At 36.5% G+C, this 144,179-nt stretch overlaps 3 protein-coding genes across 9 annotated transcripts in view; 2 read left to right on the forward strand and 1 right to left on the reverse strand.

Moving 5' to 3' along the window:
- The first annotated feature begins 29,913 nt into the window (after nucleotides 1–29,913).
- Nucleotides 29,914–93,941, forward strand: LOC131059835 (uncharacterized). The gene is made up of 5 exons (XM_057992881.2): nucleotides 29,914–30,354; nucleotides 78,004–78,142; nucleotides 92,645–92,871; nucleotides 93,034–93,291; nucleotides 93,364–93,941. The coding sequence occupies exons 1-5, from the start codon at nucleotides 30,175–30,177 to the stop codon at nucleotides 93,676–93,678; spliced, it is 1,119 nt and encodes a 372-aa protein (XP_057848864.1). The 5' UTR covers nucleotides 29,914–30,174; the 3' UTR covers nucleotides 93,679–93,941.
- LOC131859125 (uncharacterized) lies at nucleotides 61,108–62,655 on the forward strand. The gene is made up of 3 exons (XM_059212672.1): nucleotides 61,108–61,564; nucleotides 61,681–62,092; nucleotides 62,196–62,655. The coding sequence occupies exons 1-3, from the start codon at nucleotides 61,394–61,396 to the stop codon at nucleotides 62,594–62,596; spliced, it is 984 nt and encodes a 327-aa protein (XP_059068655.1). The 5' UTR covers nucleotides 61,108–61,393; the 3' UTR covers nucleotides 62,597–62,655.
- A 12,514-nt stretch (nucleotides 93,942–106,455) lies between the features above and the next one.
- LOC131059834 (protein VAC14 homolog) overlaps nucleotides 106,456–144,179 on the reverse strand; it is a 48,585-nt gene continuing 10,861 nt past the window's right edge. For 5 of the 7 annotated variants that reach the window (XM_057992876.2, XM_057992873.2, XM_057992875.2 and 2 more), the window contains 17 exons: nucleotides 133,733–133,822; nucleotides 133,485–133,604; nucleotides 133,330–133,358; nucleotides 133,024–133,166; nucleotides 132,813–132,907; nucleotides 132,138–132,224; nucleotides 131,891–131,998; nucleotides 131,673–131,764; nucleotides 131,301–131,382; nucleotides 128,422–128,487; nucleotides 128,146–128,261; nucleotides 127,877–127,997; nucleotides 127,617–127,778; nucleotides 127,405–127,533; nucleotides 110,018–110,086; nucleotides 107,145–107,474; nucleotides 106,456–107,045 (listed from right to left, as the gene is read on the reverse strand). In XM_057992876.2, coding sequence (XP_057848859.1) covers nucleotides 106,959–107,045; nucleotides 107,145–107,474; nucleotides 110,018–110,086; nucleotides 127,405–127,533; nucleotides 127,617–127,778; nucleotides 127,877–127,997; nucleotides 128,146–128,261; nucleotides 128,422–128,487; nucleotides 131,301–131,382; nucleotides 131,673–131,764; nucleotides 131,891–131,998; nucleotides 132,138–132,224; nucleotides 132,813–132,907; nucleotides 133,024–133,166; nucleotides 133,330–133,358; nucleotides 133,485–133,604; nucleotides 133,733–133,822 — 1,926 coding nt within the window. In that variant the 3' untranslated portion in view covers nucleotides 106,456–106,958. The other 2 variants (XM_057992880.2, XM_057992879.2) reach the window with 2 other exon arrangements.

Below are 144,179 nucleotides of genomic sequence, written 5' to 3' on the forward strand. Positions count from 1 at the left end.
TTAAAATCATCATAACTTTCATCCCTGAAAATTTTGAAAAAAGTTGCGAGGACCGTGTGCACTCCGTTCGCCACGGTCCTCGACATTTTTTCCAAAATTTCGGGAGATTGTCATGATTGCATTTAACAGCTTAAATCTAGGAGATTGGCTGATTTTATTGAAATTTGCTACCTCTAAATTCGAAAATAAATTCAAAATCTTCTCTCTCTCTCTCTCTAGTGCATGAGTTTTACAACAATAAGCCCTACTTACACTATTCCCGTTAGACGAAGCCTTAGAATTAAGTCTTTCCAAGGTTTAATTACCGAGGAGATGGAAACTAATTTGAATGGCCTTTTTAACGAGGACATGGGTAATTCCTCTAATCCTCTTAATGATGAAGAAGCTCTCCATGAGGTTTCTGTAGAACAACTTTCGAAATTGGATAACCAATTTGATGATTTTCGACAATGGATGTCTCAAGAATACCCCGATAGTCAAGCTCTTTCCTTAATTGAGGATCTAAAACGTATGGTTCAAAGTGATAAGAATGGAATTGATATTTTGCGTAGTATTGCACACATTGTGGATTCGAATGTGATGCCTATGAAGAGTTGTGCCGAAACTTTAGGTTATACACAACCTCCTACTCAAGTCAATCATTCTATTCCTTTGACAACTTCTATTGCTAGTATACCTACTTTTACATCAAACATAATGACTACTTCAATACAAAACATTCCGCCTATGATCAATAGTCATGGGGGCAATCCTTCTTCTTCAATCAACCCTCTTCCTTCATTCATTCCTTCAATGAGTGTCCCTATTACATCTCCACAAATGAACATGACGCATGGGGGCAATTCATTTAACCATTCCATCCCTCCTTGTAGTGTTCCTTCTTTCCAATCATCTCCTATGACTAACTATCATAGTGTCCCGCCACCTTACTCTCAATCAATACCTTCTTTCAATAACATAATACCTCCATCACAATCTAACACGTCTAATATGAACTCTTCAACTGAAGCGACCATTAACAATCTTGCACAAACTGTCTCTTCTTTACAGCAACAAATTGCCTCTCTGAATCAATCTAAGTTTAGTGTGCCCACATTTGATGGTGCGAGCCCACTTTCTCTTGACATTGTTTGAGCTATCCCCCCTAAGCATGTTCAAATCCCGCAGTTGGAGCTTTATAATGGTAAAAGTGATCCTCTAACACATGTTAAGACCTTTCAAACAATATGTACCGATTTTGCTCATGACCAAAGGTTGCTTGCAAAATTGTTTACTAGAACATTAAGAGATAAGGCTCTACAATGGTATTGCTTGTTGCCTTCCTATTCTATTACTTCTTTCCAACAACTTGCAAATGCTTTTATTCAACAATTTCAAAACAATATAAGTCCTAAAGTTACTTTGATTGATTTAATGCATTGTAAACAAGCTGTTAAAGAAAAAGTGACTGATTTCATTGGTAGATATAAGCATTTATGTGCTCAAATTTCTTTTCCAGTACCTGACAATGATATTCAAAGAATCTTTATTTCTAATTTACAAAAAGATATTAGAGAAAAACTTTTGTTTTCTGAGTTTACTTCTTTCCAACAGTTGTGTGCCACTCTTCACAATTATCAACTGACTATGAGTCAAATGGAACAAGCAAATCCTATGGCTCCGAGTGATAAGGGTGATAGTAGTCAACAACCATTTGGGAAGTTTAAACCAAACAGAGAGTTCATTAAGTTCAATGAAAACATCACCAACAACAATGTGAATGCAGCATCAGGTGTGCCTCCTATTTCTAAGTTTTTCAAGAAAGAAAGAAATTTTACTCCTTTGAATGAATCATTGCATAGTATTATGAATAAGTTATTGGAACAAAATGTGCTTACTCTCCCTCCTATAAAGCAAATAGATCCTGCAAAGATTAATTCACCCTATTTTGATAACAAATCTTTTTGTCAATTTCATCGTCAACCTGGGCATGATACTGAAAAATGTTTTGCTTTAAAGGGTAAAATTCAAGATTTGATTGATAATAATACTATCTCTGTTTCAGGTGTGAATGATAAAGGCAACACATCTGTAGCTCTTCCTAACCAAAATCTTAAGATTTTTACTGATCCATTACCTTCTCATACCTCTAATGTGATTGAGACTAATGATTCCTCTTTCTCACCTGATAGCCTTGTGTCTATGACTCCGAATGTGATTAACTTTGTAGAGCAGCTGAAAATCCCTAAAGAACCTTCCATCACATTTGATTCCAGTGAAACTATCAGGGAACCTGATGGTCCTTTATATATAGTTGCAAAAGTCAAGAATACACCTTGTCGTGGAGTGCTTATTGATCCTTCTTGTATGGTTAATGTCATTACTAAAGAATTTCTTTTTACTTTACAATTGAATCAAGTGATCTATGACAAAACAAATGTGGTTGTGAAACTATTTGATGCATTTTCTTCTCCTGCAATTGGTTCTATTACATTACCTATTGAGGTCCATAACAAATCCCTTGATGTGAGCTTTGCTATTATTCCATCATCCAAACAATTTCGTGTGAAGCTAGGCTATCCTTAGCTATCTTCCATGAAAGCTATTGCTTCTCCTATTCACAAGTGTTTGAAATTCCCCCGTAATGGTGAAGTTGTTACTATCAATCATAGTCTCTTTAAACCAGCTGAAAGAACTTCTAGTGTTCCTATTGATTATTTTTGGCCTAAACAATTCCAATCTCTTCCACCACGAAGTGATCATCTTTTCAAATCTTATCAAAAGTGGAAAAAAGATATGATCCTATCTCTAAGTGAACCTCGAACACCCAAACTTGATATTCCTATCATTCTTGAGAAAGAAGTTCTTCCTTTGAAAGATAAAACTAATGTCTTTCCTCAAGAAGATTCCCAACCCATCCCTATGGATGTGACTATGTCCATGTCTAATAAACTTTCTAAAGGTAGACCTATACCTCCTCGTCATGATGGACTTGGTCTCCTTCCTAAACCAGATATTCCTCCTTTATATGGAGCAGTTCCTCCTCCTTCCTCTTATAGAGAGAAGAGACCTTCCTTTTCTCCTATTATCCAACCTAAGAGACCACAACCTAAACACCCAAGTGATAAGGATGAGAACATTCCTCCTCCTCAATTTTCTCAACTTCCTACTAAGACTAGATGAAATCGTTCTGTGCGTGATTGCCAACGAAAGCGTCGTCTTAGAGCTTGTGCAGCTGCTTCTCAAACTTTGCAATCCCCAAAAACACCTTCAGCCAATATTATTCCATTTTCTCCTCAGCCGAAAATTGAGCCAAAATCTCCTAAACATAAGATACATGATGGTTTTGATCCTGTGCGAGTTAAAGATCCTATTTTTATAAATCTTGATGATGATATAGGTGAAAATGTTACTTCTCTTTCTTCTGATAGTGAATATGAATATGTTGATGTTGATAACCATTTATCTAACGAATTTTCTAAAGCACTTATCCTAGCTCCTAAACAAGAATAACATGGCTTGGAACATGAACATAGCCCTTGTTTGGATCTTGTGATAGCTCCATCTGCTGTGTTGGATGTTCCTCCTCTCGCGTGTTTCCTGCCTTCCCAAAATATTGATCAGCAAGATCAGGGGGTAGATGACGTGCTAGACTAGTTCATTAGCATAGTAGACTCTCTCCTCCTCTCTTGATCTCTTTTTTTAACTTCTTCTATGTGTTATTCCCATTCTTCTATTTATTGTCCTTAGTGTTGTCTACTTGAGGACGATGCAAAGCATTGAGATCTCTTTTGGTCTCTCTCATGTTGACTCAAAAGACACATGTGTTCCCTCCTTCTAGGTGACTTTCCTTGATTAGGGAATGAAGAACAATTATGCATACATACATATGATATACATGAATTATCATATAGCATATTGACCCCAAGGAAAGCGAAGTCACCTCGTGATTTGTGTTTTGTGTCTATTATCCTTGGGTTTATCTCACACTTGGGGGCTAAATCTTTGTGATAACGTGCTCCTTTACCTTCTCATTTCTTATGTGTATCACTACCTTAAAGCAATCACCCCCGATGAGGCGTGTGCGATCTCTTTAACGTAGGGGGCATATGCTCCGTCCATATCTCTTCAAGATTCTCAAAAATTTCTTGGCGAACTTAGCTTTGCCTTGAAAATTTTTGGTATTTTTCTTGCATGACTCATAGTGAGGGAACCTTACTACTGACAGTCATGGTTCTCCCTTGTGATCTTTCCTTTTACTTTGTCAATCGAAGTCGTAAGATCCTTAGTCCACTGGGGGCTTGGTGTATCTTGCCTCCTTGACGTGGTGAAAGTCTTTCAATGTTGTTTCCTTGTACTTTACCGGAAGTATGGGCGTACGCTTATACTGCCGCTAAAGTGGGGGCTAAATGTAGCATCCTAAAATTGTGACACTTGCAATTTCGACTGCATTTGGGTCTTCACGATGGCAGCGCAACGTTGAACCTGAATGGAGACCCCGAAACCTATTTACGACACCAAAAACTACATCTTTCTGCACCTTGGCCTGATCCTCCTTGCACCCTGTTGTCCCAGGAGGTGGGACCATGGCACCCAACACCCTGGTCCCTTAGGACCATGGTGCCTAGCGCCCTGGTCCCTGGCCCTATTTTGGGCCCGGTCTCTTGTTGTGCATCGGGTCTTTAAGATTGCAATTTGGAAAATAATGCTCCTAGGTCGGCCTAAGGTCGGAAAAATCAGTCCTCTAACCCTAATTTGACAAGTATATAAACTACATTTCCCCTCCCAGAAAAGGGTGCGAAAAACATATGTGTGCAAGAGGCGGAAGCGATAGGCAAACATTCAAACATTCAAGCATTCCTTCAAGCAATTGAGCATTCTAGGTCTCCATGCAAGGCTAGGTGTTGCATTCAAGACAAGGATTCAACCATTGAAGAGGAGATTCACCTTACAACATACAAAATACAACATTCATTACACCTTCACATGTAAGAATACAAACATTCTTACAACAAGGTTGCAGGTACGCGGCTGTAATTGAAGATTTGGAATCCTTGTGCAGAGACAAACAGATCCCCCTTCGTTTCGCGGATTTTTTGGAGGACCGTGTGCACTCCGGGCGCCATCGTCCCGTCAACTTTTGCTCAAATTTGCAGGATAGCATCGCCTCGACATTTTACTGCTAATTTCAAGTCCGTAGCTTCATCCCGTGTCCCTATCTCCGTCTACAAGTGAATCTTTCTTACTTTACATGCACTCCTAGTTCAATCCTTCTATCTACATTCTTTACAAAAGAGGGTATCCTTGCTGTCTCAACCCTTGAAACTCATTTAGAATTCAATCTTGCATTGTGTGGGATTGGATCTTGTGAGTTTCAACCCCTCTTTTGAATGTAAAGTATCCCCTAAGTGAAAATCGTCAACCCCAGTGACCTCCTTTCTCTCTCCTTGGAGTGGGGGAACACCTGGGGTTTGATTTTCCGCTTTACAGAAACAATTTCAAGAAAAGAGACAACAACATTATGTGCCTTCACAACAAGAACAAGAAGGTATTTACTATCAATCAGATTTTCAACCATCACAACCAATTGTTCAACAGTTTCAACATTTCCAACAGACACAACCAATGGTCCAACATATACAACCAACACAACCAATGGTCCAATTTCAACAATATGTCCAACCAACTATACAATGTCCACAAATAGTTCAACCAATGGTCGAATATCAATAAGTTCAATCAACATATCAATGTCAACAACCACAACCAAACACTTAAAAACAAAGGTTGCAGCACACACCAAGCCAAATTTTGAACATGTCAAACCAATTTGATCAACATCTAGTTCAAAATCAAAACATGACATCAGACCAGAACCAACTCCTTTCCAAACAAGTTCAAATTCCAGATACAACTATGTCAAAACCTCGAAAGAAAGGTGGCCTTATTGCAAGGATCTTAAGGAAATTACCAAGTGAGTTCTTTGAGGAAGATCAAGATAATACACTTATGTCTAGCAATGCCTCATCCCCCCACAAACAAATTGACTCTCTAGTGGCATCTATCCCTACACCTTTAGAAGTTTCACAAGAACCTTCCATATTGTCCTCATCAAACAATACACCCAAGGATGAAATTATCCAAGGGCTATCCATAATTGATTGCCAAGATAATCCAATTCATGATGCACATCCTTGTCATGTTTCAGAAATACAAGACCCAATGCCACCATGCACTTTATTGCCATTACCTGTTTTAGAGGACCCATTCGAAGTCCCTCTTCCTCATGTTCAAGCATTGATTCCTTGCCAGAATCCATCACAAATGTTCAAAGTGCATTTCCTTCATGCCAAAACATTGATCCCTTGTCAGAATCCCCCATGCATATCCAAAGTCCAACCCCATGTCAAGAGGATAATTTAGAGCATGAAGAAACGTGTCTTAAAAAAGATCAAGATCAAGATCCGGAAACCTTATCATCCCATCCAATTGTTGACTAGGACCCCATGTTCCCAGACACTCACGATGATTCCCCTATTCTTGTCCATCCTATCCAAAGTCCTATTGACACTCCATTCTTCGAGCAAGATCAAGATATCCCAGTCCATCCAATCCCAAACGATCCCCTTCCATTTCATGAAAAAAATGTCCTTTCAAATCCCATTGGCATTCCACTTCCTAAGAAAGATCAAGATATCCTTTCCCTCCTTTCCGATGATCCCATTAAAAGTCAAGAGCAAAGCACCTTTAAAGAGGATTCCAATGATCTTCCTCCTTGTCAAGACCAAATTATTCCTTTAAATCCTCCACAAGATCCTTTTGTTCCTCCATCTCCACGTCCTAATCCCACATATCCACTCCAAGATCTCATTTCTTTTGATTATCCCGTTATTCCCCCATTCCATCTCTTGAAGAGCCTGTCATTGAATCATGTCCACTACACAATCCTAGTCCCCCTCATGATCCTAATCCCCCTCATGATTCTAACATGTCAGTGCAAGATGTTCATGAACCCTCGACATGCATAATGGGTTCTTCCACTTTGGTGCAGTCTGATCCACTTCAAGATCTCATTATTTCTCTCATATCATATCCACCTCATAATGGACTCCCGTCTTCTTCCCAAAGAAAAGAGTATCCTACAAGTCAAGATATTCATAAAGGCAAAGGAGTAAATCTCCATAAGCAAGAATCCCTCCATATCAAGGAAGATCTTAAGGCTCATGTCTACACAACTCACTCTCAAGACGTTGGTATCCCTCCATCAAAATCCAAACATATCCCTTCCCCTGTATCCCTTCCATCCATCTTAGGTCCTTATAATATCCCTGCATCCCGTATGTAAGGTCAACAAAGGAACACATATTTGAGTAACTTCCATCCATGCAAAAGATCTCCACTTCATTCTTATCCATCCATGCAAAAGATCTCCACTTCATTCTTATCCATCCATGCATTCCTTTCCCCCTCCAAGCAATTTGGATGCCAAGTATAAATGTCATAAGTCTAGCAATCCACATGTACTCAAGGATCAACATGTCCAATATAATCGACATGTCAAAACAAAGAACAATATGATCTATAAAGAAAAAGAAATATCCAAAAGGCCACAAAGGCCCACTGAGCAAAATAAAGCAAAGTCAAAATATATATGGGTTCCTAAATCCCTTGTGCAAGCAATGCACTCCAAGGAACCACAAAAGCATGAAAAATCAAAAACCATGTGGATCCCTAAGCGACTCCTTAAAGCACAAAAGCCTAAACAAACATCTAACTCAGCATCCAAAGTTGCTATTCCTCCATCCAACCCTCTCAAATTTGTTCCTCCATCACCTTCTTCATCCATTTTGGGCCCTTATGTCCCAAAATCCCAACCTATTCCTCCATCCAAATCTCACAATCTGAGATCCATTTTTCCTCCATCAATCCAACACCTGTCAAGGTGTGTTCCAATGTTGATCTTGCCTTCATTTCCATCCAGTGAAGCCCAATTCTTCCAATACCCTATCCATTATCCAATGCATATTTTCCATCCTTCGATCCCTTTGATCCCATCCTTTGCATAAATCCTTGCCTTAATTTCATCTCTTTTTCCATGTCCTTATCCTACCAACATCTTTGAACATACTTTTAAAGGTCATGGTCCATTTTTTTCAAGGCTACTATCCAAACAAAAAGATGTTTGAGTCCTTCTTCCATCCCCTATCATGTGTCCATCTTCTATTGAAAAAAAAAAAAGTAAAGCACAAATAATTCGTCCACTGGTGAAAACCTGGCAAATAGGCGCCTTGGGCAAGTACCATGATGAAAACCTGGCAAACAGGCGTCATGTGTAATCCATGAACTTCTTGCATGTCATATTTGGGGGCAGGTTTCCTCCTTCATTATCTTGTCATATCCTATTACACTTTATTATCCTATCATGTCTTATTACCCTTCATATCCTATTGTCCCTCATGTACATATCCCCTTTTCCACCTTTGATCTTGACAAGGCTGAGGATCTTCATGAGCATCATGCATCTTGTTTGCAGCTTTTAGTCCATCATAGCTTTTGGTATTTATCCATTTGCTTATTACAACCTTTCATCCATATTCCCTAGCTTATTGCAACTTTCTGCCACTATCCCTTAGCCTACCCTGACCTTCAGTCCATGTCCCTTATCCATTCTTGGTCTTTCTTATCCTATCCATATCTTATCACTATCCATACACTCTTTTTCGTTCCTTGATCTTGATCTGACATAAGGATGCAAAATTTAAACATGGTTTCAAAAACCTCTTGACATGTCCCTCATGCCATGTCACTGCTTTACATTGTCATGTCCAGTTGCTTGTCCCATTCTCTCCATCATAAAGACCTTTGTCTTCCCTCTATCCACCAACATTTCAGAAAGCCTATTTATTCACCTGTCATATTCCTTGCCTTGCTAGACACTAGGGGCAAAATCATAAAACTTTGAAAAATGTCCTGAAATAATCCAAAAACATTCAAAAAATGTCCCGAAATAATTCAAAAACATTCATATAATGTCCTGAAACAATCCCTAAACATTCATATAATGTCCTGAAAAAATCCCTAAAAATCAAATAATGTCCTAAAAAAATCCCTAAAAATCAAATAATGTCCTGAAAAAAAATCCCTAAAAAGTCAAATAAAGTCCTAAAAAACGAACAAAAAAATTGTAAAAAACTCGAAATTCCTACAAAGTGAAAAACATCAAAATCCAAAAACAATTTCTTTGGCATTTTGCATTTTGTCAATAAATGGTCCCTTGGTGCATAGACAAATCGTTGAGCATACATCCAACGACAATCAATCAAACATTGTGCTTTAATGAAATCACGCATTAACAGATGAACTGTTTGACCAAGCAAGCATTCAACTTGATCACAGTTGTCACATCAATCCAAATAGCATCAACATTACCATTGGTCCTTGTCAACATTATCATGGGTCTTATACAGGGTGTGGTATACTTGAAACCAGACTGTGTCCTCTCTTTGACGGGATACCGCATTCCCTGAAACCAGACAGCATGATCATTCTTGTTTTCCACTTTTGACAATGACGATCAGACTGTTTGTTTGACTTGGTTGAATTTGTGCGTCTTATCTTTTTACTGATTTATCTTTGGCTTCGATCATGTTCCTATGTTGTTCGATGATGTCACTGAGTGATTTAGAGTGGCCGGGATGGTTCATGGTCCCTTTCCTTTTTTTTTGTGTTTGTTGTTTGTGGAATGTTTGTCACAACCTGGGGCAACTATATCATTGGGTGTTTGTGATAAGTACGTTCTCTTTGTGAACGCCGCACATACCTTGACCCTTGATGTATGCACCCTAGGATGCTTCACTCATTCCTTGTGTGCGATGTGTCTGTTTTTTGCAAAAGGGGTTGCGTTCCAGCTCTGGCCTTCAATGCCATGATGCTCTGCATCCACTTTGCTACAATAAATAAACGTTCTCACCTACTTATGTGCATTTGTGAAAGCAAGTTTTCCTTCATCTCTAACTGTCCTCTGTCTAATTTCTCCTTACTAACATTTCTTCCGTCAGTCTTAACAGTCCGTTCGAACCTATCATCTTCTGTCATTCTTATCGATCACTTGGCCTCTTTTCTAGTTTTTTTCCGGCCAATTCCTCGAGGGGGCATGCATATGTCATTGTTATTGTCTGGGGCATTTTCATTATTGTTCTTTGAAACAATGCTTAGAATCGCATTGTCTCAAAGAGGGGCAAAATGTAGACATCTAAAAATGGTCAACGCTTGTGGAGTCATACTTTAACATTTGTGCATTGCCTTATTTTAGGGTTCTTGCGTCGCATTAACATTTCTTCTATGTTGTGCACTTGGTCTTTATCATTTGCAAGCATCGAGTCCTTCTGCATTCCTCATTTTTATCGCTTTCGAATTAGGTCTTGTCGATAGCAATCTTCAGTCATGATTTTGGTCGATCTTATCCTGTCACATCATGGTGTGTGCTCATTTATCATCATTTTGGACATCGTCAATCCTAATCGATGATAGAATTAGGGTTTTGTCCTCTTGTCAATCTTTCAATCATCTTTAGCTTGTTAGTAATCGTTTGCGATTATCAACTTGTCAATCTCGTCATTTTGCGATTGATTCGTCATCAATCCTTGTCCTTGTTAATCTCGTCATTTTGCGATCAATTCATCATCGATCCTTGTCCTTGTCAATCTTGTCATTTTGTGATCGATTCGTCATCGATCCTTGTCCTTTTCAATCATGTCAATTTGGATCGATTAGTCATTGTTCCTCGTCAATTGGCGCCTATCAATTTGATCTCCTTGTCAATCTTGGTCAATTTGTCATTGATTTTTGTCAACCAATCTCAATCATTTATCAACATTGGTCCTTTGTCAATTAGAATCATGATCGAACCTACATTAATTTCTTGTTGTCTTGACCTAATTCCTTGTCCTCTTATTTCTAGGGTTTTATGATTTGTTCATTTAATCCTTTTCTTCTTCTTTGTGGGTTAAATAAATCTATTTATTTAGTCTTAGGTCTCTTTCATGAATTAATTCATGGATGAAAACCTATTAATTAATTCACCTAATTTCTATTTCTCCTATTTTCTTTAATTTTTCTAATATTTCCCCTAATTTCATTCCCTCATTTTCTCCTATGTTTATGCTTCCATTTGTTGCAATCGTGGAGGCTATTTTCTCTCTTCCCTTTTGTCATGGGAATGGCATTTCAATCTTGTCATAATTTGTCATAATTTGTCATTCTTGATTTGAATTTCCTTTCGAATCTCTTCATGCTAATCTTGTCCTCTCTCCAATTTGTCTATAAATTGCATGATTTTCTTCAATGAAAGGATAAATCAATCACATTTTCAAGTAACCGTATACTGCAAATTTCATCAACAACCTGCTTTCCACTTGCATTTTGCACTTGTAGGTGAGATCCACATCAAATTTGAAGGTGAAAGAAGAACAATGGAGCCACATGAAGGAGATATCTGCGTCGGTTTGTTTCAATTTTAGTTGATTTGAATATCTTGTCTTTATGTCTTCATTGATTGGATTGGGATTGCTTTCATAGCAGCTTTACGTTTTGTGGTTGTCCTAATTGTTATTGCTTTGATGATTTTCAATTTCCCGATCTACAGTTATATGTAAGGTTTTGCAATGTTTTGTATATTGTAGTTTATTTATTGTTCTATGGTTTTCCTTTGTTGTCTTGTTATTTTTATTAATAAATATTTCCTCTTGTAAAACATTGTGGGCCCTTTTAAAACCCCTACATATCTTCATCAAAAACAATTTAGATATATAAACTAAAATTCAATAATGGAGTATTAAGAATTACAATTAAGAAATTCATGTTAAATATTACATTTGCACTAGAAGTCAATTAATAGAAGATCAATTACTTGTCTACAAGTTCATAATGGTGCTTCTACTCTCACTCTCATCCCCAATTTCTAGCATTTTAAAAAACTAATGTGTGATTATTTTAATAGTCATAGATGGAGTTCCTCTACCACTAGGTGGTCTGAATCTTTTATGCTTTAAGTTTCATGTGTCATGTCTCTCTCTCTTTATGTTTTCTTTTGTTCTTGGCCTTGCTTTTGACCCTAGCATTGAAATTTATGTTCCTTGTGGTGCTAGTTCACCTTCTACTATGATTAAAATCGATGTTGGTGTTGCCCCTCCTCTAGTGCCTACTATTCCTTCTATTGTTGATGGTTAGATCCTTGAAAATGTTGCTAGTGTCAGTGTTTCTCACCTTTTAAGGGAGAAAATACACCCCATCCCTTATGTCAAATCCTCCACAATGGTTTTTTATAGTCATGATGTGGTAAAAAATAAGGACTTCTATCGATGTAGGGGTCTAGTGTGTAGATTGTACAACCTTTGATGCTTGACATTTACAAATTGGTGTTCGATTCTTGGAGGCCTCTTATGGAAGGTAAGATTAATCTCATCCCTAGTGCTAAAGGATCCTTCATTGCTACTTTTTCTTCTTCAAAGGATAAACGATTGGTGTTAGGTAGGTTGTGATCTTTGAGAGAACACTCTATCTCAATAAAATCTTGGTCAACTTCATTTAGACATCATACTGAGCCTCTACAAAGTTGGTGTGGGTTAAACTTCTAAATATTCCCCTCTAGTTTTGGGAGGTCTCATATTATGAGGCCATAGGAAAATCTATTGGTTGCTTCTTGAAGGTTGTTGATTCCACTTCCTACATGGGCATACTAATTTTTCCCAAATTTTGGTGAACATTGATATCTCCAAGCCTCTTCATAGTGATGTGGTTTTGATGTTAGTAAAAAGCTCTTGAACTCAACCTCTTGATTATAAGGCTCTTCATTTCAAATGTAAATGAGGCTACTCCACTTATCACCTAGCGAAAAATTCCCCTCTCTCAACACAAGGGAACTACTACTTGATGGATGAATTTAATGAAGATTACTTAACTATTCTTGCCCCCAATTCTTTGTTGGATGACTCTTCTCCTGATGATGATGACTCCTTAGCTTCTGGTGAGGTTCTTATGGGCCTTTCCAATCCTATAGGGGAACCTCCTAGCTCAATCTCACACCCTCTTTTACCTTTGGCTTCCGATCAACTTCAGATTACCTGTGTGGTAAAATTCCACCTTTCACCTCACCGTTCTATTTGTTTCTTCACACATTGATGGGATCTCAATGGGGGAATCCCCCCACCTTCCTCTTGTTATGAGAATATAGAAGAGAATAACTCCTAGTATGTTGTTAGGAGGAAGAAAGATATTCCCAAATAATTACCCAAAACTCATGCTAGTCAGTTGGGTGAGTATAAAAATTTGACCACGGCCTAATATTTCCTAAAAGGGACCTCATGAGTCCTAGATCCATCATTTGTTTTTTGTTTTTTTTAGGTAGATTGGTTGTAGTTGTTAATCTTTTTTTTTTTTTTGTCCAACTCGAACCTATCTTACCTAGTCTTATGGAAAGTTTTTGAAAGGTTTTGTACCCTTTTTTCACACAATCTAATAAAAAAATGAAGACCAAGAGGCACAACACAGAATTCTAGGTTAGATGTCCCTTTAGATATTAGAATTTGCATTTCCACACTAATAAGCTAATTTTTTAAACCATTAAACTCAACCCCTTGAACATTTAATATAAATATATTAAATTTAATTATATCAAATAAAATATAAATTTTATATTAAGTACTACTTATATCCATTAAGACAAAGATCAAAGTGAAAATGAAGCTAAGAAGTAGAAGAGCCAAAGAAGTAAAAAAATATAGAGATCCCAACTCCCATTTGGACTTTGAGTGTGTTGAGACAACAATACTAAAATGATATTTCCTACAAAAAAGGTAATTGATATAATGGTCAAGGAGATGAGAATTAGTAAATTCCACTACAGTGAGTGGTAAAAAAGGAAAGAATTATACATGAAATTAGGTGTACCACTAGCAATCAAACTCATCAAAAGCCTCTTGATCTAATGCAAAAACTAGTATCAATGGAACCATTCCTTCTCAATGAGGGATGATGATCTAGAAAACATTTCAAGTCGTCTACAAGCAACTTTGTGTTAAACCCACAACAAGATTGAGAGTGGGGGTTGAATCATTTTGAATCTCTACAAAAACCGATCTATATCAAATTTTAAGCAATATTTAACCATTCTACAACAATACTAAAAAACATCAACCATCAACACATGAACACTAGATTTACGTGGAAAAACCAATAGGGAAAAATAGCAATAAGAATCATACTCACAATATAAATAAAATTGATTACAATATTTTAGGCTCATTGCCAAGGAGTATCATGTACTTGATGGACTTGCAAGACTAAAGTACACTACCTTAGGACAAGATACATAGAATTGCACAATTGAAACTCACTACTTCAGGGCAAGATACAAAGAGTTTCCAAGAGACCCACTATCTTCTAACAATAGAAAGAATAGAAAATTTGATATGAAAAGAATCTCCTGGTCATGAAATTTTCCTTGAACCTCTATGTCAAGCAACCAATATCATGGAAAACACATCTGACATCAACCATTGTCTTAGAACACTGTCACACTGAATATCTCACCATCAAAGCTCTTCAAAAACTAACTTTCACACATCCGCAATATCAAATCTACTTGCACATCATTCACATTCACTTCACATCAATTCACATCAATATCATGAAAAACACATCTAACATCAACCACTATCTTAGAACACTGTCACACTGAATATCTCACCATCAAAGCTCTTCAAAAAGTGACTTTCACACATCCGCAATATCAAATCTACTTGCACATCAATCACATTAACTTCACATCAATTCACACTCCTTCCCTCACGCAACTTATACATTCGCGCTCCTTAAATATAAGTTAGACCCTCAAAAGCCTAGTTGAGGATTGGCCATAGACAAAGTATATAATATTGCATTAAATTAGCCACCCGGACCAAAAATACCCAAATCCATCACAACACATCCTTCTAATTTGAATCCAACGTATCACACACACTAACACATCTTCCAAAGTTGACACCAAACATAACATGTAGATAAGCAATGAAACTCAGCAACCAGTCAACCAAAACATTTTCCAATGCAAATTACTTAATGTGAATCTCCACACACCATAGTGAGACCCATAACAATATTCTAACTCAACCTCCAATGCATATGCAGACCAAAAATTACAATCCAAACAAGATAATCCAATCGGGCACACTGAAAAACATAACACGATTGAACATACCAAGCACAAACCAACATAACTCACTTGCGGAATATAACTACCACTAGAGAATTGAACTGAAATATTGCACGAACCAAATAAACATGTCCACCAAGCTACAACACAAGGTTCCACATATCCGAAGGCCACCAAGCACTTTCTGGGCTAGCCTAACAAACACTCTCATTGTCAGAGAACATCAACAAAAAACTTCTACAACCCACGAACCAGAAAACTAGATGATGCAACATCCACAGAGCCCAAACAATATATTCAAAACCACAAAACATAACCTTCACCATCCAGAGATATGCAAATCATTCTACCACTGGAGCATTAAATACTCTTCCTACATATTGAACTTGCCACAATAATAACTTTCCAGAGATATCATCAAAACAAACTCACCATCAAGACCAAATAGAGAAACTTGCATCAAACTCAATAGCAACATCAAACAAAACCTACAACAGTACAAGACCACATCTAGACCAGCCTTCATCTGGACCAAGATGTTTGACATCAATGACAACATAACTCAAATTTCCAACTTTGTACAATATTCTAAAAAATCTTTTTTTTAGTATTTTATATGTTGATATTTCTATTTTGGGACCTTGTAAAGATAAATTTTATAATGCAACCATTATAACCTAATTATGGTATTGTACGAAACTAAAATGGCTTCTTCATCACCTAATATTTTTGGCATATACACAAACTCCAAATTTTGAATAATGGGCTTGGGGTATGACTCTAAGAAATAGGTTTATCAAAATTAAATAACTCAAACAAAAAAAACTAATAATATTTTTATACTACTATGTGACTCATTGATTATCATGAAAAATCTTAATCTATTATTTTAAATAAAATTTCTATTTCATGTCTTGTAAATCTATACAACAAATAAATTTGATGGATGTAAAAAAAGTAGGTGCTTATCTCCGATAAAGTCTTCCCATTTTTTATAAGTTCTCATTTGAAATGAGAATTGATTATGTTCAACTAATTGGTCATTGGCAATCAAATTTTGTTTAGGTTTTACTTAGTTGCTATTTATAATACATCAAGTTTACTAAATAGTGTATTGTTCTCAAATCACTAGATTAAATCAAACTATGATAACTAGAGAACAATTAAATATATTTACAATAAGGAATTATTTTTTATTAAGATAAGTATGGATTTTGAAAGGGCTCATACCTTTTTACAAAAAAAAAAGATAAGCTTTAAGCACAAAAAGATAGCAAAGGATACCAAGAGGAACAACCACATGACACAACAAATAAAAGACAATACAATCCTCGCAAATACCAACCCAAAGTCAAGGTGGTTTGAAGCCAAATCATTCAAACATTTTTTGCTTAGTCACAGTGCAAGGATCCTTCTACCCTAATGGGCAAAAAATTCTTTGATTCAGGCTAGGAAGATAGCTCCAAAGCCTCCAATACCTCTCTTCCCAGAAGCTCCTACTCAACAACCCACCTTGGCTCCTATCCCCATGGCATCCGCAGGACAATCATCCACACCCTCTACATCCTCTAATGAACTCCATGAGGTCAAGGCTCTATTGCAAAATTTTAGCAATGAGTTGGTGACACTAAAGAGGCACCAAGCCCAACATAGAAAGCCTTATCAGGCACAAAATTAGAACTATCAGCAGAATAGGCCACCCTTTCAAGGGAAAAAGCAATGGATCAACGCCAGGCCTTTGAATAGTGTGAACCCCACAACTATAAGCAACTCAAAAGTGATAGTTCCAATGCAAAATAACCTTGCCCAAGAGAAGGATTGGTGTCAACCATGCAATCAGCCACACAACCAAGGCGCATGCCAAAATGGAGGGTTTGTCCAAACTTTAGTGGTGCAGGATGAGCCGACCACTTCTGGCTAGCAATATGGCCCAAATCAGCCTAGTGTTAGCACTCAAGCTTACTTGCAAGGAGATTCTTCCTTTGTCAATTGGCAGGAGGTAGAATTTTATGATTTGAACCAAACAAATGGTGAGTCTATGCTATAGTATACAAGGTCAAAGAAGAGAGCCATGGAGGCTGGATCACCTTCAACATCACCCCAAGCTCCAACGCCCAATGTAGCCACCCATGCTACAAGCTAGGATACCTTGCAGGGGAGAAAGAGGTAGGAAGAGGCCCAAGTCATCCAAAGAGAAAAAGTAGACCTTGTAGCCTCAAAGGGGCCTCTAAAATCAGTCGATGTTCCTTTCAACATAGTTGATCAGATGAAGAAGGCCAACCTCAACGTCACTATGTGGGAGGCCTTTTCCATCCCATCTCAAAGGGATTTTCTTAAGGAGGCACTGAAGGACGCTGATTAGTTGGGTGATGAGGCAGCAGACAAGAGAAAGGCAGTCTCCACCAATTTGGTGCAACCCAAGGAGGAAGAAGATTCAAGCAAGATCAACAAGTCTCCCCCCTTCTATCTCTCCTTAATCATAGGAGATAATTTGGTTCACAACTATATGATGGATTCAGGAGCTAGTAGCTCAGTCATGCCTAAGAAGGTAGTTGATCTTCTTGGCATAGAATATGAACCTGTGACTAAAGGGGTGGTCGAATTCGATGGCACTTGTATTAAGACAATTGGCGCTATTAAAAATTTAAAGTTAACCTTGTATGCATGCCCTGGTTGCACTGTCTTGCAAGACATATCAATTATCAACCTCCTTGCCTTCTTTGCCATCTACCTATCTAGATACTTCATCACCAAGATAGGTGGGTACTTGTATTTTGATTGGTCCCACATGTTGTTTCAAACAAGGTATGGTACCAAGGTTACCATAAAGGGTAGAGCCCATTGCCCAAAACCACATTGATCCCTACACCCCCACCCCTATAAGCATGAACTACACTTTGCATGAAGAGGGGGAGGAGTATATTGTCAGTGAGCCTACTACTCTTTTGCAAGAGGTCCCTGATTGCTTGCTGAATGAATGGGCCAATGGTTTTTCAGTTTGATCCATTAGTTGAGACTGAAGAGACTAGGCTTGGCACCTATTGTATCCATGAAGAGGATACTCCTATCCCTAAACTCATCAAGACACAACGAGACTCAAAGGAGTTATGGAGCATGTTTTTTATTTTTTAAGAAACAAGAATGATGCAGGTGGTTGTGTGATGCTTGTTTCTCCTGAGAAAGATAAATATTTCTTCTCTTTTAGGCTTCAATTTGGTTGCACCAACAATGTCGCTGAGTATGAAGCCTTAATCCAAGGGCTTCAACTTGCACAAAGTAGAAAGATCAGATCTTTGCAAGTATTTGGAGATAGTGAGTTGGTTGCTAATCACATCCGATCTCAAAGTGTAACAAAAAACAACCTACTCAAATCATACAAACACGGGGTTTAGGATTTGATTGAAGGATTTGAGGCCTTCAATATCCAAAGCATTCCTAGAGGTCTGAACAAGCATGTTGATAGGATTGCAGCGGTTGGTGCTCAAATCGACATACCAGTGCATGTTGCAAATGAGAAGGAGCAACACATCGAGCTTGTTGTGAGGCCTGCTGGCCCAGACAGCCAAGTAAATTGGCAAGTGTTCGAAAGCGATCGGTAGATTGTCAACTTCTTGCAAAATGAAGCAGAATTTTATGCTAAAAATCAGTCTAAGCTGCAAGACCAGTATGGAGATCAAATCATGCAACTCAACTCCAACAAGTTGCCTAAAGGTCTAGTTACCTTGGAAGGCATTTTCAACTCAAATGATTAGTTGAAGAAGAAGATGAACTTGGTTGCAAAGAGGGGGGGATAACAAGATAGTTGTTGTCACTGAAGGTAGGCCTCTAAACTTGGGCAAGGTGTGTTCCTCAACCGAACAAGAGGCCTTTGTTGAACTTTTCCAAAAATATGATGACATAGTCGCTTGCACCTATGAGGAATTGAAGGGTTTTGACCCTAGCTTAGCCCAACATACCATAGAGTTAAAATAGGATGCAAAGCCAGTTAGAAAAATGAAAAGGCCAATAAACCCCAAGATTGAGACACTAATGAGGAAGGAGTTGACCAAGCTCATAGAAGCTAATATCATCTTCCCTATCAAGAACTCCTCTTGGGTGGCCAACCTTGTCCCTATAAGAAAAAGGAATGGGGAAATTAGACTATGTGTTGTCTTCAGGGATCTCAATAAAGCCTCCCTCAAGGATCACTATCCCCTTCCCTCTATGGAGCAGATTCTCCAAAAGGTTAGTGGATCAGAAATATTTTTATTCTTGGATGGGTATTCAGGCTACAATCAGATCTTGGTCCAAGAATCAAACCAATACTACTAAGTGGAGTACCTATGCTTATTGCAAATGCCCTTTGCGCTAACCAATGCAGGTGCCATGTTTTAAAGAGAAATGAACATGGCTTTGAAGAAGGTATTAGAAAAGTTTGTACTTTTATACCTTGATGACATAACTATTTATTCGAAGCATGCAATTGACCATCTTGGTCATCTTGAGCAGGTGTTCATGAAATATAGGGAGTATGGTGTGTCCCTGAACCATAGAAAGTGTGTATTTTATACTGATCAAGTAATATTGCTAGGACACATTGTATCCAAGGAGGGCTTGACCATTGATCTAGAGTGAGTGGAGGTTATTCTTTCTCTTCCACTCCCCAGTCACAAGAAAGGATTGCAAAGTTTCCTTGGTAGGATCAACTTTGTGAGGAGGTTCATTCCCAACCTTTCCATGATGGTAAAACCCCTCACTTCCACGTTGAAGAAAAACTTGGTTTTTAGTTGGACCAAGGAGAGCAGGGCCGGTTTCAAAGAGATCAAACAAGAAATCACTCAAGCTCCTACCCTCGTTAATCCTAACTATGAAAGGGATTTTATCCTCTATACCTTCAGAGGAGAATCCAACATCTCAGTTGTCCTAACACAGCTGAACGATGGTAATTTGGAGCGACCTATTTCTTTCTTTAGTGAGGGGATAAAGGGCTATGAGCTTAAGTATAGCTATGTAAAGAAGCAAGTCCTCACTATTGCAAGGGCATTAAAAAAGTTCAGACACATGTTGTCTAAAAATAGGATCCAGCTCTTAGTGCCACATGCAAGTGTCAAAGATTTCCTTCTAAACAAGGACATTGGTGAGAAGAGGGTTGGGTGTATAACCAAGGACATGGAGTATGACATCAACATCGAGATCACCAAGCTTGTAAGAGGCTGGGGCCTATGTGAACAACTTGTCTCATCTTCTAAGACTACTTCAGAGGTCGCCCTTGTGTTACAAGAGGATCAACCAACTGGAAACAACACTCAATTCAGTTGGGTAAGTGACATGACCACATTCTTAATGGAAGGTAGATACCCCCAAGTTCTAGACATGACCAAAAGAAGGCATTTCAGGTTGCAATCCATTCCCTATGTCTTAGTGAATAACACTATTTTTTGAAAAGACTCCAATGGAGTCTTACTAAGATGTATCGAGCAAAACCAAGTCAGCAGATTGTTAGAGGAATTTCATAAATATGGATCTTCAGGGGGCCACTTATCTGCAAGGACTATGATTATCAAAATAATGACGGCTGATTATTACTGGCCATCCTTATTCAGTGACTCACATAGATGGGTGAAGTATTGCAAGAAATGTGCTCTCTTCTCTAGGAAGCAAAGATTAGTTGCCCTACCTCTTCACCCCATCCAAGAAGATCAACCATTCACACAATGGGGTTTAGACTTCATTTTCATGATAAATCTACCTTCTATTGTTGGCCACAAGTGGATCTTGACCGCAACAAATTAATTCACTAGGTGGATAGAGGTAGTTGCATTGAGGGATGCCACTAAAGCCTCTGTGTTGGAATTCCTTGCTAGAATTGTAACAAGATTCAATGTACCCTCCACTGTCATATCAGACAATGCAAGGGCATTTGTTGGAACCCAAATCAGTTCTTGGGCAGTTAAGTATGGTGTATACCTGAAGACATCATCCAACTATTACCCTCAGGGTAATGGTTTAGTTGAATCTTCCAACAAGAACCTCATCAGGATAATTAAAAGGATGATTGAAGATAATCAGAGGGCATGTCATAGTAAGTTGAGGATAGCCTTATGGGCTGACAAGATCACACCCAAGAGGGCAATCAGTAACTCCCCTTTCATGCTAGTATATGGGAAGGAAGAAAGAATATCAACTTCCCTAGAGTTACCCTCTCTTGAACTAGCACATCAGCTAGAATTAATAGAGAATGATGCCATGACAGTAAGGTTCGATGAGCCGACGGAGCCAGAGGAGGTTAGAAGCCAGGATATGCATACACTTTAGACTCATCAAGAGCAGGTCAAGAAATTTTTTGACAAAAAGGCGACTCATAGGGTTTTCAAAGAGGGAGATCTAGTTCTCAAGTGGGATGCAGACAGAGCCAAAGTTGCGTGACACTCCATATTTGATGCTATTTTGAGTGGTTCATATATGTCATCACTAGTTGCAAGGAGGTCAATACATTTCATCTCTCCTGACTTGATGGCAAAGTTCTTCCAATCCCAGTGAATGGGATTCATCTCAAGCCCTGCTTCTGAAGAGGGTGTTGATGACTATGTAAATATTAGACTAGAATTTGTTTTTCTTTCATAAGTGCTTGTGCACCTACCACACTCTCCTTAAGAGGGTGTGCATTCTAGTTTCTAGTTTTCCTCCAAGTGATGGCGCACACATGTTTTGGGTGTTTTCAATGACTCGGTGCCCAATGGATGCTCAAGGCTTCTATACTTCATGCTGAGTAGGCAAACATCTTGTAGAAATTGCCAAAAAATTTGTCATTTTATGACACCCTTGGTCCATCAGTAAGAACCGATTAGAGATACGATCCATGGACCAGTGTTGCCCCAGTTGATTAAGGAGAAAAGAAGATAAATTATGAAGTATGAGGTATTGCCTTGCCCGAAGGAAGTTCCTCCCTTGGCCTTTTCTTCCTTCCCTATAATTCTAAAATCTCAAGGTTCCAAAGTTCCTTCTCTTTTCCTTCTCTTGTTTTTTCTTCTCCAGAACTACAAAACCCCAAGGTTCTGAAGTTTCCTCTTCGTTTTCTTCCCTTCCCCGAAACTATGGAACCTTGAGGTTTCGAAGTTCCTTCCCTTTGCTATCTCTCCTTTCTTTTCCTGGAACTCTGGAACCCCAAAGTTCCAAAGTTCCTCCCTTTCTTTCCCCTCCTCTTTTGTTCCCCGAAACTCTGAAACCCCGAGGTTCCAAAGTTCCTTTCTCTTCTTCTTCCCTTCCCCAGAGCTCTGGAACCCCAAGGTTCCAAAGTTCCTTTGCTAAGTCTCACCTTTTCTTTGCCTCCTTCTCAGTTCCTTTCCCTCTTCTTCTCTAAAACTCTGAAACCCCGAGGTCCCGAAGTTCCCTCCTAGGCTTTCTTCCTTTCTTTCTTCAAAACCCCGAGGTTCCAAAGTTCTCTTCCTTTGCTTCCCTTCTTCTTTCCCAGAACTCTGAAACCTCGAGATTCTGAAGTTACTTCCTTAGCCCTTTTCTCAGTTCCCTAAAACTCCAGAACCTCAAGGTTCTGAAATTCCTTGCTACTCTCTCCTTCTCGAAACCCCGAAACCCCGAGGTTCCAAAGTTCTTTCCTTGCCTTCCCCACTTCAAGAACCCGAGTTTCCAAAATCCTTGGACTTCTTTCCGATTGACAACACTTCCAGATGGTGTGATCAACACTCAAATCTTTAAATGCTCCGACGACTTTTGTGACGTGTGCACCTTCTTTTACGGAGCGATTGGGGTGCATTTAATATTTTTGGTAGGATTTACATCAAGGGAGGTACATGCTCATGCTTGTTGTGGTGATTTATGTCATGTCTGCATGCTTTGACTTTGGAAGGTCAGTCAATCCACCCTTCTCAGAATTGCATTTTCAGGGTATGGCTAGGTTGCTTGCATGTAGAGAAGTCAAGTGCATGCACTTCCCTGCACTCCCAGACTGACATTTCCCTAGACACATAGAGGTCATGATCACTCTTGTAACCAATTTTATATATAAAGGTTGTTAAGCCTCATTGTAAAGGGTTCTCTCCGTAGTGGCTTGAGCTATTCTATGCTCTTTCACTTCTCTTGTATTTATCTTGCATTTTTGTTGCTGTAAGTTTGGCCATTGGCCTTATAATGAATTGAAATCACCATTCTTGCCTTCCTTCAACTTATATATGTTGTGTATGTTTCCTTACCTTAATCATAGGTGTATGTTTTGTGTCTCTTCTCTCATATATGTGGTGTTAATTTGTTTCAGAGTGTGACTTATGGGAAGCCTTCTCCCCTCTTGATATTTAGCGAATTATAACTTCCATACATGCATTGGGGTCACTCATACAATTGAAGGTTGTGTATCTCCTGGGCATTTCAGTTGATTATTTGTGTCATTTCGAGTAGGGAGAGAAACAATCTCTTCTTGGTGCATCACCTCCTTTTGTTTTAATCATTTTCTCTCTTCCCTTTTCATCTGCAAGTTGTTAGGATAGGCTTAGGAGTAAGTTTTGAAGTGTTGAGTTGGTTCAACACTTGCACCTGGATTGAGAAGGAATTCAACTTTCTCTGGAGATTCAATCCCCTTGCGCAAGGTCCCACACTTCGGGGTTGATTCCATGTTTCACAAGGTTGCTGAGTTGATAGCTTAGCAAGGGTGCAAGATTTTGTGATAACAATATCCTTTCTTTTCATGACTCATAGTGAGGGGAACTTTACTACTTGCAGTCATGGTTCTCCCTCCTGATCTTTTCTTTTACTTTGTCAATCAAAGTCATAAGATCCTTAGTCCATTGAGGGCTTGGTGTATCTTTACTCCTTGATGTGGTGAAAGTCTTTCAATCTTGTCTCCTTGTACTTTATTGGTAGTATTGGCGTAAGCTTATACTCCCGCTAAAGTGGGGGCTAAGTATAGTGTCATAAAATTGTGACCCTTGCAATTTTCGATCGCATTTGGGTCTTTGCATTAGTGGACAAATCCCTAAGCCTGATCGAAGAGTTGAAACATGCTCATGTCATCAATAACTTGCATTTTCCATCATACTGCACTACCTTTTGTTGCTTCCTATCCTAAATTAGGGTAGGAAAGGGGCATGGCGCCCTATTTTGGGCCCCCTTTGGTCCCCCCTTGCATTGGGCTTGTCAATTGTGAAGTGGGAAAATTTTCTCTATGTCGGCCTAAGACGAGAAATTACCCAAATACCCCTAATTGCCAAGTATATAAGGAACACTTCCCCTCCTATTTATATAAGTGACGATAAGAAGAAATAAGTGAAGTTGATCATAAGTGGAAATAAGCGAAATCAGGTGCAAGCATTCAATCATTCATTCAAGCATTAAGCATTTCAAGTCTCCTTTCAAGGATAGTTGTTGCATTCAAGACAAGGATTCAACCATTAAAGAGGAGATTTCTATCAACATTAAGACATCCTATTTCACATATCCATTCAAGCAAATTAGTCTACAAAGGTTGCAGGTGCGTGGCTGTAATTGCAGGTTTAGGCTTCATTTTCAGAGATGGAAAAAACCTTTTCGGTGCATGGATTTTTTGGAGGACCGTGTGCAACTTACACACGGTCCCTACAAATTTTGCTCAAATTTGCAGGGAAGCATTGTCTCGACATTCTACTGCTAATTGCAGGTGCACAGCTTCATCCCGCATCTCTATCTCAAGATATAATCGTTTCTTTGTCATTTTCAGCACTTAGTCTCAATTTGCTTAATTCAACTAGTCTATTACAAAAGAGGGTTAATTTACTTTCCTAATACCTTCCAAATTTACTGCAATTCACTTAGTATTCGATCTATTACCATTGTAGATTGGATCTAGTGAATTCAACCCCTCTTTTGAATGTAATGTGTGAAAAATTGAAGGGAATCTTTTGTGAAACTTTCATCCCTCTTTTGAGGGGATTAAATCTTTCCACTTGATCTCCCCTCATCATTTTTCACCACATTACACTTACAAACTTAATTTTAGTGAATAAGTCTTGTATACTATCAAAATTGGTTGAATTCAACCTTATGAGTTCATTCTCCAATTGATGACCTCTTAGCTCATCTTGCTTACCAAAGAGGTTTTCCAAAGTGGTCCACACTACATTTGGTGTAGTGGCAGATTCAATGTGAAAAAGAAGGTTAGGAGAAAATACATAGAGTACTAAAAGCTTCATCACATTTATTAAACCATTTAATCATTTTTCCAACATCTTGTGGTTCAATTTCAAGTCCCACATTAGCACGATGATATCGATGTCTTTTCAGATATATTATCATCATAGATTTCCATTCAAAATAATTATATGGTGTTAAAAGAGGAAATGTAGATGCATCCATGATAGAAGAAAATAAGATTGCAAAGATTCATGAAGAGTGCAAGAAAGAAGACACAAGAGACACCCCCCCTTTCCACTAGTCTCAAAAATCACCCCCCCCCCCCCCCCTCGGAAATATTACAAGGTTGACACTTTATAAGTAGTGCGTTTACAAGGCCTTTTATCAGATTACAATGCTTTTAAGGCTCCAATGGCCAAAAATAGAAATTTTTAATAAAAATAATTTTGATACAAGATCTGAAAAAATTGGCCTTATATTTGCTCAATGCATCTCAATACCTTTCCAACAACTATTCGTTTTTAAAAAATAGAGTTGTGAGGTGAAATATATGACATGTTCAAAGAAAAAAATGAAACTGATTCAACCTACAATATCTGATGAAAAAAGAAAAATATTTCAATGAGACCTGCAAGAATGGAAAGTGCTCATTACCAGCTTCTCGTTGAGTATTCGTTTGCCAAAATCCAACACTTGAGGCAAACGTTATGCAACTTTTAAGAGAGGTTGCTAAATTTGCCTACTAGAAAAATGGCTCATTCCCTATTCAAACTTGATTTCTACAAAAAGTATTGATTTTCTGGCAACACCATCAAAAACCCCAAAAGTTTTTTGATGTTGGGAAAAAAACCCAGAAATTGTTTTTCTTGAAATGAGAAGTAGATGGAATTTGGAAGCTAAAATGAAAACAACTCCAATAAAAAATAATTCACCCTAGTTTTTTTTACTGTGTCCTCCAAACTCTAATTTTGTTGAAATAAAAGTCACTTTTGACTTTCTCAAGCCTTTTGGACACTCTGAAAATGCCGAATAAGCTTCCAATATTACCAAAAAGCTACAATCACCTAGATCTTACAAAAACACATATTATAAACCAGATTTAACTAAAAGCTTATGTTCCTTTAAATTGTTTAGATTCTCCAGGTCACACGAGAGTGCAAGAGAAGAGCATACTTGGTTTTTAAAGAAATTATTAGCTATCTAAAAGTCTCAAACCTTTCAAATAAATAAAAAAAAACAATGAGCTATACCAGACAACATAGCTCTAATACCATGTTAGATTCTATGAGAAGCGAGAACCGAACCAGGATTTGATGTCGGTTCTAGATCACATGCAACTCCAAACAACAGATGATCGAAGATCAAAATAGCCGAATGAAGATAAATCTGATATGAGAGAAAAATAGAGACATAAGAGAATTTTGGAGAAGACTCTCATCGAGCTATCTCTGAACTAGTGAAGGTGAGAGTATATTGCTTATTATATAGGAAAATAATAGCATATACATCCAAGGGGTGCATTAACTTCTATTCCCCATAAAAGTGGGAGGTTTTACCTTTTTGGTAACTTTCAAAACATGTGGCATAAATTCCTTACATGAAGATAGGAAAGGAATTGATAAAGTTGGCACATAAGGCCAAAAGAGGGTGAGAAACCCAACTACCCCATAATCCACTTAGGAAATGACAAAATCATGGTTATGAGAGGTGGCACAACAAACCAAAAGAAGGTGTGTAATTCAACTACCCATGCGAGGTGGAAGTTACATATGTAGCTGAAGAATTTTGCCACGTGTCCTCATATTAACCACTCCTTATAACCTAAGCAAGCTTAACTAATATGTGTAGGAAAAATAAATACCCCCTAACATAAGAAAAAAAAAAACTTACACTAACATAACCTCTAACTAACATTGAAGAATCCCTGAGGAGTCCCATTCACTATAATAAAAATGGAGGGCTTGGTATAACACTAAATATCCAATGTAATGATTCCTAATACAAACCAAATCTTTCCATTAGCTTGAGAAGGATTCTCCAATCAACTCATTGCATGACTTCTTGATGTCTAATTTAATTAACATGCCACTTGTTTTGGTTTTAGTTATTGAATAAATAACTTTATGTACTCTATATTTTTGAAATGATATTTGATAGAATTAGTTATAGATTTTTTTCATAATGTTTGAGATAATTATATATAAAGTATTGCACAGTGAAACATGACTAAATTGAAAGGTTTCCATAGAGCTCTTCTTGGGAATAAAGACAATTAATGTACTTTTGATATCCCTCAACATAGTGCATTTCTTCTTTGATTTTTTTGAAACTTCTCATATATTCCATTCCAAGCCAACATTTTTTAAAGAAACTTGTTGAAACATAATTGGGTCTTCTAACTTTTTCTGGAAACATTTTCTATGTGGCAAGTTTGATCTTGTCTTGAGTGAAAGGCTCCATTAACATGATGTTTTGTTCATCCCATAGGATTTTTGTGTTGTGTCTCATCATTTAAGTTTATGCAATCTTAAGTTAGAGCCCTCCCAATTGTTAAGTAAAATTCAAAAGTACTCCACAAATTCATTACCAATGTCCATGGGGTTTCTAGAATAGGTGTCATCCATCTTCTTAATGCTAGTGATTTTCTTATATGATCTTCTAACCTTGATGGAGTTGTGGAAAAACTAGTGTTCCTATCTTCTTCATGGATCTAGGCTTCTTTAGGTTTTTTCCTCGAGTAAATCTTATTTCTCCAATATCTTTGCATGCTCTTTCATTAGCCTTTTTTCATTAATGCTTCCTAGTCCATTCCATGGCTTAATATCTTTTTTCTTTAATGGTGATAATTTAAATTCCACCATTTCTTTCTCTTTAAAGACATTTTTGAAGTGTTTCCATTCCAAATGTTGTTTTAGATGATTCTTAATATATCCAAGATTTTGTAGATGTTGACATTTTGTTCTCATTTTATTTGTGGATCTCATTCCACTAGGTTTCAATGGAGCCACACGATTTCAAAATTGAATGGGCATTAGGGAGGAGGATGGTCTTCAACAATTGTAAGCTGGTGAGAGAAATAATTTGATTGATAAATTATACATAATAATTATCATTCATATTCAAATGGGAGTAAGGGCAAATAACTAGTGCATAAAAACCTATCCAACCTCTCCACGATATAAGAGGAAACCCCAACCTTCTATCCATTTAAGTGTAGGAGCCATTTTTTGGAATGATATCATGTAGATTATTCTTTTCTACAAATTCACCAATAGGGATTTAAATGCAAAATCCCCCCCCTAGTTTTATTTGAGCTTAAGAATTGCATTTAAGTATGCTAACAATTATTATAGTTAAGGTTAATTCTTTAAGAATGGAACTTAATTGTTCCTACATTGATATTTTTTGATTGGATCCCAAAACACCATATACATTAATGAGTTAAAAATTTCATTTAATGGAATGCCTTGGCATCTTACATTTTAGTGTGTATTGGCTACAATCACCTCAATCTTAGTTTTTATGGGACTCCAAAGTACTAAAAAATACCCAAAGGCCCCTTTAGCTTCCATAAATTCACCCTACCAATATGGTCATTTTTGTATTAGTTTGCCAGACTATTTTGTTCAATTTCATTACTTGAAGAAACAAGGTTTGTCAACTTTTGATATTGTTGGTGTAAATTATGTCTCATAATTACACTTTACTTAAGTTGACTTAGAATAATGCATTTATTGTAGTTTTCATATGAGACACTTAGGGAAAGTGTGCACATAGGGAAGTTACTTGTAGGAAAAATTCCACCTTTTGTGGTCTTATCTTGTTGTCACATTCCACCTACGGTGGGTGATCCACCTTTAGTGTAAATTTTTTTTTTTTTCTCCTACCTACCCTTGTATCTCATTGGGCCACATGTCATGATTGTGTGCTCTCATAGCCTTGCCTTTATAAGCATACTCATTTACATTATATGTAATCTAATCCGGTTGATCATCTTATTGCATCATTAATAAGAATACAATTTGTTCTTGTCACATATTATTTCTCTCTTGTTCTTGTGCTTTCCATTAGACTCTAGATCTTGGTTGCTATAGGCAAATTCTCACAGATATTTCTATTTGATGCTTTTTCAAGTGCCATTTGTTAAGGGCATATAAGCCCCTAACATTCCATATAATGATTTTCATTGGTTGTTGGTAAGGAGAACTCCCTTCTTGGAATTCAACATTATGTTATTTATTTTCATTTAATTGTGTATAGACGTATCCTTTTCTCTGAATTCCTTATTAGTTTTGATTTTATTTGACTTATTAGCATTTCTTCTAGTGAGAATATCTTTATATCATATTCAAACGTTCCTTTTTGTCCAGAAGTCAAAGAATTCTATACACTTTAGACCCTTCTCATAAAAGTTGGGAGCTTCCCTCTACTTATTAATAATACCAAATATCTTTAGGACCTCTTCAAGGATAATCTTAGTTTTAGGTGTGATTATCCATCAACTCCTACTCCGTCTGGTCATCAACCTTTTCTATTTCTAATACTTTGTTAGGGGATTAGGGGATTTGAAGAGAGTGGACAATTGTTTCCCACTTATAGAAGTTTCCCTCCTCTGCGTCTTTTGTAACCCTTGGGATAATGTCCATACATCACATGAGCATTACAATATATCACAAGAGCCTTCTAATTCACTATTTTTCGCCATGCCCCAGTCTTTGAATTGATCTCAATAGAAGATGGAACCCAGTTTATATATATACCAATTCCCTCTAGGTTTGTCCATGGAACCCATCCCTAGCAGCATATTTATCCCCCGACTCGAGCGACTCTCATTAAGAAAGGTTCTATGAATTCTTGTTGAACACACAATTTACTTTAAGGCAACGAAAATGACGTTGAGAATTCAAGTTTACAAGTCATATTTGCCCAGAGCGTTCTTATTAAGTCAATCAGTTACTTGCAAATCATCTTATACCAATTTCCGTCGTCCATTGAAACCCATCCCACCGTGTAGAGCATTTGCAACCATGGTTAAGGCCATTAGAGTACACCAGCTAGGAGGCCCTGAGGTACATCTCTTTTTTCCGATCATATTTTTTTTCTGCAATTTCAAGCAGAAAGAACTTCGAGCTCTAATGATTTCCTAACTGCGATTTCTCTTCACTTCATTCTTATCGTGTGTGTGTTGTGCATCTGTTATAGCAAGTTTTGGGGACTAAGAATGAGCTTGTCGTTCATGGGTTTCTGTGCTGGGGTTTTGAGAGTCTAATAGATTAGTTTCGGTTTTAAATATTAGAGGGTTTCGAGATTAAACGCTTTCTCGTGCAGGGGAAAATACAAATGAATTTTCGAATTTTAACTGTTTACAATTCTTCCGAGTGTCTAGATTCGTTTAGCTGAATGTATACAGTAAACCGTAAAGTTCTGGTTGAAGTTTTGAGATTTAGAACTCGTAATGCAACCCTGTTTAGGTTTTTTTTAAAATGGAATTTTGCTGATTACCGAATTTAAATTTGAGGGGGATGGCAAGAAATAATTATTCGCTAATAACCATTGGAGTTGCTCCTATATGGTTTGGGTGGATTGGCAAAGGTCTTGTATTCTCTGGAGCGTGGTCACTAGGTGGAAAGCTCATGCAAACCGATTTCTCAGAATCAGGAGGTTGTACCAATTAATTTCTCAGAATCAGGAGGTTGGACCAACTGATTCCTCAGAAGCAGGAGGCTGTTCTAACTTTATTTTCTATGTTTAGAAGTATTTTTTAATGGAATGAGAAGGTTAGACCAACTGATTCCTCAGAAGCAGGAGGCAGTTGTAACTGTATTTGCTATGTTTAGAAGTAGTTTTTAATAGAATCAGGAGTTTGGACCTAATGGTTCTTCAGAAGCAGGAGGCAGTTGTAACTGTATTTGCCATGTTTAGAAGTAGTTTTTAATGACTAGTCTTTTAGGAACTTGATGCAGGGACACTCTCCTCCTCAAACTACACATGCAAATCCACAAATGATTTGACTTAAAAATAATTTAGGGTACTTCCTTATCACAAATTAACAAAGAAACAACAAGGGGATTAAATAGGAAAACATGCAAGACTTGTTTCTTGCTTTCAATTGATTATCTTGAAAATGAATTACATAGTTGTTCTGAAATTACAATTTTTTCAGCCTCAAAAGGGCACATACTTAAATCTGAAATCTGATTTCAAAATCAGAAAAACATGCAAGAGAAAACTACAAGGAAATTCTCAATCTGAAAATAATTCTTCAACTCTTGAGCCTCAGTTTGTTCCTCTAACTCTGACCTTCAACCTGCAAACTGAAAAACTAGAATCTCTAACTCAGCCCCTCAATATATAGACTCATGGGGGCCCAAAATACAACCATAAAACATTACCATGGGTCAAAGCAAGGTTCTGAAAAACCATGGTAAAAATCCATATGACCCCAGCATGTAAACATAGTAAAATTCAATAAATGAATTACATGGCCTCCACATGTCCACCACTTTCTTATCCAATCAAGTGGTTGTCATAAAGATGCTTTGTAATTCCTCCAAAACCTCAAAAATAGCATATGCAAAGACATGCAAGCTTGGGTTCCCCAATTTGGGAAACATGCAAGTGACATATGTCAACATGCATAGGCATGCACGACAAAAGTCACTAACTTCCGAAATGGATGCGTAAGTTTAGTATTCTTCCGGGATGCTCTTTCATCCATTGTTGACAAGTGTTCACAAATTTTTTCCACCTTTCAAAGTGGGTGCATTGGTCAAGGATTCCTTCATTGTGCCATGTAACCTCCATCGACATGTATCCAACTCCCCTGTAAGATGCCACCTTGAGGACTTGGCCAAATATTTAGGACCCAAAAACATTAAATTTATTTATCAGATGATTATTCTAGACATTGCACAAAATTGAATAAAATATTTTTGGTTGATGCAAGGTTGCCCTTATACCATCGGGATGCTCTTGCATCAGAAATGTTGCTATGTGATTACTAAATAGAGAGAATTACCCCATGTTCCCATTCAGTTGCTTAAGAGCAATTTCTGCTTAAATTTAAGTAGTTGGAGTGTTTCCATGCAAATTTTTAATTTAGGGAAAATGATAAATTGGAAGTTTTCCCTATTTTAGTGGAGCAGTTGTTGCCTAAGAATTGAAAATAAAAAGAGTGGGGGGTTGGAAATAAGTAGCAACCGCTTAGTGGGAAAAGTGACACGTGTCTCCACATTTTTTCCCTCCTTTTTATTTGCTTTTAATTTTTATCTCAAATTTTAACTAAATAGATCATCATTATTAATTTCATTTAAAAACACAATTTAAGATGGCTTCTTAAAAATAAGCAGCAAAATTGACTATTCATGGGGCTAATAGTTCCACAAATATCTGCTTAAAAAATTGAGCAGTGGTTGCTAGCTAAAATAAGCCAAGCACTAGCACGAGGATCAAATGGGAGAGCAAGTCTCCTGAGCAAAGGGGGATTTTAAGTTGAAGAAGAGAGGTAGGTGGTGGGGGTAGTAATTTAGTATTTTTTGGTAGAGGGAAACGAGATTCATGTAAACCTCTTATGTGTAAATAAAAGTTACTTCTTGATATTTTTTGGATACGTTGTAAGTGAGAATGTATTCCTCACTATCTGCCTATGCTATTGGTTAAGATTTATAGAATTGTTCTATGTTGAAACTAAGCAGCAAACCCGTTGCATCAAAACCCAAGCATTGCAAAATTAGAATAATTGAAATTGAAGGGATGCAAAATTAGTATAATATACGTATGAGATGAAGTTGAAAGTTCCCTCATCCTGACAAATCATTTTCACATGTTGAGTTGTTGTGTTGGATAGACTGGGATTTAGACATCATCTCTACCTAACACTAAACACTTTCATCTGTGATGAGTTGCATGAAACATTTTCCAACCGTTTGCATTTGCTATGGAAAAGAATTGCAAATCAAGAACTCGTTCTGAATAACAATTGCACTTTGGGGATGGGGAACCTTAGTTCTAGCAATATTAGGATTTCAAAATGCTCTGCATGTATGTTTAGATCAATTCAATCTAAGTATTTATACTCATCTAAGCAAATAAAATAACTAATATAATTACATTCAATAATTTTATATTCCAAAATCAATAGATTGCTTATGAAATGGTTCTAGGAGCCTTTGTGCATCTCATGACAAAAATAACTATTGAAAAATTCTAAGAGTATGTAGCGAATAATAGTTGTGCCAAATGTTTTGCACATAGCAACTTGTATCATGATTTTACCATCCTCAACCATCTTGCAAACAAAGTGGTGTTAAACATCTATGCTTAATATGAGCATGGTACATTGGATTCTTTGTGGAACAGATAACATTTTATTTGTTACATCCAATCTTCCCCTTTGTACACTCAAAACCGATACCTTAACACAATCTTTGTAACTACTCTACCTCCTTGCAAACATGTGTAGCCACTATGTGCTCTACTTTTGTATTGGACATCGCAACCATGAATTTCCTCTTACTCATTCAGTGAATTGTGCCCCCAAATAGAGTAATACATAGCCATTGGTTGACCTCTTGTTGTCTGAATCTATAGCGTAATTTGCAATAATAAAACCTTGTATGCCCAACATCTTACTCATATGAGTTCAATGATAACAAATACAATAATTCAAAGTCCGAGTCAAATATTTGAATGCCTTTTTCACATAATTTTAAATGCCCTCTACTATGGTTAGACATAAACATGCTAAGAACTCCAATTGCTTGGGGAATATTTGGTTTAGTACAAACTATTGCATATATTAGGCTACCTATAATATTAGCATCAAGCATATTATACATACTTTCAAAATCATTATCCAACTTAGGCTATTGTTACAAAGATAATTGAGTATTTTTTTGGTCAGTAATAAGATATTTTATTAATTATCAAAACATTTTACAAAGTTTGATACAACTTTCAGCCACCTTCCGATTCATAGTTTTGAGCTCAAAAAACCATATAACCCAGAACAAGGGCACATAAAGCCCAAACCCTAAAACTGTTAAATTAGAACCAGAAAGATAAAAATTCAGAAAACAAAACAAGAGACTTAACGATTTATCCTGGGAAAACCCTCCACCTGAGGGTGAATTACCCAGCCACACCAAAATTGAATCTTTGAATCTTTATTATCAATATGAATCTAATACAATGCTTTTAAGTCTAACAAGAAGCTCTTAGAAAATGAGGACTTCTACCTTACATTCAGAAAATGTCCTCTTTACAATGAGATGAGATCACAAATCAATCGAACATAGAATAATAATACTGAAAGATCGAAAAACTACAAGACAGCTGAAGATGGCATCATCCCTTAAAAAAACGTCCACCAAAAGATTACTGAAAGCATATGATAAAATTGTCTTGCTTAAGAATATAGCTGCACTCCTCGAAGAACTTGTTGCAATACCCATTCCAAAAAGAAAGAACAGGAGCACGAGAACAATATAACACGAGAGGACAGAAGACGGAAAGCAAAGAGACACAAAGATTTCGATGACAGTTACAAAACAGCTTGAAACTCCTCCGGCACCGACAAGGTACACCAAGACGTTGACACACGAGATCCTCATACCAACGGAGCTCATGAAAGAGACGAAAAGAATATGATACGATACAAAAGGAACTGAAACACATTCTGAAAAATCATAGCGAATATAGGGGAATTCACAGCCACAACAGAAAATGATATCTACTGAAGTTATAAACATTAACACTCCCTCTTAACAAAGGAGATATCATTAATTGATTACAAGTTATGGAGTCTCTCAACATGACAAAGACAATATGAAAGCAACAAAAATTAATCACGGATTCTCTCAACGTGATAGGCATCATGGATTCACTCAACATGATGTTCACCATGGCTACTCCCATGAGTGAAATAGCACAAGCTCTCATCATGGAGTCACTCAACGTGATGTTGTCATGGAGTCTCTCAACATGACATTCACTATGGCTACTCCCATTAGTGAAAAGAGTCTCAAGGGCTTTCACCTTAAATTTCTCTGTCACAGAGAAAAATGCATTACAAGGGATTGCACCTCGAACTTCTCCTTCATAGAGAAGAACTCATTAACAACATGAAAAGATTCATTACAGCTGAGATTCCCTCTCAGCAAGAGCATCGTTCTCCACAATGCCAAGCTTGTCTCGGAAATAACAAAACTTCACTCTAGGAAGTGGCTTGGTGAGAATATCCACTGTTTGCTCTTCAGTGCAAATGTACTTGAGCTCCATTGCTTTCCTTTGAACCATATCTCTCAAGTAATGAAATTTTATTTCCACATGCTTGGTTCTATCATGAAAAACAGGATTAACCGAAAGCTTCACACAACTTTGGTTATCACGATGAATCACTGTAGGTTCCAAAGGCTGTCCAAACAATCCTGCAAGCAATTTGCAAAGCCACATTGCTTCTCTAGCTGCTATAGCAGCTGCAACATATTCAACTTCTGTTGTACTTTGGGCCACACATGATTGCTTCCTGCTGCACCAGGAAATCATAGCTGAACCTAAGCTAAAACAACAACTGGAAGTGCTCTTCCTGTCAGATACACATCTTGCCCAGTCTGAATCAAAAAAACCTTGCAATTTCAGACCTCCACAAGAAGTATATTTTAGACCACATCCCAATGTACCATGCACATATCTCAATATATGTTTAGCTGCAACAAAATGAATCTGTCTAGGTTCACTCATAAACTGACTGAGAGTGTTAACAACATAACATATATCAGGCCTAGTATTAACTAAATACATCAAAGATCCAATCAATTGTCTATACATCGTGGGATCAACCAAGTCTGAACAAGCTGCAACCTCATGTAACTTTTTCAGATTTGCTTCCATGGGAGCTGCCATAGACTTGAAATCTAACATACCAAATCTTTTCAAAAGATCAATGGCATATTTCCCTTGACTCAATATGACTTCATTTGGTCTTTGCCACACTTCTGAACCAAGAAATTATGCATCAAACCAAGATCTTTCATCTTGAATTTAGAAGCTAACTCTTTCTTACATCTAGCAATGAGATCATCCTCTCCAATAAGAAATAAATCGTCAACATATAGAACTAAATTAAGGCTTTATCATCAATTACCTTGAAGTAGATATTTGGATTTGCATCATTTTTAAGAAAACCCAAGCTCAACAAATACTGATCAATTCTTTCATACCAAGCACGTGGAATGTAATATCCCCACAATTTTTTTTGATTTTGTCACAAAGTTACATTCAACACAACACTTGTTATGGTTAGGAAATGAAAACCAAATGTTGCTGAAAGTAACCCTCCACTTTCTGATCACCGAGAGCCCAATCTGGGAGGGTGAGAGCATACAGTGTTGAGGGGATCGTTAGATGCCAATAACTGAAAATGATTACAATCTTCGGGCGGCAAGCCAGCCCCTTCCGCTTATACAACGGGATAATGAAAACAATGCAATCATTTGGCGGTAAACCCGCTAAGGACAAGCTAAAGAATTGAAGAATGCAATCACTCAACCACTTGTTGAGCAGGAGGACTAGAAATGAAATTCGAATCAACTCTACCGCTTATGCAACGGGAGGACAGTATTACAATATCCAAAATATAGGCGGCAAGCTAGCCTCTTCCACTTATGTAGTGGGAACAAGATGAGCAATTACAATAATAAAGCGCTGATAGTACTACTAATCAGCACTACAATGTTCATCACAAAATTTATAATTTAAGTAATGATGCTAATCTAAGCAGGTGACCAAGCCAACCTCTTCCACTTAGACAGTGGGACAGTTAAAAACCAAGAAATTGTTGTTAGTACTACTAACCAACATTACATTGAATAGAGAAGTGGAAACCAAGTGCTGATTAAGGACTTACAATTGCATCGAACACTCCAAACAACTCTAACAACCCAACCAATCACACTCACCCAAAATACACTCCAAACTAACAACTTAGAATTCTGAAAAAACCATCCACACAGGGAAAGTCGCAGACCAGCAAGCTAAAAACCCACCAAATCACTCATATCTTTCTCTATACTCAACGAAAAACCCCCAAACTAGATGCAAATGAAAGATGCAAAGAAGGCGATAAGGATATAATATATAAACAACAACTAACAATGCCCCAAACCCAAGACACACAACCTAAAGCACCTCCAGCATAGGGCGTACCAAAGCATAAGTTCGATTTTGCAAAATAAAATTCAATACACCACGAAAACTAATGCAAACTTAGAGGAAGAATCGCCCAAGGAAGAGAAGATGAATAAGCAAATACCCAAAATGAACAAACACACTCACAGGGAGCTACGAGCGAAAATACGCTCCAGCCACACTAAATCAGCAATCTGAAAACTCACTAACAGCACTCCAGAAATCAAAACACCACAAATCTTCATCTTTGTTGAGCTCAATCTGCTCCTCTGGATGAGAAACAGTCACAGGTTCAGCTAGGCGCTATCTCTCAAGCACGAAACTGAGGAACAAGGAGGTATGCATCCCTCGAAGTCAGAGTCTGACAGCACTTCGACAACACTTTGTTATCGTAACAATAATGGATACCAAAATGAGAGCCCAAGGTTCTTATTTATAACTTTTTCCTCAAGGTGAACTTCTTTTCCCTCCAATATGGGATTAAACAACCACATTCCAATTTCCTTAATTTGCATTTCATTTCATTTCTCCAAAATCGCCCATTACTTGGTGGCAAATACACTTTATAAAAAATACATTGATAAAGTGTATTATGGTGTTTTAAAGAATAAAGTGAATTATATCATAAAATTGTCTTATTTTTCCTCCTAAGGCGTCCATCTTGCCTTATCAATAATTCACTTATAGAATATTTTCCTCAACCAAAAATCGCCCACATATAATTAAGGAAATGACTTAGATATCAATATAACTTAAGCAATCTCCTTTAAATAAATCGTCCAACCTTGGCGCCTGACTTAGGAGAATTAATAAAATCCTCTGAATAACATATGCTTTCCCCTTTCCTAAGTCAACCATCAAATAATTTAAATATTAACCTTAGAATGGAGTATTAATATTTAAATAAATCATCTTAAAATCAAAGATTGATCAGAACCAAATGAGTCGGAAACTAAAGTGCTGAAAACTGTCAAGGTGAATTGGGTTGGAGCTTTGCACTGAACTACTAAAAATAGCACTGCCTGAAATGACACTTACTAAAAATAGTAAGTTCTGAAAGCAACTCCAAAAAGATTGCTCTTCAAACCCTGAGCATGATCTCAGAAAACCCAGAAACCTTGACGACTGTCACCAACTTACTAAAAATAGTAAGTTCTGAAAACTTCTTGGAACCAAATGCATGTCATACCCTTGCGAAGCTCTCGGAAAACCCAGAAGGAATCCACAACCTGAATTGTAGAATTCCGACTAGTCAATCATCAAACAGCTCACACAGACCTCCACGAAAGTTGGAAACCCTAATTCTGCATTTGACTGGCCTACGGGCATCCAAGGATAGGCTAACAGTCATTGGAAAGCGTAGTGCTGAAAATGGGGACATTACATGGAGCTTGCTTAAGACCATACAAGGCCTTTTACAATCTGCATACATGTGATTCTTTCTCATGGATCACAAATGCATCTGACTGCTCAATAAAAACTTCTTTTTCAATTACACTATTCAAGAATGTTATCTTTACATCCATCTGATGCAATTTCCACCCTTTAATAGCTGCAATAGCAATAATAGTTCTGATAGAGGTGTACCGAGCTACAAGAGCAAAGGTCTCCTCATAGTCTATACCTTCCTTTTGAGAAAAACCTCTAGCTACAAATCTAGCTTTATATTTTTCAACACTTCTATCAGCAGCATGTTTAATTTTGAACAGCCACTTAGAAGAAACAATAGATTTACCTTTGGGCCTAGTAACTATGTCCCACACATCATTTTTGATTATGGATTGGTATTCCTCCATCATGACATCCTTCCATACTTGCTGTTTTGAAGCCTCCTCAAAACTTGAAGGTTCATATGCTATAATATGACTCATCAAATCAACGTATCTTGCGAACTTATGAGGTCTTTTACTTTCCTTGAGAGTGCCACGTGGGGTTGCATATTTTTCAGCCTCTTGCATAGCATGTCTAGCCCACAAAGGTCTCTTCTTATCAGCTGAAGCATTACTTGGACTAGCAGTAGTATCTATAGGTTCAACTGGATCAACAGGATTAATTGAATCTTCTAACTTTGTAGACTCCCTTTGAATCTTTGAAGGGGAATCCGGGACAGCCATATCCAAATCTTGAGAAGACACAAAATCTTCTCTATCAATTTCCATAATAGATTCTTTAGACCTTTTGCAAGCTACATCTTCTTCAAAAGAAACATCTCTGCTGATTTCAATTTGCTTTTGACCTGGAATTTAAATTCTGTATGCTTTAGATGATTCTCTATAACCAACAAAAATACCTTTCTTTCCTGAAGGTTCTAACTTAGTTCTCTTGTCTTTTGGAATATGAATTTACATTGGACATCCAAAAATCCTGAGATGACTAATATTTGGTTTAGAACCTGAGAAAGCTTCTTCAGGTGACATATTATCTAGAATTTGATGTAGACTACAATTCTGAACATAAATAGCTGTCCTGCAAGCTTCTGCCCAAAGAAATATTTGAAGATCTTGATCGTGAATCATGGCCTTTGTTGCCTCAACAATAGACCTATTCTTTCTTTCAACAATTCCATTTTGTTGAGGATTATATGGAACACAAAACTCCCTCTTAATCCCAACTTCAAGACAAATTTTTTGAAACAAACCAGAAGTATATTCACCCCCATTGTCAAATCTTAAAACTTTGATCCTCTTATCAAACAGATTTTCAACAAGGGCTTTAAATTCTTTAAATCTGGATAACACTTCATCGGACTCTTTGGATTTAAGAAAATAAATCCAGGACTTACGAAAGAAATCATCAATGAAAATGACATAATACCAAAAACCACTTAATGAAGCAACCAACATAGGTCTACACAAATCAGAATGAATCAGCTCTAGGACATCTTTAGCTCTACTTTCACTACCATGAAATGGATGTTTAATGTTCTTACCTAGAGCACATCCTTTGCAGATGCCCTCATGATCTTGATTCAGCTTAGGAAGGCCGACTACTACCTTCTCCATGGAAGACAAGGTTCTGAAATTAAGATGAGCAAATCTTTTGTGCTACTGTTCACTTGAACTTATAGAATCATGAGCAAAAACTTTAATAGGATGAGCTGAAAGTCTATAAAGGCTTTCGTGGCAAACACCAATCTCACGAGCAGAAATAAAGCTTGAGTTCTTCTTCCATGCAAGGACTTTTCCATCAGCAAATGCAACATTATAACCTTTATCTTGCTGAAATGGAAATTAGATTCCTCTTAATTCCAGGAACAAACAGTACATCACTCAAGTGAAGAGGAATACCTGAATCTAAACAAAAAGAAGTAGAACCAACACCCTTCACAGAATAGGAAGCATCATCACCAATGATAACTTGTAAGTGAGAGTCTTTACCTTCCATATTAGAGAGGTGCTCACGATAACCTGTAATATGGTGGGAGGCTCCACTATCAATAAGCCATGTATCATTGTCAGTAGGAATATTACTGGAGAGAGCAGAAATAAATAAGAACCCCTCTGAATTTTCACTAGACTTTCTATGAGGAGAAACATTTTCAACATTTGCTGCAGCAGCTTGAGGCTTGGGTCTTGAAGGACATTCTCTACCAAAATGACCAAATTTGTCAGCTCTGAAACATTGTACCCTAGAGAGATCCTTTCTTTTCTTAGATTCAAGAGCTGAATCAAAATTTCTATCTCTGTTCCTTTTGAAGTTTTCTTTCCTTCCTTTTCTTTTAGACGCATGGGCAGCAAGAACATGATCTTCTTCATGATGAGATTTATGTCCAATTCCTCTTGCCTCCAATCTGCATTCCTCTTGAATGCAATCAGCCCTCAATCGATCAAACTTAGGTAATTCATTTCTTCCACTAATACCTTGAATGAAAGATTCCCAAGAGTGAGGAAGACCATTCATGGCCAGCATAACTAGATATTTATCCTCAATAGAATCACCAATAGCATTGAGCTGATCCTTCAATTCCATAATCTTCATAAAGAAGGAAACAACAGATTCACCTCTCCTCATTTTAATATGAAAAAGTTGACGTCTCAATGCTAGAGCTCTGCTAGTACTATTGAATTCATACAAGCTTTGAAAGCACTCGAACATATCTTTGGCTGAATTCAATTTAGATATAACAGGTACTAGATGATCCTTAACATAATCAATTAGAATCTTTCTAGCCATGAGATTATTCTTCCTCCAGTGAGCTTTCTCGGTATCATTTGAAGGTTCATCTACAACAGACTTTGCATAGTTAAGAAGATCATTCTCTTCTAGCACAATAAGAATCCTGAATTTCCATGAAGTGTAATTAGCTGCACTATCCAATCCGTCTTCAACTTTGAGTCCATTCACCATGATGGAAAACTTGAAATAAACAGACTAGAGCTTCAAACAAAGAAAATTTCAAAACTAAGCAATCTGGTTCTGGATCTTTTCTTTAGACCCGCTATAATACCATGTTAAATTAGAACCAAAAAGATAAAAATTCAGAAAACAAAACAAGAGATTCAACGATTTATCCTAGGAAAACCCTCCACCTGAGGGTGAAAAACCTAGCCACACCAAAATTGAATCTTTATTATCAATATGAATTTGATACAATGCTTTTAAGTCTAACAAGAAGCTCTTAGAAAATGAGGACTTCTACCTTACATTCAGAAAATGTCCTCTTTACAATGAGATGAGATCACAAATCAATCGAACATAGAATAATAATACTGAGAGATCGAAAAACTACAAGACAGCTGAAGATGGCATCATCCCTTAAAAAAACGTCCACTAAAAGATTACTGAAAGCATATGATAAAATTGTCTTGCTTAAGAATATAGCTGCACTCCTCGAAGAACTTGTTGCAATACCCATTCCAAAAAGAAAGAACAGGAGCACGAGAACAATATAACACGAGAGGACAGAAGACGGAAAGCAAAGAGACACAAAGATTTCGGTGACAGTTACAAAACAACTTGAAACTCCTCCGGCACCGACAAGGTACACCAAGACGTTGACACACGAGATCCTCATATCGACGGAGCTCATGAAAGAGGTGAAAAGAATATGATACAATACAAAAGGAATTGAAACACATTCTGAAAAATCATAGCAAATATAGGGGAATTCACAGCCACGACAGAAAATGATATCTACTGAAGTTATAAACATTAACAAAAACTACCATCAGTAACCCTACATCCATATTCACAGTAGCAATAAGCACCCAAATACAAACTAAAACAGCTACCATCCGAGACTATACCATCTTTAACCCATACATACTTCGACCATGTCACAATATACATATTCTAAAACAAAATTTAGAAAGACCTATAAAATTATACAAAATGCAAACAAAACCTTGCACAATTAATTGTCTTTTTCATTTCTTCCTCACAGATTTTAAGGGTCCATTGACCTAGAAGTCCTTTACATCAAATTTTCTTGTTGGTGCCTCCTCCCCAAGCATTCGTTTACCTCGTGCATGCTCTTTCTCTTTTTCTTGCAAGAAGTGCTTCGAGGAATCCCAACTAATGAAGGCCTCTGCCCGACTCTCATCTCAATTCATTCCTTTTGCCCACCAAATAAAGGGCATGAACTATTGTGGGGCATCACCCGTTCCTTTGCTCTCCTCAATCACCAAAAAACCCACCCCCAGAGTGGCCCTCTCCAACACTGATTGAAGTCCATATAACCAGTCATTCATAACACACCCCTTTAAAATCCATTCCACCTCTTCCTTCCTACCCACCTCTAGGCCCCATGCATCTACCATTGAGACAATGTCGGCATTTGTTCGATAACGATGCTCCGTCACCATGAATTCATCCCCTAGTAAAATCTCCAAAATCTACAGATTAACATCCTCATCAAATTTGAAAAGGCTCTTCAGTCTCTTCTCAGTAATCTTCCCCATGAAAGCCATATTGCTGGCACGATGTAACCAAAGAAAATGTAGCCTCCATATTCTATCACCTTCGCCACCCATCCTTCACAATGAGCGCCAAGCAACATCTCCAGGCATAAATAATTCATCGACCCCTGTCACATCCATTCAATGCCGCTTATTTCCATAATTGTCCTTCGAAATGGTGGTGGTCCACCTCATTAAATCTCAAGATCAACATTGCGAAGATCTTAACGCACGCCGTCCATTCTATCATTGAAACTAACAACCCACTTGGACAATTTGTCCGCAATCTCATTACCACCTCATCTTACATGGACGATTTCAAAGTCGTTGAAGGTTGATAATATTTGATTGCCCACAATAATAAAATTATTTAAATTCCATGCGCTAATTTGAAATTTCCCCTTTCTTTAGTGCATTAATAATAATTAGAGAATCTCCCTCTAGGTATATTTTAGACATGCCTAATCTTTTGCCCAATTTTAAGACTTCAACTGTCGCCTAGGCTTCGGCCTCATTATTCGTGCCCTCTGCAAGTTTCAATGCTCCAAAGGCAACAATACTTCCTTCCCAATCTCTCACCACAAATCCAGCTCCCGATGGACAAGGGTTGCCTTTAGAGGCCTCGTCAAAATTCAATTCAAATTAACTTTCCATCGGTCTTTCCCACTCCACCTTCGTCACTTGATTTGGAACTAGATTAACTCAAGCTTGCCCATTAACAGGCCAAAGATAATTGAGTATTGACAAGTAAAAGAATACTCATTGGCTTACGCTCCTACATGGCGAATTGCTGCAAAATAGTGTGAACATATTTTTGTGGGTTAAGCCAAAACTTTTTGTCAACCCAATCTCCATTAATCTTCATACCCAAGATATATTTTGTAGACCCCAAATACTTCATGTCAAATTCACTAGAAAACTAAGTTTTGAGCTCCCTAATCATCCCCAAGCTAATTTCAATAAACTGGTTATTAACATATAAGACAATGATTAGGAATTGATCATCAATTAATTTGAAATAAAAAAAATGCTGAGTCTCACTCCTTACAAACTTGAGCTCCAATGCAAAAGCATAAAATTTCTAATATACAATCAAAATGATTGCTTCAAACCATACAAAGACGACTTGAACTTGCAAACCAAGTTTTCTTTTCCTTTCATGACAAAATCATTTGGCTATTTCATATAAATTTCTTCTTCAAGATTTTGACACAAAAAAAACATTTTTACCATCCAATTGCTCTTCGTCAAAATCGCAAGTGTTGGAATTAGCCAAGATCTGAAAGTGCCAATTGATTACCTTCCACAAGTGAACAAAAACGAGCACAGTAGTATGTCTATCATATACAAATGAAGAGTGTATAATACAATGATTGACCTTGCATATATAGGCAAGGATGAGGAGGTGAGAAGGTATGAGTGAAACTCTAACTACTCCTCCAAAGGTGCAAACACTTGTGAGTTCACTTGACAAGGGTGTGAGCAAGTGGCAAGTATGCATGCAATAGGCGTCTCAAGTGATGAGGATACATGTCTCAATGCAATGAAGTGTGACAAAAGCATAAAATAGCTTAAATAAGTTTAGCTAAGTGTGAATAGGTCACTCACTAGAAAGGTGATTAGCTAACTAGTTTAACAATGACTCTATTTACACTAACAACAAATAATTGCAATAGAAAGTAGGAATATAATAGAAGTAAGTTTAGTTATAGGCGAAAATGGCCCACCTATACTTCCACCACCAATCTAGTCTTGTACTATTTTAACTTACCATCTACTTTGAATTGAAAATCATACCCATTGAAACTAAATTTCAAACCATGCAATTGGCAATTGAATTGATGTTAGGAAGAGATCCAAGCTGCCACTTATAACTCACATCTCTTGCATGACAAGAGATCTATAGATAGATTCCTAAAATTATATGATCTAAAACAGCACATTGGGCTAAAAATAGAGATGATTAAAATAGCATGGGCCATAAATCTATGTTTCACAGGGGCATCCTACTCCTAAAACCAGCTTGCTTGTCCCTAGAGTTTTTCAAAATGATAGAATGTCCTTGAGATGTGTACATGTGTCTCTAATATGAAACATACCTGCAATTTTTTTTTTGGTTTTTTGTTTGACGGTGGATTGTTTTGGGCTTGTTTATTGTGTTCAACATTTTGGGGGTTTGTTTGATAGGTTGTGTCTAGTTTGCAAAGATGAATCAATGGTTTTGTTGGGTGGGTTTCTTTCAACAAAGTTTCATTCAGTGGGCTTTATTCACTTAGAGACCACACAGATATAGAAAGGGAATTGCAATAAATACCCATAGCTTACATTTCTTTTCAATCTAGTATATCTTAAAGGATGGTTCTCATTATGTGTGCATCATTGCTTGCAATTTCCATATTGATCTAGGACAATTGGAACTTTAGTTAACAATATTATGAAATTTGGAAGATCAAATTTAACTTATAGGTGAAACCACAAATATCTATGATTTGATTTTTATTCAGTGTCTTCTCAAGTGTTTATTACATATTTTCTCATGTCTTCTAAATGCCTTTGATTTTATATCAACTCTTATATGCTATTTCCTTATAAAAATATATCAAGTAGATATGTGTTCTAACTTTTGTATGGTTAAACTTGTAATTATTTGAGTACTCCTATATATCTTTTATACTATCGTCCTGTTGTGACCATTTCACACATCACCCCATCAAAATGGGGACCCCCTCTCTTTTTTGGGTTTTGCTTTCTCTTTGCTTGGCTTCTCTCTACTTGTTTGGTGTTTTGAGTGAGTTAGTGATGGCCTAGGTTAGTTAAGTTAGGGTTTCCTTCGTAGAGCTTACCTAGGGTTCCTTTTAGGGCCAAGTCTGGCCTAAGCTTGGGGAAGTCATTATTCTCTGCCTAAAACCCTGATGTAAATTTTAACAAGATCTTGCTTGAGAAAGTTGGAGAATGTATATTTTGTAGAGGAAGTCTTGAAGGGTTTAAGTCTAGATGAGTTAGGGTTGTGAGTTGTTAGGCCAAAGTCTTGTCTTCTGTGGAGTCTGAGTTGGTGTGATGATGCAAATAATCGAAGTGTAGGCACGAACGACGAAGGCTAGCAAGGGCAAGTTTGGAGGGATGTAATTATGAGAAATAGACCTGAAAATTTGAGAGAGAGTTAAGGATTTGAGCTTAAAGAAGAATTTTCTTCCTGACCCTTCCAAAGGGTCTAGAGCGAATTCTCCTAAGAACCTCTCTTGGTCCTAACTTGGGCTATAACCCTTGCTTCCAGGCTTCAATTGAATGAAGAATGATCGATCCATGCCTTTGGAGGTGAGTTGCAACCAAGTGAGATGAGGAAAATTGGAGAATTTGAGCTAAGAAGCAAATTTCACTCCTGACCCTCTCAAAGGGTCCAGAGCGAAATTCCTCTTTAGGTCCTGTCCTTCCAAAGGTACTGTTGTGATGTATTCACACGTCGCCCCATTGCAAATGGGGACCCCTACTTTTTGCTTTCTAGGGTTTGTTTTCTGGGTCTTTTTGAGTTTTGTCTGTTAGCCTTTGCATGATGAGTGTTGTTCGGGGATCGCTAGATAGGAGGCTCTGCTTGAGCTAGGGTGAGTCAGTGGATGCTCTAGGTTAGAGTTTCGTTCAAGGTCTTCCTTTGGCTTAGTTGTGTCTTGTTTGAGTTCAAGTGAGTCAGTGTCATCTCTCAGGGTTAAGATTGATCCAATTGATGAAAAATGAGATCCTAGGCATGATTTGATGAGAAGAAGATCAAAGGAGGCCAGACTGGGTGAGATGAGCGGAATAGGTCAAGAAGTTTGAGCAAAACTCAAATTTCGCTCTTGACCCTTCCAAAGGGTCCAGGGCGAAATTTCATAAGGAACCTAAAATTGATCTAGGTCAGTGTATGGTTGAGAAAGTTGGCGAAGGACATGGAATGAAATTGATTTAGGATCAAGTCTAGGGCAAAGTCAAGATAGTTTGAGAAGGGATTTGAGCTTAGAATAGGAAATTCGCTCCTGACCCTTCCAAAGGGTCCGGAGCGAATTCCTCCATTTGACCCTCAATTTTGGCCTTAGGTGTTGAAAATGAAGATTTCTGGGCTAAGTAAGAGGCAAGTTGGCCTGGAGATGATAGGAGAAGTCTTGAAAAGTTATATCCAAGGCAAGGAAAGGAGGTTTGAGGTATGAAATGAGCTTAAGGATGAATTTCGCTCTTGACCCTTCTAGAGGGTCGAGGGTGAAATTCATATTTCCTCTGCTTTGCTCCTTGTCTTGACCAAGTTTGAAACCTCTATTGCATGGTATGGAGGACTTGGATGCATATTTGCCTTAGGAAGAAGGTTTGAAGCGACAAAATGATGGAAATTAGCCCGGAGAAGGAAATTCTCTCCTGACGCTTCCAAAGGGTCTAGAGCGAAATCCTCATTTGACCCCCTATTTTGCCTAAGGCATTGAAAGGCGAAGTTTTCAAGCTAATTTGGTGGTAAGTGGACTTGACTGTGGTGAGAAGAAATTGGTTAAATCAAGTTTGAAGTGAGTTGAGGAGGAAAGAGGTGTGAAATCAACCCAAAACTTGAATTTCACTCCTGACCCTTCCAAAGGGTCCAAAGCGAAATTCTTAGAAGACACCCACTTCTTCCTTGACTAGACCAAAATCTTAGTTTCTAAGGCATATTGATTACTGTGTTGGCTGAATACTTTAGTCCATAGCCAACTGTTCCACGAAAGTATCTCAGGATGTGCTTGGTTGCCACCAAGTGAACATGCTTTGGCTGGTTCATGAATTGGCTAAGTGCACTCATTGCATAGCAGATATTTGGTTTAGTGTTGACTAGATACATCAAGGATCCAATCAATTGCCTGTACTATGAAGGATCTGCAAAATCAAAGTTAGTTGCAGAAATTCTCAACTTCTTCAAGCTAGTTTCCATAGGAGTATACATAGCTTTATAATCCATCATACCAAATCTTTTCAATATATCAATAGTATATTTACCTTGACTTAGAATAATTTCATTAGGTCTTTGCCACACTTCTAACCCTAGAAAGTAATGCATTAGACCTAGATCCTTCATTTCAAATTCAGTAGCTAATTCTTTCTTACACCTAATGATGAGACTATCTTCACCAATTAGAAATAAATCATCTACATATAGAACGAGAATTAACATTTCACCTTTAAATAGTTTAAAGTAAATGTTAGGATCAACATCATTCTTATAAAATCCTAAACTAAGTACTTATCAATTCTTTCATATCAAGCTCTAGGAGATTGCTTGAGGCCATAGAGAGCCTTCTTCAATCTGCACACATGAGTTTCTCTATTATGAATCTCATCACCTTCAGGTTGTTCAATATAGACTTCTTCCTTAATAACACCATTAAGGAAGGCAATCTTTACATCCATCTGATGTAATTTCCAACCTTTATGTGCAACAATAGGTATAATAGTTCTAATGGAAGTATATCTAGCAACAAGAGCAAATGTTTTTTCATAATCTATGCCTTCCTTTTGAGAAAAACCACGAGCTACAAATCTAGCTTTATATTTCTCTATACTACCATCAACAACATGTTTAATTTTAAAAAACCATTTGGAAGAAACAACAAACTTACCTTTAGGTCTAGGCACAATATCCCAGACATCATTCTTGATGATGGCTTGATACTCTTCGTCCATAGCTAACTTCCATGCTTGCTGGTTCATGGCTTCTTCTATGCTGGATGGTTCAGCCTCAATGATGTTGCACATCATTGCAACATAGTTGGAGAACTTCTGAGGTCTCTTACTTTCTCTGAAAGTGCCACTAGGAGCTACAAACTTTTCTGCATCTTGAATTGTGCTTCTAACCCAAAGTGGTCTTTTCTTGCTAATTGCAATGTCTCTAGGTCCATCAGTTGGAACTAGAGGCTTAAGAGGATCATCATGCTCAATAGGTTCAGGAGGTTCAATAGACTCCCTTTGAATCTCAGGGTTAGTATCATATTTTGATTATCATTGACTTCTTTATCATTATCAATAAGAGAACCTTTAGATTTTTTGAAAACAATATTTTCTTCAAAGGTGACATCCCTACTTACCTCAATGTACCTTTGACCAGGAATGTAGATGTGAAACGCCTTGGAAGATTCACTATATCCAACAAGGATACCCTTCTTCCCGGAAGGCTCCAACTTAGTCCTCTTTTCCTTTGGCACATGAACATAGACAGGACTTCCAAAGATCCTTAGGTGGCTGATATTTGGTTTGATTCCAGTGAAAGCTTCCTGGGGAGTTATGTTCTTCAGGACACAGTGAGGGCATCTATTCTGAATGTACACTGCAGTCTTGGATGCTTCAGTCCATAAGAAGGTCTGCAGGTCCTGATCGTGAATCATAGCTTTGATAGCTTCAATAATGGCTCTATTCTTTCGTTGAGCTACACCATTTTGCTGAGGATTGTAGGAAACACAAAACTCCCTCTTAATTCCTGTTTCTACACAAAAGTCATTGAAGCCACTTGAGGTGTATTCACCTCCATTGTCAGATCTTAACACTTTAATCCTTTTACTAGACATATTTTCAGCTAGAGCTTTAAATTCTTTAAACCTACTTAACACTTCATCAAATTCTTTAGATTTTAGAAACTAAATCCAAGTCTTTCTAGAAAAATCATCTATAAATGTAACATAGTATAGAAATCCACTAGGTGAAGGAACATACATTGGTCCACATAGATCAGAATGAACAAGTGCTAATTTTTCCTTAGCTCTACTTTAACTTTTATGAAATGGACTTTTAGTGTTCTTACCTAATGCACAACCTTTGCAAGCATCATAATGAAATTGATTAAGTTTAGGCATATCTTTAACCATCTTTTCAATTGAAGGAAGTGCCTGATAGTGAAGATGGCCGAGCCTTTTATGCCATAGCTAGCTAGATTCAGGAGCTTCATGAATGAGTGCTCGAATGGGGTTAGCTGAAAGCTTATACAAGCTATCATATCTATTTCCAATAACATGAGCAGATTTAATACTAGATTTCTTAGGCCATGCAAGTACTTTACCCTCAAAAAATGCTATTTGATAACCTTTATCTTCTAGGGCAGAAATAGAAATTAAATTCCTCTTAATTCCAGGGACATAAAATATCACTAAGATGCAAGGACATGCCAGATTCTAAATTTAAAGAAGTGCTACCAAAACCTCTTACCGAATACTGAGCATCATTACCAATTACCACGTGAAGGTTGGACTCTTTCTCCTTCAAGTCTGAGAGATGCTCTCGATATCCCGTGATGTGTCTAGATGCACCACTGTCTATCAACCAAGTGTTACTATCGGTTGGCACATTGCTGGATAAGGCAAAAATGAAGAGATAGTCTTCATTATTCTCTGAGTTTGCAACTTCATTCAGGTTGGCCTCTCCTTGCATGGGCGGATTCTGACATTCTTTGGCATAATGTACAAACTTGTCGCATTTGAAGCAATGGACACGTGAAAGATCCCTTGGCTTCTTCCTTGAATCGAAAGCAGGAGGTCTGAAGTCTCTATCTCTTTTGAAGTTGTTCTTCTTCCAATGGCCTCCCTTTCTTCTAACATGTTGAGATGCAAGCACATGTTGATCTCCCCCATGAGAGCCTTTATGTATTTCTCTGGCAGCAAGGCATGACTCCTCTTGAATGCAATCTGACCGGAGGTGATCGAAGGAAGGGAATTCAGCTCTTCCACTTATGCTTTGAATGAAAGGATCCCAAGAGTCAGAAAGACCATTCAAAGCAATCATGACAATATCCTTGTCCACAACCTCGCTTCCAATGGTGTTGAGTTGGTCCTTCAATTCTTAAATCTTCATGAAGAAGGACATGACTGAATCTCCTTTGCATATTTTGACTTGAAGAAGTTGCTGCCTAAATGTAAGTGTCCGACTGATGTTGTTGATCTCATATATCCCTTCAAGATGTTTAAACATCTCTTGGGCTGTCTTCAGTTTGGAGATAACTAGAACAAGATGATCCTTCACGAAATCAATAAGGAACTTCTTTCCCTTGAGAGCATTTTTCTTGAATTGCTTTAGTTCTTCCGGATCCGAAGGTTCAATTAGATCCTTGTCTTGCACAAATTGTAACAACTCCAATTCTCCAAGAGCAAGGAGGACACAAACCTTCCATGATGTAAAATTGAGGGCACCTTCAAGTCTGTCCTCTACTTTCAGACCTGTAACCATCTTGCAAAACTAAAATAGCAAACTGAAAGTGAAGTACAACTAATAATCTGATTATTTTGAATGAACCTAAAGCTCTGATACCATGTTAATTTTAAGCAACGAGTTGTTGATTTAAGCAATTAGATTATAATCAGACTATGAATGAACAGTAACAACAATAAAACACAAGACAAAAGACACCAATACCCGGGGAAAACCTCTCTCTTGGAGGTGAAAAACCCAACCTCAAATACAATATGTATTATCTTAAATGTAGGCAATTACAAGGCAATACACTTATCTTAGATTGTTGTTCAATATATCAATGAAGCTTGCAGCCCTTATCAACAACGGATGGATAGAAGGATCAACAACAGATGTATAAGGTTAGATTCACACAATAGAAGTCCTTCTCAAGTTCGTATGAGGGTCTTTGACTACTTAACCACAATCAACCTTGAAGATTTTGCACAATAGACTTGTGTGAGTTCGTGTTGATGTGTTTTTTATGCACATGCGAACACAGAATAAAATACCCAAAGGTATCTTATCCTCTCTTGAGTAAAGTTTCCCGACTGCTGAAGATCTCGCCGAAGGATCAGTTAGAGTAACTCCAAGGTTCTGTTATGTAGGATCTCTACGTGTGGATAAACTCTTCGTGGTATGATATGATTTTGCTGGAATCACAGGGGGACTTACACTTGATGACTGAACGTCTGATTTGCTTTGAATATTGCTGGAATTTCACTAGATTTTGAAAAAAAAGGAAAAGGATGAGGGCGAGGAAAGGATCTAATTCTGACACTAAGAATGTAGGAGCAATGAATAACCTTTGATGAAATTCTAATTAAGTCTTGTTTTGACATCCCAAGACCATCTCCACAAGGTAAGTGCGATCTTCGGAGGAAAGCTTTATGATGTTCATATCATCGCTACAGGCATAGACACCATCAAGCTGATGCATATCAGTGAAGAAGCGACAATTGACGTTAAGCTTAAACTGAATGATTCCAGTTGACTACACAAGGCAAGTCTGCAATCAACAAACTGCTAGTAGTATGGATAAACAAATTTCACCATCAATCAAACACATTTCTTCCATTCATCTAATAACATGAAATCAAATCTAAGAAGTATAAAGACCATGCAAATTGTTGAATCGACCCATAGATTTCACCATTTCTTCAATGAAGTTTACAAGTCTTTTACAACAACATCTTGGCAACAATCCTTGCCTTCTCTTTCTATTCTACTCTAATTGCTATTCTATCGACTGACTATTCACTATTAACTAACTATTCACCTTCTAACTACTGACTAACTCTTATTAGCCTTTACAAATGAGGAGCCAGGGCTTATATAGCGCTCACAATACAATTCAATGGCCCAGATCAATTTGAGATCAATGGCCGAGATTTAACAATAAAAACCCTAATTAGGGTTTGTTACAACAAACTCAATTCTGGCCAATGAAATAATTGCATTATTTGGACACATGTCTTCTCTGGAATATTCGACCAATGGATAACCGGGGTAGGTACATCGAAGTTTGTGTCATCTTTGATGAGTCAAGTACATTGAATCTGGACACGCTGAGGTGGACCAATCCGACTAGAGGAGTGATGACTGGGATGCCACCTTATCTGACACTTGCAACTTGGTTGATGTTCGATTTGATGATGCTGAGAAGCTAACTTTAATTAACTCTTCTGAGACTATCTGCTTCTCCAATGGACCCTTTCTTTAACCTCTTTTGTCTTTGATGTGCAGGATGGATGGTGTACCTTTCCTTCAAATGCTGGATTGGAAGAGGTCGTCCTTGATGATGCTAGACTGGAGGAGGTTGTCCTTGATGATGTTGGACTGGAGGAGGCTGTCCTTGCCCTGGCCTGGTCTTCTTTCACCTGCAAGACAAACCATAAAATGATTAAGGACACATAATATATTTATTCTAACATAGCATTTTATACCTTAAATCATCAACAAGAAGACATCAAAATGAAGTTTGCTCAAGGTTCTCCCCAGGGACAGGCTCCATAAGAATTTCGCCCTAGACCCTCTGGAAGGGTCAGGAGCGAATTTTGCATTCCTGGCCAATTTAGACCTCTTTTCAACATTACCTCACAATTAGCTCCTCGCCTGGCCCAAACAAGGTGAAAAATAGTAGTTTCAAAGGATTTCGCCCTGTACCCTCTGGAAGGGTCAGGAGCGAATTTCGCATCTTTGGACAAATTCCATCATGTCTCTACTCCAAAATGCCTTCCAAGGCAAGCATACGCTATCCTTCTCCTCACCAAAGGCTGGGAATCCACAACTTGACCTTCCTCATGGGCAAACTAGGTGATTTTGGGAATTTCGCTCTGGACCCTCTGGAAGGGTCAGGAGCGAAATTCCTTCTTTAGGCTTCATTTTACACTTCCTTCACCTCAATTCATCTTGCAAGGCTTAAACAACCTCCCTCCAGTCTTTTCATGCCTTAGGAATCAAAATCTTGCCTTGACACAAAGGGGAAATAGTGATTTTGATGAATTTCGCTTTGGACCCTCTGGAAGGGTCAGGAGCGAAATTCACTCTTTGCTTGCCTATTCACACCCAATTTCACTTTCTTCACTTCACTTCATCTGGACTCCCTCACATTGAACCCATTTCCCAACTTGCCAATATTGGTTTGATCTTCACAAGGCCTAAAAGGTCAAATTCGCTCAGAAACCTAGCCAGGGACAGGACCTATCCAGAATTTCGCTCTGGACCCTTTGGAAGGGTTAGGAGCGAAACTCTTATTTTAGCTCAAAATTCACACTTTGATGGTCAAACATCTTTCCAAGGTATTCCAAATAGTTTTTCTCACCCTAGTTCAGGCCTGACTTAGCACAAAATTTGGAGAAAAGGATGGTTTCAGTGTTTTTCGCTCTGGACCCTTTGGAAGGGTTAGGAGTGAATTTCTTCCACTAGCCCAAAATCATCATTTTTGGAGACCAAAATCCATTCAAGGGCAATCTCAAGGGCTTCTATCATCTTTGTCTAGGCCTAGCTTGGTCTAAATGCGAAAGGAATAGGTGGATTTTAGAATTTCACTCTGGACCCTTTGGAAGGGTCAGGAGCGAAATTCTTGATTTGGCTCAATTCCTTCAATTTCAATGTTTCCTAGCAACTTGAAGTTAGTTTGCAATTGTCTTGTCACAAATTTGGAAAAAAGGTGGTTTTGGTGAAATTTCGCCCTAGACCCTCTGGAAGGTTCAAGAGTGAATTTCTTAATTTAGGCTTATTCCTACATCATTTCAAGTTGAATTCACCTCAAAAGGCTAGAAAACACTTCTCCTCTCACATCCAACCCAAGTTTGACTTGATTTTGCAAGGGAAAATAGGTGGCTGAAGAATTTTCGCCTTGGACCCATTGGAAGGGTCAGGAGCGATTTTCATCATTTGGCTCAATTCCTTCAATCTTGATAATCATTGGCAATTTGGAGTCATTCCTAAGGCCTTCTTTAATCATTATCCACACTAGATTTGACATGAAACTAAGGGAAAAGATAGGTTTTGCACAATTTCGCCCTGGACCCCCTGGAAGGGTCAAGAGCGAATTTCCCTTTCTAGCCCAAAATCATAATTTTTTGAGACAACAATCAATTCAAGGACAATCTCAAGGGCATCCCTCACCTTGGTCTAGGCATGGCTTGGTACAAATTTTGGAGAAAATGATGGGTTTTAGGATTTTCGCTCTGGACCCTTTGGAAGGGTCAGGAGCGAAAATCTTGTTTTAGGCTTATTCCTCCATCATTTCAACTTGAATCCACCTTCAAAGGCAAGAAAACACTTCTCCTCACCCATCTAAGCTACAAAAACCCAAGTTTGACTTGACTTTGCTAGGAAAATAAGGGATTTTAGGAATTTCGCTTTGGACCCTTTGGAAGGGCCAGGAGCGAATTTCCTATTTTGAGCTTGTTTTGACTACTCCATTACCTCAATCCAATATTCAAAGGCAAGAACACATCAAAGTCCTTCTAACCATGCCATAAAACTCAAGAATTTGACCATCTCCAAGAAGAAAATATGAGTTTCCAAGAATTTCGCTCTGGACCCTTTGGAAGGGTCAGGAGCGAAATTCACCCTCTTGGCTAATCCTTCATGTTTCAATGCTTTCGAACATTTCCAAAGGCCAAACATGTCTATTCTTCCTTTCAAGATACCTTGCAAATCAAAATTTGGTCAAACGAGGAAGGGAATGAGGTCTAAGAAGATTTTCGCTCTGGACCCTTTGGAAGGGTCAGGAGCGAAAATCATGATTTGGGCTTGTTTGTTCAATTTTCAAACTTTCAATCTCATTTGGGAGCAAGCATAGATCATTCTTCAACTAAGGAGCAAGGTTTCAAGCTAAAACGAGGGAGTAAATGAAGTATATAATGAATTTCGCTCTGGACCCTTTGGAAGGGTCAGGAGCGAAATTCATCTCCTAGGCAAAAACTTGATTTTCTAAAGCATCCCACTCCCTCTTAGGGCAAGAACATACTAATTCCTCCTTCATCATGCCAACGCCTAGCCAAAACAAGGAAGAAAACAAGAGATATAAGGATTTCCACTCTGGACCCTTTGGAAGGGTCAGGACCGAAAATCATGTTTTGACCTTGATTCTTGATTTTTCAAACTCTAATCTTCCTTGGGAGGCAAACATAGACTACTTTCCTTTCATTTCCACCTTGGTCCTGACTTTGGCTAAAAGAAAAATGAGTGTTTTCAAGAATTTCGCTTTAGACCCTTTGGAAGGGTCAGGAGCGAAATTCCTAATCTTGGCCAAAATCCTTCACATTTTCACATCCCATCACCTCAAAATTAGAACGTTGGTCTAAACAAGGGAAAAAATGAGGTTTTCAAGAATTTCGCTCTGGACCCTTTGGAAGGGTCAGGAGCGAAATTCCTACTTTAGGCTAATTTCCATCATTTTGTCACCTCAAATCTCCTCTCAAAGACAAATGTGCATCAAAACCTTCCCATCACACCCCAGAAGTCAACAAACTTGGTCATGCCAAAGAGCAAAGTGGAGAAAAATGAATTTCGCTTTGGACCCTTTGGAAGGGTCAGAAGCGAAAATCATCCTTGGGCTCAAATCCTGACTTCATTTTCACATTTCCTCATTCAAACAAGCATTTTTACCTTCATTCAAGCCTAGGAATGCGTTAGTTCTAGGTTTTGGTCAAAGTAGAATGTCTTATGGAGAATTTCGCTCTGGATCCTTTGGAAGGGTCAGGAGCGAAATTCGCTTTGGACCCTTTGGAAGGGTCAGGAGCGAAATTTGACATTTTGGTCTCTCTGTCAGGATCATTTTATGGAATATAACATTTAAGTATAAGTGTACTTTAAGTGATATTCCATATACACTGTTAGGATGTTTGAGAGTGGTTTCGGACCTCTAGGAGTTATATTGCAAAATCTAGTTTTTGGAGGATTCTTCAGTTTTCCAGACAATCAAATTCAGGATCAGGACATTCCAGACAGCCAAATTTCAGGATCAGGACATTCCAGACTTAGCCAAATTTCAGGATCAGGACATTCCAGACTTAGCCAAGTTTCAGGATCAGGACATTCCAGACTTAGCCCTTCAAGAATGATACTCACTCACCAAGCAAGACACAATTAGCAACAAGAGCAAAACCAAGCCCTAAGGAAGACTTTCAAAGAAACCCTAATTCTGGGGCCCCAAAGACTCACCTTGGCTCAAGCAGAGCCTGCCATCCTAGTGATCCCCCTGGCGACACTCGAAAAGCAAAGGCTAATAGACAAAACTCTAAAACCTAGAAAGCAAAACCCCACAAAGTGAAAAAAGTCTCCATTTGCAATGGGGCGATGTGTGAATACGTCACAACAGTTTGCTTGAGTGAAGGAGAGATCGCTGCTTGGAGAGCAGATAACATTTGCATGAGATAATGTGATTTTTTAATTACTTAGTTTGCTGTTATATTTATATCCCATCTTTGGCGCCAACCCTCAAGTCGGCTTGCATTTAATTTATTGATTTATTTTCATTTATTGCCTTTCACATTACAAGTTTGGGTCCAGCCCAAAGCTACAATTAAGTGTCTCCACGTTACAAGTTTGGGTCCAGCCCAAAGTTACAATTGATTGCCTCCACATTACATGATTGGGTCCAGCCCAAGATAATTCGATTTACATAAGAGATAATACATTTGTATTTATAATGCAATAATCAGGTTTTCGAGCTAGCTATTATTTTCAACAGATACATTTTCCATATGATTAACTCTTAAGGCAAAACCAGAGATTACCGTGTGAAGAAATAGTGGGAGATAATAAAGTACGAGAAGCTGCAACTATGTCCATAAAGGAAGACAACGATTGAAGTAAGCCAAGGGAGAAAGGAAATACAGAACACTTAAGACAGGGATAACATATACAGTGGAGTAATTGGTGATAGCTGTTAAAGATGATAGCTTCAATCAGATAAATATGATCATGAATGAGCCTTACATCATTAGAATAATTTATATATGTATACCAATATACATAATAATAATAATTGAGTTTATTATTATTATATATATTAATATACATACATTAATATTCTTGTCATGAATAAATTAAATCTGATTAAATGATCTAATGACTGATCATATATCGATCATCATCTTCCAAGTGTAAAATCTGTGATCATGCATGATCCATACCCTGTCGATAGAGTGTATCGACTATCTTCTTCGATTTACCATAAATCGATAATGCGTATCGATTTACCTTAATCGATAATGTATATCAATTAAATGAATATTCTTCATTTTAACATACCGATTGTGAATCGGTTGTGTTAAATGAATAGTTAACTATCAATTGTGAATCGGTTTGATAACTGAAACGGTTTGTGTTAATGCATTATGAAACTACCGATTATGAATCGGTATGGTATTTGTAATATTAAATGAACAGACATATCGATGGATAGACATGTCTCCACACGATCGGTATGGTATTTGTAATATTAAATGAACAGACATATCGGTGGAGAGACATGTCTCCACACGTGTGGAGACATGTCTATCCATCGATGTGCTTCCCCATTTAGATATATATAATTCACAAACAGATCGATGAAGGTAGTACAACAATCAATAAGTATATGCCTTTGAAGATCGATCTATTCTTCTCACTCAGCAATAATCATACTTGGTAAATTAATTTACTGTGTATTCCTCCTTAGTGGAGACATGTCTCTCCATTGATGTGCTTCCCCATTTAGATATATATAATTCACAAACAGATCGATGAAGCTAGTACAACAATCAATAAGTATATGCCTTTGAAGATCGATCTATTCTTCTCACTCAGCAATAATCATACTTGGTAAATTAATTTACTGTGTATTCCTCCTTACACTTGCAGCAACCTGCAAGATTCATAGGTTAGTAAGAGCATCATTTGTGAAACATAAAATTAAAAGATACCTCTATTCTATCTACTAAGAAATCTAATCTACATCAACATGGTATCAGAGCAAGGTCAAGGAAGATCCGATTAGATTTGAGATAAGTAAATTACCTATCATTTTGCTCTTAAGAAAAATCACATTTCTTTCTTTAGAATGGCAAGTGGAGTCAGATTCAAAGATCATCTTGAAGGAGCATCAAAGTTTGTATCATGGAAGTTTAGGATTATGCTTACCTTGAAGGAAAATGAACTAGATTCATTTATAAAGGGAAACATACTTGAACCCATAGTTGGACTACTTGCCGAAAACTCGACGAGTAGCAAAAACTTGCAGAGTTTTTGGGCCAGGCGAGTAAATTCAACTTCTACTTGCCCAAAAGTTCCCCGAGTTTTTGGCAAAAACTCGGCGAGTCCGAGTTAAAAACTCGCCCGTCTGTTTCCTCATAGCCGAAAACGGTAGAAAGTATAGTCATTTTTTGTTTTTGATTGGGTTTTGGGCTGAGAAGAGGGAAGTTGACTTGGAGTGACTTGCAAGGTGATTTGGAGTGATTTTTGAGTGATTCCAAGTGGATTTGAAGGAGATTTGAAGGGAAAATCAGATTCCCAGGGTATTTTTAAAAAAAAATTTCTATGCTTTTTTAAAACAATTTGTTTATTTTTTTTTGCATTTAGATGGATTAGAAATGATTCCTAGGTAGTCTAAATCCTTTTTTAAGTTATTTGCACAAGATTTAACACTAGATTTGACAAGTTTTGTTGAATTTTCACAATTTTTTGAAAAATCTAGTTTTCAAAAAAAAACAAAAAACCCTACTTTAAAAAAACAAAACTTTGAATGATGTCTAAATTTATTTAAACTAATGTAGATAGTTTGCTAAATTGTTTAACTAAAATGTTAATTTTTTTTTCACTTTGTATATGTAGGTTAAGTAAGCATTAATCATGGCAAGAGAGCAACGGCCACTAGATCCATGCCCATTTGGATATATAGGCACCCGTCCTAGAGGTGCTAGAGATGGGGCATGGAGGTATGCCTATGAGGGACCCGATCCTGGGTTAGTTATATGCATAAAGTGTGAGAAAATACTTCATGGAGGCATCAACCGCCTCAAATACCACCTTGCAGGAATAGATAGGCATGATGCTAGAGCATGCCCTGAGACCAATGAAGAAATAAAAAGACAAATGAATGCCCTACTTGTAGCTGGGGAAGAGAAGAAATTGCAAAGGGAGAGGGCAAAGCTAGCCATGAGATCAACCATAGCTGAATCTCAAAGTGTTTCTGTTGACCTTGAAGAAGAACAAGAAGCACTTGAGGGCAAAGTGGGCTCTCGATGTGGCCCACATATCCGCAAACCCACCACCACCTTGCTTTTTGCTTCTGCTTCCTCTAGTAGAATACCTGGCACTGTTCCACTTCCATCATCACGATCAAGGTCCATAGGTGATTATTTTGTGCCCAGGAACACACCTGGAGCACAACCATCATTAGAGGCCATTGGATGGAATAAGGAGGTACATGAGAAAACCGACATTGCAGTAGCTGATTTTTGGTACTTCAACAACATTGCATTCAATGTGGCGGACAATCCTTATTGGCTGAATTTGGTGATTGCTAGGACAGTTTCAGGAAATGGGTACAAGGCCCCTTCTTGCAAGGATTTGAGTGGGAGGTTAGTAAATTTCTACATGGTCTACTTGATTTCATTTTTAATTATTTTTTAGATTTCTTGTTTATTAAATCAAAATTGTGTACTAAGACCTAATTTCACTTTGCACTTACAGGTTGCTCACCAATGCAGTTGCTAGGGCAAGAGAAGTGATGGAGGATAGAAAAATTGAATGGGCCAATTATGGCTGCACCATTCTTTGTGATGGGTGGAGCACCATCATCAATTTTTTGGAGAATGTAGTGTTTTTGAAATCTGTTGATGCCTCCAGCAAGGTGAAAAATGCAAAAACATTGGCTGGAATGTTGGAGCATGTCGTCATGGAGGTGGGGGTAGAGAATGTGGTGCAAATCATCACAGAGAATGCAGCAGCGTATGTGTCAGCAGGTTGAATCCTTTTAAATTATCACGTTTAGGCATTAGCAATATTTTCATTTGTTATGGCTTTGTTTTACTTAGTTGCACATTTCTTAAGAATAAATTCTTCTTTTGCAGGAGGAATCCTCCAAGAGAGGGGTTGTTGTGGCTTTGTTTTACTTAGTTGCACATTTCTTAAGAATAAATTCTTCTTTTGCAGGAGGAATCCTCCAAGAGAGGCACCCCACTCTTTTTTGGACACCTAGTGCAACACATGTCCTTGACCTTCTTTTGGAGGACAAAGGAAAACTTGAGTGGGTGACTCCAGTTGTGGAAGATGCAAGGAGGATCACCAAATATATTTGGTGAGAGCTGGTGTCACAAGGTTTGCAATGATTTTCTTGACGTTGCAAAGCCTTCTTGCTGCATTGACTTCTTTGAAACAAATGTTTGTAAGTGGAGAATGGCTTAACTCACCTTATTCAAAGAAGCCTGAAGGAGAGGCTGTCGCAAGCATAGTCCTCGACAACCAATTTGCACAAAGGGTTGCAGAGATTGTGAAGGTTGTTACTTCAAAACTTTAATTTTTAAATTTTAGTTATTCTTGATTCAAGTCTCTCATTACTAATTTGTAACTTCATTATTTAATCTTTTTGTAATTTGTATTTTTCAATTGTAGGTGTCAGAGCCCTTGGTTCGAGTTCTTTGCTTGGTGGATGGGGATAAAACCCCAATGGGATATCTTTATGAGGCCATGGATAGGGCCAAGGAGTCTATCAAAAATTACTACAAGGGGGATAGTCTCAAATTTGATCCCATTTGGGAAATTGTTGATAGGAGGTGGAACAATCAGCTCCACCAACCCATTTATGCAACAGGGTACTTCCTCAACCCTCGTTTTAGGTTCAGGGGTTCTTACTCAGATCCGAATGGAGAAGTCATGGAGGGCCTCAGTACATGCATTGAGAGGATGGTACACGATGTTGAGGAGAGAGACCTCATTGTGAGTGAGCTCCAAAATTATGAGGGAGGAAGGGGTAAGCTATTCTCTTCAGAGCTGGCTAGGAGAGGAAGAACCACTCAAACCCCAGGTATAACATTTGCCATTTGGATTTTGGGATCTAAAATGATTGATAAATTATATATTCTCTTTTCTCTTTGCTTTCTAACTTTTCCATTTTATTTATTTTGCAGATGCTTGGTGGCAAAATTGGGGTGGAAACACCCCCCATCTCAAAAAATTTGCCCTCAGAGTCTTATGTCAGCCTTTCAGTTCATCCAATTGTGAGCGCAATTGGAGCTTGTTTGAAGCAATCCACACGAAGAAGAGGAGCAAGTTAGCGCATAAACGACTCAATGACCTTGTCTACATGCAATATAATCTTCGATTGCGCGTAAGGAAGGTAGAGGAACTAGAAGGTGGTCCAATTGACTTGGATGATATAGATCCTTACAGTGATTGGACATCACAGGAGCAGCCTCCATTGTTTTCCGACATTGACATTACTGATTTGGAGAGGCAGGCTATGGAGGAGGGGGGTGGATTTGGTTTCACGTTGGATGACATTGAGGAGTCTTATGTCACAGGTTGCTGAAGATAACATTAATATCTTCTTTGCATCTACAACTTTTCATTGACATGTACATATAGGCAATGCCCACTGATCAAGGCATGCCTTGACCGGTCATGTCTTTTGACATGCCTGATCAAGACATGACTTGATTGATGCATATGCACCGCTTCACTTAAGCGATGTACCTATAACTATCGGTCACGTCACATTCAATATATTAAACCGATTGCTATCGGGGCACGTTAGTATGTTTGACCGATTAGTAATCGTGCCACGTCAGGAATATAATCATCCGATAAATAAGACAATCATCGATCGATATAAATTGAGATTAAGATGATAACTGTTATAGTTATCATATGATACCATCAATCGATGCTACCATATGATATCTATGATAGTTATCATAATTTTGGTCTGATCTTATTACAATTATAGTATGATCGATTATGCATATAAGATGATTATAACAAGTTTATTTATTTAATCATGAGGTCTACATTTAGATTTTAGTTATATCGATAAGGTATATGATTGAATGAGAGATAAATGAAGTCTCTCATTCAATCATTTATCTTACCGAAGCTACTAAGTTTCAACAAGGAGGAAGAGGATTCATTGCTAGTGCTAGAAGCAGGTGGAGACATAGCTTCATCCAGGATGGAGGATGAGTTAGCCATATCGAGCGAGGAGGCACAATCACGCCCACAACAGACTTATATGACTAGACCCTCTAGTTCTACCTCTCCCCAAGTTTTTGCTAGAGCTGGGAAGAGGAAGTTGTAATTGTAATTTGTAATGATGTATTTACTTTTGGTTTTACAAAAACTATTTACTATATTGCTTTCAGGCTTCCAGCCATCAACATTCCTCATGAGGATGCGATTTTGTAGACACTTTGCATTTAAATATATCTAGAATCAGCTTATTTCTTTGGTGTTATCATTTATTGACTCATTGGATGCATCTTCTCATTAAATTTTGCAAAAAAAATGCATTTTTAATCAAATTTAAGCGTGTTTTTAAGTTTGCCGAGTTTTTCCCGAGTTTTTTCCCCAGGGGCTTGGCGAGTCGAGCCGAGTCGCGAGTAGTCCAACGATGCTTGAACCAGACGATGATGTTGAGAAAATATAATGGAACAAGAACAATGGAAAAGCCATGAAAGTGATCGTGGATGCAGTTGGAGACCAGACGATGATGTTGAGAAAATTCAATGGAACAAGAATGATGATGTTGAGAAAATTCCATAAGACGATGACGTCTTATGGAATTTGAAATTGAAATCTCTCATGAACTCATGAGGTGCCCTCTTGATCGTAGTCAACTGCTCCACAAGTGATAGGTGATCACTTTTGTCTTCGAAATGGTTGCGCAACCTCTCCCCCAATTCATCCCAATTGTGGATGGAGCTAGACGACAACCCTCTATACCACTGCAAAGCATTACCTTTCAAAGATGTGGCTAAGAGTCTGACAACAACATCATCATGAGTGATATTATGGACGGAGCAGATGTTCGCAATGTCTTGAATGTGCTCAATGGGAGTAGTATCTATTTCACCAATGAAGTATGATATACTCTTTAATGCAGCCACTGGTATATCATTCTATTGAGTCAAAATAAGGGGACTCCCCCCATTGAAGGTAACAAAAACCTGATTTCTTGCCATGTGAAACAATGGTCTATTGATATGAGTGGTGGGAGCCCTTGATAGTAATGGTCTTGTAAATGGAGGGGTAGAATGAGACCTGGGAGATGGAGTGTTTACAACCTGTTGACATGTATTTTATACACTATCAAACACAGAATAAAATACCCAAGGGTACCTTATCCTCTCTTGAATAAAGCCTTAGATTGTTGAAGATATTGCGAAAAAGGATCAATTAGGATGACTCCAAGGTTCTTGTATGTAGGATCTCTACGTGTGGATAAGCTCTCTGTGGTATGATGTGATTTGCTGGAATCACAAGGGGACTTACACTTGATGCCTGAACTTCCGATTTTCTTTGAATATTGCTGGAACACAGACTCTTACTAACTTAGAAAAAAAAAAAAAAAAAAGGAAAAAAGATGAGGGCAAGGAAAGGATCTAATCCTAACACTACGAATGTAAGAGCAATGAATGATCTTTGATGGAATTCTAACTAAGTCTTGTTTTGACATCACAGGAACATCTCGACAAGGTTAGTGCGATCTTCGAAGGAAAGCTTTATGATGTTCAAATCATCACTGCAGGCATAGACATCGTCAGGTTGATGCATATCCATGAAGAAGTGACAATTGAAGTTAAGCTTAAGCTGAATGATTCCAGTTGACTACACAAGGCAAGTCTGCAATCAACAAACTACTAGTAGTATGGATATACGAATTCCATCATCAATCAAGCACATTTCTTCCACTCATCTAATAACATGAAATCAAATACGAGAAGTATAGAGACCATGCAAATTGTCGAATCGACCCATAAATTTCACCATTTCTTCAATAAAGTTACAAGTCTTTTACAACAACATCTTGGCAACAATCTTTGCCTTCTCTCTCTACTCTACTCTAATTGCTATTCTATCAACTAGCTAATCACCTTCTAACTACTCTCTATCTATCTTCTAACTGCTTCCAACTATATTCTAACTATTGCCTTTACAAAATGAAATGCCAGGGCTTATATAGTGCCCTCAATACAATTCGATGGCTTAGATCAATTCGAGATCAATGGCCAAGATTCAACAATGAAAACCCTAATTAGGGTTTGTTACAATCATTACATAACATTTAATGCTTGACCAATGATAAAATTGTATTGCTTGGACACATGTCCTCTCTAGAAAATTCCACCAATGGATAGCTGGGGTAGGTACATCGGAGTTTGTGCCACCTTCCATGAGTTAGGTACATTGAATCTGGAAATGCTGAGGTGGACCACACTGACTGGAGAAGTGATGACTAGGATGCCACCTCGTCTGACACTTGTAACTTGGTAAATATTGAACTTGATGTTGTTGAGAAGCTAGCTTTAATTAATTCATCTGGAACTATCTGCTTCTTCAACGAACCCTTGTTCTAACTTCTTGTGTCCTTGATGTGCAGGATGATTGATGTACCTCGCCTTGGAATACTGGATTGGAGAAGTCGCCCTTGATGACGTTAGTCCAAAGAAGGCCGTCCTTGTCGATGCTAGGCTGGAGGAGGTCGCCCTTGTCCTTGCTTGATCGTCCTTGATGAGAACCTGCCGACTTGTAGATCCTCTGGGCTTTGGAGTCGCCATCTTGATACCTACACAACATTTCAAAATTAGTAATATATCTTGAAATCTAAAAATTAAACTTTAAAAGGAAGATTCAAGATTTTAATTAGGAAACTTCATGATAAATCTTGAGTTATCATTTCCTAATTAACTACGCAATTTTCAAAACTTGAAGTTCAAAATTCAAAATTTCAACATTGGGACTAGGATGATCTTGCCATACCTCCACTTGAGAATTAATTCTAAAAAATGATGCAAAAATAAGGTGAATTTGCTAGGCAAAATGTAGATCAAGACCCCCTTTAGCAAAATGCGCCTTCTCTAGTCTTCACAAGCATCAACTCCACCACCTTAAGTCTTCAACACTTGAGGAAAATTCGCTCCAAATAGGCCAGCTTTCGCACTTCTTCTTTGCCCTTCCAAATCGCACTTGAAACAATGATTGAATGATTTGAATAATGAAAACATGCCCCAAATATATAGAGCGCTCACCATTTCATTTTCCCATAGGCCGACTTGATAAAATAGGCTCTGAAATAAATAAAATTGAAAAAAGAAGAGGCCGACTTGATAAAATAAAGACAAAATAATGCCTTGTGCGCTCAACTTTTAATTTTTTATTTCACAAAAATTAATTTTAAATGCCTTTATAATAGAAATTCGATTTTTTGAGGCCCAAAATTAATTTATTAAATGCCAATTTAATTAATTTTTTCAAATATTTCGAAGTTGATGATTTTGGCATTTCATGCGATTTGGAGGATATTAACGTCCAAGTAGAAAATAGTAAATGCCAATAACTTCGCTCTTCTGGTCCCTTGGAGAGGGACAGGAGCGCCTTTTCACTTTTGTCCTCAATCCTTCATTTTTTAATTGCCAATTCACGTTGTGGGGCTAGCAATGATCCCTTTCGTCCCTTCAGTGCATGTTCAACTCGTTTTTTGCAAGGCAAAATTGATGTTCTAGAGATTTTCGCCCTAGTCCTTCAGTGAGGGACAGGAGCGCCTTTTGCATCCATTGCGCAAATTCTTGATCATATCAACCTCAAGGCATTTTAAACATCATTTCAAATTCGCGCCTTGGCTTAGATTTGTCCAAACTTGGCGAGAAGGACTGGATATTAGGTTTTTCGCCCTGGTCCCTTGGAGAGGGACAAGAGCGATTTTGCAAATCCAAGCTTATCCGTCCTTTGTTAGCCTTCCAAATTATATTCAATGGATAAATCATGTTTTCCTTGGTCTCTTCAAATCATAAAATTGTCTTGATCCTGCAAGAACAGTGCAAATTTGAAATTCAAGCTTCGGTCCTTCAGTGAGGGACAGGAGCGAATTTTGTCTTCTAGGCCAAAACGCTTCACTTTTCACCATGAAATGTCTTGGCTAAGGAAGATATCATCTTGTTACACGCCATGAATAAGAGTTCAAGTCTAAGAAAGGTCTAAAATTGTGCATATAAAGAAAATCGCTCTAGTCCCTTAGTGAGGGACAAGAGCGCTTTTACCTTTGTAGACAAAAACTCCATCATTTCATTGTCTTTGATCAAGTTTGGATGCTCTATCACGTTCATTTCGTCCTCCACCATGCCTTTGATGTTCCAATTTGACCAAACAAGGTCAGGAATGACTCAAATAAGCCTTTTCGCCCTGGACCCTTGGTGAGGGACAGGAGCGCTTCGCCTTGGTCCCTTGGAGAGGGATAGGAGCGAAATTCGCTCTAGATCCTCAATGAAGGACAGGAGCGAAATTTGACTCTTTGAACTCTCTATCAGGATAATTTTTATGGAATATAACATTTAAGTATAAGAACACTTATACTTTAAGTTATATTCCATATATACTTTCAGGATGTTTGAGAGTGGTTTCAGACCTCCAGGAGTTATATTGCAAAATCTAGTTTTTTGAGGTTTTTCAGTTTCCAGACTTAGTCAAATTTCAGGATCAGGACATTCCAGACTTAGCCAAATTTCAGGATCAGGACTTCACTCCAGCAGGACCTGCTATCCTATTGATCTCCTCGACAGCACTCAAAAATGCAAAAGCCAACTGACAAAACCCTAAAAGACCTAAAAAAAAAAACCCTAAAAAGCAAAAAATAGGGGTCCCCATTTGCAATGGGGCGATGTGTGAAAACGTCACAACACAACCCTGACCTCCCTAACTGGTGATAATGAAGGTCTACCTCTCCGCCTTCTAGAGCCTGAAGATGAGAGTTCTTCGAATTGGAAACTACATCTAGAAGACGCCCTTGTATGAATTTGGGGCATGAAATCCGGAGCTGCAACAAGTCATGAGCAAGCGGTGGACCTGTTGAGTAGAGACTTCAAAACCTTGGGGTTTTGAGGTTCCGAGGTTAAGCACTTCGGAATCTGGGGGTTCCGGACCTCCAAAGTAGCGAACTTCGAAACCTAGGGGTTTCGGACTTTCGGAGTTGTGAGAGTTGCGATGACTTGGGAACCTGGGGGTTCCGGGGTCCCTGAGTTATGAACTTCGCATGAACAAGAACTGGACCTTGAGCAGAGTCACCAAGTGCTTGAAAGGTGATTGCCTCTAAAGGCTGCAACGCTAAGAATTAGCATTGAATCCTTAGCATGTAAATCGAATGAAGTCCCACCGGGCGTGCCAAAAATTGTTATCACAAAAGCTCGCACCCTTGCTGAGCTATCAACTCAGCAACCTTGTGAAACATGGAAACAACCCCAAAGTGTGGGACCTTGTGCAAGTGGTTGAATCTCTGGTGAAGGTCGGCTTCCTTCTCAATCCAAGTGCAGGTATTGAACCAACTCAACACCTCAAAACTTACTTCTAAACTACCCTAACAGCTTACAGAGGAAAAGGGAAGAGAGAAATGCTTAAAATGAAAGGAGGTGATGCCCCAAGACAAGAGATTGTTTCTCTCCCCACCCGAAATGGCACAAGGAATCAACTGAAATACCCAAGAGATGCACAAATTTCAGTTGTATGAGTGACCCAAACGCATGTATGGAGGTTAGAATTTGCTAAGTGTCAAGAGGGGAGAAGGATACTCACAAGTGACACTCAAAAAAGCAAGTTAACACAACATATATGGAGAGAAGAGCCACAAAACATACACTTATGATGAAGGTAAGGAAACATACACAACATGCATAAGTTGAAGGAAGGCAAGAATGTAATTTCAATTCATTCAAAGGCCAAAGGCCAAACTTACAGTTGCAGAAATGCAAAAATAGTTACAAGTCTTCAAGAGAAGAGAAAGAGCATAGGAAAGCTCAAGCCAGCAGGGAGAGAACCCTTTACAATGAGGCTTAACAACATTTATATAGAAAATGGTTACAAGAGTGATCATGACCCCTGTATGTCAGTTTGGGAGTGCAGGGAAGTGCATGCACTTAACTAGTATATGCAAGCAACCTAGCCATATGCACAAAAGCCTATTTTGAGAAGAGTGGATTGACTGACCTTCCAAAGTTAGAGTATGCAGAGATGACATAAGTCACCATAACAACCATGGCCCCGTACCTTCCTTGATGGAAATCTTGCTAAAAACATTAAATGCACCCCTATGGCTTCACAAAAGAAAGTGCATAAGTCATGAAAACTGTCGGAGCATTTAAAGCCTTGAGTGTCGATCATGCCATCCGGAAGTGTCGCCAACTAGAAGGAGTTTGGAAGACTTCGGAGACCTGGGTTCCCGAAGTGGGGAAGACAAGGAAAGAACTTCAGAACCTTGGGGTTCTGGGGTTCCGGTTAACTGAAAAAAAAGGGCTAAGGAAGGAACTTCGGAACCTCAGGGTTCCGAAGTTCCGGGGGAACTAGAGAGAAAAGGCAAGGAGGGAAGGAACTTCGGAACCCCGGGATTCCGGATTTCCGGGAAATAAGAAAGGGAAGCAAGGCAAAGAACTTCAGAACCTCGGGGTTTCGGAGTTCCGGAGAAAGGAAGGAAGAAAGGCTAGGAGGGAACTTCAGAACCTCAGGGTTCCGGAGTTCCGGAGAAGGCAAGGGAAAGGAACTCCGGAATGTCGGGGTTCCAAAGTTTTGGGGAATTGAGAAGGAAAGAAAAGGAAAAGGCAAAACTGTGCAAAGGGACTTTGGAACCTCGAGGTTCTGGAGTTCCAGGGAAGGGAAGAGGAAAGAAAGGAACTTCAGAACCTCGGGGTTCCGAAGTTCCGGAGAGAAGAAGAGGAAGGGAAAGAAGGGGAGGAACTTCGGAAACTCGGGGGTCCGAAGTTCCAGGAAAAGAAAGGAGAGGCAGCAAAGGGAAAAAACTTCGGAACCTCAGGGTTCTGGAGTTCCGGGGAAGGGAAAGCGAGAGAAGGCAAAGAGAAGGAACTTCGGAACCTCGGAGTTCCGGAGAAGGAGAACAAGAGAAGGCAAAGGGAAACTTCGGTGTTTCGGAGTTCCAGGAAGGAAGAAAAGGCCAAGGGAGGAACCTCCTCCGGACAAGGCAACACTTCACACTTCATGATTCTTCTGCTTTCCCTTGATCAACTAGGTAGCGCTGGTCCATGGAACATATCTTTGATCGGTTCTCACTCATGGACCAAGGGTGTCATAAAATGACAACAGTATCAACACTTCTTCATGATGGGGAATACTAAATACGTCCGTGTGTTCCCACAATCGCTGATTATAACATTATGTCATAATCTTTTTATATAATTGACAATATTGTTAATTGTTGTCCACTCGATATCGAACACCATCATAGCTGATGACTAGTTGCAGATTTGGTATTCAGAATGTTGTCGATTTGGTAAGGAATGACATTTGATTATGTTCTTGGAGTATCGATGTCTCCATACTCCCTCGATGACTTGCATGGTCGTCCATTATAAGTTTATCTCAAATCGATATCTTTCACACAATCAATGTCTCGTATTATTCCCCTCTATGCCAATGATATTGAAGATATTTGGATATGATGCTTGCGATAGATTCACATGGGTTACCTTTGTTGAGGCTTATACAATTATTGGGAATATTATCAGTCATAATTATTAATTAAATGATAATATAAATAAATAAATTTCAAATAATCATTTCTTGATAATTAAATAATAACAATAATTGTTTCATTATATATATATATAACGATCAAGGATGGGATATGACATAGGCATCGACGGATAAACCATAGGCATAGATATGAAGAATTCAGAAATTTCCCTTATTCATTGGGTGCAATAAATGGTTAACACTACTTGTCAAATACTTGTTGCATCATTCCTTGAAGCTCAAAGGAACTAGCATATATATTTGACTAATTTTAATTGGTCATAATTGAAGAACTCCAAAATGGTAGTAAATTTGTGTGGCAAGCACCTTAAAAATAATTGTGATCTAGCAAAGTAACTAAGTTAACTCTAGTTTAATGGAACTTGAAAGGAACGTTAAGAAATGATACCATAGGCACTACGAAAGATTTGTTTACTTAGACAGCAGATCTCAAGCAAATGTTGTATTGTCAATAACATACTTATCTGAAATTTGAGAATTATTTAGATTTCATCATTTCTTTACAACTAAAAGGAAGCTAATGGATATAGAAACCTTAATATGAAAATATTTTAATAATCATCACAATGTATGTTGTGAGTTGCATTTTTTGAGGGAGTACATTAAATTGATCATAACATCTCTTATGGTTTTACCAAAAGGAAAAATAAGCTACTCTCCCATGTAGGTTTTATGTCTTTTATCAAAACAAGCATTGCATTAAACATATACAATAAAGCTTGTAGTAGTTAAGATTCAAACTTAAAACTTTCCTTATTAGAAGTAGATCATGGCCCAACTACCAACTTGCCTAACTCAACACTATAGATCTTAGAGTATATCAAATAAATTAATAATTTATCTAGTTTGTATTGTATTCAAAATTTATGTGTCACCTTGAGCCATGCACTATGTGATTTGTGTTCTTCATGTTATTAAAAAATTCATGCCTCTTTCTGACAGAACTATTTCTCCAATGAATTTTCAAGGATATGTATGATGGTGCTATGTCCACATATAATAAGTAGGTATATATTAAGGGTCTCAGTCAAAATAGTCCCAATAAATCAGACTAGCCTGAAATGGCTCAAATTTCTTGCCAAAGATATTGATGGGACAGTAAATATGAACTCCAGCTTCAAGGGAATGAATCTGCCGCTTACATGTCCAGATATATGAGCTTATTTCTAAAATGAAAGAGGGAAAATCTATATTGATTGAACTAATGAGACCTTTCTCTATTGTCTTTGTTTATAATGTATCTCCTCCTGTAAAATTATGCTGTGTAATGATTATTAGAAATGTTGATCATGCTATGTGTGACATATAGAGGCAGCTTTGATTAATGACAAGCTGGTTACCACTTGACACAAGAATCAAATGTCACAGACCACTTCACTTCACCTGTACTTCTTGCCATGTGTATAGGCAACAAAACATATACCATGAGGGAAACTTCGAGGAATGAAACATAATTGCTCACAATTTTAACCACAACAAGGGATGGGCTTTAGCTTCATTCAAAGTATGGTGTTTATTAGTTGAAAATGCTGCTGCCAAAATGTAGAGTTAAAATAGAAAGAAATTTTTCTAGAAATGACAAATGGTTATCATCGATGGTGGCTCAGACTTTTATTGGAGACTGTTTAACTAAGCCTCCAATAGAAGTGGGCACATGTTAAAGCATAACAACAACTTTGAAAAAAATTGCTCGAAGAGAGAATCATGACAGGCTACTGCATCTTTTGTGACAACTTAAACTAGATCTAGAATTAGGAAAACATAGCACAATTTTTTTATTAATGCCTTGCTCTTGAATGATTTGCAGTACTGTTTAATATGGTAAGGGGTCGAAAGCTGCTTACAATAACAACTCTAGGGATCTTATGTTTTCTGTTTGAGTCTCACAAAGTTGAGGGATGAATAGATTGGTCTAATGGTTTGAACTTTTAACAATTGTATGGTTGCATCTTTGGATTTCAATTTTCAATCGCAAACCCCTCGATGACAATGATGATGACAGTTTGATAAATATTTTTCAAGAGTCCAAATTTAGTCCAAGTACTGTGCAACATTTTCACAATCACACACAGACAAGCAAAATAAACGTTTTATTACAATCAACAATCCTCTAGAGTTTTTGTTTCACTCCATACTCACAGTTCCAGGTAACCACTTTTAAATATATCCCGAAACTTGAATGTGCATTAGTGCAGAAGAAAGCAATTTAAAAGATAATGAGATTACAACACCATTAATTATACTATTGAGCAATCCAAAATGCATCAAACCATAGAAGAAAGTTCATCTGGGAACCCCAAAATCTTGTGGCTAATGAGGTAAGAGGAAGCGGCCATTGGAGGGTTTTCATGAGCTTGCAAAAAATGATTATCACAAACTAAAGGAGGCTCTGATACCAAGCTAGAAACCTTAGATTTTTATGCATGATGATATATGCAAAATATATTGTGCAGAAAATATGTGTTATGAAATAAATTGAAAAACAGAGAAACACAAGTTATGGTGGGAAAAAGGTAAAACCCCACAAGCATCACTAATGACAAAATTTACAACTACAGAAACAAAAACCTAGGGTATCACAGTTGTTTCCTCTTTGGACCTTTTTCTTCCTAGTGGCCTCAAACAAACCTCTTTTGTGTCAAGTAAATATCCAGGTATTTACATATTTAATTCTCTCCACATATTATTCCACAATTGGGATTCCTTAAAATATAGGGTGAAAAAGGTAAGTTACAACCATTCAGGAGTTTATTAAATTTTTTCATAAGACAGCAATTATTTATTTAATTAATTAATTAACATAAAGATAATTCTTTCGTGTACTAATTTTTATTAATTATTGAATAATTTTATAACCATATGCATATTTATATTATAAGGTCTACACCTTATACTTAGGGCCTTATACATGTTATTTTAGGCCTACTTATACAAGTGTGGACCCCTGATAAACATTATTCTCTTGCACATATCTATACGCGGTGGCATGTTGCTGCCTCTTTTCTTGATCTAAATTGTTATGTAGAGAGCAATTTAGAAAATCTCTGCAAAGAATCCCAAATACTGGTGAATAATCTGCACTTGGTGATCTGAATCAGATTACCGATTTTTTCTTCATACTAGAGCACGTATGACAAGGCTCCAGAAAAGGCAAAAAAATATGATTTAATCTGCAAAATCATGATTAAATTCAGTTTTTATCTGCAAAATTGCACTTTAATCCTGATTTGGCATGAATAAAAAAATAAAAAACAATGTTTTCTATTTGGAGCTTAGAAAATCGGTCCATATAAAGCTTCATTAGTTCTATTAAGAGCAACAAACTTTCGTCTAGCAAGGTAGAGGAGTTAGCGTAGTGCATAGCGTGCCATATGTCTTCAACATTGGAAAACCCTTAGTATTGATTGGCATGGATTGGCGATCAATAATTGATGGGTACCTTTAATTTTCCTTGGAGATGGGTACCTTTAAGCATAATTGACGAGCCTGATATAGCAGACTCTGATAGTGAGGATGTCTAGTGCCATGACAATGATGGCACTCTTTAGGTTGCATGGAACTGAAGACCAAGCATTAGCTACCTAAGCCTTGTTTGTTGTTTTCTGATTCTCTATGTTCTTTCTTCTTAAAATAAACTTTAATCTTTCATGTAACATTGTGTTTTATTTTAATTTAGCAATTGGATTTTATTTAATATCTACAATGATAGTTCCTTTTGACATTTAAATGAATTTGTAGTGAATTGTATGTTGCATTCTTTTCACCGTTTGGTAATATGTTTCAGTTGTTCTTTTACTTCAGAATCTCAGATACATGATCTATCATAATCTTTTCTATATAATTTGAGGTCTATGTTCTTCATGCCATACCCTGAAATTTTGGGTGCTTCCATCCTCATTTTCTCTAACTAGATTTGGTGGGCCCTTTGTTCTTCAACTTAGATGGTCAGTCCCCTCCTCATCCACATTCCTGTTAAAATAATATTGTAATATTTAGTTATATTGGTCAATTAAGTTGTTAGGATAGACTTTAGGAATATTCTTTATTCTCTTCGTTGTCTTTTGCTTTTCTTAGTTGTCGATCTTATACTTATCAGATAGATCATTTGTAATTCGTTTTTAAGGAGACTTCCTCTCCTTTGTTATTATTGAATATAGAATATCTTGATAATCATTCATTGTCATTACTTTTTGTAATATGGTATTAGAGCTTTGGAAGAAAGCTCGAGTTTTGAAGGAATCTTAAGATTGGTAACAGAGAATTTATCAAAAGGGCTCGTTCGAATTTTATGGTGCCATATGGATCTACCAAGGAAGGAAAAATCTCAGATTTCTTTTTTGAAGTTTTGGCAGATTTTTCAATAAATTCGTGGTATCCGTTTTGAAGTTTAGATGAATTTTTTTATAAATTTGTGGGCAATTTTTTGGCAAATTTTTTCAACAAAGTTTGTGGGTATTTATACCTGAAAATTTCTTAAGGGTTTTCAGAAGTTCTGGATTGATTTTTTGAATAAAATCGAGGGTTTTTCAACAAAAAAAAAATTGATGGTTTTTGCTTTGTAGATTCACATGACCCTTTTCTAGTAATTTTTTGAATAAAAATCATTGGACTTTTTGTGGAAAATCGAGGCACTGTTTGTTGCAACAAATTATGTTTTTCTTTGTATTTGGACACTGCAAGGGTTTATGGAGGATATTGTGCTAGTTTTGAAGGGTTTTCTCTCTATTTTTTGTAGAAATTGTGCATGCATCTAACCATTTAAGTTTTTGGTGTATTTTAGTGTTTTGGGGTGCCATTTTTCCTTGGTTTGGCACACAATGACTCTTCCTGGGCACGATAGGTTTTTTGGCAACCTTCAGACTGTTCGATGAGACTTTTATGATTTTCTGCATATTTTGCACAATTTTTTTTCAAAATTGTGGTTTCTTTCCATTGCCTAGGGTTTGGTGGTGATTTTCTGATTTTGTTGATGATTTTTATACAACTAGGGTTTTTAGCCGAGTTTACAGACCTTTTTTGGTGACTTTTTTGTACAAAAATCATGGGTACTACGACGGTAAGGGTTTTGAATATTTTTTCTAGAAGTCATGGTGTTCTTTGGATGACTAGGGTTTTGATCTATTTTTTCCAGAAAATAGTGGTGTTTGGTATCAATTTTTAATTATTTTTTTTAAAATTGTGGGCTGCCTGCGGTTTCATGTAAAATTGTTTTGCAGATTTTTTGCTGACTTTTAAAGTTTTTTATTAAAATTGTGGGGTTTGTTTTCTGTTTGTGTTTTGCAGATTTTTTCCTAAACATTTCAGTGTTGTTTTCAATAGCAGTGAATTTCTTGCTTTTTCTGACTTAGAATTATAGGAGGGATGGTCATCTTGGTCACATGAAGAAGTTCTACAAAAAGAGGTTGGGTGATTAGCAATCCAATTATAGAGGTTCTCCACTAGAGGCTCATGTCGTAGAACATTCTGAGGAGTCAACCTTCTATGCTTTTTGACTAGCAGATCATTTCTAGTCATAGTTTGAAGACTCGTGGACTCGCCACGGACTCACGAGTCCATGGGAGCCATGAGTCGACTCGCCAAGGACTCACGAGGCGAGTCCATCTGAAAGACTTGCGAGTCTTTTGCAAGGACTCGCGCGAGTTTTTTGCACGGACTCGCAAGTCTTTCAGATGGACTCGCGTGACATAGAAAAAATGTCATGCAAGCTTTAAAAGTGATTTTTAAAAATATTTTTTGGCCTTCATTTGGCATAACTGAGGGAGTGAAAAATAAAAGAAAAATAACACCTGACGCCTTTATAAAATAATAAAAGTATTTTTGGCCTTGCAGGAGCGCGCAAGGGGTGATGCCCCTTGACCCCAACTTGGGGGCGTTGCCCCCAAACCCCCGTTGAAAAATATAGGGGGAAACTGCGTTGATGGAAGTAGGGAAAATTTAACCTCTGAGTCTGATTAGGCTCCATATAACAACATAATTAGCATTGAAGAAATCTTGTTATTATACATTTTAGAGTTGAAAGTTTGAAACTGTGAGTATGAATGATGAAATTTCAAATATTGCGCGTTTGTAGATCATATGACATGTATAATGTTTCAATTATGGCTCTTATGTTCTCTAAATGCATTAATTTCTTTATGTTTTTTTGTAAAACTACAGTTTTTTTTTTGCCGAGTCCTTGCCGAGTCTTTTGCGAGTCTTTTACGAGTCCGAGTTCGAGTCCAAATTTTTGGTTTGCCGAGTACGTGGTGAGTCCGAGTTTTAAAACTTTGTTTCTAGTTTTTGGGTTTGGCTTGGTGTAGTTGACAGATTGACCATTAAGGGAGGGTACCAAAATAATATTTGTAATATTTAGTTATAATGGTCAATTAAGTTGTTAGGATAGACTTTAGGAATATTCTTTATTCTCTTAGTTGTCTTCTTCTTTTCTTGGTTGTCGATCTTAACCTTATCGGATAGATCGTTTGTAACTCTTATTCAAGGAGACTTTCTCTCCTTCATTAATATTGAATATCAAATATCCTGATAATCTTTCTCTGTTATTACTTTTTGTAATAATTCCAAGGGACCTGAAATTTTTTTAATTTCCAGCTTCCTCTCTACTTGTGTGGATTGTTGACATTCTCATTTGATCCATTCCATCCTATAGGATTAATGATCTTGATCCTGTAAAGATTTTTTGATCTCTACGGTTGACATTGTCTTGGAAACCTATGATACTTTGAACATTGACTGTAGTGGTCAGACAATTTTAGTTTGTAATTTTATCAAAATTTGTTTTGATGGTTTGCTAACTTTATTTGACCTATTGGACAGTCTATTGTTTTTTTCATTGAGAAGAAATATTATTATTTTGATGTACGATTTGATCTATAGGGAAGAGTTTCCAATTGTATCTTTACCAGATAATGGTTGAGTTGAGAGGGATATTGTAGAAAACCTGCTAAGTAAGGAAAATGTTACATTTTGGTCTATGAATTTTAAAAACATTCAACAATCCCTTTTTCAGCTTTTGCATTTGAGGCTTATTAGATAGAGAGGCAAATGCTTGCATCATTGAATAAAAACGATTTGTTTGTTTAAGAAGTGTAAGTTTATTTACACATGCAATCTTACAGCAAGATGATTGGCATTCATAGTTTATGTCCATATCACACATAAGTTCTTAGCTATTGCAATGACACGTATTTGCAGGTACTTAAGTGGGAGGATGTGGAAGTCGGAGAACCTGGTGAGGGTGAAATACGTGTTAAACATAAAGCTATTGGTGTGAATTTTATTGATGTATACTACCGGAAAGGCGTGTACAAAACTGAGCTACCTTTCACACTTGGTAAGTATTGAAAATTCTGCTCATTACTGAAATATCTAATTTCATTCATATGTTCTGATTAGTTTTAGATTACATGTTTAATGATGCTTTACATCAGTATAACTTGCATGGAATACACAATTGAGGCCAAACCTGGACATGCGAGCCTTTCAATTATAATCACTAGTAAGTTTCTTTGTAATTAACAGAAAGTATATGTTAGTAACATTCAGTGAATGCCAAGTTTGTCTCAATGTGAACAGTGCAATAAGTTAATAAAAGGCTATGGACTGTCTTGTGAAAAGGCCATCCCTTGAATGCCTTTGGCTAATTTGGAAAAATGTATTGAAAAGGCATACACATTATTCATAGAAACTTAGAACTTGTGTAACACATGTTGAAGCAGATAGTATTTAACTTTATCCATTTGATGTCTGAGTTAAGTTATTTTTCACATTCCAAATCTTATTTTTTTATTAATCTTGAAATAATGGTTGCCCAGGATTTCTCCCAGTATAGTTCAGTAAATGTGTGTTTAGGCGTCCTATTCATTATCCATCCTGGATGCAACTATACATATTACAAATATGATAATATTTCTTTCCCTATTTATTTTCCAGGTAGGCATTGTTTGCCATTTTCTTTTGGACTGCTTTGGTACACAATTGTACAAAGACAATTAGAGAACTATAATTAACTATCTCAATAAACAGTAGGAAGGCCTAACCATTTTACGCTGTTACTATTAGAACGTGCTTAGCCATATGGAGGCAATAAAACACATCCTCAGTGCATAGAGGCTGCAAAGAGGTAGTACAGAATAACCACCAGTTTCACTAAAATCTTCAGTGTATCTAAAAGCTTCAATTTCAGTGAAGCTGCAGGACCTGTGCAACCATGGAATCCACAACCTAGAGGCCAGTGTGAGGGGGCCATGGGATGGGATTGGAACAATAGAAATATCCCAGCTCAATCTCACAATGGAAAGTGCCATGGCAATATCAATCAAAACATTGGGTGAAGCAAAGGGTTCTTCCCCAGGTCTGTCATATATAGTTGCTAAGTATTTTAAACTCTATGCATGTTTTGTAACATTAAGGTGAAAAACAAGTGTGAATAGTTTTTCTTCCTTAAATCAATGTTTATACTTTAGATCATTCTTTAAGGTAATGTTTCAAAGGCACTTCTGTAATGTTGCTCTGGGATCAACCTAAAAAAAAGTCATGCTAGTTTACAGTATTTTGTACTTAATAACTTCAATGAATATAAATAGTTTTTATATCAAAAGATTAAAAGGTAGCATATGGCTTTCACAGCCTATCTTGTCAGCTGCCTTTTTCTTGGAGATTTATATCAGAACTTCACCGAATGATTAACCATATCCTTTGATTGTTTGTTATAGAAAGATTAGATGAATTAAACAGAAGGTCCACAATCATATATGGGTCTTAGGGGTATTTCAAAACAAACATAATGAGACATTAATTACTCTAGTTTTAGCCTGGGGGCAATACACAATTAAATATGCATTAAGAGAAGAAACATGAATGTGAGTCATATTCTATTCAATGCCATTTATAGCCACAGAAAAGTGTGAGTAACCTACTTATTTTGAAGGATGGTAGAATATACAGTCTCACTATGTTACATGCAGAATAATAAGGGGCTTATTTCAGGATATGCAATGTGTAAGTTTTGTCGCTGTTTTGGTTACAAAAGTTATAAAGGTTCCATTGTAGCTGAAGTACCTTTTTGACAAGAGAGGATATCTTGTTGTGGAAGTTCATTTGGGATGATCATTCAATTTGTGTTCAATATTAAACTCTTAATATTTTCTATCATCTTTTGTGATTCTCTTCCACTTGAGGTTTGCATTGCTTTGTTGATTTCTCAAAATACCTCAACTTGCAAACTAGAATGGATGGATAAAGTTGTTCAAACTCCACGGTACCGTGTAGGACGATTGGTATCTTAAAAAATGTATTTGATGTAAACATGTATCTTTTGTATGTGGGATTAGGGGACTGTCCCAAAACTCAAGATTTCCGAGTCCTCTTCTTTCATTATAGAAAAAGTGAAAAACACATCATCTTGTAGTGACGTGTTGATGGGTGTTTTATGCACATGCAAGCATCAGAATAAAATACCAAAGTAATTTACCCTCTCTTGAACAAAATCACCTCGGATGCTAAGGGTAAGATCAACTAAAATGATTCCAAGGTTTATACAGTTTGGTCTTGACGAGTGGGTAACTCAATGGTCGATGTGAATTGTTGTTTTCACTTGGGGACTTACACAATTGTTTGAATCAGCTTTGCTTGTCATGAATATGGAATGAGTGTGCTGATAACTTAGGGTTTGGCAATAAAGCTCTGGATTTAATTCTAACAAGAATTTCTAAAAAAGAACAAAAGGAATAGGGTTCAGGAAATCCATTCTAAAACCTAGAATGCAAGAAGTGATGAACAAATTTAGTGGAACCAAACTAGGCAGGGCCTCACCATCAAATCGAACAGATTTTGACACTAGCTTAGGGCAATCATCTAAGGTGTATTTCATAGATTTTTCAAATCACTACCATCAAACATTGATACCATCCAAGTTGATGCATAACAATGGTAATAATCGAAGTTAAGCTTGCATAAATTTCCGGTTGACCACGCACGACGCACTTACAATCAACAAGAGGCTAGTGGTATGGATAAATGGATTCCACACAAATACATTCAACAAATTCTTTCATTCAATCTAACAAACTTGAAAGAAAATTCTAATCTAACTTGGAGGAATTGAGAATCTTGAATGCAAAACAACACTTAAACAAAAATCACCACCAAGTCGAACAATGATTCATATTCAAATCTGCAGCATCTACCAATAATTCTCAATTGATCTCTCTTACAAATGAGAGGCAATGAGGTCCATATAGTCTCATACAAAATGGATGGCCAAGTTTAAATCAAAATCAAGGGCCAAGATCATGCCAACAAAGTTCTAGAGTTGCCCTAACTAGGGTTTACATAAAAAATGGAGCCACCAACATATGGCCCAATAGAAAGACACCTAAGCATCAAATAGAGAATCTTCTAGAAGATTTCGTCCTGCATCTCTTTCTCTCACAACATAATCCAAGTATCTAATCAATACAGAATCTAAATCCTCCATGGAAATGCTAGGTAAGGTATCCTGTTGTAAATCAATCACATCCAACGCATCCGAGCAAGCATCCAAGGTGTTCTCCCAATCTGGCACGAGCTTCTGCGAATTGTTGATATGAATCAACAAAGACACTAAGTCATCCATCTGACTCTTCTTCAAAGAGTCCAACTGCTTGAAGTACATGAACTTTATCTTGTCTCTCAATTTTGCTAAGTGTGAACCACTAGCCTCACTGACATCACCTCCCAATAATTTCTCAATCGAGGCAAGGATCTTCGATTGAATATCATGAATTGATCCTTCCATCTCTGCACAATCCTTTTGCGTGCTCTCATAAGTTGATTTCTTCATGGCTAATGAACAATACCAGCCATGGAAATCGTATCTATCTCCATTTTGCACAATATTCTCCCTAATCAATGTGGACATAGGAATCCTCTTCAAGGCCCAGGCGTGGAATAGTCTTCTCTCGAATAGGTCGAAATTCCTCCCAAACTCCCTCCAAATACTATATCTTGAATATGAGCCCTGTTGTCCTGTCAAAAGCTTGGACAAAGTGAGTAAGGAAATTATCCGCCTGTCTCTTCGTATCCTCAATCCATTTCTCCACTTCCGAGAGTGTATCTCTCACTACCTCATAATGTGTATGTAGTCCACGATCAACTGCAATAGGAGAAAAAGGGTGGGATTCTCACGCCTTATCCCTGCAATATACTCTCTAAGTCTAATATTCTCTTCTTCATACTTCTCTCTCTTTTCAATCTCCCGGTCGAATCTCGCATTTATTGCCTTGAGGTATCGCCAACTTCCTGGAATTCTTGCTCTTTTGTAGTACGACCAAGGGCAACTGAAGTAATCTGGAAATCCATGGGAGTAGCAACATCCTTCGTTATATCTCCAATAGGAACAACCACCTGCGCAATCTGCATTCCTGTCTCATCTCTAGCTATATGTGACAAAATATCAGCCTTCTTTGGTTCTTTTCCCTTGTCACTCCTGGCTAAGTAGTTATCAATGTCGTCAATCAGTTGCGCCTCTATCATCTTCTTACTTTTCTCCATACTCTTCATCAACCAATCAGGAATAGTAGCCATCTCCATACCATCATTGAGACACATCTCTCGATCAAGCTCTCTCAATGCTGAGATAACATCATCATCATTATTAGGATTATCCTTGGTCAAATCATATACATTCTTCCCCAAACTAATCTCCAAAAGTAGGAGAACACGGTTGATCATCATCATCATTAGGTGGAGCGGATGTAGCTATGGCATGTAAATCTTGAACATTCTTTGGTAATATCACTGTGTTGGAACATTGTTCAACCTCTTTGTTCTGTTCTGGCACTTCAACTTCCTTGATTGATGAGACGCTGAGGGGAGGTGAAGGAATGATAATCTTTTGTTTCTTCTTCTTAACCTCCTCAATCTTCTTCCTTCTAGCCTTGACTTCTCCTGGTGTGTTCTTCCCTCGTTTAGGAGCTTGACTTTCCTCATCCGCATGAATTCTTATGTCATTGATAGTTCTTTGATCATCTTCAGAAGCGAATTCCTCTTGTTTCATATTTTCATATGTGAACATAACACCCATGTCAACTAACTTGTTCATCTGACTATCTACACATCCTCAGGAGAAACTCAAGACTTCTCTCATCAATACATTCAAATCTGTCACTTCTTGTTCTGACCAATTACGTAATAGAATTGCCTTCTTCATTTCATTCTCATATTGTGGTTGCGTATGATCCTTGTCATCTAATATCTGATCAGGAATGAGGAAAAGTCCACACTTCCTCATGAAATCCACGGACATTCTGGAGCACATTCTTCTTTTTACTACTTGCTCGTCCATCAGGTTGGCCCAATAATCTTCTATGTCTACCTTGTGGATGAAATTTTCGCTCCTCATCCTTCCAACTTTCTTATTCGGATCAAACCTTTCTCTCCTTTTGTATGTTGCAAATCGATAGAATGCAAGTTCTTCAATTGTCGTGCTAGTTGCTGCGGCGGATTGGCAAACCTCCAATTTCTTCCCTATTGAAATAGGAAATGTCATCCCCGTTCTATGTTTGCCCTTCTGGATAGAATCAAACTCCAGAAGCTGTCTCACCACCTCAAGTAATATCATTTTGTCTGTAGGATACCTAGGAAGCCTGTAAGGTTCGGATTGAAATCCATTAATCCTTAGGTATGTGAAAGTGGGATACTGTATGTACCACGATCCATATTTCTCTATCAGCTCTGTTGCCTCCTTGGATAACCTCCTGTGGATTCCGCCTTGCAACATTCGTGTTATGTACATAGTGAATGCATCATTCACTCTCTTATAATCTTCAATTCGATACATGTTCAGTTGTGGATAGCATTCATAACATCTGAATTGCCCTTGTTTATTCCCGACTTCACCTCTGCATATCAATCCTTTGTAAGTAACAAATCACACAAGTAGATTACACCAAGTAGGAAGTCATGGCGAATGACCTGGATCTCTCTACATTCCTCAGCTGAAAATCCAGATTGTCACTTATGATTTTCGACCAATTGATCAACGTTCCTTTCAGACAATCTTGGATGAAATAGAACAGCCATCCATCATATATTGCACCATGTGGCATCCCCATCACTTGGTTAATAAGGAATACTTAATCACTATATTCATCTTTGAAGTCTGTGCACATGAGTGCCTTGGGAGCCTTGGAATGATGAGACAAAGGGTCGATCATCCACTCCTTGTTTACTACTGTCTTGCACGCATCCATCTTCTTCTTATATCTTTCTTCATATTCATCCTTGGTTCTATCTTTCATGTATGCTCCACGTGGAATTCCAAACGCCTCAACAATCACATCCTCAACAAGGTAGGAAATGATGGCACCCTTAGGAGTCTTGATCATTCGGGAGTGAGGATCATAATATCGTGCACACTCCAGGATTAGCTCGCTGCACTGTATGGATTGCGGGAATCCAACGGCCTGATAAATACCACTCATCATAATGTTTGCATAAGACAGGGAAGGAATCTGGCTTCCAATTCTGCACATCCGCTAACACATCTGGTCCATGTTCAAGAAATGCATGTTAGTGTCTGTAATCTCCTTCCATCTAGATGAAATCTTGGATTCTGGATAGAATCTTGTCTTAACAATCCTCTGTTGTTCCTTCCGGATGCTAATTCCGGACTTCGACATTATACCTATATGACACTCGGAAAATTTATCCTAATAACTATAAGTTCTGATTTCCAAATGATTTAGACAAGTTTATGGATTGAAATCAGAAATTTTATCTACATTCTAAACGAATTCTGAAAATGTGACAAGATTAGGGCATGAAACCCTCATAAAATTCATTAAAATCATAAATTTTCAGACTTAACAAAGTCTGAAGACACCTCTTTATACTTAGAAATTTTATCAAAATTAGAGTGCAAAGGACTATACCGGATCGGGAGATGAACTAGGAAAGGTGTGAAAAGTAGAACTTTCACTCAACAGTTGTCTGAGAATAGCTTCCCGAGGTCAACAATGGCTGCCAACCTGTCTGAAGACAACCTGCAACTCTATAAATCAGTCATTAAAATCATGTTGCAATTGCGTGTTATGCAAAATCTATGATGAAAATAAATTTCCCAAGGCAAAAATGATTAAATCTGAGCACGTATGTAGGGCTGGAAGTGAATTTACAGTCTGAAGACAAGTCTGAAAATGAAGTTTTCAGACTTACCAGCACCTCTAGGAATGATAGTTAACTCAGAAAATTGCCAAGAAATGGGGCAAAAATGCACTCCAAGTGAAATTGTCTAAATAGATAAGTGGCTAGAAATGAATGTTTTCTGAAGACAGCCCCTGGTTAATGGAGTTTCAGACCTGCAGCAGCATTAAGAAGGTCTGAAAATGCTCTAAAACTCCTCAAAAAACACCTCCAAACAAAATCGCCTAGGTTAGAACAAGCTGGTTGGTGAAAAATAACTCTGAAAATGTGTTACCAGCCAACAATGGAGGTCACAAGCTGCAATAATGGCATCAAACTCAGATCTGGAAGTTATCACAGTAAGGAATGGCAATGGCAGCCACCAAGAATGAAGAAAATTCACCCAAAATGGTGTCAAATAATTTCCAAAATAAAATCGCCCCCTTTCAAGTATGGTGCCACCTCCCAAAACAAACAAGTCTGGAAAAATCCGCAAATAACTTCCTCCAATGGCAGCCAAACAAATTCGCCAGTTGGAGGAAAATCACCCAAATCAGCAACACACTTGGCAAATATAATAATATTATAATGCTAGCCTCCCTCTTTTAAACTTGCTTTTGTCTTGAATTTTCACCACACAAGCAATGTGGGATAAAACCTTGATACTTATACTTGCCTGGGGAAATCGATTTGCTTCTAGAAGGTAAAATCATTTAATATTTATTGCCAATAATTTATTAATTGTTTTTTATTTTTTAAATAATTGTCATTATTTGTAAAAACAATTAAATGTGGGGTCGATTTATTAAAATATTTCAAAAATTAGATCAAAATTGACCATTAGGGGAAAATCGATTTTAATTGGGATAAAAATCCCAATAAAAAACCAATGAATTTTTTTTATTAAATCGATCTATGTTTGGAGTGAAAATTACAATTCAAACTTGCCACTTAGCACAAAAAATCACCTTGGAGGAAAACTGACCCCTATTTGGATAGTTATCCAGACCCAAAATAATTAAAATCATCATTTGTGGAATTTCGCCTAAGGTCTGGAGTCACTATCCACATTAAAATCCTCAATCATAAAAGTCCTGGTGGAAAATCGATAAGCATCAGGAATCATCATTTTAGTCCTCATTAAAGTCATCCACAGTCCTGGTGGAAAATCATGGGTCATTAGGAGGATTTCCCACACTTGGTCAAAGTTTTACCTCTTTGGTGGAAAATTGCCCCATGTCTGGATAATTAGTGGGGGAAAAATTAGGTCCATCAGGAATCCAGGGGAAATTCACCACCAGTCAGGATTTTGAGTGGGGGGAAAATCATGGGTCATTGGAAATATGGGGAAAAGCACCTCCCATAAGGAATTGACTTTTTGACCCATAGAACATGGATTTTCATCAGGAATTTAACATTTAACCACTCAAAATTATTTGGACACTTAGAATTTTCAATAAAACGCATAGGACGAAGGCAAATTTACCAAAAATTGAGCGAAAACAAAGGGAAACCTATCGGGATGAAGTGCAAAATTAACTTGAATAACTTCCTAGGACCGAGAAAACAACTCCAAAAGGTCCTGAAACACCTTAGCACTTAAAAATCACCGATGAGGACGTTCAAAAACACGTTAACGCTCAAAAGGTCTACACTTAGACAAAATTAGGATCATTTAAAATTTCAACTTTTTACACATGTGATCCTGTAAATGTAAATAGACTGTGATGACTTTCAGAACAATCAGAATTCTGAGACAATGAATTTATACTGTTATTGTTTGATATGAAGAAATATAAAACTGATTTTTATGTCTTATTAGTTTGCCTCTGTAGATACGAAGACCAAGCAATTATATGTATTCTCCCTTACACCGCATGTATCGTACTTATTGTCTTATTCAATAATGGGAGGCGGAATTACTTTAAACCAAACATCACATTTAGCAAACTAATATGTTAGTTTAATACTAACTTAATTAAATCCCAATAAATCGCAAGTAACATAAAATCGAATTTCTGGGTGCTAATAATCAGATTACGATTTTGTTTAGAGTTACGACTGAGACTAATTTTAACACTCCCTCTTAGTCTTAGGAGTATAGATCTAAAACTTAATTTAGCTCAACACTAATCTCATGATAATTACATCACCTAGGTGTGAAGAATCATCCTGTGATTCTAAGGATATACTCACTTTGATATCCAATTTTAAGTATCAGCCTGTGATACTAAGGATATACTCACTTTGATATCCTTGTTTTAAGTATCAGCCCGTGATACTAAGGATATACTCACTTTGATATCCTTGTTATAGTATGTGCACTGACATTAATCCGCTTACATAATGTCTACTATAACTTATCATATTATTGATATTCAAATTGTCTGATTTTCAGTTTATATGATCTTCCAAACATTTATAAGATCGTCACCTTACAATGTTAAAATACAAGTGTTCATTAACTAAAGAATCGTCATCCTTTAGGAATTAACACAGGGAAAGGTTACATACTTCATATACTCAAATATATGACCAAGAAGTTTACATAATTTTAGACATCAATTACATTTTAACCATACCAAGATACCTCCTGAAGTGATCAATTTTCACTCTTGCTAGGGGTTTGGTGAGAATGTCAGCTGTCTGATCTCCTGTATTGACATATTCCAATCTTATTACCTTTCTCTCTATCATGTTTCTTACATAGTGATATGGGATGATATGGGATCTCAATGTGCTTGGATCTATCATGGAAAACTGGATTCACTAAAAGTTTAATGCAGCTCTGATTGTGACAATGAATGATAGTAGGCTTCAGACTTTCACCAAACAGTCCTACTATCAATTTTCTCAACCATACGGCTTCCTTAGCTGCCATGGATGCAGCTATATATTCAGCTTCTGTGGAGCTCTGAGCTATGGATGATTGTTTTCTGCAGATCCAAGATACCATAGTTGATCCTAAGCTGAAACAACATCCTAAAGTGCTCTTCCTGTCTATCACGCTTCCAGCCCAGTCTGAATCAGAGTATCCATGTAGGTTCAATGCAGTGTGTTCATAATGCAGTCCATAGTCCAAGGTACCTTGTAGATATCTCAATATATGCTTTACTGCAACCAAATGTATTTCTTTGGGTTCAACCATGTGTTGGCTGAGTGCATTTACTGCATAACATATATCAGGTCTGGTATTGACTAGGTACATTAATGATCCAATAATCTATCTATATTTTGTTGAATCTGCAAATTTGGAATCTGCTATAGTTTCTTTTAGTTTATGTAGGTTTGTTTCCATAGGAGATGACATTGGCTTACAATTCATCATTCCAAATCTCTCCAGAATGTCAATGGTATATTTACCTTGATTTAGATAAATACCATCTAGTTTTTGCTATACTTCTAATCCAAGGAAATAATGGAGTAGACCTAAATCCTTCATCTCAAACTCTGAAGCTAGTTCCTGTTTGCATTTTGCAATGAGATGATCTTCGCCTGTAATTAATAAGTCATCTACATATAATATGAGTATCAACATTTCACCTTTGATTATTTTGAAATACAGATTTGGATTAGCAATGTTCTTAGAGAAACCTATCTCTAATAAGTAACTGTCAATTCTTTCGTACCATGCTCTGGGAGCTTGTTTTAATCCATACAATGCTTTCTCTAACTTGCATACATATGTTTTAGCATTATTTACCTCAAATCCCTCAGGTTGCTCTAGATATACTTATTCAATTGTTCCATTCAAAAATGCAGTTTTTACATCCATTTGATGAACTTTCCATCCTTTAGATGCTGCTATAGCCAGGATTGTTCTGACAGAAGTGTATCGTGCAACAGGTGCAAATGTTTCTTCATAGTCAATTCCTCCCTTCTGTGAGAAGCCTCGAGCAACAAATCTTGCCTTATGTTTTTCTATACTGCCATCAATAGCATGCTTAATTTTAAAGAGCCATTTAGAAGATACAAGTGATTTTCCTTTAGGTCTAGGCACAATTTTCCACACATCATTCTTTAAGATAGATTGATATTCCTCTATCATGGCATCCTTCCATACTTGTTGTTTAAGAGCCTCTCCGACACTTGAAGGTTCAGCATTTATGAGGTCTGTCATTAGAGTAACATAGCTAGAAAACTTTGAAGGTCTTTTGCTTTCTCTAACTGTTCCTCTAGGTGTTGCAAAGGATTCTGCTTCCTGTACTGTTTTAGTGGCCCATAGTGGTCTCTTCCTAGGATTCTCTGTTGTAGTGTTCTCAAGTTCCAAGGTGTTATCCTCAGGATGCTCCCTCTAAGTTTCAGAAAGAGAATCTTCTTCCAAATTAATGGAATTAGTTGGGATTTCAGGTGTGATGGAACTCCTTGTTTTGTTAATAGCTATATCTTCCTCAAATATGACATCTCTGCTTAATTCTATTTGTCTTTGACCAGGGATGAATATTCGGTAGGCTTTAGATGTTTCACTATATCCTACAAAAATCCCTTTCTGTCTAGTAGGTTCTAATTTAGTTCTTTTCTCCTTAGGTACATGAATATAAACAGGACATCCAAATATTTTGAGATGGCTAATATCAGGTTTAATTCCAGTAAAGACTTCTTTAGGAGTTTTGTTACCAATATGAGAGTGAGGACATCTATTTTGAATGTATACAGCGGTATTAGTGGCTTCTCCCCAAAGTGCAGTTTCTAGGTTTTGATCTAACAACATAACTCTTGCCGCTTCTACTATTGTTCTATTTTTTCTTTCAGCAACCCCATTTTGTTGAGGATTGTAAGGTACAGTGAACTCCCTCTTAATCCCAACATCTTTACAAAATTCTTTAAACACTTCTGATGTGTATTCCCTACCATTGTCAGTCCTAAGAGTTTTGATTTTCCTACTAGAGTGATTTTCTGTAATAGATTTGAACTCTTTAAATTTCCTAAGAATATCTTCAGATTCTTTACGTTTAAGGAAATAAATCCAAGTTTTCCTAGAAAAATCGTCTACAAAGATTACATAGTATAATGTGTTTCCTAGTGATGGTTCAGACATAGGCCCACATAAGTCAGAGTAAACTAGTTCTAGTATCCCTTTAGTTTTTCTAGAACTGCAAGGAAAAGAGCTTTTAGTGTTTTTCCCTAGTGCACATCCTTTACAAACATCTGAATGAATTGACTTTAGTTTAGGTAGTCCTGTGACTAATTTCTCCATAGAGGGTAGAGCACGAAAATGTAAGTGCCCTAGTCTTCTATGCCAAATTTTTGCTTGATCTATGACTTCATGAAGTAAGGTTTGATTTGGCTCATTACACAATTCATATAGGTGCCCTTGTCTGTAACCAATCACTTGTGCTCTTTTGAAGGTGGTTGTTTTTGGCTATGCCATTACCTTTCCTTCTATTAATGAGACTCTATATCCGTCGTCCTCAAGTGCAGAGATAGAGACTAAGTTCCTTTTGATGCTTGGTACAAATAGTACCCCAGTGAGTTGGATTGAGATTCTAGACTTCAGTCTGATTGTACATGTCCCGACACCCTTTACAGGATGTGCAGAGTCATCCCCTATTGTTACCTCTTCATTTGATCCCTTTTCCTTTGAGTCTAGTAATTCTCTGAATCCGGTGACATGTCTTGATGATCCACTGTCTATCACCCAAGTGTTAGACTTGTTTGCAGCTTGACTTGATAGTGCTGAATATAATACTAACTTCTCAGATTCAAGTTCTGTGTTCCTCTCTACTTTGGCGAATGATGCCTGTTGTTTTACTTTATCAGGACAGTTAAATGACATATGTCCGTACTGATCACATCTATGACATTGGATTTTTGACATGTCTTTCTTATGAAAGCTTTTCCCATGGTGGGATTTTCTCTTCTTGAAGTTTCTCTTCTTGCCTTTCTTACGGGAGTCGGTATTCAGAATGTGGAGGTCTTCATCTTTAGTTTTGTGATTTCCCCCTTTCATTTGCCTTGATTCTTCAAGGAGACAGTCATCCCTTAGTCGATCAAATTCTGTGAATTTATCCCTTGCATTTCTGCCTTGTTTGAATGATTCCCAGGATTCAGGTAATCCGTCTAGGGTAATCATTGATAGTTCTTGCTTCTCGACATGATAATCAAGTTTTTGCAGTTGATCTCTGAGTGAACCTATCCTCATGAAGTATGAGTTTATTGTTTCACCTTTATTTATACTTATGTGGTTCAACTGCCTTTTTAGAGCTAGGGTTTTGCTCGGATTGTTTATTTCATATGTCCTTTCAAGGGTTTTGAACATTTCATATGCGTTGTCATATTTTAATATAAGTGGTATTATGTGATCCCTTACTGCATCTATCATGATTTTTACAGCTTTATCATTTCCTTCATTCCATACAGTTTTCTCAGGTTCGTCTACAGGTTCGGGCTTGTCTTCTTTTATGAATTTGATTACTTTGTTCTCTTTTAACACTATCATAATTCTGACTTTCCAAGCCAAAAAATTTGCTGCTCCTTTGAGTCTGTCCTCGAATCTGATTGTGTTCGCCATTTTAGAACTCTTCAATTTTGTAAATTTCGCTTTCAGTCTATTCGGATCTTTAAGTAGTTAGGCTCTGATACCATGTAAATGTAAATAGACTATGATGACTTTCAGAACAATCAGAATTCTGAGACAATGAATTTATACTGTTATTGTTTGATATGAAGAAATATAAAATTGATTTTTATGTCTTATCAGTTTGCCTCTGTAGATACGAAGACCAAGCAATTATATGTATTCTCCCTTACACCGCATGTATCGTACTTATTGTCTTATTCAATAATGGGAGGCGGATATATATCTTTTGATGTAGAAGGATCGTGGCTCCACAGGGGGTCGCGATCCTATGTGGAACCACGTGGTTCCACATAGGGTCGTGACCCCTGTGTGGAGCCACGATCCTTCTACATCGGCGGAATTACTTTAAACCAGACATCACATTTAGCAAACTAATATGTTAGTTTAATACTAACTTAATTAAATCCCAATAAATCGCAAGTAACATAAAATCGAATTTCTGGGTGCTAATAATCAGATTACGATTTTGTTTAGAGTTATGACTGAGACTAATTTTAATAGATCCTATAACTTAAAAACCCTAAACGACAAATAGGCATGATAAAAAATCCGAGACTCGGGCACGGGAACTCAAAATTGCCCACTATGCTGCCAAAACCCTAAACTAACCAACGGAGAAAGCAAGAAAGAGGGGGTCCCCGTTTGCAATGGGGCGATGTGTGAAAAGGTCACAACATGACAACAGATCTCCTGCTGTTTGATTATGTCATAACCCACTTTTCTACTTCAATACATGCTGCCTTTATCAAGTATCAATATTTATGCAAGAAAATTTTGAACCATTTTCAAGTTTGCTTTTGTCATTTTTGTCTATAATCCTAGCTAATGTTCTCTATTGCTTAGTTAAGGATGAACTTAAACATTTTGAAGTTACTTGCTCACAATCTGTATCTGTGCATGTTTCGTATTTCAAGGTTTTCTAAATGTCAAATCCATCATCTCACTGATGAACATTTGAATACTTATATTAAATGTCACTGATAATGTGTAAAATATTTTGAGGTTTTTTTGGTAGACATGTTTAGTATTTTGGTCTAGGGCATGTTCATAGCGAGTTCCATTATTACCTTCAGGTTTTCTGTTATTTAACAGGAAGGGAAGCAGTGGGAGTGGTAACTGCTGTAGGACCAGGATTGACAGGAAGACAGTTGGGCGATTTAGTTGGCTATGCAGGGAATCCTATGGGTTCGTACTCTGAAGAACAGATTCTTTCTGCAAGTGTCGTTGTGCCAGTGCCATCTAACATTGATCCTATCTTGGGTGCTGCAATTTTGCTGAAGGGTATGACTGCTCAGTTTCTTGTTCGGCGTTGCTTTAAGGTATATGATATAATTACCAAGTGCAAATTTATTCTAAATTCACTGTCATACTGTTTATGAGATCAGAAGGAAAGGTTAACTGGGTACTTCAATTTTACATTATTTTTGTACTTTTGAAATACCTATTCATTGAATATCCATTATGGAACATGACGAGTATAGGTGGAACCTGGGCATACAATTCTTGTTCATGCTGCTGCTGGAGGGGTAGGATCCTTGTTATGTCAATGGGCTAATGCCCTTGGTGCAACTATCATTGGCACAGTATCTACCAAAGAGAAGGCTTCACAGGCAATTGAAGATGGATGCCATCATGCCATCATCTACACCCAGGAAAATTTTGTAGATCGTGTCAAAGAAATTACAAAGGGACAGGGTGTGCAGGTTGTTTATGATTCAGTGGGCAAGGACACATTCCAGGTATACAGATGCTGCAATTTGTTTTTGTTTTGAGAAGTACCATGTTTTACAATGTTGATTTCTATATGTCAGGGGTCTTTAGAGTGCTTGGCTTCCAGAGGTTACATGGTAAGCTTTGGCCAGTCATCAGGTGTCATTGATCCTGTTCCTTTGTCAGCCCTTGCCCAAAAATCTTTGTTTTTGACTCGGCCTTCAATGATGCATTACACTGCAACTCGGGAAGAGCTCCTGGAAACAGCAGGAGAATTATTTGCCAATGTTGCCTCCGGTGTTCTAAAAGTACGTGTGACTAAGACATACCCACTGTCAGAAGCTGCAAAGGCTCATGCTGACCTCGAGGCTAGGAAGACAAGCGGCTCAATAATTTTGATTCCTGATAATAGCTGATGTGCAAAAATATATGCAACTGCGTGTCACTCTATGTGAGGGCGTATTTGTTAATTGAGCATGGCTTTTGTAAATAAGATTTGCAGTAAATAAGCTCAAGTGTGAAGAAGTTTACTAGTTTGAATTCCTGGTAATTTAGACCCAGAATCATTCATTCATGCTCGACATCTGTCTTAGCATGGTTGGATTATAACTGCTAGTGTACTGATCTATATTTTGTACGCTCATGTTTACTAATTAAAGCTTTTTACTTGAAAAAATTACTGAATAGTCAATTTCCATTGCGCTGTGTGACTATTTTCTCTTATAAAGTTGCTTAGTGACATTGTTGGAGAAACTTTTCAAACTTATAGTTGACAGGAAATCTTGGTCAGAAGCAGTATCCAAATTGTTCAGGCCTTTGTTGATCATTATAGATTGTTTTTTTACTGTTCAGGTCATCACTCCTGGGCATGAAGCTCCTTCCTAGATTTGCCTTAAGGTTCTGCATCAAAAACTTCCATCTTCTCAAAAGAGGGCTTGTGATTTTTCCCTGCTGGGATGAGCTTTCTCAAGCCCTTGTGTTGATAGGCAATAATAAGGCCCTTGGTTTGGATGGTTATCCTTGTGAATTCTAGAAGACTCTTTAGCTTACTTTTGGCTCTGATCCACACAAGGTTTGTTTGGAAGCTCTTCAACAAAGAAATCTCTTCAAGGATTTATCAGTAAGTGCAATATCAAATTCCTTCCCAAGGCATTTGGCCTAGTAATTATTAATAATTTGAGGCTTATCATTTTCTTTAGTGCATACTACTAAATTATTACCAAGGCTCTTGCCTTGAGGATAAAAAACATACTCCTTTACATTATTTAACCATTGCAGACAAGTTTCATTTGAGGGAGATACATTTCGGACAAAATCATTGACGTTTTGGAAGATATTCAATGGGACAGCCTCTCCAAACATGTGATGCTCATCAAAATAAACTTTAGAAAACATATGTCAAGATATAATGACTTTTTGTTTTGGTCCCCACATTCATTAGGGTTGTGGGAACTCCCTTCAGTGATATTGCTTCCTGTTTCACCATTATTGGTTTGAAATCTAGGGGTTTTGATATATTTAGATCTATCAGCAAAAGATTCTTGTTCCTTTTCTTTGTGTTTGCCATAGTGGGTTATAGATATTTCTTGGCCCATAAATTTTCTTGAGGGATTTTAAAAGCTCTCTCTCCCTTTGAACTGACAAGCAATTATATATGGAGACTTTTCTGATTGCTCCTTCCTCACTCTTGCAGAAGAAGAGATAATTGTGAGGGAAGCCATTTGATGTTGGGATACTCTTGTTTAGCTTTAAGGTTCACGATTCAATGATAGAAGATTCATTGCTTTAGACAATCACTTTACTCATCTTGTGTGGCTTTAATAATAAAGATGGTTAGGGATTGACCTTCTATTTATGTTCAAATTTTTGGACATCCTTTATGCTTTGGAGGCAATTTTTGTTGCCTTGAAGGGTGGAGAAAAAATCTAACCAAGCCATTAAACCCATATCCCTTGTTAGAAAATTCCAATTTGCTTTTCATTTTCTTTGAGTTAACTTCTTTTGTGTTGTGGTCTTATTTCACCTCAAGGGTGGAAAAAAATATCTCTAATTGGAACTTTAAACAACATGTTCCTTGGCTTATTCCAATTTTACTCTAAAGTACTAGAAGACCAAATACACGAAGTTTGAGAGAATTGTAGGGCACACTTCAATGAGCACATGCTTGTAGTAATTATTGTATGTAGATTCTACATTTTTGTTGTAACTTACATTGTATACATTTTTTTAGACAAATAAAATGGTGTTATTTCATCATTAACATAAGCAATGAATGCCTATAGGATATCTAACTTCAATTTTGTCTCAAAATTTGTACCCAAAGAATCCTATTCAAGGCTTAAACAAAAGTAACACACATTGGTGTTGTTGGTTCTGCTGCATGTACTTCAATTTTTGACACACAACAATAGAGGCCAAAGCGATAATATTTCATCATTCAAGATGTGCGGGAAGCATACCATCTTGCTTGTGCCCAACTAGCAAGGAAACAAATTGTTGGTTCAAATCTTATGTTCATTTTGCTCCATTTTGGTATTTTCAAGGTCCTTGAACTACAATAGTATGTAGAAGTAAAAGCTAATACTCAACATCAGGCTTCCATATAGGTTGAATATATTGATTTGAAGAAAATCTTTATCAACAATTATCAAAACTACCTAAAGGAGGTAAATTGGTCCTTGGAATGTGTCTCGAAGAACAATTCTAAAGTTGACAATACAAGTAAATTGAACTAATATTTAGGAGATATATAGTTACATGCATTGCTTCACCTTAGTATATGTATGACATGCCTCTAGTGTGTGTTATGTATTGAGTGGTGAAGGAGCACCTAGTTTTTAATGCATTTTCACAATTTTGGTGTGATAGTCTATAATAGTGGATTAGTGTTTAAATAATGGACTACTTAGAGGTCCACATGTGTGTTTGATAGTCATTTGAAGGATAATTGTCACCTAGGTTGTTTGTTTTCTCAAATTTGGCCTATGAGCCCTTGTAAGCCCAAAATGGCACAAATTTGCATTATGATGTAAAACGTCTTGTAAAGCCTCATTAGGCATTTAGGCATTTCATTTTAATGTTAGGGAGTCATTCTAGGAGGTTTAGTTTGAGTAGAAAGGCATAGAATGCACAAATGCACATTTGAGCAAAAGTTGTCATTGTTGCTTGACAACTTTTTGCAACTTTTTGAGGAACTTTGCATTTTTGAGAAAATCGGTGGTTAGGCAATCGATGAAGAGTTGGTTATGACCAAAATGGCATATAAAATGCTTGAGAATGATTGTACACAAGTTGGAACATTTGTGAGCAAGTTTGAATAGATTTTGAAGACAATTTCTAGATTTTACCTTGTAATTTTGTCATTTTTGTAGCAGAAGTCCATACCAAATGGATTGACCTTGCTACTGTTCTTTCATGGTAGCTTAGTGTATGTTATTTTATTGCTCAAGAGGTGTTTGTAATGTCTTTTAGTGTAGGTTTGAAGTGTGTTTACAAATTTGTATTCCTCTTGGCCTGAGCAAGGGTTCAAGAGCCCAATCATGGTTCCAACTTGAAATCCCTTGAGTTTTGCTCAATGGCCCTTGGGTTCAAGTTATGGAACCCTTGTACAGTGTAAATATGTTTTTTAATGGCCTGGAAGTTGTTGGGAAGCAACTTGTTATCATTTCCTAGGCAAGCTCCTTCATAGCTCGATTAGGAAAATGATTGAAAACTTTGTAATTGCTTGCAGGGATGAAGAGTTGTGAATGTGCCAAGTGTTTGGCTTGAAAGTATGATGTGTGGCAGAGTCTCTATGAAAGGGTGGAGGTGTGATAGGGTGGAGAGAGCAACAAAACCCATTGGAGAAGACTGCTAAGTCTTAACCCCTCTAAAAATGCCATTTTTGGGATCCGTACCAGTACGGACAGACTAGACTACCTAACCTAGTGGATCATAAAGTTTTTCCAAAAGGGTACTCAGATCACCAAAGGTGTTGGAAGGTTCTTTGATAGATTTTTGAGTAATTGCCCAAAAACCGGTAAGGTAGGGCTAATTAGGGCTCTAGGGCCACTAGGCCTAGAAAGTATGAGAAAGAGGGAGCAATGCGAAAATGGTGAAAAACTAGTTGAAGAATCATTTGATTGGAATTGAAACACCTACAAGATACCCCCTAAAAGCCCTACAAGTACATGTTGGAGAGTTAGATAACATAATGGTTGGATTTACCCTTGTGAATCTCAATCATGCCTGAAGCAACTAAAGAGCACAAATTGATAGGGAGCACTCCAAGAGAGTTTGAGTGTTTGACTTGTGAAAGGACAAGTGAAGAGTGATAGGAGCCCACTAAAACATCATTCAACTACCTATTGAACCAGGTGTGACTCTCTTTGAGAACCCCTCCCCATCAAAGTGGTATAAGAGCAAGCTAAGATTTGGGAAGAAGCCAGTTCATGTCAAAGACTGAGTCAGTAGGAGAAAATAGCTTCATGATGGTGACCAATGCAGAGTTAGCCAAGAAGGTAGAAGATCAAGAAGAAGAGAATAGACTCCTCAGGGTAAGACTACAACAGTTGGAGAGCAAACTAGACGCAGTTGAAGACAAGACTGAGAAAGTAACAATCCAAATCAATGAAGGGAAGGGTAAAGAAGTAGTAGAAGAGGATAGCACACTTGAACCAGATCCTAATCTACTTGAAGAACCTTTCCTTAGAGCCATCAAATATTTAGGAGGTAAATCCCTAGGAGTGCCACTTTTTGTAGAAAAATGGAACCAGAAATAGTCATGGAGTGGATTGAAGGATTGGAGAATCACTTTGAATGTGATGGGATTAGTGAGGCACAAAAGGTGAAAATAGCCAAATCTAGATTGAGAGGAGCAACCTTGACTTGGTGGAAATTCATCCAAGAAGAGAGACAAAAGGAGGGTAAGAACCCAATTGCCACTTGGAAAGGAATGCTAGCCAAGGTGAAAGAAGCCTATATCGCTGAAGACTATGAAATTCAATTGCACAAGAGGAGACAAAACTTGAGACAAAGAGAACTAGATGTGAGCAGCTACACTGAAGAATTTCAGAAGTTGTGTCTGAGATCTAAGGTGGTGGAAGATGAAAGCATCAAGGTAGCCAGGTACTTGAATGGCTTGAGATGAAATATACAAGAAGAGTTGAGTTTGTTGTGTCCTACTACTGTTCATAAGTGCTATCAATTGGCACTCAAGGAGGAAGAGAAGAGCAAAAAAAAACAAGAGCAAAGCAACAGAGGCAGAGGTAGGGGAAGAGATGGCAGAGGTCATAGAGGTAGCTGTGGTGGAAGAAGTGTAGACCAAAGATCCCATGGGGAATCCAAGTTGGTAGAGCAAAGTGGGGATTCCAATAGCAAGAGAAGTTATAGAGGAAGGGGATCTAGCAACTCTAGTAGAGGAAAGTCTAGTGGATCAGGAAGAGGGTCCTATTTCGCCACAAGGAGGTGAGAGGAGAGTAAGTTATGTTCAAGAAGATGTAGCAAACATGAAGGCATCAGAGGTGAGTTTAGATTCTGAGGTTGGAGAGAATCTCATGATGAGAAGAGTCTTGATCAAAGAACCAGTTAAGGAGGAACCTAGCGAAAGAAGATCCTTGTTTAGGATAAAATGCAAGATTATGGGTAAAGTATGTAGAGTGGTGGGTGGATTGAGGTTCCACCGATAACATAGTGTTAGAAGAAGCAGTGAGTAAGCTCAACCTACAAAGAGTCCCACATAGTGATCCTTATAGGGTTACTTGGCTCAACGAGGGGCAGCATGTTCTAGTGAATGAACAAACTTGGGTGGAGTTCACTATAGGAGGCTACAAGGATAGAATCTTGTGTGACATCTTGCCAATGGATGCTTGCCACCTACTCCTAGGTAGGCCTTGGCAGTTTGACAGAAAAGCAATACACCATGGGGAAAAGAATGCCTATACTTTTAAAAAACATGGGATCACCTATAAAATTCAGTCCATAGGAGACCAAGAAGAGAGTAGATCAAAAGGTCTCAATGTGCTGCTGGTTGGTGAGAAGGAGTTCATTAACACTCTCAAGGAAGGAGAAGGAGTGGGGTTTGCACTTGTAGTAAAACCAAAAGAGAGAGAGCAAGGAGAAGAAAGTATGCATTCCCAATGAAATGCAGCAAATTCTAAATCAGTTTAAGGACATTATCAGTGATGGAACAGCAACAACCTTGCATCCTCAACGTGTCATAAGTCACCAAATTGACTTCATACCCAAAGCCTCATTGCCTAATAAGGTAGCTTATAAAATGACACCAAAGCAAAACAAAGAGATAGCTAAGCAAATACAAGAACTCTTGGACAATGGTCTGATAAGGAAGAGCATCAACCCATGTGCAGTTCCCACCGTTTTGGCCCCAAAGAAGGGAGGTACTTGGAGACCTTGCACTGATTCTAGAGCTATCAATCGGATTACAATCAGGTATAGATTTCCCATTCCAAGGATTGAATATTTGATGGATTGTTTAGGAGGTGTTGAATACTTCACCAAGATAGACCTCAAGAGTGGTTATCACCAAATCAAAATCAAGGAGGGAGATGAATGGAAGACAACATTCAAGACCACAAAAGGACTTTATGAGTGGCTTGTTATGCCATTTGGACTCACAAATGCCCCTAGCACATTCATGAGACTCATGAATGAAGTACTCAAGGATTATATTGGTAAATTTGTTGTTGTTTATTTAGATGACATCTTGATTTTTAGCAAGTTTAAAGATGAACATCTTAAGCATATAGAGATTGTGTTGAAGAAATTATGTGGTGAGCAACTAACCATCAATTTGGAGAAATGTGAGTTCATGAAACAGGAATTTATATATCTTGGGTTTGTAATCTCAAGTGGTGATTTGAAGATGGATACCTCTAAGGTGGAAGTCATAATCAGTTGGCCTACACCTAGGACAAGAAGTGAAGTAAGGAGTTTTCATGGCTTGGCACAATTTTATAGGAAGTTCATTAGAGGGTTCGGTGATATATGTGCACCTATGCTTGACATAATCAAAGGAGGTGTGAAGACTAAGTTTCAATGGACCAAAGAAGCACAAAGAGGATTTGATCTCTTGAAGACAAAGGTGGCTACTAAGCAAAAAATGTGGTTGCAATGCTCTCCTCAATATTAACAAGATTTTGTTCTCTTTTCCTCCAAATGACCCACTTTACAACATAAATAAATAAAAAATAACTAAAGTGTCTTCATATTCAATATGCTACATGTAATTTCTAAATTTGGATGATAAAGTAATATGAGTAGGGAGCACCTTTTTTTTTAAGCACAAAATATAGCAAACAAAAAATGCTTCTTGAATTTGTAATCATGTCAATAGTAAAGTATTTCCTAAAAGTATTGGAAATAAGCATTGAAACCTTTATGTCCTAATAATCCAATAGCAGCACTAGTAGTCTAACCAAATAGGGAACTTGATAAAGTTTGCATTCATTGGGTTAAAGCTCAAAGACCAATTTCTAGGAGAAAATCCATTCTTCCCTAGAAACCAAGAACCTTATTGGAAAATACTTGAGCAATCATCTAAATTAGAAAATAAAAAATAAAAATAATTATTCCGCATAATGACTATTTTGACCCAACCTTCTAGTTTTTAGTTTCAAAGCACCCATCTTCTAATAGTATCAATGTTGGGACTATTAACATTGAATCTCCCAACAAGTTCGTTCCTAAACCAATCAATTGACTTAATATTGGGAAATAGGTGTTGTACACCTTGCATAATGTTTATAATGTAATATTTATTTATTATGTGTGGTGCACATGGACATGTATCACGTAAAGATTCCATAAGATCCCAGGACCACTTTGATGTATTGTAACATTGTAATATTATATTGTAGTTCTTTAATATTGGGGAAAAATATTTAAAAAATGAAAACTTAGTACTCAATATCATATGAGGGGTCAATGGTATTGTGTTCACAGTGGCACATGGTTTTACTTTAACACTTGGTTGTATTTGTGAGAGCTTGAGTCTATAAAAGCAAACATGTTTAGTGGTTAAGGTTGGTTGGTGGTTTGGTTTGTCATTGCATTAAGTCCTTTGAAGGATTGCATTTGTTAAGCAAGGTGTGGATTCATGTCTAGACACATGGGAATGCATTGGAAGGCTTGATGATTCAAAATTATTCATTGTAACTTTGTAAGTGTTGTGTATTGCTTTATGGCCACATAATACATGGAGTATGTATGTTTTTGGAGGGAGGGTTTTTTCCTCATGAGGGTTTTCCAAAGGTATATCTTGTGTTATCTTATGGCTTTTCTATTTGATCTTTGCATATTGGTGATTCTGCAAGCTTGCATGCATGTTTTTCTTTCATGGGTTATGTAGGAAATGGAATATATGTAACTGGGTATTGTTGCATTATTTCCTAACACTTAACAATAAGGAAATGTCAAAAAATATAATTAATGAGATTATTGTTAGGGAGTATTATGTAGTTTTGATCAATTATGATGATCATGATTATGTTGCAACAAAAATTCTTATTTTATCTATTATAAATACAATTTGATTACGAAAATATGAATTTTTTTTTTTTAAAAACAGCAATGTGTACACATTTAATAATATTCCCAATTGAAATAATCAAACTCAAAATAATTATTTGAAAAATAAATAAAAGATACTCTAATGTATTATTATATATTAGTTTTTTCATGATTTTTTTATAAATCATACCAGTGATTTTATTGAAACGATATGGAAAAAATATTAAACATAAAAGTAAATCAATATTATATTCAAGGTTATTACAAATATTATCTATTCTAAAATAAAAAATTGAAACAAAATCTATAGATAGTACTGATGGATTGCCATTTTTTATGGTAAGAATTGAATATTTATAATTATTGATCATTTAATTTAATTTTTTTTAACTAGATGAATAAGATAATTCTAAGGAAATTAGTCAAAAAAATTGTGACAACATTAATAAATTACATGTGCTTCTTAGATTGACAATATGCATTTGTAACTCCCTCATTTCCAACAATTTTTAAAAAGAATTATAGATTGAAATATGAATATCATCATACATGAGATTTAATTACTATCCACAAACTAATCGTTAAATAGAGATGGTGAACAAATGTCTTTAAAAACATATCTTTGATGTTTAATAAACAAATCCAATGCATAACTATATATTGATATAATAATTTTTATCCACTAAATGACTCCATTTATGACTTTGTAAGGATACAAACCTCCATGACATAGAAGAGTAGTTATTTTTCAACTTATATTTGATGTTTTTTGTTTAATAGAAAAAATATATAATACTTATTGAATAGTTATATAATGCTTATTATCCACTAAAATGAATCCATTTATGGCTTTCCACATAATTAAGCCACCATGATATAGTAGAGTTGTTCTTTCAAAAAGTGGAGTGCTTATGGTTTTTATTTTTTTAGAATAATCCCACTAGTTTCTTCAAGTAGTGAAGCCTAACATTGAGAAAATCTACAATAACGTGCAACAAGCAAATTTACGTCACTCTAAATAATATTTTCATTAAGAGATTGGATCGATATCATATTTCACCTTTATTAAAGATGCCCTTTAAAGAAGGTGAAAAGAACATAGTTGTATCCAAAGATGTAGTATCTATTATATTCATAAGTAACCTAATCAAGTTTCATACATGTTAGGGGTTCTTAATAAGGGTCGTCATATTAATGATCTTTCTCATGCATCTTTTCTAAAGAAAAAGTTAGGTCCACTCCCATCTTTACAAACCAAGTTTCAATATTGATGAGAATGACATCTTTTTTAGAAACTCAAGTAAGGTCCTTATGTTCTAGAAATGTTACAAGTATTTAATCAAATGAAAAAAATTATTAAAAAATTGAGCTTCTTGGAACATGTTATACACTTAATTGTGTAATTAAGCTAATTATTCAAGAATAGTTATTTCATTAATCAAAGGTTATATCTTTTGAGATCTACTTGACATAACTATCCATTCGCCACTCTTTATTTCACCGTCACTTTTAAACATCTTCAATCTTTTACATACTTAATATCAATTTATCTTTCTAAGTAACCAGCTATGTATGGTCATCCTTGACACTAGAGCCTACTTGTCCAAAAAAATGTAAAGAATATGATGTTCTTGATTCAAATCTTTATTTCAAGTACCATTAAATTAATTCTCATCCATTCTTGAAGATTCCTAAAATCCCAACCCCTACACACTTTAATATATATATATATATATATATATATATATATATATATATATATATATGTATATGACCATTCAAAATGACACGAGGTTAAAACAAATAAACCATTCTCACTCTAGAGGTTGTGTGACTAATAAATTAAATTCATAACCAAGTAATTAAATCCAAGTCATAAATCAATCATGTTGGCAACATATTTATATGCATATTGGTTAAGCGAAAGCTTGAGAATTAAAAATGTGTGTAATAAAGTGATGATCACATTATTCTCTCATAAATAAATTCCAACAGTGTTCACCAACTTTGCTTTACCTAGCTTAATTTTACTCTTAAACCAAGTTACATGAATGTCTTTTCTCTTACGATCGCCCATCCCAATTCATCATCATTCATTTTTCTCAAATGGAATTGATTTAACATTTACATTATTTTGCCAATAATATCCAATGAAAGGAGACAAAGTCACATCAAATTTTAATATCATTAAAAATAGCTTTTGAACATCGTGCATGGCTATTGGTATATTTTCCCCTTTTCCATACATGAAAGATTAACATAACTTCCAATTATTCACAATTCACAAATAACTTTATGCATCTACACTTTATCTCAAATGACCTCAGGATAAGCATAATCACTTTAAAAAATTCAAAATACTAACCAAACAATACAAACATGATAATCAAATCAATTAAATACAAACGCGACATGCATGCTCATAACCAGCAATAATATAAGCTCAAATAGATAGTGTGTAAAATCTTCACATAACTATCCATCATTAAAACATCACATGTTGCCCTCTCATTGACAATTTTGAATGATCCTAACACAACTGAAAATATTAATTCATATAAACGATAAAATAACACAAAAATATTTATAATCATGTAATTGTCATAAATGTTTATGATTATCAAAATTATGAAATCTTTTGTTTATGACAATCATTAGAACATCAAATAATAATCACACCAATATAATATCACACCCAGATAATCAACAATTCTTAGTAATCAAAGAGTAATCTAGCATTATTGTTAAACATGGATTAATTTAAAAACAATCCTTCTACAGAAGATTTTTTAGGTAGGTTATTCCTTTTAGATCTTGGATTTTGACAACAATATCCCATTATCTTTTGGTGCAACAGGCAAAGTGTCATCCATATTATTCATAATCTAGTTTAACATATATAGTTTAATATTTTAAAGGCATTACACCATAATTCTTTCTACCACTAAGTTGTGTAGAGGATGTTAAATTCTAAAAAGATTATTTAGGTCAGTTGTTACTTGTAGAACTTTGATTTCCACAACAATACCCCCCATTATCTCTAGCTGCGGAAATCAAAGATCCACATAACTCATAATCTGATTGAAAATTAATATGAGCATTAATATTCCAAGTATTTGAAGATTCATGTACACTATTAAACACAATTAATTAAAATGTAGCATTTGCTTTGCAACACATCCCTGTGTGAAACAAGGTGTCAACATCTTCACCAACTCCTTAACCTAGATTTCACCTGTTAATAATCCCAAACTCTACAAGCTAGAATCAAGGACTTAGCTATTTTTCACATTTTTGTTGCAATCTGTTGCAAATTCAGGCTGTCTAGATAAATAAGATCATAGATTCATAGCATAATGTCATGCTATTGCAAAGCTAATGTAATAAGGTCAACCTACGACCAATATTGTCTTTGTTGCTTTTCCAGGAGCTTCTATCATACTTCCAATTCCCACCTAGCATGTATGGCAAGGCCAAATCCACTTCGTAAAGTTTTATTGCAGGCCTGAGTCACATTCTGTATTAGCATTGAGCATTGCAGTTTATAATCTTCTCGACACTGAAATCTTGTGAATAGAATAAGTCATACTAAACTGTTCTTGAGAATGCTTGGCATCGGCATATCCTTGGATGAGTTCTTCATTTTATTTTGATCCCAATGCTAAAACCTTAGAAAGATGTTGCTCATTTGAAATATGCAGTGCCACTAATTGTAAATAACTGTTGTTGCATCTATATATCAACAACTATAGATTTTACGTAAATCACTGTTTTCCATTTTGAATAGTTTAATAATAAGTCATTTATCAACCGAAAAAGCAATTGTCATAACGGATTTTTCGATTATTTAATTTAATCAATACTCATATGACACCAGAAAGCACATTTCCGTGTCATAACAACTGAGCCGATGAAACACGATTATGCCACAGGCCATTGAGACCCTAAGACCGAAAAGCAAAATCAATCAATCGGGTATAAAAGTCAATTTAAAGATCATAAAATGCTCAGTACATGGACTCCAAATGCATTTCCTCATAAGATTCTTAAAAAAATATGATGTTTCCAGACATTAGACTTCAAGTTGTTCCATGTTACCTAAAAAACTAATCACCATTCCTACTAACATATTAACTTATAATACAATTACATTAATTGTTCAAACAAGCCTAAATTTCCATTACGAGGCACATACCTTATTGTAGCCCTCATATAGCACTCGTGAAAATATGAAGTGTTAAAAATTTTGGAAGCTGCACAAGGACACATTTATTTTCAATACAATTAATGCACAATTGTTGGAAGCTATATCAAGCATCGCATTATTTTCTTTTCTTTTCCTGTGCTCTGAGCGCTCTGGTACATTCTATAACTTGAACATTTTGATTTTTCCCAACCTTTAAAAAGTTTTTACAACATATTGATGAACTGTTCTTGAACTTTTGAAAATTTCAAACATGATAACCAGGCTACAGTTGGCATTTCTACCATTAACAAAAGGCATGTTTTTCTATTAAAGTCTAATTGTTGTAATTCTCTGACTCAGGACAAAAACCATACTTTATTTAAGAAAAATTTCAGTGGCTTGGTGGAATTATCCACAGCCAACCTTGGCAATCATGAAGATCAAAAGATACCAATGCCATGACATAACCAATTAACAGCACAATCAATATTCTTTGGAATTACTGCTCAATAGTATGTCAAGATTGAACTTTTGGAATTAATAACAAGAACTGTTGACAATTTCTTTGGCCCTGTTGGTCAGTAAAAATAAAACCACGAGGCACTTTTAGTAAAGAATAGCCCACGAGATTATTGGGCTCTATGAATTAACATACAAATCTCACGTTGATGATCAGTTCACATGATATCCCAGCAATCTTATTCTACCCTGAACTGCTATACAACTATCTCCATGAAAATTTGTATTAGCATAAGCATTTACATTTACAAGCCCTAGTATCATCAAGATAACCAGATATTTCTAGGGGCATGCTCTTCCCGGAAAAGCCAAAAATAATAATTTATTGCATGGCAAATGGATGTCTAATAATGTAGCAGGCAGCTTGATAGACAGCATTCCCTAATAGCCAATAAATATTGCATGCACCTTGAAAGCTTGCCACAGCAAGATGGATTCTGTATAAAGAACAAAACAAGAGAGCTTCTCGCATAACTTTTTCATTTAAGTTCGCCACGATGATCTGGATGGTGGGTGACTCGGATCTGCAGTCACTAATGATCTCCGGGGTTCATCAGGTCTTTGTGCATCCTAGAATAAGAACTCAGCAATAGTTTGATAAGAGGCACAACAAAAACAAATAAAGACTGAATACTATGTACAAGATCTATGTATTGCAGCATCATGAACCTGTGCAGTAGCTGATGAATTAGTCCGGCGTGGATGCATGGACATCTGTGATTGTGTTCTACATTGTGAGCGATGCTGATGTTGCATATGTTCAAACTGTTGCAGCCTTAAAGCAAAATTGATTCCACTGGAGCCATTGCCAATGTCCATGTTTTTTACACCATCTTCAACATTCTGTACACCACCTGGGAGTACAGGTATATGGGACAAGATTTGTGCATAAGGATTTCCTGAAGCCGTTCGTTTAATTTCATTTGAAAAGTCACCACTAAAGGTGTATGAAGGAACTGTCTTCAATCTCGTCCTCAAGATCTTGAAGGCAGCACTTTGCTAGTGTTTCATAAAGATCGTCATCACATTTACATCATGTTAAGAGAGAATACTGAAAAAAAATCACTACAACTTAACAGGTGATAACAAAATTTGAAGAACAAAATCCAAAATACAAAAGCAAAAATTATTCTAAATATGTGATGGGAAGACAGGATAGTCATTTCAATCAAGTGAACCCAACATACATAATGATAAAGATATAATGGATACAGAAAAAAATATTATTTTATGAAGTTCAAACATAGAATTTGACAAACATAACCAGCAGTATGTCAAAGCTTTTATAGTGAACTATTATATCTGGTGCAAATTAAAAGACGATAAGAATCAAGAACTCCACTTTCAACCTTTTTTTCTTATCTTTTACTCTTCTATGGGAACAAATAATAGTGCATGGAATTGAAGGGCAATAAAAGCTCTTTCATGATAACAGCCCATGGCATGTCATATTCTAAAAGCACATCTAGTGACGAATTTGCCAAGATACGGCAGCACATACTTGCAGGAAATTAGGCCTTTATTCTGTGTACTTTGTGGTGGTGTATATTCCAGCTTTGCTGTAAGGATGTATCGGTTTGTGTTTAACAGGCCCCTGGATGAATGCCTTTGATTTGGCTTTCCAGAATTAAATGCAAGATGTAAGGCTGTGAATCCCTAAAGAATAACTTGAGAAATATGAACAAAATTCATGTTAAATCCTGAAGAAATGTTTAAATGGCATACAAGATTACAAAAAGCAATGAACAAAATGAGAGGCCGATTAAAGTGACACCCACAAAAGAATGTTGAAAAACTTGAGAATCGGACGACTCTCTCTTTATAAAATGTTTGCTTAGAGTAATCAGACACTCATGCAATCCAATGTTGAACCAAAAAAACAATATACATGAAATTACTAGAAAAAGGAGTTGTCCTATAAAGAAAAATCTAATGAGAATATTAGTAGCTCCCAATGGAACATTAATGAGCTGTCACTAACAAGATTTAAGTTCACAAATAATAGCAATTTTAATTGATTGTTAATACTAAAGAATGTTTACTGATATTTTGAAGAAAAGTGAATGCATTATTGCTACAGATGCAATTCAAACAGCATTACAGGCATAAATTAGAGCCCTGTGTAGCAAGCACATAGTATGATGACCATTCCAGTTACTGAGGTGTCCATGCCCTTATCTACTACAAATTGCCAACAAGGCTATTGCTAAACAAGTCATATTCTTGCAGATAAGAGCGTTTATTAATGTTCACAAGAAAAACTTAGACATAATAAGCACACCAGAATGCAAAAGATCTCACAGTAAGTAGATGAGTTTTCCCATCTTTAATGTGCATGATTCTTTATAACTTCTTATACATGATGAGACTTAATAACTTCCACATTATTAATAAGAACAATTTGCTAATGTACAACTCTGTTGATGATTGACTATCCCAACAAGTGGGGAATTATATCACTTATTGTGGAGAAACTTAACAACAGATAGCTGATGATTGTAAAGAATTTATGGAGATTAATTGTACACAGCCAGAGGAATAGATCAATAATTAATTTGTCTGTACAAATTAAAAATATTCTGAAATAAACTATTAGGAAGAAATTGTCATTCTCAATACAAGCATCTCATAATACCCAGTATGAAAATGATGCATCTGTGAACACCATACAAGTAGCTCAATTCTTCATTTGCAATCATCAAGTGGAAGATTACTTTCCCTAATAAAACACACTGTTGACATATTAACAACAATCCCCAAACAAAAAATTAATTTGCTTATGCCAGCCACAAAACAATGTGCCAACCAAGATACATTATCATAGAAATTAAATTAGTAGACCACATACGTAAGTAACCAATTGGGACGGAAATATGATCTAAATTGGAGCTGTTTGCAGGATATTAAACTATCCAAGCATGATAACCTGAGACTGCATTACTAGGAATATACAGCAATGTGGTCAAGGTGGAAGGATCTTAGACTTGCTGACGTCTGAATACAAAATGGACAGTCAACATTAAAGCATATAGTAAGTGAAAAATAAATGAGTTGTTATTTTAAAAATATATTCAAACACAAGTTTTAAACTACAAACAGCCAAAACAACTCTTGTTTTCTATTTCTTCTCTAGTAAATTGACACAGCTTCCTAATTTAGTGAGATAAAGTTCACATTATATTCCACAAATCAGTAATCATCCACTTCATATTACTTTTCCAGCAAAAGTCTGTATGGAAAAATATACTCTATTGATAATAGTATAGCATACACAACAAATATTTCCTGCAAAGAAGTTTAGTTACAGAATATCATATGAAACTGGTACACTTCAGTCTGCATTAGAAGATTCCATTAGGCACAAAAGATTAGCGGACAGATCTGTATCTTTAAAACCCAGACATGAGAAAGCTTGTCTGCTATTGGAACTAGAAAGAAACCACAACTTAATATTGAGACACACCTTATATACAAAATTCTCCATTTATCATGTGCATAGATTACAGCATACCAAAGTAATGTTTAAATAAAGATAAACATACCTGAGGAAGCAACATCAAAAGACCATATAGAGCTTTCAACAACCATGGATACCGTCCAAGATCTAAAAGCTGAAGAGTACCAAGATAGCAATGTCAGGCAGTAATCTCACTTGTTTCAATTAACAAAACTCCAGTCTAACATAAAGCAAGTATGACTAACAAGATAAAAGTACATCTTATAGAATCATGTTCAAAACTAAAGAAATTGAAGAAGAACCAGAAATGGGTAAGTGTGTTAGCAGAGAAGCTGTTCAACTAGCTGTCACATTATAAAGCATACACAGCATGCCACATAGATAGCGAGTTTAAGGTGCAAAACATGGCAACCCACAAGGATGTCAAGGAAATTTGCATACAGAATATGAGGGCGTGAGTTTAATATACATATTATTTAATTCAGCAAAAATTACAATGTTTTTGTTTCAAAACTGCAAAAAAATGTTTTTGCACTTCAATTTAAAAATGATTTTGTTCCAAGATTGCAAGTGTGCCATTTAATGTTGATTCTTGATATCAATTGTACTTTCTGTTCCTTCAAAGTTCAAACCCTTTCTATTGTGTGATATTCCTTCCATCTTGGAATTAAGCATAAAATATCATATGATTGACCTTGTCTAAACCAAAGATGTAAATATCTTAATCGACAATAAATATTTTGGCTGAAAATTTTAAATAAATCAGGAAAAAATCAATAAATCGGCAAAATTATCGAACATTTGAAAATATATAATTTCTTAAAATATAAATATATTAAAAAATTAAATTAAATTCACCATCATTTTTTATTTTGATTCTTAAATAATAAATATATTAAAATGATGGATGTGCAAAATCTATTAAAGGTTCGTTAAATTAAATTAAATGGTAATCTAGGTCAGGCTAAAAATGTAATTAAATTATATGGTACCCAAAAACCTCCTAACTTATTGTACCCAAAAATGATGAATGCATTGGAATCAAAGCTGAAATCGGAATGCATTGGAACCAAAGCTGAAATCACGTGGAAGCCGTCGCCGTCGCCGAAATCACGTGTTTTATTTTCGTTGCCGAAGTCACTTTTAGGGTTGCAACTTGCAACTTTTTTTTCCGCGTTTTTAAATGAGATTTTTCAGTTTTAAATCGCGATTTTTTGCACCCTAAAGTTGTGTTTTTTAAAAGAAAATCGTCTGCGATATAAACAGTGATTAAATCTTTTCTGAAATTGAATCACGATTTAGGCGATTTTTTCACAATTTTTTCATCCTTGGTCGAAACATTATTTCCATTTGTTAATATTGCTACTCCAGCAATCATTGCTCCTCCTAAGTCTAGTGATATATATTTGGTTCATATGACTGGTATTGTTTCTTGAAAAGCAGTCTATACCTGGTGTCCCCAATTATGACCAATCTTACGCTTTCTGCTCATGCACCGAGGAACATCCAGGTCATATTCAATCCTAAAGTTGACTCTAACCTTTGTGAATCCCAGCAGCCTATTTGATAGTGAGTTTGATTGTTCTTACAAAAACTACAATCTGTAACATTATTCTTCAACTCCATGACTTCCTTGAGAAAGTATAGTCTCTCTAACATACTTATGGTCTTTACTCAGCTGCTTGGAAAACATCCCTCAACTATTTGTCATGCAGCTGACTATCTACAGCTGTCTAATGCTTCAGATAATAAAGCACATCAATAACAATAACCCTTCCAAAGGACAATATAGCCCAACAACATACTATTGTCTTTTAGAATACAGCACATACGGAGACAAGTTTGCATACCTACGAGATTTGTGTACACTTAAAATATTGGCCATAGTAATTGAGGGCCTAGTATCTAGATTTGGTTCCATCTGTGAAACTCTATAATGCATCACGCGAATTTCAAATGCAACAATCATGACTTGGATTAGGAAACATCGTGACAATCACAACCATCATCGTGGAAGCAAAGCCTTCAAGCATATAATCCCATGCTGCACTGTATCTAGCACTTGTTAATCCAAAGGCTTAGGGAGCTGTACATACAAAAGAATCAAGCAAGGCTGCTTATAACATCCTAGGCTTGAGAGTTAAAGCTTGGAAAAAGATAAACACGTTAGGATACCCTGCCTTGCCAATTACAACTACCCTTTGTTGTAGGTTGTTCATAAGGTTATCTATTGGTTGAGTTGCACAGTATTTAAAACTCCACCTTCCGAACAACCAATCAAGTCCCTTGAACAAGTGTGCTATTGATTGTTGATTATTGCTATCAAATTATTGATTATAATTAATGTCCATACAAACCATCTTCATTACAGTGATAGATACTCCATCCAAAACATGTTGTGTGATCTTTCTTACATTTTGAAAGAAAGTGATAAATGTAATATGGCTGGCCTTGTCTAAACATTCTCCACATTTATCATTAATGCTACTCTACCAATAGTTGCTTTAACTAAGTCAAGTGATATGATTTTTGTTAACAACCTCACATATTTTTTGAATTCTTGAGGTTTAAACTGCATTCCCTATCGTGTAGAAACTGGTGTTGCTGATAAATAAGAAGTCTATACAGGGTGTCCATTGTACCAAATTTCCCAATGATGCCCAGTCTCACCGTATTTGTAAAGAAGTGGACTTGTTGGAAGAAAAAAAGTACAACCATATATTGGGGATTCCATGTTGTGTGCATTTGTTGACTAATGTACTCAAAATCATTGGCAAGTTTCAATACATTTCAAAGCTCATTGAAAAAAAGAGGAAAATGCGGATGTTCATATGTAATCATCATTGGACAAGCAATTGTCAAGAATTTGCCAAGGTGGAGCTCCTCAAACTGCTTCTATATGGTTTGCTTCCTTTTCATACTTTTTGACCATCTTAATGCAATCAAAGGGGCTTTTAGCTTCCACAACAACCATATATTGGGGATTCCATGTTGTGTGCATTCCTTGACTAATGTACTCAAAATCATTGGCAAGTTTCAATACATTTCAAAGCTCATTGAAAAAAAGAGGAAAATGCGGATGTTCATATGTAATCATCATTGGACAAACAATTATCAAGAATTTGCCAAGGTGGAGCTCCTCAAACTGCTTCTATATGGTTTGCTTCCTTTTCATACTTTTTGACCATCTTAATGCAATCAAAGGGGCTTTTAGCTTCCACTACAGTCAATGATGCATGGGCAGCTTAGAAACAATCTACATCAAATGCTACTATTTGTTAAAGTTTAGGCAGACCGGAGCAACAAACAATATTGGTTATAATGCAGAATAAAAGAGGCAAAAATAACAATTCACAATAACACATATTTAATGTGGTTCACCCATAATGAGATACATCCATAGAGAAACAGTCATCCACTTTCTCTTTATTATATAGTGAAAAGAAAATTACACTCTCATGACTTTTTACATTTCCCAGCCACTTATTTATCAATCCTTTTTGGCGGCTTACAAAGGTCAATTTACATACCAAACTATCAACCCACTACACTCCCGTAATTGATTTGGGGAAAAACACAACTATCTAAGTCCCAAACATTTTAGCCTACCAACATGATCAATCGACACATCCCAACAATCTCCCATTTGGAGACTAATCCTAGAGTAACATTGGCGGCCCTGTAGCTCCCGCTGGATTGACGCACTTGAACTTGGCTTGTTTCTCATTTCCACTATTACCATGCTTGAAGGCCAACAAAAACTAAGCAAAAAATCAGTTTCTCCCAGCTTACTGCCTTCATGAACATATCTACAAAATTTTGGCTAGTGTGTATATTTTCCAACTTCAACTGTCCATCTTCTAAAACTGATCTTATGAAATGGTACTTGAGCTGTATATGCTTAGTCTTAGAATGAAGGGCTGAGTTCTTTACAAGATGAATGGCACTTTAACTACCAATATACAGCCTACTATTCTCTTCCTACTTTCCCAATTCCTCCATAAACCTTTGTAACAAAATCATCTCTTTACTAGCCTCTATAGCAACAACATATTATGTTTTTGTTGTTGAAAGTGCAATAACCTTTTTGCAACCATGAATTTCAACTAACTGTTGTTCCATCTACAATAAACGCATTCCCTATAGTACTTTGCCTACTATCTATATCACTTGCCAAAATTTGAATCAACATATCCTTGTAGAGTTGGAACGTCCAAAGCATAATGTCTAGGTAGTAGTACCTCTCAAATACTTGAGAATTCATTTTACTACATTCCAATGCTCTTGTCCAAAATTATTCATATACTACTCACAACTCCCACTACATGTACAATATCTAGTCGTGTACACACCATAGCCTACATCAACCTACCAACTGCTAAAGAGTATGGAACCTTGGACATGCAATCCACCTCCTCTTGTGTTTTGGGACTCATCTCCTTAGTCAATTTCAAATGACTGGGCAAGTGTGTACTAACTGGTTTTACCTTCTACATTTGAACAATTTTCAACACCTCAATGTACTCATTTTAGAACAATATTAATGTGTGATTTTTCTTGTCTCTTGTTTTCTCATACCAAGGATTTGTTTTGTTGCACCCAAATCCTTCATAGCAAATTAGAGCCGGCAACAAGCATGTCATCAACATATAATAACAAGATAATATAGATGTCATTATCCAGTCTCTTAAAGCAAACACAGTGATCAAAATGACATCTACTATAACCTTGTTATGCCATAAAACTACCAAATTTCAAACACCATTGTTGAGGCTCTTGCTTCAAGCCATACAAACTCTTCTTTAACTTGCACACTAAGTCCTTACCTTGAGGTCGTATCCTTGTGGTTGCTACATATAGATTTCTTCCTCCAAATCTCCATGGAGAAGAGTTGTTTTTACATCTACCTATTCTTTTGTGGCCACAAGACTGAGAATAGTTCTAATTGAAGTCATTTTAACAACAGTAGAAAATATTTCATCAAAATCTATACCTTTCTTTAGTGCAAAACCTTTTACAAGTCTTACCTTGTACCTCCTTTTTTCTCCATCTTTTACCTTCATCCTACAAACCCATTTGTTCTACAAAGCTCTTTTATCTTCAAGCAAATGAAACAAGTCCCAAGTCTAGTTTTGTATCAAAGAGTTCATTTCCTCTTTCATGCCTTGCTCCCACTTCTTTCTAGTTTCTACCTACATTGCTTCTTCATAAATACATGGTTCACCATAATCAATCAACAATATATAATACAATGAAGGAGAGAATCACTCAGGGGGTCTTCTTGTTGGAGTTTGAGGTACTTGCTATTGTTCTAGTTGTTGAATATTTTGATTTTCTAGCACCTTTGGAACTACATTTTTTTGGGTTTCATCAAGCACCATATATTCTGTGTTTTCCTTTTTGTGTTTCTTTCCTTACAGGTGATCTTTATACATTACTCTCATTGAATATCACATCTCTACTCCTAATGACTTTGTGACTTTCATAATCCCATAAACAATAACCAAAATCATTAACTCCACATCCAATAAAAGTACACTTCTTGGACTTTCCCTCAATCTTTGTTCTATTTTCTATGTGAATATGGCCAAATGCTTCACAACCAAAGGTTTTCAAAAATGAGTAGTTTATCTTTTTACTCTTCCATGCCTCCTCTAGAATACCACCATCTAACGAACTTAAAAGCCTTATGTTTAATAACTAAATAGTTGTATCCAGAGCATCTGCCCAAAATTGTAATGCCAATCCTAAATGCAATCTCATATTCCTTGAACGCTCCACGATTGTTCTATTCATCCTTTCAAACACACCATTTTCTTGTGGTGTTCCTTGAACCATCTTTTGTCTACGAATCCCATGGCATGAAAAGCAACTATCAAATTCTTTGCTGTAATATTCACCTCTATTATCTGATTTGAGACACTTCAATTTATTTCCTATCTCATTTTCAACCAAATCTTTCCATTTCTTAATAGTATCAAATACATCGAATTCTTCGTGAATGAAATTAACTCAAGTTTTTCTAGTTGCGTCATCAAAAAAAGTAGCATAATAATAAGAGCCACCAAGAGATGATACTTGAGCCAGTCCCCATTGTTGAATTTTGCAACACAAGCACCTGCAAGATCAAACAGCAAACAAGAACACCTTCCACAAATGAGAGCTGCACAAATGAATGCTATATTACTCAAAAACAAAGAATACATAATGAATTACAATTGTACAATGAGGTGCTTATAAAGAAAGCATAGAGCTAAATTTAAGAGAACTAAAGTGCAAGCATGAGGAGCTGAATAAAGCTCAACTCTAGCTAAACTAGATGCATAAAAGCTAAACTAAGTGCACAACTAAAATAAGCACTCTTAAGTTAACTTAAGCAAAAAAAACATAGCTAGTTGTAAAAAAGCAAGTAATAGCTAAATATGCTCTAACAACACCCCCCCCCCTAGTGAAACTTAGGGTGAGTAAAAAAACTCTAGATGCATGAAAGCAAAAATGGGTCCTGACAACAAAAAGCCTAATTAGGTACCCATGTACAAACCAATGAAGTCTCTCTAAGCAGAGAAAAGGAGAAAAAGCACTTGGGAAAAAACCCTCCCCAAAAACAAGATATGCAATGAAATGAAAAAGGTACTACATGTGACTAAGATGGACTCCAAGTGCCCCCCCAAGTACTAAATTGATCACATAAGTACAATCAAGATTCCCCCCATAGGAGAGAAAAGAAGAGACAATGTATCCCCACCATAATGAAGAAGCTTTGATGTCGAAGGTGAAGGCTCGAGGACAAATGCTAATGAAGATCCAAGAGCGGCAAACCCCGTTCTTCCCTTTAGGAAGAAACAAATCAAGTGGCCAAGGCTGAAGCAACTCCATGGAAGGAGATGAAAGGAAAAGTCTCATGATGTGTGCCATAGAAGACTACTCAACTATCCAGCTATCTGAATCAAAAGACGCCAAATAAATTGAAGCAAATCCAAACTGTTGTGAAGGTACCTGTTGAACAACCTCAAAAGGCAATAAAGATGGGATGACAAAAATGCTCAAACTGCCATCAAGGAGGAATGGAATATTCTCAGTCATGTCCCCAATGTCTAGAATGTAAGATGTATCAAATAACCCTACAATATTTGGCAAGTACTTATTCCACTCTGCTGAAACTAGAAGGGAACAATCAACCAATTGAACTGAATTGATCTTTGAAGAAGCAAGAAGTGGAGGAGGATCAACAAAAAACTCAAGAACCACTACAAATGACTAAAGCACACATAAGTTCAAGTGACCACACCTCTCATATTTTTTATGTACTCTCAATGCATGAGAGATAGGACCAGATGCATGCTCAATGGGAGCAAAATGTGAGAACTCATACAATCGTGTTGTGTGATCAACATTGCCAACTACAACAAGTTATCTACTATGCAGATCTTTGATAAGCATTGAATCAAGGGTGAACTCAATTGTCTTTTTTGTCCCAGTGTGAGTAATCTGGTAGATGGAAAGAAGAATGGAAGATAATGTAAGGACATAGAACATTATTGAATCTGTCACCATCAACCTCAATAGAACCACTCCCATCAACACTCATGTAAGTGTTATTACCCACCAAAATATGTGGAAATGCATGACGTTCAAAAGAAAAGATCATACCCTATGATGATGCCATATGACGTGAAGCTCCTGAATCTAGAAGCCATCTGGATGACTAAGAATGTGTCAATGCAAAGAGAGCATGGCCTTTCATCTTGTCTTCACCATGTGTCATAGATGAAGACCCAAAATGTCTAGGTCTTGAAGTGGTGGAAGAGGATGAACTAGATAAAGGGGGTTAAATATCATTCTCCTGAAGAAGAAGTTCAACTCATCAATCTGCTTCGCATAACACTGATGCTCATCATGTCCTTCCTAGATGAAGACCTCTTGGAAGAGGTGGAGGAAACTGAATCATGTCCCTGAGACTCTGAAGCTAGAGGCGGCTGAGTAGACTGTGTACCTTTGTTCTTTTGCTTCTTCTTCTTCTTCTTCTTATGTTTCCCTATAGATGTAAGAGTCTAAGCATCCAAGGCCTGAGATTTGGAACCAAAAACTGAATCAAGTTGTCATAGCTTAGCCTGCTCCCGTGTCAGCGCTCACAAAACACCTCAAATGAAGGCATAGTGAATGCAGTACCCAAAGCATCCATGGTGGAATAGAATGATGAAGCAAAGAACTGAAATTGGCCTTGAAGCTTGGATAGAATCAAGAAGATGCACTCCTTATTAGTATTTTGCTTGCCACAACCCTCTAACTACGATCTGATGGATTTGAACTTCACTAGAAATTCCTCAATGGAAGGAAATGAATCAGGTGTCAATGAAGTCAAATCTGTCTCAAACTGAAGTGCACAGTACTCATTAATACCCACAAAAATTTGCTCAAATTTGAGCCACATAACCATAGGAGTGGTGCAAGAATCAATATGGAACTGGAGACTGTCTGAAACATGTAGGGCAATCAAACCCATAGCTTGATCCATCTTGTCCCTATGTTGAAAGATCTCATACTCACTAGTCAAGTTGGGTTGGGTTTGATCTAAACAAGACCATAAACCCCTAGACCAAAGCACTTTGATCATTGTAGTCTTCCAGCTATGATAATTATAAGGGGTGAGTTTATCATTAGAAGGATCCACCATTAGGCTATGGTTAGAGAAATATAGGAATCTGAAAGATGATGATTCTTTTGCACTTGTATAAGCTAAGAAATCACAAAATCTAGATATTACAAAATTGAGATCACTGGGTACCTAGTGAATACTCTAGAAAAATTGATTGCATATCTAGATAGAGGACTTTGAGAGCTTTCGGACGATATGCGGAAATCAAAAAAACAGAGTCTGTTTGCTCAAGTTATGGCCCCGGAAGTGCAACACTAAAGGCTGACTTTGAAAGTCTGGTATGGAAAATTGGTGTAGAATCTAATAAAACCACTTGCAGAATCGGATAGCCCTCTAAATCAGCTTTCCAACAATATCTCGTTTGCCCGATTTCAACTCCGTATGATGAAGTTATAAGCAAAATACTAAAAACTGTCTTTTAGGGCTTGGAAGGCTTGAAAGGACCCCAAAAATAAAAGTACTCCGAAAATAGCAACTTTTCGAAAATAGTATGTTTCCAAAAACAAAAACTTGCCAAAAATAGAAACTTTCAAAAAATGGAAACTTTTCAAATATGGAAACTTTCTGAAAAAAAATTGCAAAGAATTCCTTAATCTCCGGTTTCAACAAATTGTCAAGCGATTTTAGGGTTCTCAAGCCTACTAAGCACAATGGTGATGTTTGTTTTGCCTCGAACTGACCAAATTTTTCAGCTACCCCCAAAACTTGCCTCGAAAAACATGCCCTCTACCAATTTGACCCCAAATTTCAACTGCTTCAATCGGTCTTAGGGTTTGTCGACGTTGCAGATGCGATGGTGATGCTCATTTTGCTCCAAAATTAATAAAAAAATGCCCACCTCCAAATCCACAAAAAGCAAATATGTGACCCTACAACACTTATGAGCAAAGAATCCCTCAAAACTTGAGAAGGGGCTTGCCGAAATCTAGCTCTGACACCATGTTGAATTTTGCAACACAAGCAGCTGCAAGATCAAACGGCAAACAAGAACACCTTCCACAAACGAGAGCTGCACAAATGAATGTTATATTTCTCAAAAGAAAAGAATATAGAATGGATTACAATTATAAAATGAGGTGCTTATAAAGAAAGCATAGAGCTAAATTTAGGAGAACCAAAGTGCAAGCATGAAGAGCTAAATAAAGCTCAACTCTAGCTAAACTAGATACTGTTGATGTGTTTTTTATGCACATGCGAACACAGAATAAAATACCTAGGGTACCTTATCCTCTCTTGAGTAAAGTTTCCCGACTGTTGAAGATATCGCCGAAGGATCAGTCGAGGCAACTCCAAGGTTCTGTTATGTAGGATCTCTACTCGTGGATAAGCTCTTCGTGGTATGATGTGATTTTGTTGGAATCACAAGGGGACTTACACTCGATGATTTGAACGTCTGATTTGCTTTAAATATTACTGGAACACAGGATTTCACTAGCCTACATTTTTGAAAAAAGGAAAAAAGGATGAGGGCGAGGGAAGGATCTAATTCTGACACTAAGAATGTAGGAGCAATGAATGACCTTTGATGAAATTCTAACTAAGTCTTGTCTTGACATCCCAGGACCATCTCCACAAGGTTAGTGCGATCTTCGAAGGAAAGCTTTATGATGTTCAGATCATCACTACAGGCGTAGACACAATCAAGCTGATGCATATCAATGAAGAAGCGACAATTGAAGTTAAGCTTAAGCTGAATGATTCCAGTTGACTACACAAGGCAAGTCTGCAATCAACAAACTGCTAGTAGTATGGATATACAAATTTCACCATCAATCAAACACATTTCTTCCACTCATCTAATAACATGAAATCAAATCTAAGAAGTATAGAGACCATGCAAATTGTTGAATCAACCCATAGATTTCACCATTTCTTCAATGAAGTTTACAAGTCTTTTACAACAACATCTTGGCAACAATCTTTGCCTTCTCTTTCTATTCTACTCTAACTGCTATTCTATTTGCTATTAATCATTAGCTATTCTAACCTCTATGAACTAACTATTGACTAACTATTCACCTTTACAAATGAGGAGCCAGGGCTTATATAGTGCCCACAATACAATTCAATGGCTTAGATCAATTTGAGATCAATGGCCGAGATTTTACAATAAAAACCCTAATTAGGGTTTGTTACAACAAAGTCAGTTCTGGCCAATGAAATAATTGCATTATTTGGACACATGTCTTCTCTGGAATATTCGACCAATGGATAACCGGGGTAGGTACATCAAAGTTTGTGCCATCCCCGATGAGTCAAGTACATCGAATCTGGACACGCTGAGGTGGACTAATCCAACTGGAGGAATGATGACTGGGACGCCACCTTGTCTGACACTTGTAGCTTGGTTGATGTTCAATTTGATGACGTTGAGAAGCTAACTTTAATTAACTCTTCTGAAACAATTGGCTTCTTCAACGGACGCTTGCTTTGACCTCCTTTGTCTTTGATGTGCGGGATGGATGGTGTACCTTTCCTTGAAATGCTGGACTGGAAGAGGTCGTCCTTGATGATGCTGGACTGGAAGAGGTCGTCCCTGATGATGCTGGACTGGAAGAGGTCGTCCCTGATGATGCTGGACTGGAGGAGGTCATCCTTTCCCTGGCCTGGTCTTCTTTCATCTGCAAAACAAACCAAAAGATGATTAAGGACACACAACAAATTCATTTCAACATAGCATTTTCTACCTTAAATCATCAACAAGAAAACTTTTAAAATAAAGTTCGCTCAAAATCCCTCCCAAGGACAGGCCCTATAAGAATTTCGCCCTGGACCCTTTGGAAGGGTCAGGAGCGAATTTTGCATTCCTGGCTCAAATTCTTCTCACTTTGTGACCGTACTTGCTTAGATACATGCCCAAGGATGCCCTCATTCTCAACCAACACCAAGCTTGATGTAAATTTGGGGCAAAAGAGAGGTTTTAAAAATTTCGCTTTGGACCCTTTGGAAGGGTCAGGAGCAAAATTCAAGTTTTAGGTTTGATCTTACACTTCCTTTACCTCAATGCACCCTACAAGGCAAGAATACCTCACTTCACCTTCAACCATGACATAGGTATCAAAGTTTTAGCTTCACTCAAGGGGAAAATGGTTGATTTGGAGAATTTTGCCCTGGACCCTTTGGAAGGGTCAGGAGCAAATTTCCCTCTTTGCTTGTTTTCCTTCACCAAGGTCCATGTTTTTCACTTTCTATACTTGGAATCTCATCCTTGGATCCCTCTCCCATGCTAGCAACATTTTGTTTGACCTCAAAATGACTAGAAAGGAGAATTTTGCTAGAAATCATGGCCAAGGACAGGACCTATAATGAATTTTGCCCTGGACCCTTTGGAAGGGTCAGGAGCGAATTTCTTCTTCTACCCCAAAATCATCATTTTTGGAAACAACAATCCATTCAAGGGCACTCTCAAGGGCTTCTACCATCTTTGTCTAGGCCTGGCTTGGCATAAATATGAAAGGAATAGGTGGATTTTAGAATTTCGCTTTGGACCCTTTGGAAGGGTGAGGAGCAAAATTCACCTCTTAGCTCAAAATTTGCATTTTTAATGGTCAAAATTCTTTCCAAGGCATTCCAAATGGCTTCTCTCACCCTAGTCTAGGCATGACTTTACTCAAAATTTGGAGAAAAGGATGGTTTTAGGGTTTTTTGCTCTGGACCCTTTGGAAGGGTCAGGAGTGAAAATCCTATTTTAGGCTTCTTCCTCCATTCTTTCAACATCAATTAACTTCAAAAGGCAAGAACATGTCTCCTCGCACCCATCCAAGCTATAAAAACCTGAAATTTGACTAGTCTTGCAAAGAAGATAGGTAGTCCTAGGATTTTCGCTCTGGACCCTCTGGAAGGGTCAGGAGCGATATCCTTGGTTTGGGCTAATTTCCATCATTTTTCAACATCAATTAACTTCAAAAGGCAAGAACATGTCTCCTCGCACTCATCCAAGCTATAACAACTCAAATTTGACTTGATTTTGCAAGGAAAACAAGTGATTGTAGAATTTTCGCTCTGGACCCTTTGGAAGGGTCAGGAGTGAAATTCTTGATTTGGCTCAATTCCTTCAATTTCAATGATTTCTAGCAACTTGAAGTCACTCTTAGGGACATCTCCTCCTTGATTTTACCTTAGCCCACACTTGATCTAGCACAAAGTTGAGAGCAAAGAGAGGTTTTTGAGAAAATTCGCTCTAGACCCTTTGGAAGGGTCGGGAGCGAAAATGTCATTCTTGACTTGATATTTCATCTCTTCAACTCCAATCCTCTCTAGAAGGCAACTAAACATCATTCTTCACCCAAGGGACAAGGTCCTAAGCCCTGGACCCTTTGGAAGGGTCAGGAGCGAAATTTCCTTTCTTGGCTAAAACCCTCACTCTCCGACGCTTTCAAACATGCCTAAGGGCAGCAAGATGTCCATCCTTCCTTTCAAGATGCCTTGCAAATCAAAATTTGGTCAAACTAGGGAGGAAATGAGCCTTAGGAGGATTTTCACTCCTGACCCTTGATTTTCGCTCTAGACCCTTTGGAAGGGTCAGGAGCGAAAATCTTAGTTTAGGCTTGATCACTCACTTTTCAAACTTCAAACCACCTCAAGAAGCAAACTTAGATCATTTTCCACCTAAGGAACAAGGATTGATGCCCAAATCAAGTAGCAAATGAGGTTTATAGTGAATTTCGCTTTGGACCCTTTGGAAGGGTCAAGAGCGAAAATCACTCTTAGGCTAAAATCTTGATCTTCAAAATCATCCAACTCCCTCTCAAGGCAAGAACATACCAATTCATCCCCCATCATGTCAACGCCTAGCCAAAACAAGGAAGAAAACAAGAGATATAAAAATTTTCGCTTTGGACCCTTTGGAAGGGTCAGGAGCGAAAATCATGTTTTGAGCTTGATTCTTGACCTTTTCAACTCCAATCCTCTCTGGGAGGCAAACATAGATCCTTCCTCTTGCATCTCCACCGAGATCCTGACTTTAGCCAAGGGAAAAATGAGTGTTTTCATGAATTTCGCTCTGGACCCTCTGGAAGGGTCAGGAGCGAAATTCATCTTTTGGGCTAGAATCCTTCATCTTTGCTCATTCCCTAAGGCTAGAACATTCAAAAATGCCTCCAAACATGCCTTAGGAACTAGAAATTTGGTCTTGATAAGTGAGAATTTGAGGTCTTCAAGGATTTTCGCTCTGGACCCTTTGGAAGGGTCAGGAGCGAAAATCACTTCTCAGGTTGATTTTCATCTTCCTTTCAACTCATTCTCACACAAACTTGGTCAAATCAGCTTCCTTTCATCGCAATCAAGACAAACCTCCATCCAACTAGGTCTAGGCAAGGTCAAACTAGGTTTTAAGGTCAAAGGAAGGCAAAAAAGGAAGAATTCGCTCTAGACCCTTTGGAAGGGTTAGGAGCGAAATTCTCCTCTCAGGCTAGCTTTCATCATCCCAAGGTCTAAAATCTCCTCCCTAAGGCAAAGTTGCATCAAACCTTCTCAATTATGCCCCAGAATTCTACAAGTTTGGTCATATCTTGGAGCAAAGTGGAGGAAAATTGGATTTCGCTCTAGACCCTTTGGAAGGGTCAAGAGCGAAATCATGTTTTCAGCTCAAATCCTGACTTCATTTTCACATTTCCTCATTCAAACAAGCGTTTTTACCTTCATTCAAGCCTAGGAATGCGTTAGTTCTAGGTTTTGGTCAAAGTAGAATGTCTTATGGAGAATTTTGCTCTGGACGCTTTGGAAGGGTCAAGAGCGAAATTCGCTTTGGACCCTTTGGAAGGGTCAGGAGCAAAATTTGACATTTTGGTCTCTCCGTCAGGATCATTTTATGGAATATAACATTTAAGTATAAGAGCTTATACTTTAAGTTATATTCCATATATACTGTCACGATGTTTGAGAGTGGTTTCGGACCTCCAAGAGTTATATTGCAAAATCTAGTTTTTGGAGGATTCTTCAGTTTTCCAAACTTGTCAAATTTCAGGATCAGGACATTCCAGACTTAGCCAAATTTCAGGATCAGGACATTCCAGACTTAGCCAAATTTCAGGATCAGGACATTCCAGACTTAGCCAAATTTCAGGATCAAGACATTCCAGACTTCATCACTCACCAACTTGACCTAGCTCGGACCTTCAAGAATGATACTCGCTCACCAAGCAAGACACAATTAACAACAAGAGCAAAACCAGACCCTAAGGAAGACTCTCAAAGAAACCCTAATTCTAGGGCCCCGCACACTCACCTTGGTTCAAGCAGAGCCTGCCATCCTAGTGATCCCTCTAGCAACACTCAAAATGCAAAGGCTAATAGACAAACCCTAAAAACCTAGAAAGCAAACCCCAGAAAGCAAAAAGTAGGGGTCCCCATTTGCAATGGGGCGATGTGTGAATACGTCACGACAGATACATAAAAGCTAAACTAGGTGCACAACTAAAATAATCACTCCTAAGTGAACTTAAGCAAAAAAAAGCATAACTAGTTGTAAAAAAGCAACTAATAACTAAATATGCTCAGACACCCATACTCTTCTTTTCCTTCCCAACTTTGAGAAATCTAACTCTTTTATTTTCTATAAACACAATTTTCACAGAAATCCAAATCAACTAACTTCAATCCTAGCAAGAATTCCTTGAATGGAGAATCCTCATCCCCTTCTCACTCATGTGCCCAAGCCTATTGTGCCTATGAAAGCTAAAGAAATAGAAAAATCATAATTAACAATACATAGATACAATGTACCTAAATTTTCTCCTTTTGGTAGTATCAAAGATCATTTAGTGACCTGTTGCGAATTGTATATAAATGTAACTATGGAACCTTCAATTCCTAGTTCTCTTACTGAAGTTAGATTTCTTCTCAAAACAGGAACATGCCTTACCTCTTTCAACAACCAATAGTTTCCATTTGGTAAATTTAATTTATATCTTACCCTTTCCAACAATTTTGCATGGTTCATCATCACCCAAATAAACATGTCCAAAATCACCTTGAACATAATCTAGAAAATATTTCCTATGAGATGTGGCATGAAATGAAGCTTCGTGGCATGAAATGAAGCCTCTAAGCCTAGCACCCAATAATCAATAATATTATCTAAAGAAAGAATTAACGCATCTTGCAACACATCGCCTGCATATAATCAATGATGAACCCCCTGAGCCCCACAAGAGGGGCTCTACACCCCCTTGCACTCCCTTGTAATTGATTTGCGGGGGGGGGGAGGGCTGGATGGGGGGTCGAGGGTAACACGATTGTCAAAGTCACCAAAATTTAAGAATGGCAGCATAATCAATCACCACATACCAACACAATTGAGGTGAGACAAATAGTTCATAATATTTATTTTTGGGCTAATGTTAAATTATTGTCGACTTTATCCACCCTAATTGTGACTTAATAGATTTGCAGGTTCTGACAACCCATGTTTGGGAAAAAATTGTGAAGAAAATGATTGTGTTTTGTAAGAATGAGAAACATAATAGATGTTAGGGATCCTTCCCCATATCCTTTGATAAAGATCCGAATACATAGAAAATGGAACAAACATAAACACACCTCTTTATTGTGTTGATCGTGCTTTGAATCCTAAGTGATATGAGATAATCACCAAGAGAGGCTTATGTATATAGATAAAGAGGTAATGACTGAATTTTGGGCTGCAATGAAAAAGATAGACAAGGAGAGAATGTTTCGATTATTTGAACATAGCAGAATAAATATTCACATGGGCAAGGTGGTTTTTCTATTGTGGAATCCTTTTATAATGTGTGTGAAGAAAGACCCAATAGAGTTGTGGTGGAACCATGGAGGTGAAGTACCTGAACAGCAATCATTTGCAATAAGATTACTCACAAAAGTAGCCAACTCTTTATCTTGTGAGAGGAATTGGAGTACTTATGGTTTCATTCATTCATTGATGAATCAATGAGGGTCTAAGAAGACAAAGAATTTAATATACATTCATAGCACAATTCACCTTCTCTCTTGTATAGACCCTAGGTACTAGAAGGGTCCTTCAATTAAATGGGACCAAAATCTTCCTAATGGAGCAACTTCACCCTTAGAGTATGAAGCAGTTGACATGAATGGTCTCTACGGTTATGTCTCCACTTTGATCATCTATAAAGAAACCTAAGCCTGAGAGAGATAAGTAACTAGAGAACATCCTACCTCAAGCCCTACAGATTACCAACATAGTTTATGGACAAGTTGAGCTTGTTCCACTGGATAATCTTTGATTTTGATTATGATTTTTTGTTTTTTGTATGCCAATTCATAAACATTTGAATTGAATCTTGACACTATGTTTAGCATTGGTCTTTAGGTGTTATTTAGTGTTTAAATTTTAAATGTTTATGGCATGATGTTGATAGTCAAATATAAATACAATCAAACTTTTCCTCTTGTTGAACTTGACATTTATTTAATATTTATAATTTAATTTTACGTATTTAAAATATTCATTTTTTAATTTTAAGCAATATATACATACAAATATAATACAATTAATATTTTCCTCTGGTAACTATGTCTAAATGTAAGTAAAGCAATTAATTAGGTTTCAAATAGGTGTCAGTTTGTAACTGCAATAAATGGCCAGGAATAGATAAACTTCCATTTCTGGAGTCAATAAGCACCTGCAATATGAAATATATTTAATTATTGCTGTAATTTCGTTGTGCATACTTTCAGTTCTAACCAAAACTGGAGATCCATGTTCAGATCTTATCTAGACTGATCATGAATCATTAGAAAAACATGAATATAACACATCTGATGTAGCAAATATATGAGATGAAGATCAAAAGTTGGGAATAATATATTAACCAAACCTGTAGTCTCAAATATGTGAAAATTGGTGTCTCAAGCAAACGAATCAACTTGTCCAGTTGTACCAAAAACTTGACATTAATGTCTTCCTCAACCAACGATTGAATTACAGCACTAGCATGCTGATATGCCTGTTTGAAGGAAATATTAAATTCCATGCTGATAAAGACAGTTTAGCATGATACTGGGGAGGTTTTCAAGTATGATCACTAACCTGGGCTAATAAGCAGAGACTTATAGTTGCCATGGGAGAATGACACCATGAAGAGTACAAAGCTACAAATAAATCTTCGCCAGCTTTGTTGGACAAAGACTGTTTTAAGAGTGCCCGCAGTTCAGCTAGCTCTGATGAAGTAAGAAGGATTAAGTTTAGTGCCTACAGAAGCCAAGAATGTGATATAGTTAGTTGAGACATCATCTACAATAATACAAATTCAATTTACAGAATTTCAAGGAGTATATTATAGCATCAACCTGAACCATGACTGAAGCAAAATCCAAATCAGCTTCTCCTTCTAAGATAGTTGACAACTCCCGATACACTTTTTCAGCATCTAGAAGAACACATAGCCTCCGTAGTATCAATGTCCCCCGCCTACACAAAGGGAAGATACTCAAAAAGAGCTTAACTTTTTCTCTATAAATTCCTAAGTAACTTAAACTCCTCAATATGCACAGGAACACTACACTTCTTCAATGAGCACGAAATGGAAACGCAAAGCAAGCATAAGTACAAATCATACTTCTCGAGAAGTGAGTGGTCTATCCGGAAATTATGTACAAGGAAAACAACAAGGTGACGAAAATGTGGCGCTTCTCTTGCTATGCATGCATGAACGTCTAAAACAAGTAAGACCACCTGTCAATGAGAATACAAACAAACAGAGAAAATAAATTATAAAAGCATCCCCTCATTAAAAGTATCAACGTAAACAAATGTGCAAATACAAAACCATTGCAATGCAACTGTTAATTAAACATGTCAAATCTTGTAACTTGGAGAAGGATGAAAAACTCACTTCATCAGATGAATCTGAGAGAGATTTGAGAAGAGCCGGAAAGATAAAATCAAGAAATGATAGTACCTGACAACAACAGGTAGAAAATAATTAGGTGCAAGTTGGCATTAAAAATGCATTAACTCAATTGCACTCCTAGATTTGCCATCCTTGATTGAACTAGTAATAATAATTAACCCATCTATACATAGAAAGCATCACAATCCTCCTATTTTGGACACTTCGTGATGTACAAATTCATTGTTAAAACTGTAATTCGCCTTGCTAATATTTTTGAATTTTGATTTTAAACAAAAAGAAAAGTACCGCATCAGGTCAGCTTCATATTATTCTCATTAGAATTTTTCCCGATCAAGGAAGGAAAGGCTATGGTCAATGTGCCCTGCCTTGACTAATACAGAAGAAATTCCCAATGTGGTGCCTTATGCATGTTATATATTGGCACTATAGTTCCAGCTCTGTTCACTGCCATCAACTTTTCCTTGCTTTTATGCATTTGATGTCTCCATAGTTCATCATTATATAACACATATGGAATAGCCCCCAGGGATGTCCATCTTACTAAATGCACATGCTGATGGAAATTAAGATTACCAAATTTCACTAGTTTCAATCCCTCCCACTACTTCCCCCCGTAAGCATCACCTATATGCAATGAGTTCCAAGCATACAATTCAAGATCATTGAAGAGAGTGATGTTTGGATGCTCCTTTCCTAAGATTGATTTTAGCAGGTAGATAACCCTGTGTTGGCATTAAGCAAGCTCATGTCCCTAAAATAAAATTTGCATCAGTTAAATGATCAGTTCAAAATCCTTGTAACCCCATTTAGACTTGAAAAGACTCAATCAAAGTTCATAGAAAAGAAATAACACGTTTCTAAACCACTTCCTGAGGACAATTCATCATCATATTTTTAGGAGGCATCAATTTATAATTAAAACAGAGAAAAAAATGTTAAGTATAAACTACAAAAGCACAAAAATTCATTAGAGATCAAAAGCCATATGCCATATCAACTAAATGCAACTACTTCAACACACAAACTATGAACTTCAGACAATGCTCCAACAATAGAATAACACTGAAATATAAGAAAATTAAGAAAATCCAAAATGCAAGGCCATCAAAAAATTACAAAGATTAATTTCCCCACCTTATTTTTGCCCTAAAACTGTTGGCAGTAGCCCACACAATCAAAACATTGACGCATCACGTTGAAAATGATGGCCTTGAAATTTATATAACCAGAAAGTTAGAACGAGTTCTACACTTCCCTTAAAGAAAAAAAATGACTAACGATGGACAATGAAAGAGTATGCTCAATCTCAATCTTGAAATACTCCTAAAGTGGTGAAATTGCAAGAGAAAATAAACCAAGAATATCGAAACATCAACTCTAAACCAGAGTGTATTCTATGAAAACACACTCTCTTACAAAAATTCCACAGTAGTTTTCCTATATTCATATTTAAATTTTGCCATATTAAACCCCTTGGCCATGTTAGTGTTACTTTCATGTTTCTGTCTGCAGCATGCAGCATGCTCTTGCATTGCTCTACTCAACAACAAAGAAACTCTTACACCCTCAATTTGCACATCCTGTTCTTGGACATCCCCCTCTGCTGATAGTTCCTAATTCATGAGAACCTCGTCATCCACTCCAATTCCTGCCCTGGATTCCCTGTTCATTGTAAGTCCCTCATTGCAGACTCCCGTTTGTGTCCATAGGTTATATTTTGTGAGTTTGTGCATAGAGTCACAAACAAGCTTCTATTTGTGGTTTTTTCCCTCAAAGGATTTGTTAAAGTTGGTAATCAACACCCCCCAGCCATCACAGACTTGGAATCATAGCAATATCTTGCTGCTATGTATTATTTCTCTCTTATATTTTTTTGATCTTATGAAGCAGCTTCTAGGTTGTTTTTTCGTTACTAACAGTTGTGTGGCTGGTGGTGTAGATGTTTTGCCATCATGCGCAAGTTACTGTAGCTAGACAGTCTATAACAGCAATGTGGTCAACACAATTAAGTACACCATCTTATCCAAGTTATTTCCACAGAGAAAATTTGCATCAAATAGGTCACATATTCTAGATGTCTAATATCACAAGATTTAACAAGTGTGATACTCTTAATTTTCAAACACAAATAAAAATGCAGATAGAATTATCCTTTATAACAAAACAACAATGGCCTCTTTCTGGGATGTAATTAGACTTCATAAGAAATTCCCAGCACAAAAGAAAATAACTCTTTGTCTAGCAGCCACATGCCTCGGTGGTTAAATAGTATTAAAAAATACAGGAAACTTGAACTTGGAGAACCAAATCCTTTATGAACTATACTAATATCAACAAGGAGACTGACTTACAACATTAACCTTAAAAAACATTTTATCCTTCTCAAACATACTAATATCAACAAGGTTTCTTACAACATTAACCTTGAGGAATATTTTTTTATTATATCTCCATTTACTTAATGCTTGTCAAAGCCTTTTATAGAGCCAAAAAACATATTGCATTTTGGGTCTTTGCTTGAAATTGATAATTGTAACTCATAAATTGCTAATAGCTGTCTTTACTGGCATTTTTAGCCCATTAGCATTCATCTCTTATGATGCCTATACAGATAAACGACATGACTACCAAATAGTTGATGCTTCCCTAATTCAAAGGCAATCCATTCAAATAATGTTTTGATACTCTTGTATCTCCGCAGCCATTATGTTCAGTCAACATCATTAGACTCTTGGCAACTCACAGGGCTTGCCAAACTTGTAATACCAAAAAAGTTAACCCAGAACATTTTTATCACAAATATATAGGCCAACTTAATAATGTTTTTTCCCTAAAACCTGAGGAAGAGAACATCATACCTCTGTTCGATACTTATCCAGAAGAACTTTAATCCAATGCAAAGCCTCAAGTCTAGTAGCCTCCCATTCACTACTTAATTCCCTGTCAATAGCAGAATTATATAATTCAATTTATTTGAAGGACCATACATGTATGTTTTTATCTTTTTCAGTATATATTTGGAAAATCTTTTGCATATCTAGCTGCAACTCATACACTGATATTGGAGTTGGACACTTTTTAGTAAAATATTTACTGGTTGATGGAACTTGGGACCAGTCATGAGATCTAGTGTGCTTGTTTGAAGGCACAAAAGATCAATTAATCGACAAAATATAGAAATTCCAATAACCTTTAAACCAATCTGTACTGCCAGATAGTAAAAACTGCACCTCCTAGCAATTTTGAGCACTGATTCAATGTCAAATCCCTCTCCAGGCACAGGTGTAATTTCTCGAAGCTCATCATTTGTTTCACGAGCGACCTATAATCAACAACAAAAGTTTGCACGTCAAATGCTACAGAATACTGCTTTGAATAAACATTGCAAAACCCCACCATAAATCAATATCTAAAGAAACAACAGAAAACATGGGACTCAGTAACTTGCCACTCTTATTTTCTCTTCTTTATCAGAAATGCATGGTAAAATGGCTCCTAAAATATCTGCATAATAAGAAACTAGCTGCTCTCCTCCGAGCTTAACAAACTCATTCATCTGCAAACGGCAGCCATATTTAACATATAAGTTAAAAGGAAAGAAAAATATAGGCATACCATTATTTAAATAAATAAAGTGAAATATACCATTTTATCTTGAGTGTAGTCTTGCATATCTTTATAACTTATTTTCTTACCCAAGTGATAGCCGTCAACCGAGTAAACTCATCAGGAGAATCCGCTCTTTGTACTAATATCTCAGCCATGCGTCCATAATCCACTGACTAAAGTACATGGGATCAAAGCAAGCAAGTCAATACATCAGAGTAGTATTGTACATGACTACCAAAATGATGAGCACCCTGCTTCCTAGAGGACAACATTCTGCTAGCTTGCAATGCTAGCAAAATAACAATATTTTCCCATAAGATAAAGGAAATAATATAATCCTAGATTTTAAGCTGGCACCTTCATTGTCTGATATCTCTGTACAAGAGGTTCTCATAGGAAAATCTCAAATAAAACTTTTTAATTTCACAAAGAAGAGATGGTAACTACAAAGAAATAGAAACAAACGTAAGAAGAGAATATCATTGACTGCTCTACAATTGTAATAGAAACTAGCAGCGTGTCATTTTGCTGCTAGTACAATGACTGGTCGTTCTTTAGATTAAGCTCTGTTAAAAACGCAGGCTTTGAAAAGCTGAAATTTTAAACCAACAAAATCAATTGATTCATATTGCATAGAAGTGCAATAAACATGAAAAAATTAGTAGTATTGCATGGAATGCCATTAACACAAACTATATTATCATACAGGTTGATAGAGAAAAAAAAAGAACCATCCTTTTTGTGAGTATTAAAGCCCTTACCGGAGAGTTTTTTATCTCTTGTAAGAATTCAGTGAGTGCAGAATCTGCCTGCTGCCGTATTTCATGACTAGAGTCACTCAGCATATTAAAAAGACCTAACCAATCAAACAGAATTATCAACATAGAACATATTTTATAAAAAAATAGTTCAGAAAAGTAGTTTTAGAAAGGCATGAGCCAAGCAAAAAAGTATTTTAAGTGAATTACCTACCATCAAGAAAATCAGGCAAGAAGCCTAGCATATCAATATCAGGAACACTGTCCAAAACTGTTATCCATCCAACCAGGAATTGGCGTACATAAGGATTTAGAACATTCATCCGCTCCCTCAAGAGTGGTATGAACTCTTCTATGCTGAAAAACAATTATAGCGTCACAAGATCTCTCCCAGACTACTTACGAAATATCAACGAAAATGCACCATGAGAGGGTAAGTGATTTCCATGTTGATACTAGAATGAAAAGAAGCCTAATCCTTACAAGTATTCATAAACCTTAAAAGAGACAAGAAGCATACCTGAACTGGTCACTTTCTGTAACAATATCCTACAAGAGTAAATTCAAATAACTTCAACATCCAATGCATTACACAAAGAAGCCAAAAAAATGATAGGCTCAAAGCCACTTCACATAGAAATTAAAATAAGGACAACTGGTGCTTCAGTTGCTCACTTTAACAAGGCGGTCTAAAAGATGTGCAGCACTTTGCACATTAGCATCTGAGTCAGCTGAGAGTTTGCATAGTGCATCAAAAATTTGGTTAAAGAAGATGATAAACTCTCCCCTTGCAACCTGTATGCATCAAATTCAATATATTTGCTTGTCAAACTACCAAAAAAATAAGCATACATGAGATAATGCTTTTAAGAATATCAATTATAAATCCAGCTTCAGCGAAGCTCCCCAGTACAGTGCAATACCTTTGCTATATTATACAGGGCTTCACAAGCATAATAACGGACTCTGCTATCTTGATCAGTAAAAGAGTTGAGAACAGGGGGAACAATTTGCTGATTCAAGACAAAGAAATCATATCATACTCAAAATGTGTAAAACATCATAAGACCAATAGAATGAAGTTATATAATGCTAAACCATTAAAACAACAATTCAACTATAAGGTTATTGCAGAATAAAAGCAATGCTCTAGTGCCCAAATACAAAGAACAAAATTGTGGAATAGTAAATGAGCAAGCTAAAACTTGTTAAACAGCATTCAATCTGTTCAATAGCCAAAATAAAATTAGAGGGCACAGAACACCAACATAAAATAGATTACAAACCAATTGTTTAAGTTCCTTCAAGAATATTAATTGTATAGTTATTTAGAAAATTGTTTCTCCAGCTTTCCAGTTTCAAAATATAGAAAAAAATCTAATATTCTCATTGTGGTTCAAATCCCCAAAGTGACATCCAAGGTGGAATTCTAAGCAGTGACACCTGGTCTTCCACTATTTGACTTCCAGTAGGAATTTCTAAGTTGTTATCTAAATGTTAATGCTCTTATGGAGCTACGTATTATGTTGCTCATGAAGAGCTAAATATTAGTATCAGCTGGCTCAGATGTATAATGTCCCCTTTTTTATTTTCATGGTATGAGGGGTCCACTTCTCCAATCCATAGAATTGAGTGGCTAAAGTGGAGTAGGAGTAGCAGATAGATAGGATTTTAGTTACTTTCAGTTAGATTAAGTTAACTACAAGAATAAGGTGGATAAGTTGGTCTCTAACCAGTTGGTGGACTGTTTGGTATTGCCATTGATTTAAGAATCAGTTAATAGTTTGGAATGGGCTATGATTGAGGAATGTACAAAAAAAAGATACGTGAAATATAGGAAGAGTGAGGTGAAATAAAGGAGCACTGTGAGATAAGGTAGCTGTATGGACTGCTATGGACTGTGAGATAAGGTAGCTGTATGTGTTGTCATACATTCTGAAAAAGACCATTAATGTGACAGGGTCTCCATGAAATTGCACGGTATAGTGTATGGTGAATGACATGCCACTGGCATACTCTTGCTGCAGTTTATTTACTCTTACGGATTTTCTCCCAGGAAAACTATGGTGTCATATGATAGATTTTTTGCATTGTGCTCTATAATTGTTTGATTGTTGCTGTTGTTCAAGCAATACTGCTACATGCTAAAAGCATTCCAGGTAGCTTGTTAAGGGTGTAGAAGAGTGTTGACTTTAAGATCCATTTTTTATGGACCACGAGGGTTATCAAACAAATGGATTATAAATTAAGATATATATATATATAAAGTCTGTGTGTGTGTGTGTGTGTGTGTGTGTGAGAGAGAGAGAGAGAGAGAGAGTTTCTCACAAAATACAGATTGACAATTCAAAATTCCTCTAAGTATGAACCTGCTTCTAATAATGACCTAGGGGAAAGGAGCCAGTAGTGGACATAGCTAACTTCGCGCATCTTAAGCTCCTAAACAGTTCAACCGATTTCGACGATTTTTTTTTTGTTCTCTCCGTATGCGACTTAACTGCTTAAAGCTATTGTTTTGGCTTGTAGGTAGTAACGATACACGCTGTGGAATTCGTTATGTGCACAAAGGTCAAAAAGTACAAATTTCAAAGTGTGGTCCAATACATAATCACCTTTGCGCCAATAGTAGATAACTCAAAATAACCAGTAGTAGTGGACAAATGCACCAGTAGTTAAGCACAAATGACCTAGTAGTGGTGCACAAATGTCCCAGTAGTAGTTAACTCAAAATAACCAGTAGTAGTGGACAAATGCATCAGTAGTTAAGCACAAATGACCTAGTAGTGGTGCACAAATGTCCCAGTAATGGGCTAATTATGGTCAAAAAAGCTAAAAAATTATCCACTATTGGTATATGTGATATTTATTAATGGCAATGGCTATGCAGCGGACAAAATGGCCCGCTCATGCCATGCCTTCCCCTTTCCATGCCCGCATGCCATACGACCCCCGTCCCTTCAAACGGTCCAATCAAACGTACATCACCGTACTGGGCTATCTGCAGGGGTATCCGTGTTGATGAGCATTAAAATTTTATTTTTATTATTAACCTTAAATGTTTTAAGTTATATTGTTTTAAGTTTTACTCATTTAACTTTTTTTAAAATTTTATTTTTATTGTTTATGTTTTAATGTTTTATTTATTATTTCTTTTTATTGTTTTATTTTTATTAAATTATTATTTTAATAATATGTTATATATTTAAGTTTTTTATTTTTATTTATTTTAATACAGTTGTATTATAATATATAATTATGTGATTTTAATATATATGTAAATTTTAATATCATTATTTTATAACTTTTTAAAATACATTAGGTAGATAATAGTTTAATTTTTAAATTATATATTTATTTTTTTAATAATAAGTCATATGTTTAATTTTTAATGTTAATTTGTATTTATTTATTTTAATATTTATTATGAACTAAAACATCCATAATATATTGTGTTTTTAAGACATATATTAATTTAAAATTTTTAATAATAAGTTATATGTTTTTTAATTTTTTATTTCTATTTATTTTAATAAAAATCATATTATAATATATATAATATGTAATTGATGATTTTAAGATATATGTATTATATAGAAATTTTAATAATATTATTTTTCAATTTTGTACATACATAGAAATAGGTAAATAATAATTTATTTTTAACTGAAATATTTTTAACTAAGTTATCCATATTAAAGTTAAAAAATATTATCAAATTTACTAATACTAAAAATAAAAGTAATTAACTAAGTTTCTTAGTTAAAAATATTATAGTAAAGTAATTAAGTTAAACATATTTAAGTTAAAAAATATCAAAAAAAATTTACTAAAAGTAAAAATAAAAGTAACTAAGTTATTTAGCTAAAAATATTTAAGATAAAATATTAACTTACACATATTTTTGATATTTTTTCATTTAAAAATAAAAGTAAAAATATGTGTAATTAAGTAAAAATATGTGTAACTAATATACAAATTTAACTTATATATTAAAAATAAATATTAATATAACTTAAAAATAAAAATAAAATATGTGTAAGTAATGTAAGTAATGTAAGTAATGTAAAATTTTAACATCCATAATCTATAACTAAACGTAAAAATAAAAGTAATTAAGTTACTTAGGTAAAAATATTTAAGTAACTAAGTTACACATATAAATATCAAAATATCAAAAAATTTACTAAAACTAAAAATAAAAGGAACTAAGTAACTAGGTTAGTTAAAAATATTTAACTAAGTTACACATATTTTTTATATTTTTTAAAGCTTCTTTTTAACTATATTTTACTTTTATTTTTAAGTTATATTAATAATTTTTTTAATATATGTGTTAAATTTTTATATTAGTTACACAAAATTTTGCTTAATTACAACTTTTTTACTTTTATTTTTAAATTAAATTTACTTTGTTACTTAGTTATAAATATTTAAGTAACTAAGTTACACATATTTAAGTTAAAAAATATCAAAAAATTTACTAAAAATAAAAATAAAAGAAATTAAATAACTAAGTTAGTTAGAAATACTTAACTAAATTACACATATTTTTTATATTTTTTAATTATGCATATTTAATTTTATATCATATTTATGAAAAAATATTAAATAATACATTATATACACATTTAAAAATTCATATTAAAAATAATAATAATAATAATAATATAAACATATACGAATTTTGGGGGCGGAGCTTCTCACAGGACAGTTTGATTGGACAGTGGCGTCATGGCATGGGGGCATGGAGAAGGGAAGCCATGGCATGGGCGGGTCGTTTTGGCCCCTGCGTAGCCATTGCCGTCCTGAAATAACAAATGCTTGGAATAGAGGAATAATGTGAAATGTTGACACCATTAACGAAGCATTCATGGCGGACCTCCTCATGCCTGTCAATTAGGGGCAATGGCTACGCAGGGGCCAAAACACACTATATTATGGATGTTTTAGTTCATAATAAATATTAAAATAAATAAATACAAATTAACATTAAAAATTAAACATATGACTTATTATTAAAAAAATAAATATATAATTTAAAAATTAAACTATTATTTACCTAATGTATTTTAAAAAGTTATAAAATAATGATATTAAAATTTACATATATATTAAAATCACATTATTATATATTATAATACAGTTGTATTAAAATAAATTAAAATAAAAAACTTAAATATATAACATATTATTAAAATAATAATTTAATAAAAATAAAACAATAAAAAGAAATAATAAATAAAACATTAAAACATAAACAATAAAAATAAAATTTTAAAAAAAGTTAACCGAGTAAAACTTAAAACAATATAACTTAAAACATTTAAGGTTAATAATAAAAATAAAATTTTAATGCTCATCAACACGGATACCCCTGCAAATAGCCCAGTACGGTGATGTACGTTTGATTGGACCGTTTGAAGGGACGGGGGTCGTATGGCATGCGGGCATGGAAAGGGGAAGGCATGGCATGAGCGGGCCATTTTGTCCGCTGCATAGCCATTGCCTTTATTAATGGACCTTCCATTACCATTTTCTTTGGCTCCTACTATGTCTACTAACAGGGGGTGAGGTTGACAAAAAGATGACGGTTATCGGTCCTATGTCCACTACTGGCTCCTTTCCCATATGTAACATTTGTATTTTTTGATTGAACATCTGATTTTTTAACTCATAATCTCCTTTATACAGTCATCACTAGAAGACAAACAAATCTACAATCTGTGGGATACTCTCTTTCTGATTCTACTAAAAAAGGCTCCTATGGAAATGTCTCTCCTTACCCTAGAGATGTCCCTTTATCCCATCTTTTCATTAAAAAATGTTTAACCATCCATTTTTATTTCTTCTTTTTAATTGGCATATCATCCATTCCACGACGTATTCCTGGTTCTAACCCTTATGTAACCAGCACTCTCTATTTTGTTCAGCATGGCTTTTATGATTTGCAATAAAATGCTAGTCTACAATCCTCAAGATCTAATATATATGCTTTCAAATTTTCAACCTACTCACAAAATTTCAATTTAAAGTAGATTAGTGATAGTCTATATTACTAATATTTTATTTCGAGATTATGAATCCATTACTCCCTTCTCTAAGTTTCTGTATGCATTTAAGGAATTGAAAGGTTTGAGTCAAGTATTGTTCATCCATGGCAATCACTTCAAAGTTCAAACTCTTCATCATTCATCTAGGATATTTTCACAAATCTTTCTGAAATCTTGGTTCGTATTAAATATCTTCACATGCTAGTCACATATCATATTTGACATCCAAGGGAATGGGAGGTTCACTTTGCTACACCATAGCAATTGCCACATACTCTTTTTGCATCCTTATATCTTCTTAGCTTGAATCAGTAGGTCTATTTTATAGAAGTGTGTGTCCATACCTTATTTATGATAGTTGCACCTCAAGTGTATGACAAAAAGACTGTTGTGTTTGTGTCTTGCTTGCCTCTTCCTATTCACCCATTCTACTTATTGTTTTATAAGCTCTTGCGTTTTCAAGCCACTCCTTCCCATCATTTTTCTTGTTTCTACAAGCCTTCACACACTTTCCTCATTAATTTTAGCTTCTGCTTTATTTTTCTATCCCTCCTACCTCATTTGATAACACTTGCTTTCCACTTGTACGAATTATTCTGTTCCTTTGATATCTCTGATTTTGTCATTACCTCTGTTGTCTTGATATCCACACTTTTCCAAATTAATTTGTCATAGATTCTTCTATGTAACAATTTGCTCTTCATTCCAATCTTATTTCTTAAGTTTGCTCTCATATCATGCTCGTTTTAATCATAGCTTCTTACATACTTGCTCTAACCCCATTGAGGCACATTTTCCTACATGACAACATTAAAAACTTTTGCAACATTCTAGAACCTCCTCCAATTCTTACTTTCTTATATTCTCAACTATATTTCACTTCTAAGTTGTTTCATCAATGCATTGCCATTCTTGCTTTGCTCCTCCTTCATTGTCATTACATAGCAGATCTTGCATTAGCTCGGTATGTCTACACATCCTTTGCTTGCTGAGTTTTACATCTTCATTATTGATTCTTCATTCTATTTGCATACATTATACTTTACATCATTCTAATCATTGGATTAATAGCTTGCACTGTTTGTACTTTGTTTAAATTTGTTCCTGTGTTTCCAAACATCATAGCATTATTAATGGGTCTGGTGTAAACATACATCTTACTTGCTCCTATATTCCATTGCTTGTCTTATCAATTAGGCAATTTGTTTCCTAGTTCCTTAAGATTAACATTTACTTTTCAAATACCTAGTTTAGCATTTAGAGGAACGAGCCTACTCTAAGAACTTGCTCCTCTCACTTTCTTATGTTAGCCACCCTGTCTGACCCATCTTCTGGTAGGATTATGCCTAGTTTTTCCCATCACTCATAACCTATTTGACCAACCCAGTCTTTGATAGGCTCCCTTAGGCTTATCCTTCACCAATCAATATTGTCATTTTTGTAACAATCTTCAATCCTTTCGTTTCTGACCTGTCATTAGGATGGCAGTGTATAAGGATTACTCGTGCAATTTTCCTTGCATACAATGCTCAACTTGTATTCTACTCATGTTATGGACAAAAGCTAGAATCCTAGCTCTAAGAGCATATGAAGTAGGAGAAATTCAAGAACTGAACCAAAAATAACACCAATTACCAACAAAAAGCATTGGAGCTACACAAGATTGAAACACACAAAACGTGCAAAAGATGCCAACCACTCCAATACAGATAGAAACTGAAAATAAATCTAAAACCAGCTTTCTCCATATTTCCAAAACATTTGCTAATACATGGAAAGGTCAACAATAACATCTTTGCAATCTAAAAAGCACCACATTGAAAACCTCATTTACTGCAAAAACAGCTTCATTAATTCATTCATTATAGAAATGGTAATACTTTCATCATACACAAGCAAATCATTATTGAATTTGTTTTGCTCTAAATGAGGATTTTGAGGTGGTGTTTTATAGAGTGCAAAGATGTTATTATTGACTTTTGCATGTATTGGCAAAAATTTTGGAAGGCCAGAGAAAGCCAGTTTTATTTTCATTTTCAATCTGTGTTGGGTTGGCAGGAATCTGTATTAGGTTGGCAGGCGCCTTTTGCAAGTTTTGTTTATTCCAGTTTGATCAAAACCTCAACTATGTATTAGTCTTGTTGAGTTTTAACTTTTTTCAACAAATAGAGACAAATTTGAAAAAAGAGGGACCTAAGCCAAGCGACTTGCTGAAACCTTAAATAATTATTCAAGATCATTCTTACTATGTTCAGCAAAGAAGTGATCTTTTGATATTTTTAATGTGCAATATCAAACACATAGAAAACCAATACACAGATTTGTACATTTAATTTCAGCAAACCCCATATATATGTTAATATAGGCATCAGTACAACTTGAACCTTTAAAAGAACATCATCATTTAGAAAGTTACGATATTATGGTGGTACAGAATCATAAACAAAGGATATGACATTTTGTTGAAAACAAACTTTGTAATTCTTTGGAAAATAAATGGCACTGGCAATAATCACAAGGTAATGGGAACTACAAAACACACATGCACCTCTAAGTGAAATTAGTACTGGAAGGTAGGATACCAACACACCAACCAGAGACTTTACTCTAATCCTGCTTCTAGATTGGCAAAGTTTCTAGTGCATGTTGAGACTTTATAATTCTATAGACTCTTCTTGTCTCCCAATTATCATCAATGTGAGATTAACACACCCCCAATACCTTTTTCCTTTTTTTACATTAATCTCACCTTCGCTTTCCATGTCTAAATAAATTGCTATTGCTATCAGGTAGAAGTCACATCTCATTATTAGGCATCAGTAAATCTTACAGCTATTGTTAAATGTGAACACTTACATTTATTCTTTATTCTGCAACAAAATTCTAGAAACAAAGAAGCAAATTGTTTGATTGGTAATCTAAATGGCACAATCTATAGCTATGTCACTGGGTTCACCAAATTTCTGCTTCAAGTGCCAAATTCAGTGAAATTATAAATAACGTATGGAATTCATGAAAATTCGCCTTCAAAATCGTATGGAAAAAGGTGACTAACTTTTCATTAAAATATATTTTTGTAAAGCTGTTTTTTAGGGTTATTGATAGTTTTTATAAGATATAGCCCCAACCTCGACAAAACACGACCTCAATCTTGACAAGGTCATCGTTGAGGGCGAAGTTTCTTTCACTAGTGGCTAGGGCATGGCAAACTTATAGCCATGATAGAGGTCTGAAATCATTCCGCATGACAAAAGCCTCAAATCACGACCCTACAATCAACACACTCGTGATAGAGGAATTTTGCAATGGACCACACCGCCACAAGATTTCATTTCACTCCACTTCAACTTGCAACCTACATTGTGCTAGCAAAAATTCGACTTCATTTTTAGTTAGGGTTTTTTTCTAGATCTTTTTTCAAGTACAAAATTTTAAACGAAAACACTAGATTTTTATAATCAGTAAACAATGACATTATTTTATTTATATTAAAATTTTATTGAAAATTAATAATTAATATTTATTCATTTAAATTTACTATTTAGTATTATTTTAGTATACTAATTAGCCATCTATTTTTTAAATAGAAATAAATTTAATATTTTTCATTTTATTTTTGGTAATAGATTTTTTAATGGTAAAAATAAATTTTGATATTTATATTTTTTTTAAATTAAATTTATATAAGATGAATTTTGTTAATGTTGTAGCTTCAGTAGACGTCATTACCTGCAATGGTTGTGAATTTTTCAGTTCACCTATATTGTTCGACTATTGAGTTCTGGTTTCTTTCTCTCCTCAAGCTAGCTGGAGCGTATCGGTTTTCTTAATAACCGTCTGTTTTCTCTTCATATTCCTTGCACCTTCATGGAGTATGTCGTGCGTGATGGCTGCATCTCCTCTATTTATCGTATTTCATCCTAGGAGAGGTGCAGTCGGTTCTTTGTCTATATGGCTCCCTTCGTCGGTGGTTTATGGAACAGTCATATCGTAACTGACACCTTGTGTATTGCGGATGTTATTGTTGGCTTTTCATCTGCTTCCGTTTTCGGCCTTTCACCTTCTTCCAACTTAGAGTTGTTTCAAGCCTTATCTATAAAGGCGTGTTGCTGTTGTGCTTTGCAAGTGTGAAAAAGTTCAAGAAAGAGTTTATATTATTTTATGTGATCTTCGGTGCATCATTCAGAGTCAACATCTTCTTCTGCTTATATATTTTCTCTGTTGTCTTATGTGTAATCGAGGGGATAATTACTATATGTCCCAATAAGCTTCGTGCTAACTGTTTTGTAGAAGCCTTCAGTTTCAGTTGTTATCGGCTTCATCCTCTGATCGATAAGTGTTTTCCATTGTGTTTAAATTATTCAGCTTGAGAGCTTTGTATTCAGTTTGCAACATTAATAAAGATTGATTTTTGGTGTGGCTGGGTTTTTCACCCTCGGGTGGAAGGTTTTCCCAGGATAAATACTTGTATATTTTGTTCTTGTGAAATTTTATTGTTTCAGGTCTGGTTCTAACATTAACATGGTATCAGAGCAAGTCTGAGGTCGTATCCCTCACAGGAGGCCTCAGGATTCTGAAAGGGTTGCTTGTTTATTGTTTGGTGTTATTCAAACTATGTTTTTTCTCAAGACTATGCCATTCTCTAAGCTGCGATTTCATTTCTTCCTATTTCGGATTTCTTCAGCGGCCTTGCAAAAGCTCAACAAGATCTCTACAATGCGACTAATCTAAGGTTATCACATCGTGTGAAGTCCACTTTATTGTTTTTGGAAGGACAAGATCACAGCTTCTCTGTGTCTTTGCTCATCTGCATCCTATCAGCTTGTATTTTTCTATGATCATTTATCACATTGTTATCATTGCTATAATCTGCAATCTATGTTTTGTTCCAAGGAGAGAACACTCAGTATGTGGTGTATTTGAGCAGACCTTAATGCATACCAAAAGATTCCTGATATAAAGAACAGTGCTGGAGGAGTCTTATGAGAAGATAAGATTCAGCTACAGGACTGACTCAATGGGAACCAGCAATAAAGAGGTGGAGGCTACACGTTCTAGATGCATAGCATGTGTTTGTGAAACTGAATGCTATATCTGAGCATCGTCTGAGCTATCATTATGTTCCATACTGCTGGAAGTGTTGGTCACTCTACTAATGGGAGGTTTGGAATTAGGGTATGCTCCAACATACTTCTTGACTGCTACAACACTGAAGATATTAAAATTGAGACAAGAGGGCTCTCCCAGTGAGAGGGAACTTGACATTTCAGCTTTAGAGAGAGCCTGACTTTTCAGCTTCAGAAGGAGCCTAACATTTCAT

The sequence above is a fragment of the Cryptomeria japonica genome, chromosome 10 (genome assembly GCF_030272615.1).
Source record: "Cryptomeria japonica chromosome 10, Sugi_1.0, whole genome shotgun sequence".
In the NCBI taxonomy this organism is placed as follows: Eukaryota; Viridiplantae; Streptophyta; class Pinopsida; order Cupressales; family Cupressaceae; genus Cryptomeria; species Cryptomeria japonica.

Coding starts and splice junctions, on each gene's coding strand:
- LOC131859125 (XM_059212672.1), top strand. CDS start 61,394: ATGATTTTCTTGACGTTGCAAAGCCTTCTTGCTGCATTGACTTCTTTG. Junction 61,565..61,680: donor GGGTTGCAGAGATTGTGAAG/GTTGTTACTTCA, acceptor TTTCAATTGTAG/GTGTCAGAGCCCTTGGTTCG. Junction 62,093..62,195: donor AAGAACCACTCAAACCCCAG/GTATAACATTTG, acceptor TTTATTTTGCAG/ATGCTTGGTGGCAAAATTGG.
- LOC131059835 (XM_057992881.2), top strand. CDS start 30,175: ATGACGTTGAGAATTCAAGTTTACAAGTCATATTTGCCCAGAGCGTTC. Junction 78,143..92,644: donor TGAGCTACCTTTCACACTTG/GTAAGTATTGAA, acceptor GTTATTTAACAG/GAAGGGAAGCAGTGGGAGTG. Junction 92,872..93,033: donor TTGTTCGGCGTTGCTTTAAG/GTATATGATATA, acceptor TGACGAGTATAG/GTGGAACCTGGGCATACAAT.